We start from the raw sequence: 104,170 nt of genomic DNA, 5'->3' as shown, positions 1-104,170 counted from the left end.
CCATTTTTGCGAATGTTTGCATTATTTCCAAATCTTTTATCAGTTTGTGCGCATGCTTTCATGAAAACTGGTTACGTTATCTACATTATGTAATTTGACTAGATTACCATTGCAAAAAATCGTGTAAAATATAATATCTTTTAAACTTCTCAACATTTAGTTAATTTTACCTCTTCTATTGCAAGACATGATGCATGTATTACCAATTAGGTACTGAAGAGTGCTAATAAATCTTCTAAATAATATTATCTCTAACATATGAAATGATAACAAAATGCACGGAGGGCATTTAAAACATAGGAATATTCGTGCAAATATAATTTAAAGTAAACCTGAATGACCCTGAGGCAATTCCTTGGAACGGTACATGTTTGTGTAATGTTTTCGCGACCTTATTATTGTTTTATCATTAATTTCTATAACACTTAGTTTGCTCAGTATATTCATTTAGATATATTTTCATGTAATAACAACTTGGAACGTATAAACACACCATGATTTTATTTTGAATACCACTTAAACGTTGCACAACATAGGAAGCTGAGTTATAGTATAACAGATTGTTTTATTCCCTTATTAACTAAAATGATTTAGGCTTGGAAGATTTTATTTTTTCAGAAATAACAATGGTTTAAGTTAAGTTATATGAAATGCAAGTTTTGTAAAGAAACAACTCGCTAGAATAAAAATATATTTCTCATTGTATAAAACTATGAGGAATTAAATTTTTTTTATGTTTTAAACAAGAAGTGGTAATATGAAATAAGGCACTGCCTAAATCGAGAATCGTTAACGTCCATCAGCTTACCCAGTATGTGGTTGTATCATTTAAAAGGTAGTTGTTTTTTTTTTAAATAGAAACAAACAATACTGCCCATATTTGTACTGATGTGTAAGACGGTGCGGTTCGGACAAGTTATGTGGATGCTTATTTGCACACAAGGAAAAAGCGTATTCTTCCAAAAAAGTCGAAGTTAGACGCTCTGTGCACGTGCTGGAAGGACAATTTTTTTAATTCGACAGTATATTTCATTCGGTATATATTGCATGTTACCATAGAGGGATCGATCTGCGGTAGGATCTATTCTCTTTAAAATCATCTTCTTTACAAAAGAGTTACCAGAGCATATTATTACAGTTCATAGTCTATGTAAAATAGTCGCACTTTTAACAAGATGTTAAGGTTCATTCTATCGGAAAAAGAGTGGGTCTAAATAATTTTATATTAATTAGATTTGCGGGTTTGTTACTGAACAAAAGTTATAAAAAGTATATACCAATGGATTCGTCTTGGAACGAAGTATACGATGGGTGGTCAAACTACGATTACCACTCTTTAATAAGTCGTACGATAACGAATTTGATAACAAAATTGGTCATGTTTTTTTTTTTAAAATCAAGAGCTGCTTCAAAATACGTGCAGAGTCCGTTTCAAATGTATTTACAGACAGACAAGACATGTATCTAGTTCCTGCCACCCTTTAAATTACCCTAATTGTTTTCAAAAGCCTGATGATTTACGTTTAAAAATACACTTTAGAATGCTTCAAACGATTGTTTTCATCGTCCTTTGTTGACATGACGGACTACTTTTTAGTTGCTGTAAATATGAAAATTGCAAGAAGAAATCGTGTTCGATTCTCGCCAAATATAATAAAGGATATTTCTTCACGACATTTACCTTAAGGGAGAGTTCTTTATCCCGATAATCATTCTCGACAGGTGTGAAAGATCCAATAACACTATTCAAATAGTACATTAAAAAATATTTCAAGAATAATTAACAGGTTATTTTTTTTTTTTTTTTTTTTTTTTTTTTTGGTCAAAATATTCTTCAGCCTCAAATGAAATCTAAATCACAGAAATACATATCGCAGCCATTTAAACTATTTAAACCTGGTGGAGCTCTATTATATCAAATAAATGTAATTATGTCAATAAAGGTCTTCATTTAGGGTTTTAGCACGCCTGAATCTTAAGCCTGAAAACAGATTGACTTTATGATCTCCGCTGACTTCGTTGATAAGCTAAAATGTTGTAAAACTTTGCTAGATCCCTCGTCCCACTTATAGGAAGGAGTACCTATCTGAACATTTTGTGTACAGTTTAGTGCACCTTACGATTTCCACGAGTCTGTTGGATAGCTTCTTCACAGGAAATATATTCTAAATTGCTAATAGCGTTTCCGACACTTGAGGTTAGCAGAAGCAATTCGGACACTAGACAGCGACCTAAAAGGCCTTAGTCATGCCTAAGGGCAGGTCCGGATCCAGAAATGTCTTTATTTGGTGGGGTTAGGCTCTAGTTTAGAATGTATGTGCCACCAACGAGACGCATAGCTCCGACCGGGAGTAGGTTTTAGGGTGTTCTCCCCTTGCAAAAGTTTTAAATATAGATATGTAATGGTAGCCTCTGGTCTAAATTTTGAGAAAATATTATAATTGCCAAAATAGCTGGGTGCAACTTTGATGAATATAGGACACCCCGCTGTTAAAACATATGCATTACTTTGGACGGTTTTTCAAGGCCTTCGGGTTTATCTCAGAATTAAAAAAAAAACATACCACTGACAGAATATGTTTGGGAAACCAATATCATTAATTGATTAGCTGTTCCTCTACATAAAAAGTACTGTAGAGAAGTCACGAAATCGCAACATTTATAAACTACCGACAACTGAAACTGAAAGTACTTTTTGCCTGACTGCCTAGCTGTGTTCCTCTTTGTGAACTTGTAATACTTTGCATTTCTGTTTGTTTGTTTCGAGTTTAATGACGTTTTTTCAACAGTATTTCAGTCATGTTACGGCGAGCAGTTAAGCTAACCAGTGTTATTGGATTCTGTACCAGTACAAACCTATTCTCCGCACGTGACTGTCAACCTCCGCACATGTATTATCAGAGGTGGGTGACGAATGATTTCAGACACAATGTCTTTAATCAAACCGTCACAAAGAACATATGCCTCGCGATCCGTAGATCAAAGCTCTCCCTACTGAGCTAAGCGGACGGCCTTGCATTTCTGTACAAGACTGATGATAGACACACGGATGTAGGATTTCTTTTTACACAAGGTCTTGGATACAAGATTACCATTTTTATAACCAGGTAGAACATATTCACAAACAAAAAGTGTTAGTATATAGCATCTTCTGTTAATGCCTGTGCTATTAATGATAAAAAGAATGAAAGGAACAACAAGTTAAGTAATTTATGACAACAGTTTTATTTTGCAGCATAACAAATTCATGCACGTCCACACATATGAAAGTATATATTATCAATACACAATTATGCATAAAAAGTTGTGCTACAAAAGGAACCGAACTCCAAAACAGTGTTACTTCCCATTATCTGTACAGTTTGACAATATTCCTTCATGGAGGTTGCAAAAGGAACTAGAATGGTGTTGACATAAAAATGTTTCATTTAACCCTTAGCCTGCTGGCGGCAAGTGATTCTGCCTTTGCGACCAGTGCAGACCAAGATCTGCCTGCACATACGTGCAGTCTGATCATGGTCTGCACTGTTCGCCATTCAGTCAGTATGTTTTCAGTAAGCATCCCTTTTAAACAGTTAATGGTACTGTCCAAACTGAAAGATGGACACATTCATTATAGAAATTTAGCAGGGTAAGGGTTAATCATGTAGTATACCGACGGCTCAATAATGTTATTAAGTAAAACTGACATAACTAAAATAACTGAATACAAAACAAATGCACATGTCTACATAAGGTCCATGATGCTTAACAAGTTTTAATTGAAATTAACAGAAATGCAGGAAACTACAATGTAGTTGTCATTAGTCGTCAAAGAAGGGCCACAAGTCCAGACAAAATAATCGATCATAAAAGTCAGGACAACATGTACATATCCACTTCATGCCGTTGATGTATACCAAGTTTCAATTCAGTTGGATGAGAACTGTAGGACTTAAGTTTACAATGTGACTGAATTATTTCGAGGTCCAAAAAGGCAACAACTCCAGAAAAAAAATTAGGCATAGAAGTCCCGATGCATTCATGTTAATGATGATGTAAACAGAGTTTTATATGAATTTAATGGCAACTGTATGGGTTAAGTTCTTTGATACCGTAGACATAAAAGGAGTTTATTATATATCTTGGAATAAGTATGCTTTAAAAGTTTTCATAACTTAGTGAGCTGGTTTCATTTTAACCTAGTTTAAAAGTAGCTTCTTTATATATCACTAACCTAGAGCTAGAAGTCCGAGTCATGAATTTTACATACATGTCATCTTGTTATGTTGAATATTTGCACCAAGTTATGTGAGCTGCAACACATTGATAACAAGAGGGCCCTGAAGGCCCTGTATCACTAACCTGAAGAAAGTAGGACAGTATGTCACATTCATGGTCAGTGAAGTCAGTTTTAAGATCGGTGTGCAAAACTAAACATGTCATCCAAATTTCAAGGCTGTATAGTAAAAAAAAAAAAATAAAGTAGGTCAGTAGGTCACATTCCACATGACCCAGATTCAAACTTGACCTAAAGTTCACCAAGATTAACATTCTGATCACGTTTCATGAAGATGCAGTGGTCTATAGGGTGTTAACAAGCTTTTCCTTTGATATGAACTAGTGAACTAGTGAACTAGTTTTTGACCCACCTGACCCAGATTTGACTTTGACCTAAAGATAATCAAGATTATCATTCTGACCAAGTTTCATTATAGTATGATCATAAATGTGGCCTCTAGAGTGTTAACTAGCTTTTCCTTTTATTTGACATGGTAACTTGTTTTTGACCCCCTGACCCAGATTTGACCTTGACCTAATGATCGTCACGGTTAACATTCTGAATAATAATTTCATTAAGGTATAATCCCATCTGACCCAGATTTGCCCTTGGCTTACAGATCGCCAAGGTAAACATTCCGACCATTAAGGTATAGTCATAACTGTGACCTCTAAGAGTGTAACAAGCTTACCATTGATTTGACCTGGTGACCTAGTTTCTGACTCCACTTGACCTAAATTTAAACTTTACTGAAACATTATCAAGGTTAACATTCTAACCAAGTTTCATGAAGATAAGTCATAAATGTAGCCTTTAGAGCGTTAGCAAGCTTTTCCTTTGACTTGACCCGGTGACCTAGTTTTTGACCTCGTCTAACCCAGATTCATAATTAACATTCTGACAAAGTTACATGAATATATAGTAATAAATATGGCCTCTAGATTGTTAACAATCTTTTCCTTTGATTTGACCGGGTGACCTTGTTTTCTACCCCCAGATGACCCAATATCAAACTCGTCCAAAATTGAATTGAGAGTAATATTCTGACCAAGTTTCATTAAGATTGGGCCAAAATTGTGACATCTAGTGTGTTAACAGTCAAATTGTTGACGACAGACGGACGACGGACACAGGGGGATCACAAAAGCTCACCTTTAAGCACTTCGTGATCAGGTGTGCTAAAAAGTTAAAGACAGTTTAGTTTTTGACTACTTAATTGTGACCTTGACTATCATTTGAATCTAGCATGTGCCACATCGAAATATAACAATATAACATTTAATAACCCTGCCAAGTAGTTTGAAAATCCTCCCAATCATGGAAAAATACTGACAATGAGAAAAACTTTATTTGAATCTTACTTTCCACACCGAAGAAAAAAAGCAATAGCACATTTACATTGAAACATCATGAAACGTTGTCTATAAAACAAGTACGAAAGACTTATACTTTTCCAAAGACTAGATTATTAAGTTAATACATTGTTTATGTAGAACTATGCTCAGTGAATTGAAAAAAAAAATATTGTGCCAGTAGATGATTTATCAAAATGCGCGTTTCTAATCTTCCATATATATAATGTCATATCAGTTTTGAGGCTTCAAAGTATTTTGCAAATTTATATAAAGCAGGTTCCTCATGCATAACAGATATTTCTTTTTCCCTAATTCTTGATATTTCTTCTCTGATTCTCCCAATTTGTGTCTGGAAATATGAGTACACGTTTTGTATTATTCATGTAACCATGTTACAACTTTATGTTTAATTATTATGTAGAATTATGCTCAGAAAATTGAAAAAAAAAGAAACAATGTTGTTGCAGTATTGTCTGGACACATATATTTCCAGAAGAGTACACCATTCTTAACTTCCATTAGCAATTGTGAGATTTTAATGCATTTTGCAAATTAATCTAAGGCAGGTTCTTCATGCATGATGCATATTTTCCTATCTCCCTAACATTTGATACTTCTAATTCTCTGATTCTGGAAATCTGATTGTACATTCTGTATGGTCCATCAAATAGTTCAGTTTTTTTTTTTCTGTTGACCAATGCTTCGAACACTTGCGGCCCATTAGATGAGCATCTGAAATGAGAAAAATTAGTGATTTTTACACTTAGTATAAATCCTACATGTTTCATTTGTTCATAACAACTACAAATTTTAGAATACAAAATCTAAAATGTTCTATCTTAGAATTATAACAATATCAGTCTGACAGATATTATTAAGAAAATGTCATGACTTTATTAAGAAATGGTAAAACAGTACCCTATACAAGTAATGAAGATAAAACCTATGAATTTTAACAGATGATATATTTTGTCTATAATTATGTCTTCATACACCTTCATTTTCAACTAACACTATGCACATGATCACTGCATGCTGATAATATAACTATTTCTTTTGAAGTGTTTGAAACTGTGAGTAGGCATACACATGTACAAGTGTATTTGTGATATTTTGGAAGATAAAGGACATAACTCAAGAAAAAGTAATCTGAAATTATTGAAGTCTGGCAATATGTGCATGCCTACTTCATATTGATAATTTCATTTCAACTTACATTTCCATTGTGACACAGTATGAAAACTGTAGGAGTAGAGGAGTACATTGAATAAAAATATAACTGTTATATTTTAAAAGGGGGGCATAACATCCCTGAAATAGATAAGGGCCCTGACATCGATGGTAAATATGTATAACAAGTTACAAGGGTATTGGATAGAAAGTGGGGGAGGAGCTGAGTACATATTGTAGAATGTATTTCATTCAAAGTCCAAAAAGGCCCATAAGTTTAGAAATGGGTCACCAGATGTAAAATTCACTATAGTATGTGTATGTCTGCTGCCTGGCCATGAAATATACCATGATCCATTTTTCTGATTGAATTTGCAGAAGGAGTTTTAATACACAAGGTATCAAAGCAGCTGTGATATAATAATTTAAAAATAAACAAATGGCATATTAATTGAAGGAACAAATAATCAAATTTGATAGCCCTGTCCACTTAATGCTAATGCTGTGTACCAAGTTTCATATGAACTGATAACTAGTATATACATGAAAGAATTAAATAAAAGCAGCAACTTATAAAAGTGTACCTTTTTGATATCTACTGTTCATGGTGTAGCCAAAGCTCCATAAGGCTACATTGAGGGTATTTATTCACAATATCATACTTCAACTGCAATAAAAGACCAACATGCACATATACATAAATTTTACTTTCACAATTAAATGTGCTTTCTCTTTAAAATTCAATTGCTGACACTTTATATTAAAACAATTTTGAGAAATATATAAATCTAAAATCAATTATTATAGTTAGTTTAATGAATGCTTTAGTAAATGTCACATCTATTTTCAAAACACTGACACCTACCTGTATAAAAGTGAAGTTTTCTTCTTGGTAATTACAACATTCATTGTCCCATTGTTTATTTGGATCAATTTACTTCTTCATCTGAAATAAGTACAGTATAACAAAACTATGAGTATAATGAAATTAACATTATATGGAATATTGACAAGTGTGAATTTATGTATTTTGAAACTACTCATGTAGCTTCACTTCTTTAATTAGGAGGCTACAGCAGAGTTGCATGAGGTACAAACTTCAATGTAGTTGTACAAATTCATGCATGCATGCGTAAAAAGATGTTATTAGAAATTAACATTATATGGAATCTAGACAAGTGTGAATTCATGTATTTTGAAACTACTCATGTAGATCTAGCTTCACTTCTTTAATTAGGCCTACAGCACAGTTGATGTAGTTGAAAAATTCACGCATGCCATGAAAAATAATTATCCTGGCATCATATGTTCTCGACAGTCTAATATTATTCTACTAGATATCTAAATCTACTTATTAATCTGGTGTAATCTATGTTATTGTCAGTCAACATGTATCAATTTGTTAATATCTAAACCTTGCTTCATTCAGACCCTTGACCTTTTCAGCTATGCAGCGGTATCCTTTGGTTTGCTTGCTTACAGACATCGTTTCTTTTTCATACAAGAATATTGTAGACTATGAATATTGACATTTACCTTTCTGTACTGTTGGTCTCCATCATGCATTCCTGTTGAATAGGAAATGTGCGAGCCGAACACAGGTTCCACGACAGTTTACAAATTAGATCTACAATATTTCCATGGTGCAGGTATTCATCTGAAACAAACACAAGACGTCATAGCTAACCCTATGATTCAGGCTCCCGTCCAAGGTCGTCGCTTCCAATCATACATGTATTAATTTATGCAAAGGGTTTCTGACCGTCTTCTTTCTAAGTTTCAAATTATGTCAATTTGAATGCAACAAGTGCATAAACGTTTTATTTGCTATGACAATGACCCATTCTGATCGATTTACTATCTAGGAGTATAAAAAATGGGTCAATGCGTTAATTCTGCATCTAATGATTTATCTTTAGAAACTCTGGTGACAGTAGGCTGCATGCATATATATACCGGTATGCTATGTTCTCCACCCATTTAAATGACTGGGCAAATCGTTTCCAGGTCTTAAAATACAGACGACTGATTATCAACCTTGTTTTGTACTCGTTGCAAAATAATTAATTTATAAATTTACCTTATCGTCGTTCCTGCAAGAGCAACTCGACCTGTCAAAATATGTAAACACATGGGAGGCCTTTTGACAGCACAGTCATGTAAACATCCGAAGGAAATAGTCCAAATTTATTCCAGTTACTTCCATATGCGATACTACCGTGAACTATATTCATATGCATAATGTATCGCATGTACATTTAAGCATAAATTGAATATTTGTAAATCCTGTCCTTAAACTGTTTTTACGCTAAGCGCCAAAAATTATGTAATCCATAAGGCCATGTGCTCAGCCTGATCACATTTCTACGCACAAATACATATTTGTGTGAAAAATATGCTGAAATTTACATTTAATTCTGTCAAGGACTGTGGACACTATCATATGCTTCTAGCCTACATTATGAAGGCACAATTCTCATTAAGAATTTAAACAGTACCCAAATTGTTTCGAATCAATGATAAACTAATGTGTTACATAACTTATTACATCAGAAACTGGTTTGTATCTGTTCCTATCAAGATGTTTTTCTTATTTTATCTAGGCCAGTGTATATTTTCTTGAAAAAACTGAAATGTTTAATTTCCGTAAAAATATAATGTCATCACTTTACGGAAGTTTTAAATATATGAATTCCAGTCGAATAAAGTGACAATTTTTTTTTTATTTAAGAAAAAAAAAACATTTTAAGATTAAAATCCTATAAATAAATAAAATATAGAACGATATTTTTGCAAACAACCTGTACTTGATTTATCTATACACTGTTCTAGTAGTTATTGATGCATTACATGTGTGAATAGGTATACATGTATAAGTGAGCGGTCAGTAGCTTAAGTACATGTACATGTCTGCATAGTTCTGTTATAAGTGAGGGCAGATTATTTGTGTGCTGTATAGCATTAATACTAAGAAAAAGGCAGTCATCTTATCAAGGCCGTAGGGTTGGTTCTTGCTTGGGATAAGTACCAGTGGCACAGATAACATTTGAGCTGCGCCATGAGAAAACCAACATAGTGCAACTGTGACCAGCATGGATCCAGACCAGACTGCGCATCTGCGCAGACTAGTCAGGATCCATGTTGTTCGCTAAACATGTAATAAAAATATATCCGAAATGACAGTTCTTTGTGGGGCTTGTCTAAGGAAGCGGTATCGGAAAAAGTTAACTCGTGATAAGCCTGACAACAACGAATCTAAAGATAATGTTGTCTAATCAGGGCTGAAGTTCTTAGCAAAACACATTCAAAATTTGTCATTTGTAGGGCTAAAGTAGAAGCAGGTCGCTGCATAAAAAATCCACCTGAAACTCGGCTGGACCTTTTAGTTCGTTTTCGCGTCTAGCCGTATTTATATATGCCATATGCATTGAAAGAGACTTAACACATCACTTTTGTGGCATCACACTGAATGTGAAACCGTCACTGATATGACCTCCCATGAAGCTACTGTTCTTGACCTATGTATCACAGGCATATCAATGTCAAGCGTTATTTCTGTTGGATAGACTATAGTCAGAATCGGATTAACTGCTGTGCACAGTGCAAATATGGTTTTGAGGCACGGTGGGAACAATGTTGTATAAAGCAAAACACTTTTTATATCTATATAACAGGGTACGTAATTCTATTTAGAACAAAAATCACCGTTTTATGAAACAAATATTGAAAATTTGACTTTAAGAAATAATGTCAAATATGTATTTTGATGGCATATATAATTAAATACTTATTTCTTAGTGGTTTATTTTTACTCTTGGAGTAGGCAAATTCATATAGAAAGTGTCCGAAGTCCTTACTTTGTGACCGCAACCTTTTCTAAAAATAAAATTGACACATCTGACTTTTATGTGTATTCGCCTTGTCATGATTTTTATCATAAATACACGTTTATTTCAAATCAATAGCTAAATGATGATGTCTGCATGAAAAAAAGAGAAAATAAAAATTATCTGAAATGATCGACTGTAACAGGCCTTTTCATCATATTTATTTAAAAAATGATTGCTCGCAGGAAGGAGATCTTTCAACTAGGTAGGTTTTAGTCACAATTTTAAACAGAATACTGCTTGCGTGTAGTAGCTGTCGATTTTGAAAAAACATGACCTCCTAAAAATATTTTTTTCTGTCTTCTGCCCGGATTTTCAGGTAAAAGTTGGCATTTATTTCTCAAGATATATACTTTAAAAGAGAGCTTAATCAATTTCAATAGGCGTTTCATTCATCAAATTGTGAAATTCTTTAGTAAAAACTCGCAAAATGGTTGTAAAGAACAGCACTAAAATGTTGATATTTTGGCTATAGAATGTACCTTGAAGGCCTCTAAAGCGGATAGGGGAGCGTTGGTCCAGTGGATAAGGTGTTGGCCGCACAATTCAGGGGTCGTGGGTTTGAACCCCATTGGGGTCACGACCATGACTTCTCATATGACACCTTACTGGTTTTTCTAGGAAGCGGACTCGAGAGCGGTTATAATAAGTTTAAATATTTCATCACAATCGAGCTAAAACAAATTAGTATAAACTAAACCGGATACACCTCTAAACCGCTAAAATGTTGGTCCAAATCCATCAGGTGTCGTTGGGCTTTACTCTACATGTTTTATAGATTTTCCAGTGGGTATTATTTTCAAGTTTAGATTTAAATATATATTTCTACAATATTTTGTAACTTTTAACTTCGTATCTCCGTGCGTTACGTCTGTTAAAGTCACGTCTAGTTTAATTGAAATTGTTAATTTCTTTTATTTACAATTTGTTATTTAATTTAAAAAGATATTTTATTATTTTATAGATTATAGTCTGTTAATCAATAATTACTTGTTGAACATCAACAACAAATAACAGCGGGTACGTTTATCTGGGTCGAATGTTTTTGAGTTTTAAAAATGTAATTACATTTACTAAAAAAGTTTTCGTCTAGTTTAGTTTGTGGCTCTTTTAAAATGTTGTTTAATTTAACTTGAACGAGCTCAACATTAAACTCCCGATTTTTTTAATTTGTTACTTTAAGGCGTGTATTGTTTCCTTTGTACCAATGTATATCAAGCCCTATACATTACTTTCAAATTGTTTCAGATCATGTGTCGTTAAACTAACCTCCTGTTACTCCTTCACTTATATCAGTCTTTTCAAGTTACATTTGTAATTAATAAACCAAAAGTTGATCATCTGCCCATAATGATTTTGCAAATCACTGGTTAACATGAAACTATGACTATTTTTCCATCCCATTAATAAATGAGCTCTTCTGTCACTTCAATATCTAGTTATTCATTGTTGCTATTGCTTAATTCTTTTTCAGAATTTCTTATTGTTGTACTTCCACAGAGTGGTTTATTCTCTGGTTGAATTTGCCTGCTTTCTAAAACCTGTTTTTTTTTTCGAAATTCTTTTCTGAAGACAAAATAATCGTATTTTTCTAAATAATATATGTTTCACTTGGAACCTCTCTGCTCAGACTGAGGCCGCCTGACAAAATAATTATGTAACATGGATCGATTTGATTTCTAGTCAAACAAAGAAGAACATGAAGCCCTCTATATTCTACGAAAAACAACGGTTGACGCGCAGGGCACTAAGACGTCAATTTTGACATCAAATTGTCACATGACGTCCAATATATTACTCCTCGGGTAAACGAAGTCCAGTATAATATTTATCAAAGTATGTCGATGAGCGTGTCAGAATTAATATAATCAAGGGCTTCTTGTGATTTATCGTCTAATTTACCACGGTTCATCGTTCAGATGCTTCAGTGTTTAATTACTTGGGCTAACGCCCTCGTGGTTCAATTCCTACGCATCTGAACTCTGAACCGTGGTACAATAGACGATAAACCCACTCGAAGGCCTCGATTATTTGTTAACTCACTCGCTGAGAGAATCTGTATCTGACTCATCCGGTTGCTTCTGTTCAATGCTTTGACCACAGATTGTTATTCTTGAATATCTTGAATAAAAAGGAGCTTTCCTACTTGGGGTGCATGTATTACGCACCTCATTATACCTTTTAAAAACAAACCCTCTTACTGCTTTGAGGATTCACTTATCAAGTTGAACATTTACCTTTTAATCCGCCTCTGACTGATAGTGTTTTATTATATTTAGCATAAAGTTTAATCTGTCTACAGTTTGACATTGTACATATTATTAATCAATTTTCAGATATAGTAAAATAGACAATATAATATTGATATATCACCATGTCAGATTGAAAATTGATATTATTCTTCATGCATGATGCAAAAATAAGTTAATACACATACAATAGTGGATGATTAAGATCAGTCGAGATTTACAATCAAGTGATATGATAATATTATGATCATTGTATGTTCAAACTATGTCCGACGTAATGCTGTTAATAAAGCTAACAGGTTTTAGATAGCCAGGGAGCAAATACAATAGCAAACATTTCTTTTAAACACATGATCATATGGTATTTGAAACAAATCACCTAATCAATTACTTTATTTTTAATCATTCTCCATATTAGTTATACAGACAAACATCTCTTTATGTCTTAATGCAAAAAGATCAAATGTTAGATATGCTATGTGATTTCTCATATACGAGATCAGTCTATAATTTAGCTTAGATCTACCCTATAAAAATACGCTCAACAAAACTTGACCGATGTTTGTGTTGGAAAAAAAATCGTTATATTCCGCGAAAATGTTTATATCAACTACAGTAATTGATAAGTCGATTATCTTTATTGAATAGTCGGCAATAGAGAACACAAGGATTTACTATATAACTGAAGGTTATTCTTCAAACAAAAATGCCACAGTGGAACAGATATGTTATTTTTTCAATATATACTTGCACCATAATTTTTTGGTATAATTACAAGATTAGGTTTTAACAAGTAACTGTTAGGAAGCCAGCACTTATGTATGCTTTCGACTTTGACTGTTCTTGCAAAAGGGAATAATTGGACTTTGCTGCAAGTAATTGCTATTGTTATTGCTCAACAATTGGTCTTACATAAACTTTTGGACATAGCAAAAAAGGCTAGCCGCAATATATCATGTGGATGATTTTGATGAGCAGCACGTTTTTCACTCGGAAAATATTGTGAAATATATACATTGTATTGGTCATATTTATTGGTACATTTACATTTTATGTAATCTCTAAAACTAGATTTCCAAAATATGCAGCATCTCAGCCTTGAGTCTAGACTCGAACAAACTTTTAACTGATATTGATATCGTCACAAAGACAACTTTTAACAGGTTGGTTAATAACACGGTACAAGGTTCAATTAATGTATGCTTAATAATCATTCTTAATTTGAAATGGAATGATATTGACATAAAATATGTTCAGATAAAGCCTAGCATTTGCTTTCGTGTCAGATATAAATTTGCTAAGTGAAAAAAAACAACGAAAATGCGTCAATATTTCATATATAATAAGAAATAATTCATGAAATATGTTTCAGTCAAGTCCCTATACAACAACTCCACCTGTGCCTTTAACACACTAACGTGTTGATGAAGATGACAACTGCGTCGATTATAATCAAGATATATGCACGATTTATCGTCCTTGGGCAAAGGTCCATTGTAAGAGATACTGATGATTTTGTCAAGGTAAAATCTAATAGTTTGTATTTGATAAGTCAAATCAATCAGCTATTGCAATTTAATGATCAAATACAGATTAATTGTGTAACCTCAATCTGTGTTATGTATATATTTCTTTTAATGACATTTTACACAACATTTGAATATGACGTACAGGTTGGTTTGCGACAAGTGCAGACCAAGATCATGGTCTGCAGTGCTCGCTTTGTAGTCAGTAAATTTTCAGTGAATACCAACTGAATAAATGGTATTGCTCAAATTGAATGATGAACAAGTCCATTACAAAAATTTAGCAGGCTAAAGGTTAAGCTTGGAAAACCAAGCATGCATAAATATAATTTAAATCAAAATACTTGTGCCCGTTACCGTTGTAGGCATTTATTCGATATAAGTTAGAGTAAGATTGCTTCTAATTACTTAAATTTTCTTTGGACAGGAAGCATCCGGAGTGTTTATTGATAAATGAAAACAACTAGGGCATACTTTCTTTCCTCTATAAAATGTGCGCGTTTATTATCTGTTGTGTGACAAACGCAATTCAAAAATACCAAAAACATTTTTAAAGGAATAAATCTAACTAAAGGCAAACTTATTTCAAAATGCAGTCACTGCAGTGGGTTCGAAGCCTCGCGTAAGGTGTAGAATTCGTTCAAGTGGGAACGTTGTACCTGCCACAATGACCCGATGGACACCTTTGATCATTCGCCGCCATGAAAAGCTGGAAAATCGCCATATGACTGGTGATTGTCTCCCAAAGGGTCTTCTTACAAATGTTTTACTGCCGCAACACCTAGGTTTCGTATGGTGGTAGTAAGATGTCACCTGGTATTTGGACCGTGTTGTTATATTTTTCTGGTTGTCTTGGGTTCTTGAATCTAGTTAATGCATTATGTATAATAGAATTTCACTTTGCCAGTTCCAGGGGACGTTAACCTTTCATAACCTCTTATAAACAAACTCATTCAAACTACGATATTTACTACTTTTATTGGTCGGGTACGGTGTTTCAAATTAATCTTCATATAGATTTAGTTTGGACATTAAAAACTGGCACATTAATGCTGTTCAGTAAGTGAAATAACCTGATCTTAAATCATTTTTGTCAAATACAATTATAGTTGGAATCAAGTACAACTGCACTTGGAATGGCAAACATAAAGGTTATACAAGACGTGCAATACACATTGTATATGAAGTTTCACTTCATCCTAAAATTTAAGTGATAAATTGTGCATCGCACTCCAAGATGTTGTAATAAAAACTTGATTTTTAGATAATCGGGACATAGATAATGACAATGCAGATACGACAGGAAAGTTGTCAATACATTTTGACATCTACGGTGTACATCATTTAATGTAAACAAAAGTTAGTTTGTCATTTTATTGACTGCCACTTAAGTCTTTCAAAATTTCACCTCGTACTTGCAGGTACTGAGACGATGAATGTCACATCAATACACTCTACCCTTCTCCAGAATTACAACGGTATATATCTTTACATTGTGCTGGACATTATTCAAATTAATAAACTAAAACTGTTTTCATTAATTTATTTTATTTTGTTGAGTTTAACGCCTCATCGTCAAAATAATAAGTCATATGGCAACTTTCCAGTTTGACGTTGGAGGAGACCCCAGGTGCCATTCCGTGCATTCCGTTTTTTCATGAGCGGGCACCTGGGTAGAACCACCGACCTTCTGTAAGCCAACTGAATGGCTTCCACACATGAAGAATTCAACGCCCTGAGTGAGGTTCGAACCCACATCGTTGAGGGGCATTTGATGATTTGAAGTCAGCGACCTTAATCACTTGGCCAAGGAGGCTCAGTTTTCATTAATGGAATGCCTTTTGATCGAATGTCATTGGCTAACCGGAAGCTAGGGCGAAGCAGATATTAAACCAGATGTATAAAATATCTTTGTACCTGTAGAAGATATTTCAATTATGAAAGAAATATTAAAAACAGAAAATGAATATACTATGTATGTATTAACATAAAATAAAAAACCCTCACAGCTCTTTTTGTAAAGTTTAAGGTGAGAAGTCTTTAGATTTACAGGTCAAACTTGATCATAGATCAATTTCTCAAAATCATGCAGGTTTGTCTTTGCTGTTCTATTTCTAAAAGATGAGAAGGAACTTTGCGCTTCACAAAGCTTTCATCAAACACCTGATTATAAACCGTACTTTGCAAAAGAAAAAAAAACAACAATATTACAGCAAAATTCAAAACAGTTTACTGGAAATAGATAGTTTCTCGGTTTTGACTTCTTTCTCCGAATGTTCGAATATCATTTCGTATTCATAAAATTTTCAAACGACAGTTGGAGTATGGGCGGACACGAAAGACACAATATAACTAATCCTAACGATTTAACAACTCGGTACAATAATTACAAATTTATTTATAACCTAAAGAAAGGACGATACAGATCCGAATATGCAAATGAATAGAAGAAAATGCAAAAATGAAAAGAAACTCGTAAACACAAGCTCAGACTTAAGGTGCATTGTCAATATTTTTGAAATCACTAGCAGCATATTTTCGGAGCCCATTACATTTTTAGAGCGGAATATAAATAGCAACATAATTATCAAAACTAAATGAAAACATATCACATTCGTTCATTTTAGGATCTCGTCCTTTTCTTAAGTGGGAAAACACAAATACAATGTAGATTATAATGTTTGTACGACACGATTGAATATCGTTTCCGCGGACACACCCATTTGAAGCTTGCAAAACTATGGTTAAATATCACAATAACGAAATGTTCTTTAAGTATAACTTATATATAAAGTCTATGCAAAGACGTTATTGTTTAACAATGTTATATATAGTAAAAGCATCTACCCTTTGCAATTTCAATTTATTTTTAGCTAAGCAAGTTATGTTAAAATGCGTGAAACAAAATATCAAAAGTTTCATGTCATTTCAAAGAGACAGTCCATACAGAGCACATGAGAATTCATTCAACGTTATTACTTAATTCAATGAATATGCAAAATTTCTAAAAAAAAAAAAAAAAAAAAAAAAGTTATATTCCCCAAAATGTTAGTTTTCTGGTCATGCATACAAAACATTTACCATATAAATCAAATATTTAGAAAGAAACATGTGTTGTTAATTGTCAGCTTCTAGGGTACGCATTATGATTTTAAGTATAATATATTTTAGTAGATATTGTTGAATACGGTCAATGCGATAATATTGCTAACTTTTTGGAGAAGTAGCACTGGCAGCCTAAATGGAAAACATTTGCAACGAGCATGACATTAATCAGTACCAAAGTAATGACATTATTACAACTCAAGAGTTGACAATACATGCCTTCTCAGATACCCTGACAATAATGCTATTTATATAAGTATGTCCAACATGATTCATTATAACTTTCCGAAACATTGTTAGTTTCAATACGTAATTTTACACATCATTCGAATCAAATGATTCTACTAAAATAGTTAAAAAAGAAACACTAAGTAACAGAAACCTAGCCATGCTTTTTACAAAACAGTTAGTTTTTCTTTCATTGTTTTACCCTATTGTTGTAAATTACTACTTTAAACCTATAACATAGACCGTTTGTCTACTTTCTGTAGTAATAGTAGTCGTCAGTGGGTGCTGCCACAAATATCTCATCTAGTGAATTCCTTATCTCTTTGAAGCTAGGTCTATTCTTTGGATCTTCCGACCAAGTTTGCTTCATAACACCATACCATCTGAAATATAAAAACGTATTATTATATAGTACACATACTTTCAATATTCATGTACTTACAATAGTACTTGATTACGTGCAAATTAAATAGGATGTGTGCTTTTATTGTAACGCCACTTTAATACGTGTAGAAGCGTGTTGTAGCGTTACATCAATTTCTATTCACGGCAGTATTTTAAATCTAAATCAGGCTAAAGTAATTATCTCAATTTTATCAGTTTTGTAAGTGTAAATGCACATGTCATAGAAATATTATTAGTTCCGCATCGAGATAAATATGCACTTGTTCTTTCCAGGAATCGGACCCTTACTGTCGCACATTATCTCCTCTGTAGAACTGGCGCATATAAATGACACTGTCGAAATGAAAACCAGCAACCATTAATTATTACATTAATCAGAAAAAAAATCATAAAGCAGTTATGGTTAGTGTCTGACAGTAAAATTATTTTTAGATTGTTTATAAGAAAACATTTTACAGATAGCAGAGATTATTCTACTAAAACCTCTGTATGGTACTAGAAATGAAAAACAAATCAGCGATGAGAGATCTGTTACATACGTATCCCCATACATGCCTTAGTATGCAAACGCTATTTCCATGTCAAATTAGTTTATATTCATTCCTCATCGGCACAGGCGGTACCGCAGGCACTGTTTAGTACACGTGTTACAGTAAAATTATAAAATGAAAAATTAATTTACATCATGGGACATTGTTTTGTTTTTCGGGTAACTGGCTTGTGAATGGCAAAGCTTAGATGAATAAAAACAAGTTATGTTATCATTTCTGAAGACGGTCTTGTTGATACATGTTGAAAACTGTCAAACATGTTTTGTTTTATTTTAGGTACACTTACTTGTCATCACATTGTTCTGGCTTTGGTAGTCTATAGCCACCTTTCAGCTTTGCTGGGAGTTCCCGACCTCTTATACTGCCATACGGACTTTCACCTGAATAACATTGTGTATGTTTCGTTAAATTGTTTTTGCAAACCAAGTAGAATATGGCCGTTTGAAAAGTTCACCTTGTGTTTAACCCTTAGACTGCTGGCGGCAACTGATTCTGCCTTTGCGGCCACATCCATGATGTCAGATTATGGTCTGCACTGTTCGCCATTCAGTAACTATCATTTTTGGTAAGCACCCCTTTAACAGTTAATGGTACTATCCAAATTGAAAAATGGACAAGTCCATTATATTTAGCAGGGTAAGGTTTAACGAAAACATATTTAGGGCTTTATTCGTTATTGTATTATATTTCAGTTATCTTTTACTGTTTAATTATCACAAAAATCATTTGTTTTTATTCAGTAATGTTATACTTTAATTGGATACCATGTTATCAAGTATATGGAACACCAGTATCAATAAGTAATCAAGCAAATTTTATCTAATGTATACCGAAAGAGAATATTTCCCATAGCACAACACCAAATGACCATACGTCACTTTTTTCTGTGGCACCTGTTGTAGACTTCAGACACTCAGGTGCCATCCACTTCAAAGGAATCCTCTCCTGTAAAGAAGTAAAATTCTATATAAGTAAACAACGCCGAAATATAATAAATATAATTCTGCATATATGAATATATACGCAATGACAATAAGAGCAAACAACGTTTTAAAAGAAATGTTGACTGGTAAGCTCGTTTTTCCGTTGACAGTAATTCTAAGATTATTGACCCTTAAACTTTATTTATGTCAGTAAGTTTACAGTTGAGTGAAGAGTTACAGAAAACAAAATACTGTTGACCACATCGTTAAACAACTAATTTACCCGTTTCTTTGCGTTTCCATCGTCACCCTTCTCGTCCGGTTGGGGACCGAATCCAGTGATCTTCGGTGTAAGATCAGAATCAAGCAGAACATTGCGGGCAGCTAGACGGCGGTGAACAATCTGCAGCAATGAAGTTAGTTCAAGAACAAATGTCAACAGTGCTATATCATAAGTGGGTATTCTACGTATACCAATGTCAAAATTGTAACTAAAATGCTATTGTGTGAAAGCACACGTAGCTATTTGAAAATATTTTTTTATAAAAAAAGTAAATGAATACTACATGCAGGCTTGGGTCGAAAAAGCCTAAAATAGACGATTACTGTACATACTTCGAAAACAATAAACAAATAAATAACACAGATCAAATTTTGTTTGTATCAAGGAATATAGTATATAGCTCATACTAGTGCTGAAGTCCGCCTGCGTAGCTGAATAGGAAAAGCGAATATCTACGGATCGCTGATCGTGAGTTCGATCCCCGGATTGCACGTATGTTCTCAGTGAGGATTTGATAAAAGACCTTGCCTCTGAATCATTCGTCCTCCACCTCAGATTCATGTAGGGACGTTGGCAATTACTTGCGGAGAACAGGTTTTTAGTGGCACACTTGTTAGGTTAACTACCCGTCGTTACATAATTGAAATACTGTTGAGAAACGTTTTAAAACCCAACACAAACAAACAAAAAAAAAAACATATTGATGTTAGATGGACATGAACTAAACAAGAAATATTAAAATTAATAAAACCTGATTTTATTATACCTTCCTTTGTGCAAGATAATCCATCCCACGTGCCACACCAAGTCCGAATCTCAGTTGCTGCTCTAGTGTCTCAACAGTAAGACTATTCTTCATAGTCTCCAGGTAGTCACGCATTTGTCCATTCGCACAATATTCGTAGATTATAAATGGTCCAACTTGAGAAGAAAATGATTTTGTTATCCACATTGCTCCATTAATATTTACGCGAATTCTATGATGGAAATGGTGAAAAGTTGTAAGTTTATATTAGAGGAGAGACCTACATGAGCAATGCATTTGATTAAAAAATAAAAGGTTTAGTAAAACATATCATAGAAAATTCATTTCAATTTATTTTCTACGAATGACATGTCGTCAACATATGACGTCAGAATATCTAAATTCGAGTCCGATTCAAGATATTTTCTATGTACACAATACAGATATATTTTCTGTTATTTCATTTCTGTTCAAAACCAGTAAATCACAAGACATTAAGTTATGTCGAAGCTTGATGCGAAGCGAAGGTGTTTCTTCTTTTTAATCAGAAATTTAGATTGAATTACTAGTACCATGGGGAAATTCTTCAGTTTCCCCCTTCAGGTAGACACAAATTAAACTGATGAAATATAAACTACCGAAACTTAAGTCTTCACGGGTAAATTGAATGTAAGTATTTTCAAAAGAAGTTAAATTATGTACAATTTTGTCATTTACTCTGTACCGCAAGTCCAATTCTTTGAAATCTTATTACAAGTCGACACTCAACGAGACATTTACTTAGACTCATCTCTTCTTTTTGCCAGAAATTATTGGCACATTAATGCAATGAAGTTGATTTGTACTTCTCTGTCTTAAAATCGAGTTAAGTATTGCCCTGACTCATTCAAACTCTAATCGCCGTCAGCGATTACCTGCAAATTACCCTCAAACCTTTGACGATTTTATCTACTGTCTAGTACGTACCCAATTCTGGAACTTTTAATAGAACATGTCCCGTTTCTAGTTATATCTATAACTGCGCCACTGGAAAAACGATGGATAAAGATGCGCAGAAACATGAAATATATGTAGAGATGAGTAAAATATTACTATTAGGTGAAATACAGTAGTGTTCTTGTTTTAACAGCATATAGCCTCTTTATTTAAAAACACTTATAATACAGTCTACTTCAGCAGAGTTCTGTTGTATTACGAATGTGTATCCTTGGGACAGTAATAGTTACATTAATGAGAACTTACTGTCGGTTTCAGAGACGACTGCACCAATGAAGCGAAGCACATTTTCATTCTGTCCAGCTTCAATGGAATTAAAGTTGATCTTCGCCTTCATCAGAAACTTATCTTGTTCAGCATGATCCTCTTAAAAAATATATATAAATGTAGATAAATGATTAAGTGCTCACAATACTGAATTTTATTTGATTTATTCGCATGATGTATGTCATATAAAATGGTAACAACAAAATACACTTTATCGAAACATAGTTGCCATCACAGCTCATTACATTTTCAGACTTTAAGCATCAGACCATGCCAATGACATCAAAATGCTACTTTAGACATTATAAAGTGATTTCTACAGTTTTTCTGACATATTTTCCCAAAATTATCCATGGAAGTTTTACACCCTTTTTCAAGGGAATCGTTTCATCTAAAGGACAAGGGTTCCATTCAAAGCATGGAAAATGAAAATAAGTCCATGCATTTTACTCAATTAATGTTATGCAAGTTTATTGCATGTTTTATTTTGCTTTAGAAGAAACATGAATCCTATGTTTATAAGGCAACAATGAAATATAAATAAATTTTGAACAGTCATAACATTGGATTGTATGTTTACCCGCTGTTTGCACAATGTAGTTCAAAACTCTAACACAGTGGGCTTTTTCCATTTTTTTCGTCAGATGCAAAACATATTCGAGCGCATTATTTGAACGACTTGTTGTTATAATCAATATAAAATAATAATACAAATGCTAAATGACTTTACTCACGTTTCAGAGTTTTTGCGACTACTGTCGTGTTTGTTGATCTTAATTTGGCATTATAGATATCGGCAAAATTGCCAGATTTCAGTAAACTCTCAAAAATGACGTCATCTCGTCCCATTTGCCAGTTTTGAATGTCTTTGAAATCCATCTCCCCATACATATACAATGACTCGGCATTACTCTGAAATCAGATAGTTTCAAGACTTAATTGTCCTTTGGAAGCATAACAAACAACCAACTGAATAACCGCAGACTCGATTAAAATAGTCTGTTCATAGGAGCGCCAATTCTAGCATCTTAAGCAGAATATCTAGTATATCTAGTATAAATTTATACAAGAAAACAGCCTATTTGTACCAACACCCGTGGCCGTTTCACTGATCTACTGGTGGCAAAAAGGTATTATAAAGTTTCAGATTTATAGCTTTTTAAATGATCAAGAAAAAATGGCCTAACCAAAGATACAACTAAAAATACAGTTTCCCAGTTTAAAAACAAAATGAAATCTGGTTCTTTCTCTAAACACGTGACTGTACACAATTTAAAGTTATAGCACCACTTGTAAAATTGCAAGAACAATGGACCTTTAAACGAACGCACACACACACACCAAAAAATAAAACAACAAAAAACAACATCATCATAGTTTTATATAATTCTTTAGTAAAAAAAACTCATAAAGAAAAAGGTGCAATAGTTCTGGATCTACAAACATTACTAGAGGTAATATCCAAATGCACGAAGTACTGAATCTTTACAGTTCTCGAGAAAAAAAGAACATAATTATAGTTCTGTGTCTACTTGCTTATGTAATGATAATAAATAAGTTTATCATATGTTTTTTTTGTATAATTATTATCGAAATATTAGAGCGAAATATATCTGGTATTTTCACAGTTAAAATATCAAATATATGTTTCACTGGTAAGAAACTATAAAACGGATATTTTTTGTTAAAACATGAAATAAAAAGAAAATTTGTTTGTTTCACATTTAAGATCAAAGAATCTTTCACTCATGAAACTACATTTCATATGTTCAATCGTGGCTATGCCACTGGTGAAAATATTGCATCTAGTATTCACTTTGGAAAGATATTTCAATCTAACACTGAAGCAAACAAATATCCTCTATGTCATAAGTTGAAAATCTGTATTCAAGTACAAGGTGGGCCTTAACGAAATGCTACAAACACCAGCAATGAAGATAAAATAACCACAACACCCGGATTTTTTAAAACACCGAAGAGCTGTAAAAGAATATATAATGGACTTTTTGACTTTTGACTAGACACGATAATAGCATTGATTTCAAAAATAACAATTACAATGGAATAAAGATAGTCTTAAAGCCGACTTTATAAATAATAGAATTTCGGTAGTTTTAGATGAATACAGAGTAAAAAGTAAGATCTCTAGGTTCAATCTCAGAACCAAAAGCTAATGACTTCACCATGTAATGAGATAAACATAGTAGTAATGATTCTTACATTCCCTGTTGCATAGTCATTATTTCTTGCCCTTGACCTTACTCCAGCCACAGATTTGCGATATTTTACGGACACCGCTCTCAACCCTCTTTGAACAGGCTTCATATGACCTCTCCTTAATAGTACTACAAATATTGCGATGAGTAAACCGATTATCACCAACACACCTGCGGTAGAATATATCGATTGAAATACGTTATAGAATAAACAGTTATTGCAGACAATCTATTAACATATGAAAGAAGGGCCAAAACTTATATACTTCTAAAATGTTTACTTATATAAACTAATAAACGTTAAGTATTTTCTAGACTTATATCTTGTGAATATTCAACCTATGTTGTGTGTAATAAAATGTATCTGAAAATATTATAAAATAAGAAAGGCGCGATGCGATGCAATATACGCCCAAGAATATGACCTTTGACCTCTAAGTGTGACCTTGACATTGTAGCGAGCCATCCAAAACATGCGCGCTGTCTTGATGTGGTGAACATTTGTGCCAAGTTTTTTTTTTAATCCTTCAAGCAGTTCAAGAGTTACAGAGCGGACACGAAACAAGTCATGTGATCTTTGACCCCTCATTGTAGCAGTGAGCACAATGCCCAACTTTATAGTGCTCACTGAAATATCACGCCGTAGACACGTAACATGATACCCCACCCAGTCACATTATACTGACACCGGGCTGACCAGTCCTAGCACTACCCTCTTAATGCTGAGCGCCAAGCGAGGAAGCTGCTAGTACCATTTTTTTACGTATTTGGTATGACGCGGCCGGGGATCGAACCCACGACCTCCCGCACTTGAAGCGGAAGCTCTACCACTAGGTTACCGAGGCAGTTAGAACGACCTTGACCTTGAAGGGAACTATCCACAACATACGCTCTGCAGGTCGTCTTAATGTGGTAAAAATTTGTGTCAAATTTCTTTGAAGTCCTTCAAGGGGTTCAAGAGTTACAGATCGGACACGAAATTGCTAACGGACACATTGACAGATGGACACGGGCGTCATAATATAATACGTCCCTTCACATGTTTTCGTAACAGTTTTTGGAGAACTCACTGGCAATAATTCCTGCTATTACACCGCCTGAGAGATAGTTTTCCTTTGGAGCTGCAATTACAAAATACACTTTAAAGTAATCAGAAATCTAACTATTATAAAAATAAATCATGATTTTACTACACATCTAATCATTGCAATGCATCAAACAAGAAAAACAACCATGCAATAATTACTACAGTAGCCTATCCCACATAACATTATAATCATCTCTGAAATGCTAACGACTCAAACATTTATATCATAATCTAAACTCTTCATCATTAATACATTGAAAATACGCAAAATACAACCTGCATGCTAGGTGTTTGGTAGTCTTTAAAAGTATTCTTTTCGGATGAAAAACAAAGTTCAACTTTCTTTACAAAAATACCGTTGACAAAAATCTTTGTATTCTATGTGCATTACAGGCACAACTTCATACCATTCTTGCGAATCAATCCATTTTATTACGAAGCTCTTTTCAAACATGTGTATTCTTTTGTTAATGATATTGTAAAAATGCTGCTGTCAAAATTCTATTTGGTTTAAATTATTCAATAGAATTAAGCGAAAACTACATTTGTCATTAACGATAATTAATGTGTGTTTTTCTTATGCTGGACTTAAATTTATATTGATTCTTAAAATCTTACGTTACGGTTTCACCGTAGTAGCCCTTTCTCACAATACAGAGACTATATATTCCATGTAAAGCGCATTTGAACGTGTATGTCACGGAAAGGGACCTTTCTAAATCTGATATGATGATAATAAAAGAAAAGATTGTAATAATAATTATGTTGATAATAATAATAACTGTAATATTCGGCTAAGTACAAATATTACACATTTACCGGTTTTAAATGTATAAGGTAGTGCAGCTAATTCTGTGCCCTTATATCCGAGTTTCAATGAAATACTGTACTCTTTATCCGGTTCAAGTCCAACCAGATCAATTGAGGTTCCTTCGTTATAAACCTTTACAACTCTAACGCTTCCATCCGAATTCATCAAGATGACATCAATATCAGCTCGTCCGTAGCAGGATGCAGTTTTAGGCAAATCCCAAACAAGCCGTACGCCTGAAGCAAGATTCTTTTCCACTCGAATATTTGTCGGACCAGAATCTAGAAACGAAATCGTATCAAGCACCATTATTTCGACAAATACAGCGTATTATTACGTTTGGAAATAAAATGAAAGTTGAATTAGAGAACGCATGAAAGAATCAAAATACTTAGCAAAATAATATGTACCGATAAGTTTTAGCGAAACAAAAATTGCGGTGATGTGCATTTGTGGGTTTTATGATTAATTTTACATCAGGTATGACACCTCAAGCCGTATAAAACATGTTATAGCGTCTCATTCTGCACTAATAGAATGAGTGAGATGAGAAAAACATCTCTGAACTTACATCCCTCCAGACCATTTAAATCTGTTAATCGGTTTATCTGGAATAAAGAGAATGGACCTTTATGATGCATCATAAATCTTTTAATGAGTGTGTATACTTAGTTGAAACTATAAAACAAACATCCATTGATACAGATCTAAGAAGAGAGAAACAAAACCAATACTTTACCAGTGACTATACACATTGAAAAAAGTAAAATACTAACAATTTGATTAAGTATGCATGGAACAAAGTGTATCACGTGTTATGGATTTGTAGCACGATTAAAGGTAAAACCTTGAAATCCCACCACCTTAATGCAGAAACAGGGTCTGACATGCATGGTCATATGAAAACGAGCATAAACAGTGTTAATATAAGACCTTACATTTACTGAGAATTCCTGATAAAGAAGGGCCTGGTTATAGACTATGACGCCGATTCTTGCAGATTTATTCAAATCTTCCTTTGGCACGAGAAACCAGCAATTATCAATATCCAGCGCCTGAGGTACCAGAAAACAGGTTTCCATTACACAGTGACAAGAGGGTTCAGTGTTGCAAGCTACAGATGCCTGTAATAAAAATAAGATATTTGGTTACTAAGTAAATAAATATATCAATATCATGTTAACTGGCATTAGGCATAGATAGTATTATGCACATTTTATATACATACTGTAAAACATTTATGCGAATGTTCATAAAAAGTTAGTACTATGAAAGTGACTAGTGGTACAAACTTACTGACATAAGATTTTTGCAAATTTTCTTATAAATAACCAACAATATTGTGCAGAGGGGAGTAAACCGTTGAACAGCTTTTGAAATAATGCAGAAAATTTACATTATTCTTGCATTTCTACCAATATCTAGCTTATATCGTTTTTTCAGCGCCATATATACATTAATGCCAAACTTTGTAAAAATAAACATTTTGAAAAGGTTCACCTGATGTGTGGGCGATTAGGTTTAAATGTGATGAAAACCTTTTTGCAAAGAGACAATAAACCATCAGCGAAATATTACTATAAGCACTGTGATAGCTTATAAAAATGTTTTCATTAAATTGAGATAAGATAAGTAAGATACTTTTGGTTTGTTTTTGACTCAAGTTTTGAGCCGTTTCAATGGTATCCTATCAGTGATTCAAGATATAAAACGTTTAATCACGTTGTCATAAGAAACTTTTCCTTTGCTATATGATCGACTTCTCGACCTTTTCAAATAGTCTTGTTACCTCCGAGAGATGGTTTCCGCCCATCTACTTTATTTCTAATATGGCAAGTGCAATGACATATTTTTCTTTGCCGAACAGTTTGACATGCCAAGTCATATTCCTGGTTGTTTAAATACAATACAAAACAAGTCTGCATAATTTTAAATTGCGATATAAAACGGATCTCTTTATTGTAAAGGCCCTTTAGTTCCTGATGCAGGACTTACATTGCTTCTGAAAATCTCCCATAGTAGCCTTTACGTACGAAATGTAGAATTTGTACTGACGAAATTTAAATGCTGTAAAATCTGGTAAATAAGCGTATACGCTTACAATAATTTTAGTGACACATTTATGCGCCTATTTTGGGTATGCGCTTATACTTAAGCCAAAACTATGCGCTTATATTTGATATGCGCTTATAGGCAAGCCATGTGCGCCTAATTTTGATATATTAGGAATATTGACAGTGCTTACCTTGGTTGAGAAAACGAAAGTAAAACGTGGCAATGGACGTGCGCAGTGAACTACTTCCTTTTATTGCATAGGCCTACAGTATTTATATATAATGAAAGCATAATTTGCAAATAATGTTCAATCTCTCGGACCATTCAATAATTGTTCAACATTAAGATTGTAGCATTTTATCCATATTCTTTTCACAGATTTACGAAAGAATGACAAACTGTTATGACAACGTAAACAACTTTTCTGATATTCAAACTTTTACCTTCATTTACTGAAAACATTTTCTATTAAAATAAGCATGATTATTGTAAACAATTATCGTTTTATCAGACAATAGAAGTTAAAATCTTTTAACACCCATCGGATACTTAACAGGTAAGAACACTTGTCACCTGTTTCTATGATAAACAATTATCACGGTATAATACCGTTAATTACGTCTTTTTGCTGCATCTGTTGTTTGTTTATCAGTAATCGGATATGCGCCTACTTTCGAGTCAAAATTATGGTAAGGGTATGACATGCGCTTATTATCTCATACGGAATATCGGTAAGGCCGTATGCGCTTACTTTTGATATGCGCTTATATTCGAATATGCGCTTATTTACCAGATTCTACAGTATATTAAATATTTAAAATCAAACAGAATTGTGACTTCAGCACTTGCTCAGTGTCAATATTTAAAGAACGATTTTAACTTATTATAGTAAAGGGTATGCTTCAGCATAGGCAAATGAAACAGCTATATTAACTTAAACAGTTTCTCCTACATTTTTTCTATAATTTGCTGGAATTTTTCCGCTTCCTTGTTCATCTGTACGGTTTTCGACAAATAACGTGTAATCTATGCGATGTACACCGCTATCGCCATCTGACGCCTCAAAAGTTATCCTGTAAAATACAAGTAAAAGATTACTACCGAAATATGACACTTATTGGTATTTCCACAAGGAAATACCTACCCACAGATGAAATAACTTTCAAGATGCATTAAATCGATAAACTCAGCGCGTTTTAAAAGTTTTGATATTAATATTATTTGTATATGGTGTTAAGGATTTGATTATATTTGTTCGGTCATACAAAAAAAGTAATGCACTTTAACCGTTATTGAAATCTGAAAGGTAAGAAATAGGTTCGTTGTTTGGTCTACCTTGATGTGTGCGTGTATGTTCCATTTACAATATTTTCTTCTAAGTTTTCTTTAGCTACCCTGGGTGGTGTGTTGTCAATGTGCACTTCCGTGTAATCTGCTAAAGTATGATTCATTATGTCAGTAGCTCGTACCCAAAATCGTATATAACTTCCATCGTCTAGTGTTTCTGTCAATTCATACTTTTCCGTCAAGTCATGAGGTATCCATCCTTTCTTTGGGACCTTTTAAAAAGACGAGTATCTTATAAAAAAAAATATGTTAATATAATTAATAATATTAGGCGTACACTCAGACTCATGAAAATCAAGGATTCTTCATGTTTATTTGCTAAATAGCCCTTATTGAGAAATTTAAAGCCTACTGAAATTCAATTTACTTTAAATTATTTTTTTAAAGATGATATTTCAAAAACTTATAAATGCATATAGATGCAATTTTATGGAAGAAATTCAAAACTGTTTCGGCGAGAAACTGAACATAACATAAATTAAAATATCCAAAAGGAATAGCTAAGTGTTAAGAACATGCATTTATACATTTAACTCAACAATCTTACTTTATACAGAAAATTGGTCGAGTCCAAAAATTTTAGTGTGGTATGCAATGAAGAAGCCGGTGCCTAGCTACCATTTTGAAATCTTTATCTAACAAATATTATACCATACCTCCCTATCGTCTCCGATGACTCGATTAATTTCAAATTTGACAATACCGTGTTTGTTTGGAATAGCACTGCGAGTTCTTGCTCCTTCATTATCTGTCAGGTTAACATACCTGTTTATAAAATTCAAACTAGCATTTAGGCATGATAAGCAGTATCTTCTATCCGTCAAGATAAAACTTACAGTATTAAACTTTTTACTGATATTATTCAGTAGGAAGCTCTTAATTCCATTTGTAAACATACAACATGTAATTATTCAAAAGTCTGACAGAAATCTAACAATATTTTTAAGACTATAAGAAGGTCACTATGCAAGAATTCAACTGATACAAATCTTAAAAATGTTCCTACTTCAAAGTCTATTTAGAAATCAAAGAATGTAATTTAATTGATCAATGCGCCATTAAACACCTGAGCAGTACTTACTTTTTACTTCTAAGAATACCATCATCTTGCAGATCTGCAAATTGCGTAGGGTATTTCAGAACCTTATTTAACAACTTTTCATCCTCATATATCTTGTTCACGAAGTGATTTTCCCAGTTCAATACGATGCGGGTTTTTGTTCCATTTTTAGAGGTCTGCCACATGTAACCAGTTTCCGGTATTGCACTTGTAATGTGCATACCACCATCACCTAATGACATTTCTGACACTTTCATAGGCTTATCCGAAATAAAGCCGGGTTTTGTTAGTGTTATCATTGAATCATTGTCATATAGAACCAGTCGCCGAGCAATTTTTGAATTGTTCGCCTTGTCGGACGCTTGCAGGAGAATTGAATACATCCCAGTTTGTGGAGGGTAATATGTTGGAAAATTTATAGATGATGTTTTATTCGTCTTAAATGAATATATAGGTTTTAATGGCTCAAGTTCTGTAAGGTAGCCATTAATATTTGGTTCCAGCTTAAAGATCTCAAGGTAGTAGTAAGCAATTCCGGACAACTTGTCCGACCAGCCATCCCAACGAAGTTGAATCGGATTCTAAAAGCAAGTACATGACTTCTTGTCGTAAGATGAAATGTTTTACAGTGATGCATTCATGACATTTAAAGCGATTTGTGTACATATTATTCACAAATTATCAGCCGTGCTTATGTGCCCGGAGGAATATGGAGATTTTAAAAATGTGTTTAAATCATTATCTACCTATAAATACATTAAAAAGCCTTGAAAGATTAGAATAAATAACAAACAAGATTCAAATCAGAGTGTTCTCTGTAGGTATGGAAATCTTGCATTACACCCACGCTCTCTTTCATCGGCTGTAGTATGAAAGGATAGTCAAAGAATATCGGATAGACCTATTATTTGAAAGAAAAGTACAGTTTATTCAAAATTATACGTACCTTTGTTATGTCCTCTCCAACATCGATCGGTTTTTCTCCGTTATTACATTTAGTTTGGGAATAAGGCTCAGAACAATGAATCGGTGCTATGAAATCAAACTTGAACTGAATAGTTTTGCTGGTGGTTTGTCCGTTGTATATCTGCCTTGAGTAATCCCTACCTGTATCCCTGTCATATAACTGCCGGTATCCCCCGCTCTTAGTAGAATATGTCACGGTAAAGCTTTACATAATGAAAACGTTAGTTGTTCAATTAAAGCAGTGATCGTAAAGATATAAGATTTATAAATATACTATAATAATTCATTCAATTTGTTTAGCTTTGAAAGATTACAGTATTATAATTATTTCTTTTTTTGTCACCTCCCTAGATCTTGAAAGGTTTCTTTCTCAATAACAGACTTTTCTAGTTGATAAAGTTTATTAGAGTACCAATCCTTTTACAACAAATGTACTGTACATATTCTTAAACATATTCGTTATTCATCAAATGTGGCATGTTAGGTTTTATTGAAAACTGTTAAAAAAACATCATATGCACCTTGACAAAATGTCAGTGGGCTACTACGCAAAAACTATCTGTTGAAATAATATCATTCAATTTGAAAGTTGTAAAGTAGGTAGCGATATAATGTTGAAAGTTAAAGTTAAATACTAATTTGAAGCCAATATGCATGTATAAATGTATTACCAAACAAGACAGAATTATAGCATAGTTATATTTATGTATGTATAGTTGTGATAAGAACCAACAACATTGAATTGCCCTCGTGAAAAACTTACAAGTCGTCATGTTCAATATTAATCTTGTAATTTTCTTCAGTTTTGTTACATGGGACAGTACTTATCGCTGGAGATCTGTCGGATATTTCTTTGCAAGTGTAGGTCATATTGAAAGCAACATGCCGTCGGTTGTTATCGTCTGAAATATTCAGAAAAATCATTTTCTTCTAGTCCTTCATATCTCAAGTGTTATAATAGTCCCTATAGTCAGAGTTGCAGTGCTTACTTTCTTTTCACATACTGACCAATTTCTAGCAGTTATAACGTATAAATAAATGAACAGATTTGACATGAAAACGAAATGTATTAAGTTTTTGCGTTAAAAGGAACTGATAATTCATGTACTATTTCTTAACAACACAACCTATTAGCATGATTAGGAAGTAGTACTGTTTTGTTAAGGCATCGCCAAAGTCACAACTCAGTTCATATTTTCAGGCCGAGTATTTTTCTCTTGAAAATTATACTAAAGCCTTAACAGTTGGTCAAATAATCATCAACATAGAAGCATATGATGATTAATTTTATAGTACATACGCCGCTTGAAAAATGTTTGAGTCGCGTTTAGACCGAATACTGAAATCTTACGCGCAGTCAAACTCCATTTATAACACATATTACAAAGACAATTTTTTAAGTACAATATGTATACTACAAACTCTTATGGAGTTTTCGCCGAAATTGTTCCTGATTAGTGCATTAGACACAAAAAAGACAACCCCGTGTAAATTTAATGTAAAATGTTGTTTGTACATGCATTGATGACCACAGCTAGTAAACCAGTACATCAATGGTTCAACTCGGCACTATGCTAACTATATTGATTTATATAGGGAGATAACATAGATTTCACTAAACAGTCGACCTATATTATTACCTGTTTATATATACGTGTACATGTGTGGACAGATAAATCTAATTGGATTAATGGATGCTGTTTGAATTTTTGCGTATAATTGAAAAACAAATTAAAAATGATTACATAAGACTGTGTTCTTCACGGTCTGTTTTACAATTGGCTGTAATTATTTTTTGATGTATTGAATATATAGTGACTTTCACTGCGGTAAAATTGTAACATTTTGTCGTTTTGGCTAGAGACAAATATCGAATAAAGGCATGATACAGGAAGTTAACTGCACATCCGTTTACTTGCATATGTTCTCATAGATATTTAGAACATAATTATGAAAATATTAAGGACTTTATTGTTACCACTTAGTCATCTTTTATTTTTATGAAATTTTGCATGTAAAAGTTTGAGTAAAATGGCCGCCACTTAATATTAAGAAAACTCTAAACTTTTGTCAAACGTTTATCTTTGACTTGTGTTAAATCGCTCGTTATTTAACTGACGCAAAAACCCTTGATCCTACTGATATAAGAAAACTTGTAGCTATTACAGTCAAGTTGTTTGTCTTACTTTTGTTTTATGTAAGAAACAGTCTCGGTTACAATGTTGCGGTATTATCTTACGAAAAGTCCATAGTGATATATTTCTTGTCACAGACAGCACGTTTTTAGTTGAAACAAATATATGTGCATAGATCTAATTATAATATTTTGTACTGTCTTGCTCATCACAGTGTTATATTTTGTTTATGTGGTTCAATTATATTGAAGTATGTAAAAAGCCCTTACATTTAATATATAAGAACTGATTCAGATCTACCTACCAGGCCTGGGAAATTTTGTGTGCTTTACATGTATTCCACTGTAAACTATCCCAAAGGCGTGTCGAGAAACATAAGACGGTGCTGGTGGCAAGTTAGGTATTGGTGGGTATTTAGATTTCATAGAAAAATGTGCATAGTTAAATAATTGCTGATTACACCAAACTGTATCGGTTCCATTACTATCTGAACATGGCATGCTGAAAAGAAAATAGTATACTATTATGTTTATGATATGATCTTGGTTCCAGTCCTTTGAGAAAAGTGTCAGTTTAGAACATGATCGTGAAATAAATGAAACGAAACATGAACTATGCGCTAAAAAATTGGCTGTTATAAAAGACAAAATAAAAATTTTCAACTAGAAGGCGTTTCATGCTTAATGCTTAATTTAGTGTATCTTGGAACATAATAGCGTTATGCTGTGCATTTATAATGCGTCATAAAAGAGTTTTCAGTTTCTTCAAATGAACACGAGTTATATAACAGCGTTCAACCCTAACAAATCAACAGTACTACACTTTCTAATTATACTAGAAGCCACCATAACCAGATCTACGACGGTAATGATATGATGCTTTTATTTTCTTCCAAGAATGCTATTGCACCAAAACGTGCCGAAAGTAACTTCACAAGATATAAAAGAAAATATGCTTGAGACCCTCTGCACACCTTTTTCATTTTACATTTGACACTAACACCGTGACAAAATTTATATCAAAAGTCTTAAATTGTATTAGTTTTGAGAGAAAACTAGAAATCAAATGTCAGTAAAACCAAGATAACAAAAACGTACTATTGCATAAAAGTTGCTGTTCAATTACGTCATGGTTGCTTTGCATTGTATATATGATATGCTAAGTTATCCTTTAATTTAATATATGTATTATGTGTTTTACGATGTCTTGATTTTTCGTCACCAGTACGTGTAACTTAAAGATTTTCCTGGCAGGAGTTTCTTTATCTTATGCTGTTGTGTAACACTGGAACACTGTGGGAATGAAGAGTACTTTTTGGTGCAACATTAACCTGTTTATTTCTATTTATTTTTTTTCATTTTGTTCACGTGGTTTTTGTTGTCTGTGTATTTCACGTTGTCTATAATTTGTGTGTATACATTTTAATGTACGTACCCGTAAGTACACTGCTAAATGGTCTCGCACTAAGCGGTTTTTTTTTTCAATGAACGCGGCTTTTCCTACGGGATTGTCCTGGTTCGTAGTGAAGAAAATGTGAACCAAGATTCGATAGCGGCATAAATCGTAATATGAAGTATTTAAGTTACACTGACTAAAGACTTGGGTCATATCGACATTTACTAGGTTTATACACACAGCATATATCTATTTGTGGACTTTTGATACTATTTTGCAGACAGTTAGCCCTTTGGTGTAAACATTCTTCATCCCATAAACACATCGGCAGACGGACACATCCGAAAATAAACAGTTACCATGAAATATCTTCCGTATGTGAATATAACGTTTAAGATGTAAAACATGGAAGGAAATTTAATAATTGCAATATCTTAACGAAACTGATAAACATTTACATAACCGATGCACACTTTAAAATCATCAATCTTATCTGTATAAACAAGGCGCTTTCAGATCCCATACGTGAAATATCATTTAATATCTAATATATTTGTGCAAAACAAGGAAACAGTACTTAGCGATTAAAGTCATTAAACATCCGGCTCCAAATATTTCCACTATTGGACTTCATTTCATCTTTTCTAAATGCCGTACAGGACATTTAAGTTACATCCTTTAAGGTGTTTTGTACGTTTAAATTTAATTTCCATTAGACCCTGATTTTTCAACAACTTCACAATATAGTAAAAAACTTCGGCTAATGAAAAACATAAGATCGTTTGCCTGTTTTTCTTTCTTTTTTTTTTTTTGCTAGACTCATAAAGACTATGTGGAAATTATAGTTTTGAAAACATTTTGCAAACAGAATTTTTTATGTGATTTTCGTGAATTTTCTCACAGTTGAAATAAACATAAATTTGGTGAACTAAAATGTATGTATCCGTCTGCTTATTGTTGAAATATTTTCCCATGATTAAAGAGATCCGCAAATTTTGGCTTTTATTTAACGTGTCATATATCTTGATAACATTTTTTTCTTAAACAAGATAGTAACTTGCCGGTTTCATAAATTTACTCATGGGTTACCGTGAACACATAAAATGATTTTCCGAATGCCGAGTCTGGACTACATTACATTATCTGATAAATGATGTTATTACATTACTTCAAGTTTAGCGAAAGTTTATTCTAAAATGAGCATCAAAGTGCACACTTAATTAGATACAGCACCAAATAAAAACAGTTTCATTTTATGCTAACTAATGAAAAACTGTATTCTATCAGTTAAATATTTTCATATCTATCACTCACTACTGTGAAAATATGAAACTATATTTTCACGCTGTGAGAGATATAGCTTCGGGCCCTCTCATTATATTGTATACGAATTTTAAATTATTTTCTTAAAACGGGATGCAAATTGTAGTCGCACTTTGTTCTTTATACTATATTTCTCGATTCAAATTATTTTACTTAAACAGAATTTCATACCGTTATGCAGCAAAAAAGTAAAACAAAATGGAACTTTATGTTGCATGCGTCTTTATAACGTCACAGCACGTCTGACGTCATGTCTGTTTACGCGCGTCTGTTTCCCGCGCTGAGATTAAAATAGTTGCAAAATGCACATCTCAACGTAATTGAGCATAAGATAAAAAGAAAATTTGTTTGTTTTTCGTGAATATGGAATATATCTCACCTCGAAGTGAGAAAATTTTCACAAAATATTTGAAATTTTCTCACTTCTCAGTGAGCTATATTCCGTATTCACTCAAGACAAACAAATATCCTCTATATATTTTGTTAAAACGTAAATTACGAAGTGGTTAAGAGACAGTACGATTACCTGTAATAGAATTGTTGTTTCTGATCGATTCTTCGTATTTTTGCTAATGTTATTTCACATTCGGTTATGACGGGAGGGTTGTTTGCACTTGAAACTGAAAACATGAAATCACAATTAAGTTACTTTCGTATAAGATATTATCTGAGGAGCGCAAATACAGCAAGAAAATACTGCTTCCATACAATTCTATTATCATATAAAATACGAGGACCGGTCGGACAATTGTTCCTGCCTTTACATATGCTGCTACTTACGCGTATTATACATGAGCGAAAACTACATTTTATCGCATGTATCTATATAGGTACCTTAATTTTCAGTGAGATCAGACGTGTGTATACATGAAGTTTTGAGTATTTAAACAAGGTAGGTCTTAGGGCTACCATGGATTCTAAAATGGAAGAACAAAGATCTGCTAAAACAACCCTGCTTTTAGAGGGTTAAAAACCTTGCCACATTTTCTAAAGGTTGCAGAAAAGGTTTTCTTAAAGACGGATTACAGTTTATGGAGGGCCAGACCTAGGCAGGATGGGCCGTTGAGGCATTGACTCCTACATTGATGGCTAATGTTAAGGCTTTTGTCAAAAGAGATCGCAGAGTGACATTCATTTTGCAGGATCGGTAATGTGTTGGCCATCAGATTTTACACGCAAAATTAGGATTGAGCAAGATAAGTGTTAGGTGGATGCCGAAACAGCTGACAGGAGACCACAAGGCACCCAGGGTGACCATAGCAAAATAATATTTGTGGCGTTTTAAGCGTGATTAAAATATGTTTTTGAACTGCTATGTCAAAGAAAAGGAATCCCGAGTTAATTATGTTGAAAATGAAACAAAACTTCAATAACTGTAGTGGAAATGAGCTGGTTCCCAACTTACCAAGAATGTTAAGCTGTTAAACTGTCTCCCTCTGCTGGCAATGTTATGCTTTCCCACTCATTGCTGATCTATTCTTATACTGCTATGAACGAATTTCATGCTAAGTTTATAAACTGACACAATTTGAAATTATAGAAGCTTTTAATGGAACCTCAAGGTATCTTTATGATACTTTAAATATGGACAACCTATACTTTTCAGAAATGGTGAAACACATTTACCCAAAAGAGTTACAACTTAACAAGGCTATTACTTCAGATTTAGAAGCATCATTTTGAATTTAAGTTTAAGAATTGTGAATATTAGGTTTAAAACGAAAACATATCATAAAAGGAAAGATTTTAATTTTGCAATTGTCAACATCCCCGACCTTGATGGAGATATCCCCCGCGCAGCATCATACGGCGTCTATATTTCACAACTTATATGCGTTTCGCAAGAGCTTTATCAAAGATAGAGGATTTTGATGATAGAAATCTTCATATCACCAAGAAAATATTACAACAGGGTTACCGTTATCATAAGCTACGGAAAGTTTTCAGCAAATTTTACTACAGATCGTCCGAACTGTTTGAAAAATACAATACTAACCCAAAACACTTTTAAAAATTGGACTTACACACCAGGAATACTATGGAGATGTAGTTTATAAAATTGAAAAATTAAACATAGTCCTTATTTTAATCAGATATTTGTAAAACGTGTTAAAAAGTTTATCAAAAGAGGATACGATGCGAAAATCTCGAAGCACAGTGCATGTGTAGTGATTGACCGCTCTACAGTTAATCGCTACGCTTTCCTTTTTGAAGATGCGATGACTAGTGAAGTGTAAGACTTCATGATGCTTTTCTTCTAAATCCTGTATACAACGGACGGAGGGAGTTGAATTTTGTCTTGCATTTTTTTAGTCGTGCCCTTAAAAGTTAGGCTCTTGTTGCTTTGACTTCAGACAAGATGTTGAGAACATTGGTGTAATTATACCTTAGATTTACATTGTACCTTAATTTTATGTTTTACTTAATAAATGTGGTATTCTATCGCTAATGTTATAGCCTTTCTCAGCGGGTATTTTATTTGCATAATGTTGTCTAACTTGTAGAAAATAGGGTAAGTGTGAGGTTGGCATGCCCTAAACGCGTTTAAACCCCCAGTTTCCTTTATATATGTTACTGACCGTTCCAAGGCGGTGCCCTTTATTTCAACTGGTTTTCTTCCTGTCTTGTATTTTCTGTTGCGTATGTTGTCTTGTTTCTTGTGAAAGTTTTTTTCCCTCCTTCTCCTCACTCTCCCTATCCCCGCTTTCCCTTGCATTTAGCTCCCCCATTGTTTAGCATCCCCTCCCCCTTTTACTATGAGTTAGTTTTCGTGCCCCCCACACTTTATTTTGGCTGCCGGAATCCTAAGGCGGTACAAGATTGTTTTTCTGCTTAAAGGTTTGTGTGCTTGTGTGTCTAAAGCGGTGCCCTAAAGTGTTCTTGTATCTTACTTGTCTGTTTTTCTATGTTAGTTTGTTGGGTGTGGTTGTGTGTTTATCTTTGGTACATGAATGTCTGCGATATTTTGGTTTAAGTTGTAGTTTAACTGAGATTTAGGAACGTAGCATTCCCTTTGTTTATCATCCTTGTTCTACTTTCCCCTTCAACGTTCTGCCCCACCTCCCCACCTACCCTTACCCCACCCCCTCCCCCCCCCCCCCCCCAACCTCCTCCCCTCTATCTATATTTGGCATAAATTTATGTGTACTTGTTGGATTTTTGAAGCAACCCGTCTGTAATATTTTCCGTTACAGCTTTCTTTTTGTTTTGGGTCTACTTTGCGAATGCGTGGAGCTAAGGCTGTGTTTTAGTGCTCTGTGCTTCCGGGAACTCTACCCTTACCTATTATGTTTTGTTTCTTCTTAGGAATTCATTGGAATAAAACTGTCTAATATCATGCCAAAATGAATAATTATGACTGGTGGATACTATTTAGATAATTCTGAAAACAAAAACAAACTCAAAGAAAAATAAATTGCGTCTCAGGCTAGCCAAGAAAAAATATCCTTTTGCATGACAATGTCCCCTCTCATACTGCTTTATTTACTCTTTTACTAACCCGACTTCGTCTCAGTGTTGTTATAGTTTCTGGTCTTTTGAGATATTTGATTTTAACTCATTTAGTTTTGAAAATTTAATACTGCTTAAGCCGGGGCAAGGGGTCGTCGTGGGCAGTGTTGCATTTTCATTTACTGCTCATGAACAGACTCAATCAAACAGAGTCTGCAGTTTTCACTGTTTGCCTTGTTCTCTGTGCTTCCAGGGGATCTACTCTTAAGATTTCATTTCCATTTCAGCTGTAAATAGTAGCAGTAGGTCTTATGTGGCTTGCAGAGGGAAAAGTGTACAGACGTAGATTGGGAATACTTTGACATTGCGTTAATCAAACAATGTTAATAGACATTGAATTAGGAAATTCCATTCGTCACTATTCTTTTAATAATATGGAAAAAGAAGCAAACACAATTCAAGCCATCTATCTGATACTTACATGAAAGGCAACCCCTGCCTGAATCCCTAAAACCATTAAAACAGTTGCATTGATGTGGGTAGCTACATGTTCCAGGGTAACATGGGGCAACGTGTGAACATAACTCTGAAAGTACAATACACCAGGATGCAACTACTCAGATTAGTATTGTCTAAATGTTTTGAAATAATCATGAAAAGAAAACTTTTTTAAGTTAGTGAATATTGGTCACTGACAAAAGTCATTACTGCATAAGAATTTACATTTAGTTTTTAAATCTTTATTGTACCCAGCAGAACAAAACATCGCACAATCATCTACTTTATTACGTATTTGAGTAACGGCTTCTGTAAAAGCGTTGCCACAAACTTTTAGGTTGAAGTATTTTCATTCGAAGCTTAACTTACTTGTGGTACATTGTTCTCCTGAAAATGCGGACGGACATTTGCAATTGTCAGGACCAATGCAAGTTCCACCATTCGCGCATGGATTGTTGCATATGGCTGAATAAAAGAATATCGTTTGTTCATATTCCTACACAAAGAATGAGCTGAACAATAGTCAATCTTAATATGTCTTATTTAATCAAAGAGATCAGGGCTAGACTTACTTGTTATATAATGACTCAGTCAAAATGGGACAAAAGCACTTCAATAGCAGGACAGGGTAATAATCTTGGAACTGAAACACTTTTCGGTACGTTTGCCTATAATTCAAGTCAAGTAATTTGAAATTTAAATTTCCAGGAACTGATTTTTACTTTAAAATAAGTGTTCTTATGTGACAGAAAACCAAATTTCCAAGACCTCATAATAATTGACGCTCATTGAACTTCACAAATTTAAAATAGTTCTTTCTCATATGCAGTTAAGTTATATAAGTGATTTTTGTAGATATTGTCGCTCGCTACATTATAAAACTCGTCAAAATGTATCACATAACATGTAAACATCTGAAAACATACTGAATTTCAATCGAATGGTTAACAAGAACCCATTTTGACTGAAGTCACAAAGATATATATTTTGCTAGTACATATATTCTCAATTATGAACTTATTAGAATAACAATCTTATGAAAGCAGAACACAACTTGATGTTGTCGAACATTTTGTTACCATTGGTTACTGTATGTCAAAACTGAAATAGAAATTGTGTATTTAACGATAATATGGTATATTATTATCATTTATTCTGCCAAAACATATTTCAACTTACGTGTCGAACACTGGTTACCCGTCCAGCCGCTACAACAATCCTGGTAATAATGTTGATAGGGTCTGTATGTGGTACATCTACCCCAGCCCCTTAAATTATATAAGTTTTCATCAATATTTTCAATATATCATCTAACAAGTTTTCTTGATTCATTCAGGTTTATCACCGTCTTGCAGAAGTTTACTTGCATTAACAAAAAATTGATACTTCGTCTTTTGCACATCTTTTACATATGAGCCGTGCCATGAGAAAATCAACATAGTGGGTTTGCGACCAGCATGGATCCAGACCAGCCTGCGCATCCGCGCAGTCTGGTCAGGATCCATGCTGTTCGCTAACAGTTTCTCCAATTCCAATAGGCTTTAAAAGCGAACAGCATGGAGCCTGACCAGACTGCGCGGATGCGCAGGCTGGTCTGGATCCATGCTGGTCGCACACCAACTATGTTGGTTTTCTCATGGCGCGGCTCATATATTAATATTCGATAAACACGTTAAACCAATTTTACAGAAATTGAGGTTTTTATTAGAATTACAAGACAACTAAGACTGTTTACAGAATCGAGTTGTATAAGTGTCTAAATAACTTTATCTAATATTGATTTCGGAGACTATGAGGCAAACAGCAATATAATTTCTTACCATAATCCACAATGCTTGTATGTCCGCACATATCGCGTCTGAGAATAAGTGCAGTAATCTCTGGAAATAAACATTTTGCACATTGTATTGCCTGTATGAAATGACAGCGATGATGTTGTCATAACGAAACTATAAATGGTTTCTATTGTATCTGAAGCTTTATAAATGTGGATAAAATAGATATCTACAAAAAAGACCATATCCATGCATATGACTCAATATAATGCACAAAACGAAAACGTTATTTGTGATTATATACTAGTTTAAGCTGTACTACATGAATAAATGCGACTTCTTGATTTTCTCTCACTACAAAAACTCAGCTTCTTTATTAATGCCAGTACATATACGCTCACCTTTGCAAAAATATGTATTGGATTATATACAGTATTAAAGGCGTATCTGTTGGTTTTTATATAGGCAAAGAAGGAAATTTTTAACTAGCGGAGAACATTTTTTAAAACTCTGCATGATTACAAAAATCATATCACAAACAAATTTATGCAAAAAATTGGGGGTTCCCGGTGCTATGTTTTGAGTTATCTGCTCCTGAATGCGAGTTTATTGCTCTTTTAAGTCATTTTCAAGGGCAGATATCTCAAGGCCATGGTTAGTTACACTATTTAATTTCCAATCAGTGTTTGTTACTTTATTTCCAGCAACTGTACGAATTTTGCAGAAATTCTATGAGACGGATTTTATTTTATAGTCGCTTATGCAAACAAATAGAAAAGTTATGCCCCTTTTTCAAGAAAAATGCCGTATGTTAACTCATTGAAACACAGCAAAAGTTCTGTTTGATAGAATAGTTAAAAACTTTGCATAATGACTTGAAATGTAATAACAAAATAAAATATAATGTGAAATAAAATAAGGTATCCGTATGCTAGACGTTGAGTTATCTGCCCTTGAAAATGACCTAAAAGAGCAAATATCTCGCATTCAGGTGCAGATAACTCAAAACGTAGCATAGGGACCCCCATTGTTTGCATAAATTTGTTTCTAATATGATGCACTATGATCATGCAAAGTTTAAGAAAATTCTCCGCTAGATAAGATTTTCCTTCTTTGTCTATATAAAACCCACAGATACGTCTTTAAAGCTATGTAACAAATGGCTCTAATTTCTTTTCTTCAATTTAATGACCGAAAGGTTAATTGAGATAATTGCATTACCAGATTTTAGCAGACAGACTGTATATAATAATATTCATTTTCTTATCTTCAGCAATACAAAAATTGTCATGCTGAAACACTAATAGCATTTTTATATCTTTAACTCGAAGTGAGAGATAATCTTTTGTTTTGTTATAAATAATTGCCATGTTAAGTGAAAAACAATACTCAATATCACTGCTATTTCAGTAAGTATGACAAATGTCATTGTAAATGAATGAGAAGATTCGTGAATCACACTGATGTGAGATAAATATGATTCAACAATGAGCTCAAAATAAGAATAGGAATTGAAGCCATTTGTTACATAGTTTAAAAAGAGTATTTTACATGAGTGTCTTTTCATATTGAATTTATTAAACAAGTTGAATACAATAACATACTGATAGGCTCTGTCGAACATTTTCATCAATTCTATTCAGTGAGTTTAATAAATTCAATAAAGTCACAAATGTAATATCGTTTTTTCACGTGTTAGATTTTCCTGTTGAAAGATCAAAACTTCTACTTTAACTATTATAAACAAGTCAATTTGACGAAAGTCTCCTATACTTTAAACGACGTTGACTTCAAAGTTTTACTACACTAGCGTATTGTCATTTTTATGTAATGGATTTATTACTTTCCTGCGACGTCAAACATGTGATAGCTATATGTAATAGAAGGTGTATGTTTTCAAAGAACTTGCAAATATAAAAACCATGCTTTACGAGGTAAATGATTGCCCTCATATCTATATTTTTCATTATTTTTGTTTTAGTTCTGAATGAATAATTTGGAACATATTTGCATTAAAGATAAGACGTACACTTAATAGGTTCAACCTGACAAAATTCTCAAAACTCATGGAATCTAAGCTAACTATCACTTCAAGTGGTATTGCAACAAAGAGCTTACTGTTCTTCTTATTGCTCAGTTCTATTGACTGAACAATAAAGATAGAACCTGACCTATAATTACAAAGTTCATATTACGTTTAGTGTATCATATGAATAGGAAGATGGCTTATAACACTCCTACTAGAACAGCCATACTACAGGATGAGAATGTATAAACATGCCTTTTTATGATCCTATATAGACATGATCACGTAAGATCGCAAGACTTAAAATGAATTGTTCTTTATCTTCCACAATGTGGTTAGACACATTAATGGTGAAACTAAGGGATTTAGGCTTAGAGTAATGAGAATCTTTCGTTGGTTCCACGAATACGTTTCTTCGTAGTCGAGGAAGGTATTCCTGTGTAAATAAATACAAACGTAAATACGTCTTATTTTAGTTGCATAGTGTTACGTGCATTTCAAACCCCTAGCAATGATAAACCCTGATAAGCAATACAACATACACTGTAATATACACAGTTAACCACATTATCTTTCAGGAAGTTTTAAAAGTCATTTATCTTTGAGGGCTTAGCTTTCGATATAAACTGATACTGAAACCGTAATTAGCAAGATAAATATTTAAAAGTTACGTTATCACTTCGTTTTGGGTTCTGTAGGTTTCACAACCAGTGATAAAAGAAATCTATATGAAGGTGAGTAAGGAAGCAAATATCATAAAATACCAACATGACAGCAGACATAGATTGATTGATTCTTATCGAAAAATAACATATTACTGAAATCATAAATTAATGAGGAAGTTTTGAAAGTTCAAATAAAAGTTTACTTCCCTGACTTATTGTGTTTCAGATTGCATGTTAAACGAAACCGCCATATCTTTATCATATAAATTAATGTCTGATGATAAAACTGTTTTGTGAAAAATTTAAAATTCCACAAAGTCAGACGTAGGTGCTGCATATTTTATTGATAAATTTCTATATTCATTGACAAAGAGCGCAAAAGTCGCCCTCTTCTTTATTGCATGTCTAGGAGTAAACGGCTTATCAAACCTCATTTATTACACAATTTGTTTGAGGATGCAATATTTGATGACAGCAGATATTATACTTAGTTTTAGAAAAATGCATGATTTTGCAGTCAAGAAAGGCAGCCCAGACTTAATGTTTTATTTCATTATATAATCGGCACACATTGCATATATTTGCCCATATTTTAGATTGTAGCAGCGATTACACGGATAGACGTACATTTTACTCATTCATGATAACATTACATAATTATATTTGTCCATATTTTAGATTGTAGCAGCGCTTATACGGATAGACGTACATTTTACTTATTCATGATAATATATGTATATTTATTATAATACAAAGGATGACACAAAAAAGATATATAGATATTATCACTTATTCCCATTGTGTTCCTTATCCAAGATAGGTCAATATTGCTATTTATTTTATGTTTTTCGGTGGTTTATCGAAATATAACGGTGAATTATATCCTGATAAACTCACTGGCCACTCAGTGAAAATTATCAAATCTGATACCCGATTAACGTCAAAAAGTTTACCGAGCGTACTGAAAGCCGGAAACAATATGATGATGACGTCGTTAAAATGACGTCATCTTTGCGATGCTTCCTGATAAAATTTCCCGCAAATTTCGACATTTTATTGAAATAAACACAACAAAAGTAGAGTTTTAGACATAAAATAAACAGAAAAATTGTTGGTATCGATATAATATCACGGTAATTTAACTCGTGAACACCAAAAGTTGTTATTTTCACTCGTGGCTGCGCCACTCGTGAAAATATCACTTTTGGTGCCCACTCGATGAAATTATAACGTGATATTACACCGAAACCAACAATTATCCTCTATATAAAAAATACTATGATATATGCAGATTATACTTACACCAATAAGGAAATTTTGTTACATCAATAAGGAAGTTTTGTAACTTAAATAAGAAAGTTTTGAGATCACAAATGATACTGTTCACAATATCTCAATCAGAAGAGATATATTCTTATATCGGCCTGTTTGCTCTATTTCCCTTAACTTTGATACCTTCGCAGCAAGTATGCTGATATCCAAAACAGAAAGAAAGAAAAAACTAACGAACAAACAAAGTTATTTGTTTTTATTCCTTTTCAAATTCTTCTGCTGTACACAACTCAATATAACTAAAATTCGACAATGGCGGCCTACGAATGATTTGGAGAAATAAAACGATATTATTTTAACACTCCGTCTTTGGCTGACACACTATGTGTACAAACTAAAAGTATGTACCATTTGTCAATTTAGTACGAAGAAACCAATTAAATTCAAATGTGGCTACATAACTGATATGTCATAATAATTAACAAAGAGTGCTTAGTCCACAGCAGAATTTTTCATTAAACTGATAGATTTAAACCACAGAATCATGCATTGATTGCAATAATTGCATTATTTGACAACTGTTTTGACTGATTAATAATTATTAATGTTTTTATAAATAAATTTACTGAATTCAAAATCTCTTCGAAATCATACAACATATGCATATTATATTGACTTTAACCCCTTACTGGACTTGATCACATTCTTGCATAAACAAAATTTTGAAATTTAAAGTTGGAGTTTAGCAAATATTTTATTCAAAGTTTGGTAGAAATTTACCACATTCTTGTTTTATATTTTACCCGCCACATTTTGATAGGCCCCTCACCAACACGTAATGTATAACGATGTTTTTTTTTGCGATTTCTTACATAATTATCTGTGAGGCACTTACCCCTTCCATTCGAACATGTTTTGCAAAATCAAAGGCATGTAGCTCCTGAGTAGTCTACCCTTATTACCCAAAATTTGCAAACCGGCAAATTGCAAAACAAAATTCTTTCAGATAAGATTATTATCATTTAAAAAAGGAGAAAAGAGCTTAAATGTTGACATATTGAAATATACCATTTTCTGATAATTCATGGACACAAAGACAACTTTGACTATCTAAAAACAAGGTTCCTACCAATCAAATTCCTCCATTTGCAACTTTTACTTTTAAAACAATATTTTGACAGATTTGTGGCACAAATGTATTAAAATCGCTATATGTCAATTAGTGTCTAGGGTTGAAAAATCTGGTATTTGTTTACTTAAAATCAGAAGGGGCCTCCGTAGCAGACTGATAAAAGTTGCTGACTTCCTCACCGACGAGGGTTTGAGCCTCATTCGAGGCATTGAATTCCTCATGTGAGGAGGTCATCCAGCTGATTTATGGAAGGTCGGTGAATCTACCCAGGTGCTTGCTCGTGCTGAAATAATGCACGGAGGGGTACCTGAGATCTTCCTTAACAATCAAAGCTGGAAATTTCCCATATAATCTATATTTGTGTCGGTGCGACGTTAAACCCAACAAAATAGAGAGTTTGAGATTTCAACCTTCGCCTTCCCCTTCAACGTCTGTCATATATTTTGAGCAAAACGTCACCGATATGCGTGTATTCTATTTGTATCCGACGTTGCTACTGAAGTTTACCATGTAATATCAAGTAAGCCTAAGACTTCTCTTTATTACTCTGTGAAATAAAAAACTTTGTTTCAGGATTTCTGCTTATTAAGTTATTCGATCATCCATATGTATAATTAGACTAAATTTGATGAGAAACACAATCAATAAGTATAAGAATAATGAAGTTTTGTATGGCAAATGATTTTAACTAAATACATTGAACTGAACCTGGAAGTATGAAGTTATCAACTGATTTTGATAAGCATTGAGATTTTGTTCAAACTTTAACTTCTACGGCATATTTGTGTCCTCAGGCGGTATCGATTATACAAGATGGGCCTTTTTGTCGTATGAAGTGAAGTTTTGAACGTCCGAAGATTAATATCACGAAAGCCAGAACTTCAGTATTTTTTTAACTACTCTGTCCACTCGGCATCAAAGACTGAAATCTGGATGGAAGCATTTGGCATGGCAGTCATTTTACTTGAAAAATAAATAATTTCGCGCGATTATCATTTGGTGGAACATTTATTTTCACTTCCAGATAAAAACAATCCGTTTCTGTCTGACACTTTATACGACAGTTTCGTTTTAATCATAAAATGGTACTAGTAAGATGGAAAATTTTTTTGAAGTATCAGACAATTTCAAATCAAAATATCATGATGCGAGATGTTTCCTGTTAGCCGTATGGGATAACTCCATTCTTTACATGCACGGACCCAGAGTCTGGCAGAGGAACATTGTGGGTTAATCCCCCTTTAATTCTCACATTTAAGAAAGAAAATCGGTCTTGAACCTCCGTGTGACCCCCACCCCCACCCGCCCTGAAATGGGTGACCCACCACCCAATTTAAAGTTGGTTAAACAAATATATGTATATGTCCAGATATATTTTATTTTGTGCGACAATTTCCGAATCCATCTAACATTTCTTGACTGTTTCGCTAGACATATGATCACTTTGCTCGATCATATTGTGCTGTCTGAGAGTTTGGCACTATTCAGAGTCATGAAGAGTGTCATGATGCCAAAACTCATGATATCACGAGAGTATCTTACATATGTTTCAGTTTGCTTGTTAAATGTATTCATAACTTGTGTATATTGGCTCATGTTATCAACATAGGTTAGATTTTCATCAGGTACATTGTTTATGAGTTTTTTACAAGTAAAATGCGTCTTTTAAGGAATTCGATGTACCAAGTACCAATTCAAAGTGGAAAAAAAACTATGAAATACTAGTCAACAGCATGACGGAGGAATCTGTCCTTTATATTTTATGGTCATGCCTTTTGTGTTTGCTTTATCGCATATATTTAACTTAATTTCAAAGTATTTGAACAAATGCATTTGTAATAGTTGGTGTTGCATGTTTTTGTTTGAAAAATATTAATTGCATCATCTTTCAAGAACACCGTCAACAATAAAATACGTTGAAATGATTATCATTTTCTTTTATTTCCTCTCATGTATGATTTACAATCGTACATTGTATACTGACATCATTTTATATAAAATCTAAATGTTTGGAGCAACACCAACGAGTTTTCACATTGTTCACATTGTTTCGCTTTTTTATCATAATCGAACTAATATCCATGCAATAAATATATTAATTGAAATGTTTTTATTTAATTTTCATTTTTAAAACCTCTTGTAATAGCCCCGCCCTTTTGAACAATTAATATTAAATGCACGAAAAAAAAAAAAACAAAAAAAAAAAAAAAACGATCATAATTATGGATAAATTGAATGGGCGGATTAAATAAAATAAGGTTCATTCTAAGGTTTGAAATCTCAAGGAATTTTAATCGAACTTCAACTTTATACGTTAACTTCGCAAGAGACGTTGAAGGAGAAGGCGAAGGTTGAAATCTCAAACCCTCTATAAATGAATAAATACTTGAAATCAGATACTTTAATCTCACATACGATGAACCTTTGATTGTTTTATTGAATTTGTTGCGTATAGCCTTAACATGTTTTACGTGATTTTATTAGGAGCTTTCAAACTTTTTTGATGTGAAAGTGTATTTGTACAAATTATGTTAATTTCATTTCGAAGATACGTTTCAGTTTGTACATAAATAGTAGCAATCCGCCTCTACGTTTCATTATCTAAAGAAAGAGCAATTTGATTGTTTTCATCAGCGGTATGATTCTTTAACCATTGTGTCTGGAAGATGGATAGAGCCTGTTAGGATCTTGATTCGGTGAAAATTACTTATATTTGGACATTATTGCATACTCGTTTCTATTCCCCGTTAACTTAATGTCAATATTTTTCATGCACTAATGATACGCGCGCGTGACGTATCAAAATGTGTCGTTGCACAAATTATTTAATTTAGCTCAGTATTGTCTATCTTATTCAGGCTATTAGACAAATTCATAACACTTTATACGTGCAGATACGCATGTAATAAAATGTTTATTATCTTTGTATCGGACAAAATGCACTTTTTCGTTAGCGGAAGAATATTGCGCTCTTAAAGTCGCGAATTATAACCGCTACAGAACTTGTGCATCTTTCCCAACACGAAAGTAAAAACCTAAAAATATTTGTGTATAAATTCATTTATTCAAAGCACATTAAGTTTACAAGGATTTTTCGCTTCTGATTATTATGAATACCTTAAGTAGTATAAGAGTTGGTGAAGACATGTATGTGATGCAGTGTAAACGTATTGTGGAAAGAGTTCACTGTAAATTGAATAATAGTTGTAACTGAACAGTAAATTAAATGTACCTTATACCTAATTTTAATTAGTATTTATTTTAATTGTTAAACAATGAAGGTGTAGGTTAAATATGATAGTTTAGATCTACCAAGGATATCATTTTAACTTCCGCTTCAATTTTATTCATGATTAAAAATGATGGAGGTCATTTGATAAAAATCACTCTTTATTAAATTTTGGAATATGTTTATGATGGCTTATGAAATAAAGACGATAGATCAAAGGTCATCAATTCAAGTCCTTATATTTAGATAAAAAGGTCGATAACTTCAGATTGTACATTGTATTTACGTATCTTTATAATTTTTCTACATCTATTGCTAGTGAAAGTTCAATCAAGCATTAACGAACAATGAAATGAAAATAGTCGTAGTGAAATGCCAGTCCATGTTGGTCTGCTACCATTAAAATTGCAAACATTTGCTTTATACGCAATAAACCCCTTATAATATATAACTGAATGTAAAAAGAAATACTAAAACTCTCCAGATATACAATGTTTGGTCATATCTTGAATCTACTTTCAACTGTTTTCAACCTATACATGCTACCTGTCATCCGAATAAAATGATGCCCTATCTACCATTTTCAACATTGTGAAAAGAAAATGATATTAAAGTTGAGTATGCGCTTATTTTCCCTCAAACAATGAAAAACAAGTCCTTTTCATCTTATAATTATAAAGGCAAAACTGTACATTTGTATTCTCATTATGTGGTTTTGGTGCATTTCACGATTAAGCTCAATAGAAAATGGATCACTTCTAAACAATGACATAATTTGTTCGCCTATATAACCGGAAAAAGACAAGATGATCCGGGTAGGAAATCACCTTATCTTTTCATCAGCGCCCATACTTTCCTTACATGAAAAATAAGCTACACGTGCGAATATTATGACGTCATTTGAATATATTGCAATAGTATCAATCATGGCGGCCATTGACTTGTCGGTTTCCTACACACAGGGAAAATAACCCGATTGATTAAAAATAATAATAAACAGGAGACCGCATAGTGTTTTGTTCGGCACAATGTCTCAAATATTTCTTCAAACACACCACCAAATCCTAGTATGCACGTTATCTACACGTTGGTATGTGCAAAGAAAATGGGCGACGGGTTAACGAAAAGTATCAAGAATATCAGGAGGATATTTTTTACCACGAAAAACACATTTTTTTCCTGACTTCGACGGCTTAACATTATCGAAATTAGTCAGGTAATAAGGAAATTATAAGTAAGATTCTTACCTGAATCTAGCAATTTCCCCGTATGTACGAGACCAAAATCAAAATTAAAATGCACTTGCTTTTAATTTTGTAAATATTTATACTACAAGTGAAAAATATACAGAGAAGAACGTTTTCATTTGATGTAATACTCCAAGAAGACAAAATGTAGTTTAGTTTAAAAATAATGTTAAATTCTTTCAAAATGAAATTTTTCATAACCGTTAAATATGTATATATTAGGGCCATGTTCAAGGCGGTTGTTTAATTGTATAGTCCCTTTCAATTTTGTCCGTTTCACATTTTGTACAAATCCACTACACTTACTAGTCACAATGGTTCCGTTTTTCACGTGCAATCACAGCGATTTAAACACTGTTTGAAAAGCAATATTATTATTATTTTTGATAATTTAGAAATGAATTTCATCTTAATTAAAACAGAAATGATGTAAGTGTTTAACATAATTTGTTAGCTGAATGTTTCCGTTTGATAATATTAATATATGATACAAATATTTCTTTTAATGCAACCATGTAAGGTATGTTTTATTGAATCATAAAAATATTTAAAATGTTGCATATTTTTTCTTATATGATTTATATCTAAAATATAACAAAGAAGGAAAAAGAAAACAATTAAAAACAATTCCTAACATTTCCACAAAATCATAAATCATAATTAGTTAAAGGCTTAAATAAAAAATGCAAATGCATACCCTAAAGTTTTGTCTATCCTTACTACCGTAAAGAAAAGTATAATGTGAAAAAGAACCATCATCTTTCTAAACTATGAATGTCCAATTCACCTTTTACTGTTTAGTCAGAATGTATCTTCTTAAATACAGGTTTTCATAAAATGGACTATCCCAAAGTTAGATCCTTACAGGTAATGTAATGTTTATTTTTTTAGTTGCTGTTAAGGTAGCTCACATATCCGGATAAGTAGAATAAGTCATGCGCACGGCTGATGGGTGCAGGTAAATATCAAATATCGATTAAATAATATTTTTATCCTGCTTTGGATTAAGTATCACTGCAAAAATATGTTTACACATGCGGTAACTGACAATCATGCCTTTATTATCTACTTATCTTCAGTAGATATGTCAAAATTGAGCAGTCAGGCATATTAGTATACATCTCATGTGACCAAATGACGTAAACAGGTAAATTAATGAGAAGTGATATTAATAATCTAAAGATGTTTTCTTTAATTCTTGTGTACAAATACCTTCTACCATGTCCTCCCCTGAAAAAAAACAAGGCAATTAACACAGGGCCGAATATTTATCAATGTGTTGCCGTTTACACTTTTGCAAAATGGGAGTTAAGAAAAAAATCTTGGATAACCGTAATGTTATTGAATCGCATGTGACTTATGCTTGTTCGTTTCAGGAATAGTATCAACGATTGTAGGAGGTATCAATCGGTTTTTGTTTTCATTATGTAGTATCTCATAGAATTCATGTAAATTTTGGAAGCACGCTGAAAACGGTTCGGACTCAAAAGAACTCGAATGTAAAATCATCATTCTAGAAATTGTGTTCCTCTTTACCAAATTTTTGAATTGTATGCAAGGAAAAACAGAATGGTAATTAAAATTGTACAAGGCACCACATATGAAAACAATACATTTAGTGTTCTTGTCGTATTTTTATTCATGAATAGCGACAGTTTTATTTTGTATATTCATGTTTGCAGAAGCCAATGGAATATGTTCATATAGTGAAGCTGTCAACAAAATTGTGATTTTTTTTTTCAAAAGAAACCCGTTGTGAAAACTTCGACGAACTCCACCATTTCAGCAAACGCCATGCACATGTTCATATCCTTGTCACTTTCTGACTTTAATGCACACTGATGCTTGAAATAGAGTTAAATCAAATTCTACATCGTAGAAAAAGGGTTAAATTCGAACGCGCAGAACTACCTTAAGTATTGTTTCGTTATTTTCAATTATATTTATCTTATCTCTGTATGTTCATACTTTGATAAAGTGACAGTAGTTTGATAGTAATATAGATTATGGCTATCTATTATTGCACTTGACCTGTATGTGTTTTTATATGCTGGATGATGCACGAGTAACACATAAAGGTCTTCTTATTTTTCTTTTCGTCGATTATGCTTTAAGCTACAGCACCCTGCTCAGATAGCGCTGAATCAGCACAGGTGGATGATGAATTTCTTGCCTTGCGGTGTATCAATGCAAAGCACATTTGAACGTGTTTATCATGAAAAGTTGCTATCTGTCGTCAATTCAGTGCCAAAGTGACTCATCAGAGTTCTTTATCCATATGCCGAATCATTCTGGCTTAAATAATAATAATGACAATAATAATAATGATAACAACATCCGCATTCTTTTTATTTATTTATCTTTTTTTGAATTTTACTGTAATGTATACGTGCAGTAGTCTTCGTACTTAGTCTAACAAATTGTTATGATAATTTTTATTTTGCTGTTATTTATTTTCTTTTAAATATAGATAACAAAACTATGCTCACTTTGTATATTTCTGGAAGGTGCAGGTTAGATTGTAAAAGGTTAGGCTAATAGCTTACCAGATTAATTTACACAAGTGTCATCAATATGATGTAATATGTTCGAAAAATGCCGAAAGCTTACCCTAGTTCAAGAGCTATCGAAAAGACTGACTACAATACTATTTAGCCACGCCGATTTTGCATCTCGCTTAAGCTGCTGGGAACAGAGCAACCCGCACTCGTATTATCTGTCATTATCTCTGCCATTGCCATTGAGATATGGCCTCACTCGAATTAAAAACTGAACACTGAAAAACTGTGAAACTTTTTCAACGTTTGTAGCTCTTCCGTTTCCAACTAAAACACGGACTGACAAAAATTGGACATTGAACTACTGTAACATTGGGACCACTTCGGACAGTACTAACCTTTATCGCAGTGAAAACATCAAATTGTCTGACAAAATACTAGACATGGTTATGCCCAGAACATTCAAACTTTTAGAGATGTTCGTCAAAATCATATGATGTACATGATTGGTATAAGATTAATATAGTCAAATACTGGTGGCATTCAATGTGCGACAAAATTTGTAACGTTAGCTTAGAGTCATTAAACTTCGTGGATAAGCTCCTCATGAGTTCATTACAAGCTAACCCCTAAATATTTCTCGGTTGAAAGGTCATGGGTCAACGTCAATTTGAACTTGAACAACAAAACCTGATTCCAGCTAGAACTTTTAATCTCACAGTCTTCAGATGTTTGAAGTGATTCTCCATTACCATAAGATGATCCTTATTAATTTTAGGGAGAATGCTCAGTTCAGAATAAAATTAAAATTAAAATAAGACGATTTGATCTATTTCCAGTTGACCTGATATCACCGAAAAGACATACGTGTTTAAATAACGCTATTAACTTTGCATATTTCTTGTATATGTATATGCAGAAACATAACATCGTAAAATTTGTATTTTCCAAACATTCTCGCTCACAATATTTTTGGTATTTTTCCAAATTTTCTATCCCCGCATCATAAAACAAAACAAAATTAAGTCTATCAGATAACACACTATATTAATATTGGCTATATTATGTAATTTCATATATCATACAAATACTATTTATTGTTTGATTTTGTGTAACTTTAGGCGCGTGAAAAGCATACGAATGGTAACAAAATCTAACTTTAGCTACTAAATATTTAATTTTCGGCGAATGATAACAAAACTAACTGTCTAGATTATCAATTGGGCAAGTTATAGATTATTACAAATCAAACATACAGATCTTATTCGTAGACTGTCATTGATATTTCATATTATTTATTTTAATGTTTTAGAAGTATGAGGCATTTGGAATGTTAGCAAAATCGTTGAAAGTGTCTGCAAATTTGTTGTGGTATGGTGTAAACGTCTTTGCAAATTTTAACACCTTGCAAATTGGCCTTGATTCCGTTTATCACCAGTGACTAATTGTTCTGCGACATAGGCGTTTCTGTTTAAAGTACAAGTTTCTATATATTTCTATGGTCGGACTTTGTGTGAGTTCTAGTGAAAATCAATGCGGTAAAGTTCTGATTGAATCATATCTGTTACACAAAACCGCATACATTTCACATGGAGCGGATTTAATATATCAAGTTTTCCTCGAGCACAAAAAGCCTTCATTGCGTTCATCAACCAACTCATTCCATTGCGTCCAGTCCAGTATCCCCACCAACATTATATCCGCTGGTTTTATGGTACCTTTTCCATGCCATGCACAAAACTCCTCAACCCAACCATGATTATGCCTGAAAAAATGTTGTAGAATGTATGTGTTTACATCTTCTCTTTCGCAGTCTGTGCGCCATACTCGGGTGACAAACCTGTTACTTGAAACCCCGTCAAGGTAATACTTGCTGTTGTCTTCGGATTATTTTAGTAGACCCAACAACATTATAATAAGATGATAAGAAAATGCATTTTCTTCTCGTAAGCTTATACGCTTTTCTTAATTGGATACTTTCTGGGTCAAGCTTTTTCAGCAACTTCACGCCACCTTTCTATTCACTTTAAAATAACAATAATGTGATAGACGCTGCCACATGCTTCGGTTTCCTAAGTCGTCTATGATTAACCGGTATTCATTCCGCATGATCCAATGTAGTATATGTGACTTAGCTTTGACTGAAGTTGTTATCTCTCGGTATATGCTTAACTAACGAAACTCCTAACGGATGTTATGCCGGCAAAGTAGAAGTTAAACTCTTTCTGTATACTTCAAGCTTTCATGAAAATAACCTATGATAAGTTCCAGTCTTGTGTTTCCGTTCTCTTGCTGAACTGGCGATAGCACAACTCGTAACTAGAGAGTCACTTTTATTGGATGGTCGATGGTAGTCAACTTCTAAATAAACTAGTTCGTTAATATCCCTTACAGCTGCCCCTAAAACGCCATTTCATGCAACTGCATTTTGGAAACCGTCACCGAATGCATGTGTCGTGCTCTCTCTCTACTAAATATGCAATATTTAGATATTAAGTTGTAATCAATTAATATTAAAAATTAACTTTTAAGTTTTGAATTTTAAGTATGAATTTTAAATGGTCCTCCAGGGCTTCCATACTTTCGAATTCTTTAGTTTTTAATTAATTTAACTTTCTTAGTCGAAATTTCGAGTAACTTCACTGGACTACATCTTTGATGTTTTAGTGGGTCTATAAGTTTAAACATATGCAACATTGGCCCCATTAAAACATTATGAAATAAGGAGAAAGCTAACCATAAATTGAGGAAGCAATTGCGGTTTAGTATTGAATTGTTAATATTCACGTTAGGAAATGCATGTTTGTGTCCATGTGAAGGTCTTCGGCCATTAGGACTTTTAAACCAGCACATATGTTTCAGTACTGAAGACGAACTACCAAGTAACATCGATTAACTTTTTAAGGCAATATATTATATCCCTAATCTTTCAATATGACTGAATTTATAAATGACATTTTACAAACATGGATGCCAATCACTCGTCATGTGAAAGTAAAGTGTATCTTTGCTGTCTGTTATCAGGTACTAATGCTATATATATATTACTTGTGTAATCGTTGGAGATGAGTGATGTAAATTGAATTTACACGAATACAGGGCCACTTCAGAAGTTGGTGAAAGACGAAAATTAATGCGTTTCCTGACTGCATATGTTTTAAGACCCTCTATCAATACAGCTAAGATAATGTTCAGCTTACTTAATATGATTTCTAAGTGTGACATTTCAATATATATCGCCTGTCGCTGTACTCTAATGATATAATGAACAAAAAAAAAATGAACAGTTATGTCAGCTGTATCAGTATTATTTGTGTTTTTTATATTTTATGTATACTTTATCATTTCTCTATATCAAAAACCCTCCTAAATTGTAATAATTTGTTTCCGAAATTTGATAAGATCACTATATAGTTTGCAAACAATAAAATATATCTACTGCGTACATGTAAAATAGAAATTGGTAAAATAGAAATTGTATTATATAAGTAATAATTGCTATATTAGTTATATATATCACTAAAATACATGCGTAAAACACATATGAGCATGTATCCAAAACATAAAAATGTAAGCGTCTTTGATATGATTAAAACAACTACATTTTAAATAAACCGGTTTGATTTTCTTATACTAAATATAGTTCTCCAAAATACGCCAGTCTCGACCTCATCACAATAAATCAAGATAAGCCATGGATTCTCGCGATTTTACGGTTTTGAATGGACTCTTTAAGAAACAGAAAAAGTATCAACACTGGGTGAGGCAAAATACTGGGAGACTTTACAGCGAGTTAAAACTGCTGATGTGATATCTGCTAAAATCATTAATAAGATCTATTGGACGTAAAGAAACCCAATTAACAACAGCGCACTTTGATTGATCCAGTCTGCTCGTAAGATGTAATGCAATGCTTAAACTGCCTACCAATGACTGAAGTCTGTCATACTGATACATAACCCATAACACCGACGTAAATGAAATTTTATATTATACAGATATATTGAATTGATTCCACAATACCATAAGAGCAGGAATGAAACAATCATGAGTCCAAGTAAGGAGCTACTTAAATGACCTCTCAAATAACTTAACTGTAGTTGTGTTTAGTGAATAAAACCTATGAGAAGATCCTTTGGAAATAAAAAAGCAACCAAGCAAACCACAACAGACTGAAGAAATGAAATGTGCAACTTACACACCTTAGAACCAGTGTAAGCAGAACTCTATTGATATACATATATTATGCTTTGTTAAAGACAACCTATAAACTCTTCTGTGTCATAGGTACCGTAACGGTAAACTAATGGCCTTGTAGAATTTTACTTTTTCTTAAGGCTGTAGCACATTTTCACATGGCTACTTTAATTAAGACATATTAAGTAAAAGACAGAAATGAAAATAACAAAAATTCAAGATGAATACTGAATTCTCTTTAAAAATAGAGGGAAATAATTTTGGGATAGTCTGTCCTAGACAAGCAGTATATAAAAAGAAACTTAGCGACTGCGCAGTCCAACGTTTGTTGGATGTCGGAACTTAATGAATGAAAATGGTTCTTTTCTATATTATAGTTTTCTTGATGGTTGTAAAGATAGACACAACCCTAGGGTATGTATTTGTCATTCTGTCGTATTTTGTGACTTATTTTGATTAATAATATATTGGATTGTTATATGGATTGTTTAATTGTTTTCTTCTCTGTCTTTTTGTGAAAACATAAAAGTAGTTTTGGATTTAAAATACAAAACTGTCAGTCAGTAACATTTAAATCAGGTACATAGGTATTTTTCAAATATAATATTAAATTAATAGAAGCTGATCTTGTTGCATCATATATATACCTCGTTATTTTAGCCTAATAACATAATTCATTTTACACTCATAATCTATTAAAAAGGATTTAGTTTTATTTGAACTATGACAAAATTTATTTCTTAATAAATTCGTGACAAGTTTCAAATAATTGCATGAATATAAACAGTTAATAGATAAATTATGATCATTGAAATTTATGTTAAATTACCGTTACAGAAAATGTAGATTCCATTAAAACCCACATTTGTACCAAAAATAAGAAATAAAAGCTTTTCAGTTCAAATTTAAATGTGTGTAACGTATGTAGGATGCAAGTTTCTCCGTTTCATGTTTTAATGGTTAACATAATCGAAAAATTTTGTCTGATGCTACAATACCCTTTAATGTATGTATGTATGTTTAATGTATGATGCTTGCTGCTTTACCCAAACATGCAAAAAATCAAAATGATTTGTAGATCTCATAATTAAAAGGCTAAACTCTACACATAAGGGCAAAGCAACTTGCATGAACATATTACCTACAGTATGGTTTCTTTTCTCCCTAAATTCATATATTCATTTCTGAATTATTCAAACTGATGTATACAATTTTTCGTACTTTTAATCAGATTTTATAACAGATGAGATAATAGAAAAGAAAATTGTTCTCTATTAAATGTTACAATGTTAATATCAGTTTAAAGGTGGCTAACCAGAGTTTGGTAAAGGAACGGATTTGTTAGAGGCCAGTACATCATTTACACATATCTGTGTTCACATAGTGCTTAGTACAAGTTCAATTTTCACATGTAGTATTTCCAAACTTTGATTTTCCTACACTGCTTGCCAAACCAGTGTTAGTTGAGCATCAGTATCAGTTTGATAAACATGATACTTTGCATTAGAAATGATAAAGATGTATCATATTTGTTAAAAAAATCAATTACCAGTTATATATTTATTTGAAATTCATTAGAAATTTAAGTTTGACTCATTATTATTACATTCTGCTGTGTATCTACGCAACAACGAAAGACATCAATGAATTTAGAAGTTAGATACAACCTTGAAATTTGCCTTTGATCCAGATTGTTAAAACAAATCGATATCAATAAATAATTCAGATGTAAAGGTTGAAATTATATTGAAATAATGAATAATCAAACTTTGAAATAATTTCATTTGTAAAGAGGTGGTAATTAAAAAATTCTATTCAAATCAATAAAGCTCATTTGTAATAGGGGTAAACCAGGATGTAGTAAGTATTTATTTCCTGAAATAAATTTCTAACAAAATATGCGATCATATCATGAAATCTTGTTTAAATGTAACGGCCCCATTTAAAGATATCCGAACAGTCCTGTGAAATCACCTGTTGAAATTTTAGAAAGATTTTTTTTCTAGTTTTGACAACCAATTATGACTCAACTGAAGTCCATTATTCATTTTGTATGCAGCTATTATTTCTTTATTATACACTCAAACAATTCCTATCTCGACTATCTACATATTGTAAAGTTTAATCAGGACCTAATTCATTCAAATATAACTGAAATCTGCCTTTCTTCCAAGGCAGAAACTTGATGAATGATTTCCGAGGACATGACAATTAGTTTAATATATGTAGGACGTATTGATGTCTTTTGTTAATCCGTTATAGGAATTTAATTTATACTGTCTTTTATAGTTGCAAAAGGCATATATCTTTAAGACATTTTATTTGGTAAAGTCTTCAGAGGTTTTTCTTATTTTGTATTGTTTTGTTACAAAAACTCTTTTGTAAGGGACATGTCTTCTAATTGAAAAATATATCTCTGAACAGATAACACGAAACTGACAAAATTCGTTATGTGACTGTACGAATTTAAGAGAATGATCATTATCAATTTTAACCCTAGATCTATCTCTTAAAGTTTTATTGACTGTATTTTATAAACATTTCCCTGCTCAAACCGTGTCAAAGAAATTTCATATCTAATTTCGAAATGGAAAATGTCTCATGTGCTGTGAAAGCCGAATATACCCGAATATACCCCAAACCTTACAAACAAGGTAAAAAAATGAAACAAATCATTCTTCAAATACCTGTGGCGCTGTTTAAACAAGGAATAGTATGATATATAGATGCAGTAACGCTTTGATATTATTTGTTTGACAATTTAAATGTGTTTATGTACTTAAAATTTCCAAATACGATAAGAAGATATATATCTTTGATCTTTTAGCCAATACGAACATAAATCTTTACACATCTATCTGTTATTATATATTCATTCCCTCTTATCCGAGTTATAATTTGTAACGCATTACCAAGTTAGTTTTACAACGCATGAAAGGGTGCTACATTAAGCCCTCTGGAGGCTAATACATTAAAAATGGCTGATTCTATTAATCATTGTCAAATGCGAAGGAAACGTTCAGAAGAGTAATTTCGGTTTCATCTGATCACGAACCCGTCACATATCTGTCGCATAGAAACAAACATAACTTTGAACTTTTAAAACTCACTTAGTGGTAATTTTGTCTGCATTATCGATACACGTTTTTTATATCTGGGTAAGGTTAACATTACGAGATTTCTACTCAGAAATTAATCAATGTATTTGACCGAAATTTCTACTGCTTGACAGTTGAATCACAGGTTAAGTGTTTAAAAGGCCAGGAGGATTTTTTTTCTTTTTGTAATTAATGTCTTTATATATAAATTTATATTTATTCTCCATTTGAATCCAAGAAGATCGGCACAAATTCTCAAGATATTAAGAAGACACATTCTTATTTTTTTAACCACACACGTTCCCATGTTACAGAAAAATGTTTTGTTAAGGGATAAATCTCAATGCAAATAATGTATAAATATTATGTTTTTTTCAGAATCCATATTTCGCTCTTCAACTGTTTTAATTCATGTATTCAGAATGTCAACAATTTTGGAATTATTGCAATGAAGCTAAACAAATTAGTATTAATAACGCGATCGTTTTTATAACTGAGCCGCACCATTAGAAATTATCTCATCCGCACAGTCTTGTCAGGATCCATGCTGTTCGCTAACGGTTTCTCTAATTGCAATAGGCTTTGATAGCGAACAGTCTGGATTCTGACCACACTGCGCGGATGTGTCATGCAGTTCGCAAATGCATTATTTTGTATTTCTCATAGTGCATCCAATACTGTTTTTTTTTGCCAATTCGCCATTAGAACACGGCAAACTTTAGAGCGTCAGTACCTCAGCTGTACTAACATAATATAAATTCATTTCGCTTCCAACTATACAGTCACAGAGCAGAAGAAAATACTGTGATTCAGTCTCTCTGAAATTGTTCAAAGAAAGAAGAGTTAATATACAATATCTAACGAATGTGATATTGTCCATTGCACTATACCGCCTTTTTGTTTATTATTTTTATATATATATATATATATCTTTTTTTTAACGTCGCACCGACACATGATTGGTCATATGGCGACTTTCCAGCTTTAATGGTGGAGAAAGACCCCAGGTGCCCCTCCGTGCATTATTTCATCACGAGCGAGCACCTGTGCTTTTTTGTTTAAGATAACTTTCTTTGGCCACTGTCTTGAAGGCGTACTCAAAAACATCTGACGCGACAAACCTTTGTGTAATATTAACAACAATTTGCTTATGTATTTTAGTGTGTCTATATTAACATGGCAAAGTATGAGTTTATGTCGATTGTGAATATTACGGCATCCAGGTCCATCAGTGCCGTGTGTTAAATGCACTTTAAATTCAAGCTTGTTCTGAATTTGAATACAAAATTTAAATGACTTCGATGTCATATCCACCAACGCGTACAATACCTAACATGGGATAAACACATAAATATTTTTAACGAGTACCACCTGCTTGACGATGTATAATAGATAACATTTCCGAAAATTCAAAGTCAGTTTAATCATGTTAATAGCAACGCGTATGAAGAACATCTTAAAATCAATATAAAAGGGCAAACTTTATGAAACTGCCTGAAGTGTAAGTTCCAGAAAAAGTAAAAACAACTACATGCACATGTTGGTAAGTAAGGTATGGGACTTTTATCAAGTGACTTTCCGTTCTGTCATACCATGCTTTAAAATTTCCAAAGTATCAAAGTCCTGTTAGGAATGGCCGCTATCAATTTAAGTAAATCTTTTGCTAGTATCCTATGTATTGGGATTTGATGTACTATTGAAAAGTGGCATCACAATTCTAGATGATATGAGTGCCCTATAGATAATATTTGCCCAATGAGCATTGGGTACCACAAACTAAACGATTTCCTTTTGAAGGTTCATTTTTCTCTGAAAAAAAGAACGGTACATTTAAACATTTTCTTTCAGTTTAGTGTGGCCTAACAATTGCTATCAGGAAGCCTTTCTGCGTTATTTCTTATTGATTTCGTCATCTTATCTTACTACGTATTATTATAATCGATTAAATTACTGAATTTGTCCCCGGTGACATACTTTACAAAAACAAATATTTACTGTTTTAGATAATAGAATAAGGAAGATAAGATCTTTGAATTTAGAATTTATAACGGACATAGTTTTTTTCCTCAAAAACGGCAACTTCCTTTATTTTGTAGTATCAAAGATAAAAAGTCGACCAAAAAAGAAATCACTAATTAAAACGCAAATTATTATTGCCCAATGTAGTCTGTAAAGTATATGTACTTAAGACACCTGGCACATTTTCATACAATCTCGCAAGCCATACATACGTAAATGAAAAATGACATCAGACGAACTTTAGCTTTTCCAAGAAGCAAAGACAAAAGAAGTATTTAGGCTAAAAATGAAAACGAAAGTCGCATGATAATTGAATAATAAATGTTGATTCTACGGATGCATGAAAAGGTCATCAGACGCATATGCGTTTTACAACGTTACGGTTATCGGTGCGGAAACGATAAAGACCATTTATCTACTGTAAGATTCACGCACTAAAATAGCAAAACAGAAGGGGTTTAGCACCAGCTTATGTCTGATAAAAATCATCTTAGATGTATATTTCTTGTTTTTGACATTGTATCGATGAAATCAGTAATGTTTAAATTTTTGACATTGTGCCATTCTCCTATACGATTTGATATACACGTACTCATTATAAGTACCATTTTGTAAACTATAATTATAATGGCAAAAATACAGGAATAAACTGAAATTATAGCTACTCCAACCCTTTATAAAAATGAAAAGGTTTTCAAACAGACAATAAGAAAATATGTCTTTTATCGTTCGTGTGGCAATATGAACATCTGAAGGCCTGTTTTTACATGTATGTTATCTGAACCTATTTTTGTTTTGTAAATGTTATATAAATAATACTTTATAAAGTTGCAAAAGGAATTCAGTTTGTAATACGATACAACTATTGAATTCTTTCGTGTCTGCAATTAAAATGCTATTAGTGTTAAGATCTTGACTTTAATTGCATTAATTTTGCATATTAAGAACCATGTGAAACTAAATTGAACATCTCTTTAAAGCATATTAGTTTAAATAATATTTATTTTTGAAACAACATACACATAACATGTACAACAAATGGATTGGAAAACAAGCTGATAGCTTATATAAATTTCTTTCCAAAGCATATCATCCTTGTTCATCATAAATAACAAAATAAAATTGATAAATTGATTCTTGATAAAACATAAAATGAAGTCACTCACTGAATGGTTTCATGAGACCTGTACAAGTGTATATTATAACAATAATAATGTTTTCTGAGAACAAAATGCCAAAACGTCAGCTTGCCCCCCCCCCCCCCCCCCCCCCCCCCCCACCCCCCTTTATTTTGTAAAAGCATATTTCCTTATCAATGTTTGGCATAAGTGTATAATTTTTCAGAAAGCTCAGTTACAAACCGTTTACGCACCGCCCAACAAGCGAGCACCGGCGTACAAAGCGGTAGTTTTCTCTCTGTCGGTAAAAATCTCGAACATGTTTGGCATCACAGTCTTCTCCTTTTAACACCCTTTCACTTAGACATTTCTAGTGCCTGGACCGTTATTTGAACCCCGGATCACTGGACAGACAGTCAAGTGTTTTACCAGTTGACTACAGGGCCACCATTGATAAATACATTTAGACGTTGAGCATTATCAATCAGTGAGCGCGTAAAATGTTTTTTTATGGAAAGCAATTACATGTTTATAGTGTTAAACACCATTCTTACGGTCAATACTAGATCTATATCAAAATATCTCTAATTTGTCTAATGCTAACAAACTGTTGCCTGACAAAAACAAACTTGTTTCAAGAGAGGGAAATGCAATATTGCCTGAAAAAGCACTATTATAATTGAACTGTTGCCCAAATTACACTATCGCCAAATACAGCTAAACACTCGTCTGTGTATCTTTGATCTTATATATTCAAAAACGTAAATATGAATTAATCCCATCAAAAGCTGTATCATATATCAACAAACAACGCAAATAAATAAAAAGTATCACATCATTAACATTTGTTCATCAATAGTCCATCAACCATATATTTGACTCTCTCTTAAGACACATGAACGAACGTTGTCTAGTACTAGTTATTGTAAGGTTGTTTTCCTGCATGGATATAAGTCATTTGAAAATAAGTCATCACTACTTTATTTTTCCAGAGAATACATGTAAGTTGAAAAAAGTTCTAGTCATTACTACCTTTTTAACTGTCGTTTGTTGCAGGCAGTGTAAAATGAATATTTTTATTCTAGAAACTACTGCACTTATTATGATACACGATCTGTGCGGACATACTGGCATTGCGGAACATGGTAGGTAATTTTGCTGCTGCTTGTCTCTGCAAACATGTCTTCCGATTAACATACCTCCGTAAGACTGACCTTTGTGTATTCTTTTTAACTATGGCATATCTTTCCCGAAGATCGATATTAACTGTTTCAAATGTTTTGTAACTTCTGTTTTCTGTCCCCTTTTACACTGAGATATTTCCAAACTTCATGATATGGTCTGTAAATATATTTGATAATTAAACTACCTTTGTACATAACAAGCCAATCTACTTGTTAGTATAAGCAAGCTAAAACAAAGGTTATAAAAGAAAAGAACGTGTTCCTTTACATTTACGTACTAAGACATCTTTATTTTCAGGGGTTGGAGTAGGTGTTCAGGACTAAGATACTATAGACATTCCTATCGGGCATGTTGCCGTGGCTGGACAGGATCCCGATGCTCGACACGTGAGTTTAAATCTAAATATATGGCAACTAATATAGTCGACTAATACCAAAATACCAAGTGTGCAATTGTGTTTCAATATATATCTTATAATGCCCAGTTAAATATGGTGATGGGGTGAAAGCTAACAAAATAACAAAGTGATATTATTAACAACATTATGTACAATATACATCCCAGCAAACAAAAGACGTCTTGAAGACGTCTTTATTTGGTTGTTTTATGGTCGCGAAGTCTGTGACCAGAAAATGACGCGTTTTAAATCGTTTAATCTACCAATTAAAGACGTATTTTTAAAAATGTTTTAAAGCTGTCACAATGACATCTTTTTCTATGAGAAAATCCAAGTTTCGTTCTTCTGAGCTGCAATAACTTTTACCGTAAAAAAAAACTTTTACCTTTAGAAAAAGTAATGTTAGATTATGTTGGATCGAAAGATTGATAATTTCATTACTTCATGTAGAACTGGCGGGTATAGCACTTTATTGTATTTTCAATTTAAAGTGTATTTGCTAGTCTAAGAGTTCTAAAAGTTATGAAGATGAATTACAACTTTAGAAAATGTTAGTAATTGTTATAAAATTGGGCTATGGTCTGTATATTTTCAAGAATAGTGTAATTACTCTTTAATCACCGCCACTCTTTGCGGGGTGGTATAGAAATGGTCTCCGTCCGTCCATCTGTCTCTATACACATGTTAACTATTAGTCACGCCTGTATCATGGTGTTGGTTTACGCAATATTCAGGTAATCTGATAGAGGTTAAGCTGTAAGAAGGTTCATTTAAACGAAGAGAGTGCAATACTTTAAACATTATAATTATAACATAATAAAATTATATTTGTAAGATCGATGTATTTTTAAGATATCTAATTTACCAACATTCAATTTTCTTTTCTTGCACACGGGACTGGCGTTTCCGGTGATTTTACCCATGCCGGCAAAACCTATCTGGCAACCCCATGCCCGATGAATCTCGTGATGTCAATGACAACTAGTGGTTCATGCACTGATAATATACTGTTTATGCAAAAATACGAAAAAAGCAGATACCTTGATAGTTTTTCTCCGTTCCATATAGTATATTTCTCGATTCAAAATACGTTACTTTACCGTAAGAACATAACGTTACGCTACAAACGATGAAACTAAAGTGGAACTTTGTTATGATGAGTAACGCAAAACATCATGACGTCACTTCTGCTTACGGACGTTAATTTCCCGCGCTCTACCATAAGAAAGAGTGCTATAAAGAAAGTATTTCTACCTGTTATTTGTAAAATACGACATACAAGAAAAATAACCTGCCAGAATAAAATGCTAACATGTATACGATATGCAAGAACAAATATCAGTCATATGTTTACGAATCGGATGGAAATATCCGTCCCTCGGCCACTTGCGCATGGGCGGTAATTCGGCAAGCCTCATCACCGCCCAATGTGCAGGTGCCCTCGGGATGGATATTTCTATCCGATTCGTAAACACATGACAGATATAATTATTAATCTGGATTTTTCTTAGAGATATTTCATATTTACAAAATCGGGGATGATGTTTTAATAAGAAAATGTTTATAATGAATTATATGCCTCCATTAACTATTTTATCAGTTATGTATCAAAAGTGAGTATGTATTTGTATTTAATTTACGGAATAATGATATTAAAATAGTTATGAAACTCTCGAATTATATATACAAATATATTTCAGGTGCTACTAGGACCAATTGTTTAGTCGTGTTAAAGATTTGAGAATAAAGCTATTAAAAATTTTAATTTAAACTTATTGATTGGATTACCTGTTCCTATAGGACTTACTGTCTTATATTTACTGATACAAAATACAGATCTATAAAATATTGATCAGAAAAGATATGCTGATTACAAGTGATAAATAAGAAGGAAATCAATGCATATGAACTAGTTTTTGTCGGCTGGATTATGATTGGAATACGCATTTCAAAAAGATTATGTTTATTTTTTCTTCGCATAAAAGCATCATTATATTAATAAAAGAAAAAGATGTTAGTCTGGCTACCGACTAGATAATCGTTTTAAAAAACTTAAATCGTTTCTCTTATATTTTCAGACCAATCATTCTTGTCTCTGATTATCTTATGTTTTAAGAAGAAAAGGGACATAATCATATAAAATTTGAATAGCCTATGGAGTTATGTCCTGTGAACAAAGCACGGGGTCTGTTCACAGACTAAAAAGACACGAACGCACCTTTCAAAAACATCAAAAAAGACGTCATAAAGACGTAACAGAAAGACATCATAACAGCAAAAAAAGATGTCTTTTGTTTGCTGGGAAGGGACTTTCATTAAATAACACTGTTAGGATGTTAATAAAATAAAGTAATAATAATCTAAAAATAATAAAAAACGAACATCATAATTCAAAATTTCATCATTTAGGTAATTGGTATGTGCCTTGCACGTGGTTTTCATCAGCTATAACAATGTTATTTCACTATATTCATTTATTTCTGACCACCCCTTTTAGGTTTAACAGAAACGAATGTTAAAGTGTCTAATTTTACATTTTATTTAAATACTTGTAACGTTTAGTAAGTCGGAAAATTGAAAGCACATTTTTAAGATATAAAAATAATTATGTCTTGTTTCAATTTTTATTTAGCCATATGCAACAACCCTTGTGTAAATGGTGGAACTTGCATAGGTCCTGACAATTGCAAGTGTCCATCTTCCTTCACAGGACAACAATGTACAACAAGTAAGTATACGAATCTATACCTGAGCTTCATGGTTCTTTAATTATACTGCATTTAGTCTGATACAGATTTATCATTTTTATCAATTATTAATATCCGCTTATTTAAAACCATCGATCATTTCAGAAGTTTGATAAATAGTTTTTTCAAGTAACTGCTTTCTGTGGTATTTTACTTTCAGAGTTATGTTCCCATCTTGCCCCATGTTATCCGGGAACATGTAGCTACCCACATCAATGCAGCTGTTTTCATGGTTTTAGTAATTCAGATAGATGTCTTTCATGTAAGTTTTAAATGCAATGAATTATAATTGTCTCTATTATTAACACAAGTTAAGAATAGTATATTGATGACTGGAAGTCCTTAACAAAACTGTTAAATTCTTTGAATACTTCAACACAATGACGTAAAGAATAATCAACTTTAACTTAAAGATTCTTTCCGTTTCCTGCCAAGATATTAACCATATTACGGTGTTTCAATTATTACCGCTAGACAAACTTCAGAATTTCAGAATTTTGTTTAATTGGTTTATACATGTACGTACATCCCTCGGCGAGGGTATCTCAAACATTTACATTAATACAAATGTCTAACCTCTTTGGTCTTGACTTCGAATTCAAAATTCTTTTGATAATGGAATGAGATTGCAAACAAAAGTCTAATTGTCGACAAAAGTCGACATGTGTGAAGATTTTTCTTGAAAATATGCCCCTAAATTATATATTAATTAACGCAAGACTTTTACAACACACATTTAATATCTTTTAACAATTACGGTATATATATATGTAGCAAAATTATAACTTCTCAAAACCTATAATTAAGATGTAACATTTCAAGCGGCTGTAGCTACAGATCTGAGAATCGTTTATGTACATGTTCTGACGTTATTCAAACAAATAATTTGTCTTTTATCCTTAAGTTTCGAATGCAAACAACCTTCCTGTCATTACGGAATGTGAGATAACACTGGCTAAAATACGAAGGATAGACCAAAAACAACAATTTTATATCAGGTATGCACATTAACGCTCCTATCAACAATTACCTATTGTAGCGCTACATTAATTACTGAGGTTATAAATGCCACGTGACCATAAACATCACATGACAGCTGAAAAGGAAACTCAAATATTATTCTCATAATTTCGTTTTATTGTTTTCATTTTTCACCCACATTAGCCTAAAATTGTTGATGTATACTCAAAATAATTTTAAAAAGTAAAATATCATATCAAGCGGGTGAAAAATAATCAAAACATTGATATGAATTTTATGATAGCAACTATTAGTTTACTGTAAGCGGAAACCACTGCGTAAGATACTGACTGTGTTGAATCAACTGGTATAGTCTGGTCCTTTGCTATTTACTGTGACCGTATAATTCCCATGACTGGATAGCAATGTCATCTCGAGATAGGGATAAATAAAGATTAACCATATGTAAATGCATTGCATTCGAGGTTGACTGTGGGTTTGCAATGTCTGAAGAAAGTAGATCTACAATTTTTGTAAGGAATAAATAAAGCTGATAAAACTGCTGGAGAAAATTGTTAAAGTGTCTCGACTCAATGTGAAGGTATGAAGGTATAATCACGTTTATTGATATTTTTTTTGTCTTAAAGGGTGAGACTGATTTTCTATTTTATTTTCGATGCACCTCTGATTGATTATTATGTATACATAATCCATTCCAATGATGTCCAACGAATTCATAAACAGCTCACTCGTGAAACAACTGTCAAAACATTAGTGTATATTTTCCTTTATAAGCTTGTGTTAAAACCTTTGACATTTTTGTTGCTCAGACGCATGAATGAAAAGTGATATCGAAGAAAAAGGAAGTAGATGAATACTGATGTATACTTAAATGATTATAGGAGTTATATTCATTGAGCAAACTACACGTATTTGGTTGATTATAGGATAATCGTTCCAGAGATCTAGACTTCGAATTTGGAAGCATGTTTGTTTCAGTTTTTCCTGTACCTGATGCAACTTTTTTGGGGTTTATTAAAATTCCTTTGAAATCCCTGAAAGGCGCTTTAAATACCTATAAATTGAAAACATTCAAATAATTGCATAAAAAGCTATAAGTTATGAACCACATTACATGTTTTATTATGTATTGACTTTGTCCTATATTTGACGTATTTTGTAGATCATGTTTAAATGATGCAGTAATTGAATGGATATGCATGCACTTAATTACTATCTGTTTAAATGTGAAGTTTGTCAGGATATATGGTGTAAAGTGCAAATTAAGGTATCAGATCATTAATAGTAATGTTTACAAATGGCCTTTGCTTAGTATATTCTTAAAGGTAACCGTGTTTTTCACTATTTTGCAATTTTTAAACAACTTTTACAGTGCCGTATTTTTATAGAATTTGTACAACTTATGGTATCTCCTCAAGCTCAAGTAGAAACACATTTCAAAGTGATGGCCAATATTGGCCACTATCCAAAACGTTTGCAGATAACTCATTTTACCATTAATTTTAATAAAAGAAACATCCAACTATTGGAAAACAATTACAAAACACAAAATAAAAATGTCTATATCATTTTTCTATGGTGCCTCAAGTAAACGGATTTAATGAGACAAAATTCATACTTCAACATTGAAAAAGTAAGGTCGAATGCTGTGTTTCTGGTTTGAATTTTGCTTTCTCCACTTGAAAATAACCTTAGGGCAGACGCAAAACCTACCTAAATTTCTTCCACAATATATAATCTAAGAGAGAAAGCAAAATAGTGAACTTTCACCGCGTGTAACTCAATATTTTAAATATGGGTAACTCCACCCCTTCTGTTTAAGTAGTAAATTCACGTTGAACACCAAGAAATCGCATAAAAGATTCATCTTTTTCCATTTTTGTGCAAGAAATCATCAATAAATCTTGAAAGAAGTAAAAACTTACTAGAAAAAAAGGAAAATAAGGGGAAAAAATTTGTCCCAGTAGGGCTTGAACCTACGCCCCCTAAGAATTGCAGTAAAGATAGGTTTATAGTAAGAATTGAATACTCTTCAAAAGTAGGTTCTCTATTAGTGATCTAATACCTTAAAGTAATTGCATTTTAGAAGAAAACATTTGTAAACAACAGATTATACAGAGACCAGTCCCCTTGTACTGTTCATTCTATATTAGATTTAAGTGGCATCGACATCTTTGGCCATATAGCCACTTCCAACTTTTCCTGGTTGGCGAATGCAGAAAGACTTTGTTGAACCATCAATGTCCCGCAAGCCAGCTGAATAGCTTTATCATGTGAATGCCATCGACCTAGCAGGCCAGTTACTCATAATGATGGAGGGCATATGATCATTAGGCATTTGCCTAGACCACACAACCAAACTTGAGTAACAAACTTATTCAGATGAGATTACATAGAAGACAATGTCATTATATAGTTGAATGTTTTTATATATAGATTAACTTTCACAGTTATCAGGATATCTTTTTTTCGGGAAGAAAGTGGCAATAACAATTATTTTATGAATATATAAGTCAGGGGAATTAGGCTAGGAAATATAAAAAAGTCGGAGTGTGAAAAAATGACTTCAAAGTATACGTATTCGCCGCGATATTCACTTAATGTATAATACTACTTTTTGTTACAGTATGCCATGTTCAGAAAGTAAAAAAACGGATACGGTATGGTGTAACCAGGAATTATTCAATTATGCAAAGTTTTCTATGAGGTCCCACTACCCAAAAATTCCAAACTTGCCACCACCACCCTCTTACATTTCTTCTCATGCCTTTGGTATAGTTTACAGTGGTATTCATGTCAGACATACGAAGTTTCCAAGACCAGGTAATTTTATATAAATATTTCAGGACAATTGATATAGGTCTGTAGATATCTTTTTAAGTTACGGTACTAATGAGTTAAGCTTGCATCTCGTACTTTGTAGAAAACTTGATAGGAGAGCAATTCATTTTTATAATGATTCAGTTTCGTTCTTTATCCTGAAATGCAATAATTTCCATGAGACATATTTCCTACTGCCAGTGAATGATAACTGTTCTAGGACTACTTTGATGTGTTTCCTAAATAATATAGTCTACTTTATGGCCTTTTAGTTATACTAAATATTTAGACACCGTCTCTTACATTCGAAGAGATTATTACAAACAGAGAAACAGCAGTTGTTCCTAATGTTGATGTATGGTATAATGTTTATCAAGACTGTACGAATTTTATGCCATGCAGTCCCTCGTCAAATCAAAAACACAGGAACAAGTTATTTCACAATTAACGCTTAGTGTTTACAATATCGAGCGATGTTTTCTAAATTTCAGTTACCTTGCAAAACAGCAGCTATGTTAATTTCTGTTTATGTTAATGCATTGCAAACATTTTCCTGTATAAACAAAAAATGAGCCAGTCTAAAAGAAATGCCATTGTCTTTCTTTAATCGATCCGCCAAAAACAACGTAGCTGGTGTCACCTGTCAAACTATTCAGCAACGATGATATGTTTTAATCTTGCTATCGTGATATTAGCGATATACACTTCAATTTGCATGTGATGTGTTGTTGATTTTCGGATTTTTTAGATGATTACAATCGAAGACACGTTGCTTTTGATAAGAACTACAGGTGCAGTGGATTATCGGACACGTCACCAAAGACAAGTGCAGCCCCGTGTGAAATAATTGAAGAAAATTACAAGATTAATATTGAACACGACGATTTGTAAGTAGGGTTAAATCCTTACAACAATGTATTATTTCGGCTTGCTTACGTTTAACTATATATTACTACCGTTACCATTTTATGATTTATTTTAAAAATCGTGACAACACCTTTGTCCTTTGTTTAAATATTTGGTCAGAATGTGCATTAAAGGGGGTGTGGGCGGACTTCGAGTTTAACTGAATTCAGGCAAGATGTTCATTAAAGACGTAAACACCAAACAAAAAGCAAACAAGGTATACAAACTAGTAGACCTCAGAGCCGTCCATAAATGAGACAATTTATACATGTAAAGTTTTTAAAAGGCCTCGAAAAGAATAGACAAAGTTAAGTACACATATATCGAGAGTGGGACCCGCTTTGGAACAGTAGCAAAGTCAACACGTACCCTCAAAGGATCAATTAAACCTTTTATCAATTATATCTATAAGTAGCAACCAAGCTACATAAATGCAGACTTATTTTATTGAGTCCGTTCACGGAACTTACAAAAAGCTTAATGCTTCTCACGCCCCAAGCACTGACTTAATCCAAACTAAAAATAGCTAATATGATTAGGTGAACTCCATAACCCGAAACGACTTGCAAATATAGCAACACAGAGTCCCAAATACGGGAATACATTTTACGGTAGCCATATCGCATTTTAAAGACTGTGGTTATGATAGTATTAAGTAATTAAATCTCATTTGGAAATAAGTAAGCAGAATATCAGCAGACTCAGTTTGATTATGTTCATAAAAAATAAGTCAAGAATACGCTAGAAAAGGTCGAGTCCCCAGAAAAATTCTTCATAAAACATAACCCCACAATAGCGTATAAAGATCCGTTTCAAAATTTATCAATATTGCGATTTGTCTCATATTTTATTTCCGCTAACATTTATGATTGAAGAAGGCACTAGAGGTACTTTTCAGATAAAATATAATTTTAAATACATTTGTATGTGTAATCCTTACAATGTTTGTACAGTGAGCAGCTTCTACAACATTCATTTTTATTATTGTTAAAAAAGGCGTGTACTTAGTTGTCAGTTTGGCCAAAAATACATTCAGATAGAGAGACAGTTATTCTAAAATATTTTCCTTGGATAGATAGACTTTATTTTAATCAGAAAGATTAATTTAAAGCAAGACAGTTACTTAGGTAAATTCAGAATATATATATATATATATATATATATATATATATATATATATATCAAATAAATAAAATGACTTCACATGCCTTTTCAACTGTATTTAATTATAAAAATACAAACTAGTTTCGCCTATCGGCTCATCAGTGTACATACAATGTAACGTGACGTTACTATTGTGATGACGCGACGTCAATATAAAGGGACGTAATTCTGACGTTATTTTCTCAAAGGGGCGTAATAAACGTTGTTATTTAATTATTCAGAATATAACTGTTACTGTAGGCTGTTAAGTTTTGGTTTAAAGCATTTTATAAAATAATTTTCTTTCGCTAACCTAGCTGAAGTACTACCTACTTTCATTTTAAAAAAGCGGAACATTTGAAACTTTGGATCTTTATTACTGCAAATATCTATATGATTACTTAGTGGAATTTGTCTAGTTGAAGGGTCTCGTATTTGTTGTGCGTGGATAGTTCTTCTTGTTCTTTAATTTTAATTTATCGCCAGTTTGGCCAATATAATATTCTTCGCATCCGTTGCAGGTGATTACATACAGTACATTTTTTACATCACATGACATATTTTCATTTACGTAAAATCTTTTGCCGTTAAAGTTGTAGTAATTGCTTTCGTTTATATTTGTGCATAAACTACAGTTGGGTCTCTTGCATTTTGTTACGGTGAAATTTCCGTTTTTATCAGACTTTATTGTGAATCTAGCTTTTGTCAATAATTTTTTAAGGTTTTTGCCGTTTGCTTTTGATAAATTTTGAGTTTGTGAGTACCTCTTTCATTTTAGTGTCTGACATTATTATAGGTAAATTATTTGTGATAATTGTATATAGTTCAGGGTTTTTAGGGTTGAATGTAGATACGTAAGGAATTGCGTCTTTATGTGGTTTGATTTGTGTTTTAAGTAGTGTCTCTCTTGGAATTTTTAGTGCTTTGCTGATTCCATTTTGGATGATAGTTTTAGGATAATTTCTGTTAAGAAGTGATGACATATACATACTGATTTGCATTGCTATAATTGATCAAATGGCATTTTCATTCTACATAGCTTTACTGTGACATATTCTACTAAGAGCGGTGGATATCGGCAGTTATATAACACAGATAACCACAGGTATTACTCAAAACAAATATACAACGGACAAACCACCAGCAAAACTGTGGAGTTCAAGTTTGATTTCATAGCACCCACGCACTGTTCTGAGCCTTATGCACGGGGCAAATGCAATCATGAAGAAAAACCGATCGATGTTGGAGAGGACATAACAAAGGTAAATTCATTTTTGAGCCAATTGTCCGATGTAAATGCGTTTAAAATTTCTGAGTCTCGATAATCCTTTTAGCACTAAGGCACATATGATTTTGAAATACGAATGGACAGGTATAGTTTTTGTTTAGGTGTGGAAAATAATTTATACTCAATGACCGCAGTGTAATATGTAATTTAGTAGCATGTTAAGACTTTGCAATACATTTTGGATGCATGTACATTGTATAAATGTATATATCTCTGTTTAAGGCCCTTATGATTTATAACTGTCTTAAATTATTACATGCTCATTTTACTCCAACAAAACTTTGTTAGAACCCGATTCGAGTTCGTTGGGATGGCTGGTCTGACGCTTTGTCAGGAATTGGATACTACTACCTTGAGATCTTCAGGTTGGAACCTAACATACATGGCGATCTTATCGAACTTGAACCACTTAAACCAATATATACATTTAAGACGAACAGAACATCTTCTTTAAATTTTCCAACATATTACCCTCCTCAAACTGGAATGTATTCAATTCTTCTGCAAGCATCAGACAAGGCGAACAATTCGAAGATTGCTCGAAGATTGGTTCTGTATGACAACGATTCTACTATAATTCTTACAAAACCCGGTTTTCTGTCTGATAAACCGATGAATGTGTCAGAAATATCAATAGGCGACGGTGGTATGCACGTAATCAGTGCAATACCGGAAACGGGCTACATGTGGCAGACCACTAAAAATGGGACAAAGACACGTATAGTTTTAAACTGGGAGAATCACTTCGTCAACAAGATTTACGACACTGATAAGTTACTGAACAGAGTGCTAGGATATCCTACACAGTTTGCAAATTTGCAAGATGATGGTGTTCTTAGAAGCAAAAAGTAAGTACTATTTGTAAGTATAGCAGTGCTCCATGCTTCCATTCAGCATTTGTCTCAATAAATACAATGTTACTTGAACTATCGGCTGTTTCATAGGAATTCTGAAATGTTATTGCCAGTATTGTATATAAAGCAACAATATAAGGTTAAACAGGCGTATTTCAAATAATGATTATCAATTCTACCCACCAGTTATTAGTCTTAAACGTGGTATTGAAATGTGTTCATATAATACATAAATGGGCAGTTACACGACAAAGCCTGTAGACGTGACACAAACTGATAATTGAAATACAACATTTTCATGAAGAAAGTTTTACCTTTCAACTCTGAAAATTGGAAGGAATTTTCTTTATTATTTCAGTTTAATTTAAAGAAGTCACTTAACAAAATTACATGACGTTAATAACCTCCTGAAAGCAGTATGATGTTATCATGTATATTTCATTCGACAACATATGTATATCACTTACTTGACATTATGCATTTCAATACTTTGAGACAGTTCATAAAAAATTGTGTTATGAAAATTTAACCGTGTATTATTGTTGCCATTAAAAAACAAATGAAACTTACTTTCATATATGGAGGAATTTGATTTGTCGTAGATAACTGAATGCACTGGTTTCTTGTGACAGCATGAATACAAGGTTGATAATTTTCCGGTATTTTAAACAATTTATTATGCAATAGTTATACCGTGTCTCTAATACTGTTATTTAAAGAATGGCCAACATTTATATTTTTGCTGATAAAACTTCTTCTTCTTTTTGTTTTGTGTAAACAGGTATGTTAACCTGACAGATAATGAGGGTGCAAGAACTCGCAGCGCTATTTCAAACAAACATGGCATTGTCAGATTCGAAATAAATCGAGTTTTCACAGATGATAGACAGGTATGGCTTCATTTTTATCAGATATGACAGATATATGCAGTTAGGTAAACAGCTGGTTAAGAGATCGTCTATGGGAGATAATTGTAGTATGTACGTGTTAATGTGTTGATGCTGTCTGTTAAAGATGATTAATTTCATAAGAGTATAAGTGCACAAATGTACATGTAGCAGTCATATTTTCTCGGTTAAAATAAATGTTTTAATACGCCCAAACCAATTGATCGTTTTGAAGTTTACATACCACCATTAAACAGCTTTAATAAGTTTGTATCCTTTCTAATTTCAATATATCATTTATCTTCATGAACATCATAGTTTATCACAATGCGCTATTTAACATTTTAACACTTATAAATTCTGAAATAGACAACTTTCTATCACAAATATGAGTGCATTTTACCTATTAAGTCATTTTAAATCATTATCAATTCATAAATGATTCAACCTGAATGTTTATCAAAAAGAAAGATATAGGTATATGCCTACCGATTGTTACATACTTTGAAATAGAATACAAATATATGTGCCAAAACAGGTGCCAATGACAGGATGGGTATCTCATGATTTAAGAGAGGAATATGAAATGAGAGAACAACTAGACGATGGAAGTCATGTACGACTATGGGTACGAGCTACTGACATTATGAATCATACTTTAGCAGATTATACAGAAGTGCACATTGATAACACACCACCTAGGGTAGCAAATGTAAAAGTAGAAGAAAATATTGTTAACGGGACATATAAGCACACATCAAGGTACAATAACAACAGTTATCGTATATTTATAATTACGTTAAAATTAAACAACTTAATGTTTAATATTAAAAGTCGACATTGTTATCTCATTTACGTCTAAACAAGATGTACAATTTAAGAGCATTTATAATTTCAATGTTTCGTGCGTATTTTGATATATAAAATAATATAACTAAATAAATGGACCGTTGCTTTGCGCCACTGTATTCCGTCATTTGTTTTTGTTGTCTGTTTATTTTACTTTGTCTTTGTGTTTCTAAACACATTTTTTACAGAATCACGCTTAAGGCTTCAGATGACGATAGTGGTGTTCATCGGATAGAATACACGTTATTTGTTGGAAACAGAACGGACGAACATGGGAAAGGATCCGTCCCAGCTAATAGAAATAATGCAAGTAGACATTCTATTTATGTCTCGGGAATATCATATTTTGTCGCATTATTTACACATTTTCCATGCCTAATTGTATTCACAAAAGCAATTCCAACAGTGTTCTTAAGGTAGTTCTGCACAATTGATAAACCGGAAGTGATGGCGTAACGTCGTTTATCTGGAAAACGAAGAGTAAAGCCTGGATACGGCGTACGGAAAAGAAAATCATTTTATGAATTAATGACAACTTGTACGTAAATTTATTAAAATTGCACTGTTATTATATTTCTAAAGGCAAAATATGATATTAAAACATATGACACGTTACATAATTAACAAATATTCAATGCCTTCGATGTGTTTATCGTCTGATTTACCACGGTTCAGTGTTCAGATGCGTAGGAATTGAACCACGAGGGCGTTATCCCGAGTGGTTAAATACTGAAGCATCTGAACGATGAACCGTGGTAAACTAGACGATAAATAACAAGAAGGCCTTGATTGTTTTTTATTCTGACATGCTCATTGATATATTTTAATAGATATTATACTGGACTTCGTTTACCTGAGGAGTAATGTATCGAACGTCATGCGGCAATAATTGACGTCATAATGCTCTCTTACCGGTTCGCGCGTCAACCGTTGTTTATCGCAGAATATATAGAGCTTGATTTTCTTCTTTGTTTAACTGGAAAACAAATCGAACCATGTAAGAATTCAAAATAATGTCTTAAAATAAGCGTGAAATTTTCGGTTCACTTTAATCATGGTCAAATATCGCAAAAATAAACGCACGGACCTATACATTTTATTTCACCACATTATAGGCCATATGTTTATTTACAACTGTGAGAAGTTTTATCAAAATCTACATTGTAGAACGAATTCTATACGTGAAAATGTTTTGTAAGTTATGATTTTCCCATAGACTCCCATTATGAAAAAATGCATGAGGTCCAAATTTTTCAAATCAGTCTAGCAAAAAATCAAGCACACGACCCTATCTTTTTTATTTGCTGAAATTTCTAGGTATATTCTGAAGTTTTGAAAAATCAGAGTTTAATCAAATTCTACATTGTAGAAAAAAATTCGATTCAGACGTGCAGAACTACCTTAAAGACGGTTAAGCATATTTAAGAATAAGTTGAGGATCTTTCATTATTGCAGTAATACATCTCTTTTCTTAGTTTAACGCCTATCGCTGGGACATGAAATTGCTGCGTTTTGATCAATAATAAGCATCCTGGAGAAACCATACAATAGTGTTTGGCAATTTCAACAAGACATTTCTTATAGTATTTGCTTTTTATTGTGTTTGTACATCATCGTGATCATAAAGAATCTTTTAAACAAATTAACATTGCTGCTAGAAATTCATAAGCATTACAGCGCAAGTTCGCACAATTACGTACAAGTTAATTAATAAATGAAAATTACAATCATGAAAAACAAAACATGCCGCTAAGAAATTAAGTAGTTTTCTTTATTTTGATTTAATACAAAAACATAAAATTTCTTACATACATGTAAAGGTCATACTACGTTTTTCAAGTAATTATTTGCAATGAGAGAACAAATTATGTGCTGAAGGTGTGATACAAAGAGGGAATGTATACATAAATCAATGCTGGGTTGATTACCCCATAAAATATTATTTCCATGAAATCAAAAATGAATATGTCCCTCCAAAATGCTTGATAAAAATACATATTTTTAATGGACATTGCATAATTTCCGTAACTCTGTTGTGCCCGCAGTAAGCAATAAATATAGAATAAAAAATCAATACGAAGTGTCTTAACAATGAGCTGCCAAACCAATTTTTATTGCAGGCATCTGGAGCTTGTGGAACGGATCCCGTCTGTAACTGTGTTTTGAACACGTGTTTTCTGGTACCACAGACGCTTGATATTGATAACTGCTGGTTTCTCGTGCCGAAAGAAGACTTGAATAGATCTGCGAGAATCGACGTCAAAGTCTATAACCAGGCTCTTCTTTATAAGACATTTTCAACAAATGTAATGCCACTTACGATTTATAATTGAAATATAATCATCATCAGTTCGAAAGTTTTAGTCTTAGCACACCTGGGTACAAGTGAGCTTTAAATTACTTCTGTCATTTCGCGTATTAAACCCTTCATCTCTAACGTTAACTTAAGGAAACTGTATTTTTGTTTGATCACCTGTACTTCTGTAATTTTCTGGCTAATATTTGAAATATAACTATCTATGGCATTTGCAAAGATTTTTACCTAGTTTCGAATTATTTTGTCTAACTACATTTTATGCTCAAGTTACATGTATCTTTTATCCACAATCATCATTTTCTTGTACCTGACAGAATTGTTGCGTTGTTATTACTTTTTGTCACTCGGGACATCGTGTCCATTCAATATTACAGTGTCCACAATAGAGTTCTGCTTACGATATTGCTTAAGTATAAAGTCTGTTTTGAATTTGATTACCTCCCAAAAACAGAGAAATGGTGGATCGGACCAATTCCGTTTTATGTTTCCAAATGATATCCTCAAAGATTTGTATTCCTTTGTGTGTGTGTTTTTTCCAGATAACGCGTTTAACGGATCTAAATGGTCTAGAAGAATGTGAGTATGTTCTCCCTTTAAACTATAAGAACAAACTTCTTTTAACGAATTTCACAAAGGTCTGTCTTTAAACGTCGATACTTCAAACGTAATACAAGTAAACATTTAGACACTTTAGAAAAAAGCAACGGTTGGTCTCAATACTGCAACACGTGTTGTTTATGGTTTAAATCATGTATTTAGATGAAATAAGTCACATACAAGGCTCATGTGGCTTGCATCTTGACATTTTTATCATTATATTTTTAATGTTTTATCCTGCTGTTTTGAACAATCGAAGATCGTGTAGTGATGTCATACCTCGTTTAAGTCTTCATAAACGCAAGAACCAGAATAGGTAAGTGTGGATAAAGAAACTACTAAACATATTTTACAGTATTTCTTCTCTTCTATTATAATCGTTAACAGTTAATTGCTGCCAGAACATTGTTTGTTTTCAAACATTATACGTTTAGTTGAATTTTTGTTTAGATTCTGGACCTACAAACATTCGAGTGGAAAAGAATATTGCCGGAGGAGTTCGACTTGTATGGGACTTGCCTAAAACAGCGTCTTGCTATGGACGAGCTGATATCGATATCATCTTAGTTAATTCGGACGGAAGCATAAGACATGTGAAAGTATACAATGAAGGGACATCTATTGATATAGTCGGACTTGAACCGGATAAAGAGTACAGTATTTCGTTAAAACTTGGATACAGGGGCACAGAACTTGCTGCACTGCCTTATAAATTTAAAACCGGTATGGTCTTGCCATCAGCATTATACATATATACCCATCTAATGGTGCATGTTTGTGTTCTTCTGCACAAAGGTCTTACGAATTGGACGTGTACGTTCAATTAATGACATGCAGGGATTTTCCTATTTACTTTGCAAGTAAACGATCAACTCATTAAGTATGTTCTACTACGCTCTTAGCTGAATTAGATAATATATTACTTTACTCCGTTCTAATTTTTCATATTGTAATAATAAATATGAGTACCACTAAGAAGTGTCACTTAAAATGCTACATAAATATATTACAAGTGTAAGCGTAACACACACATTCACTATTCTTTTTTTAGGGAGCTGCGTTCTTATTTGTTTTGTTTTGTTTGTTTTGGGTTTAACGCCGTTTTTCAACAGTATTTCAGTCATTTAACGGCGGGCAGTTAACCTAACCAGTATTCCTGGATTCTGTACCAGTACAAACCTGTTCTCCGCAAGTAACTGCCAACTTCCCCACATGAATCAGAGATGGAGGACTGATGATTTCAGACACAATGCCGTTTATCAAATAGTCACGGAGAACATACGCCTCGCCCGAGGATCGAACTCGCGACCCCGAGAACCGTAGACCAACGCTCTTACTGCGTTCTTATATTAACATACTTATTCTGTTTAGATATTTATAATCTCCTGTCACGCACTCATTTAAATCAGTTGCATAAACTTTAAGGGAAACCATGGAAACTGGTTGGCCGACTAGGTAGTTTAAGTTACTAGTTTACAATGTAATATACGTTTCCGAACTTTGATGTTGACATTTAAGAACTTATTTTTGGTCTTCTGTCAGCGAATGGATTGTATCCTGTGTCGTTAGATTTCGATTCATAGCTTAACGTTCTTTAATTCCAGCATCAAGAGAAAATTACTTAGCTGGTGGAGTTATTGCAGGAATTGTTGTCAGTATGTATTGTATTACTATTAAAGCTTATTGTGTTTATATCCACGATTTAATGAAATTAATATTGATTTTTCGCTAAAAGTAAACTGGCAGAGCATTTAGAATTATGTACAGCGAATGGAATGCTTAATTATATATACGCCTTGGTTTTGCCTACAGATTGAGTTCCCATTGTCAGGAAGCATCTTTAGCCTTTTGCAAATATTTGCTAATTGTATGAATATACAACTAAATTAAACTTTACTGTGATGGTTTCCAATAAATACATTTTTATTTTTTTCGGCAGATGTTTTGGTGATATTCGGTATACTCATTGTGGTATTTGTGGTCCTTCTAAGGAGAGGTCATATGAAGCCTGTACGAAGAGGTTTGACAGCTATGTCAGTAAAGTATCACAAATCAGTGGCAGGAGTTAGGGCGAGGGCAAGAAATAACGACTATTTAACTGGGAATGTAAGTCTCAAATATATCGCAACATATTCTCCAGCTGCTTTTGTATTTAATACAAATTTTGTTGACAAATAGTCTTCAAAGAACAAAAATATGCAATGAAGGAACTAATATTATAATATTCTTTCACTAGTTGTAGGTGCAGATGGGAATATCGGGGTCGAGGGTAACTGTTTAAGCGGTAACGAGGCTCCTGTCGAGTTATCGCATTAAGAGTTACTCGAGAGCCAGATATTCCCATCTGCACCTACAGCCAGTGATTGAATCTTTTTCTTTCATGCCATATTAAACAATTAATAGTAAAAATAAATTCAAACAAGTGATTTTCTTGTAGCACTTTTTTTCTTATAGTAGCGTACTAACAAAGCGCGGGAACTTTACGTCCGTAAACAGGAAGTACGTTATGACGTTACAAAGTCGAAAACAACGTAATAGTTCCGGTTCTGTTTTATCATCTGCATTAAAACGTTATGTTGTTTCCGTAAAATTACGTTTTTTTTAATCGAGAAATATGTTATAAGGAACAAAGAGAAACTATCAAGGTATATGATTTTTATCCCGTTTTACGTAAAACACTATTAATACTACAAAAATCTTCTGTACATATGTAGTTCGTTATACGTCATTTACAGCACGTGAGTCATCTTACACCCCGGGATGTAAGATGGAGTTTTCCAGCACCGACGAAATCACCAGAAATCCCAATCTGGTATGCAAGAATTAGTTTAGAGTTAGGTCCATGTTTCGGAGAAAAAAGTTTGAATATATTGTTCTAAAAAAACATTGTCAATGTTCAATGCCTTTCTTCGTATTGATGCTTTTGCAACAATGTACCAGTGTTTAAACTTAACAAAACTAGGTAAAACATCGTTTTGACAATTGTTTACTTTTATTTCTTTACAAATGGCATTCTTTTTTAAGGGGGACAACTCCTTTAGAATATTTTAAGTATCCACTACTATGGGACGGAGCAGTAAACATGTATTGGACAGATAAATTGTTTGTGAAGATGTTGTTTGTTCACTAATAATTTCTGTTATGTTGTGTTATACTGCAAAACCTTAAGCCAAAAATTTTAACAATTTAAAGCATAATATGTAAAAGCATAAGTAAACATGCATATAACTTGTGTTTTATTCAGTTATTTTATGACTATTGCAGATCAATACTGAGTCTTTATATATGTACGGAGAAATGGATTTTAAGGACATTCAAAATTGGCATTTGGAACGAGATGATGTCATATTTGAGTCGTTGCTGAAATCTGGCAACTTTGCTGATATCTATCTTGCCAAATTAAGATCATCAAACACTACAGCGGTAGCAGAAACGTGAGTAAACTTGAATATTTAGTCCTACTATTAAACTTTCAAATTGATTGTATAGAAGAATGTTTGTTTAAAAAATGTTAAGGTAAGCTTGATTTCGATAACTAGAGTCTTTTATGAATTAGTGTAGAGCATGACACAACTCCAACGTGATCGGGACTTTAACGGCGATCTTCGGGTTAACATAAAATTTAATTGTCCGACTGTCTATCGTATGTTATTTTATACAAATCCATATTATTTTTTACAGAGTAAACGAAGCATTTTATAACAATTTAGTGACAAAAATGCAAATTAATTACAGGTTTATCATATTGTTCCGATATTTAAGGTTACCAAAGTCATTTGTAAATTATTTATCTTAGAACTTTGCTTTTAAGAGAACTATACCAAGCAAGACGAACTACTGATGAAGGCAAAGATAAACTTTAACTCTATCGAGGTAGGACAGAATGAAAATGTGCTTCGCTTTATCGGTGCTGTAGTCACTGAAACCGATAGTAAGTTTTTTTATAACCGAGACAAATATCTATTCTACATGCCTGGCAATTCAGATACACATTGCATAAAAAATCTGTTATAACCCTCGATTGCCCTAAAGTACAGTGGAAGTTTGAAGTTAACGTTACATACAGTAACTGTAGTCGATTGACCGTTTTTAAATACAGATTCTGTGACGCCATAACCACAGGCACACATAAACAATAGACCACAGTTTGACCTTGCGTAGATGTAATTTCTGCTCATATGTGTAGTTTAGAGAAAATATATACCTCACTGTTTAAGTAAAGTTGGGCATTGTGCTCACTGCTACAAGTAGACACCGTCGTTTAAAATTGTTGAAAATAGCGTTTAACCCGAACACACACACTGTTTAAGTACTGACTGTCAGTAATTTGTTTTGTGCGCCTGATTTGACACAGATCTCTCCCCTAACTGAGGGGAAAACCAAAAATATACGGGTAGTAAATCAATTTATCTTTCGCCCTACCCCCACCCAAAACAAAAATTGAAACGCATGGGCGCATAATGGGAAAACTATTTCCATTCATCAAACTTTTAGATCTTTTAATGGAGGGATTCAGTACCTTTGTACAGTAAATGATATAACATACTTTGTTTAAATAGAAAACATGAACAAAACAAAAACGGACTTAAAACTTTACATTGAAATGTCATACTCATCGAGATCATTGGTAGGGAGCAAGAGTAATTAATCAAAAGACATCTTTGAAAATGTTACATAGAACTATTCCTGAAAAAAAGATCTTTCAGATTTATCTGTGTAAGAGAGATATGTGTTCTCCCATCGCACTTATTTTCGGGTTCCCATTCTCATTATTTCGCTCGGTTGTAATAGAGATCGGGTTGTATATGGGCTTGAGAGGTGTTTTACATTTCATAACCTCTCGTGGACAGACTCACTCAATCAGTAATCAATTTGATTGATGACGTGTATGGACGGCTTCGTTCTTTCAATTTGGCCTTTACTGTTAGAATTTTGTCATTTTAAAGGCTTGTTAAAATTTATTTGAGAATAACAAGTCTTGCACAGGCATACATTTTTCCTTATTGTCTTTGCTCAACAATGATCCTCCAAATTCTTTAAACCAAAATTGAAATAAATGTGCTTAAAAATCATAAATACCACTCGATTAGCTTATGCATTTATATTTCAATCAAACAGTACAGTCATGTAACAAAATTACTTTCTGTTTAAGTTGGACCATTTATAATCTACGAGTATTGTGCAAATGGACAAATGCGAGACTACCTGGAAACTATGAAAAATAATTTGACTTTAGAGACAGTAGAGCTGCAGCTGCGATTCGGACTTGGCGTGGCGCGTGGAATGGATTATCTTGCACAGAGAAAGGCATGTTAAGATTAATTTTGATATTTCTTTTTAGGCGTAAAAGAAGTGTTTGTTTCTGGTATCCCGGTATCCCGACCTACCCTAAATGTTTGACCCAACCCTAAATGTTCCTATGGCCTTGGAGATTTTTTTTCAACTTTTTATCAAAAAGGTGCAAAAATGTACTTTTTATGCTTTAAACATGGTCAGTGATGTTAGTAATGAACTTACTGATGCTCTAAAGGAACAACACCCTTATCTGTATTAATTTTTTGACACAAAAATAATTTCCGAAAATTTCCGACGTACCTACCCTAACTATTTTTAGCATGTTACCGGAAACAAAGAATATTTTTAGGCCTTATCAGTATGATGCTTACTTTCAATGATAATGTTAGTCCAGTACAAATGTTACCTTCGTCTTTTAAGAATTACAATTTGTTTAATTCACAAGAGTCATTTCCTTCTTGTTTTAGAACAACGTGTAGATGCAGTTATAATTTTTATCACACATTTTCGACAGATGTCTGCATGTAGAGAATTCCTATATATTTTCCTTTTTAAAAGGAAATGTTGAAGAATCTTTGCTGTGTGTTTTATCACAACATCTTAATAAAAATGTTAGTAGATTACTTATTGATTCGTAGTTATATGATAGAATTGTACATGTACTCACTTAATTGATGCAGATTGTACATCGCCGCCTGGCTGCCCGTAACATTCTTCTTGATTCTGATCTTGCCCCGAAGATCACTGGATTTGGTCCACAGCCTAATGAAAATGACAATGACGATGGAAACGCAAAGAAAAGGGTAAATTATTTTTTTCTTGTGTCGCGGTCAACATTGTTTCAGTTAAGTGACACCGTTGAGAAATTCAGCCATTGCACCAATGGCTGCCTTACTGCCAAGTTAATGGAGCATATCTAAGTTGATGTCGTACGACGTCAGAATAATTGGTATTTGCCATAAATAAAATGGAGAATGAAGTGACTTGTAAACTGCGTTGTTCTTTTATTTAATATGCAGTATAAGCCTGTTCTATTTTTGTGTATTCTCTGATGTGATATTTGATCGACTCTCCCCCTGATCTATTATCTTACATTTCCAGGAGAGAATTCCTTTGAAGTGGATGGCACCTGAGTGTCTTAAGTCCACAGCTGGTGCCACAGAAAAAAGTGACGTATGGTCATTTGGAATTGTGCTTTGGGAAATATTCTCTTTCGGTATATGTTAATATCATGGTCTTTTTCACGTTTAAATGGACAGTGAATCATACTGAAAAATTAAGTTTGCCAAATTATTTGCGATATTGAGAAGCATAACTTTTTACTGATGATCAGAAAACAATGCAATAAACGGTAATTTATTATATCCAGCACATTTACAAAACATTAAGCTCTAAATATGTTGCTATGGGAGAGAATGGTAAAGCCATTTGTGATGCATTTCCTTAACAAAAACTCTACGTTTGTTCAGATAATTTAACAAAACTTGCACGATATAATTCAGGTGAGAGCCCATATGGTAATATAAGAGGGCGAGAACTCCCGGCAAAGCTGAAAGGTGGATATAGACTACCAAAACCTGAGCAATGTGATGACAAGTGAGTGTAACATGTACCGTTTCAAAAAGCTATTTATTTTTCGCAAAATTAATAACTTTCAAGTTCCATCGAAAAGGTAGTGCATTGCTATCTTCTTTACAAAAAAGTGGAAGATGTACTTCATCCCCATCATTGCTTTACCATTTACAAAGCAGGTAATACAATATATCAAATGTGTAACAGTACCCGTATATATTACATGTTTAACGTTAAGATTCACTCTAGGTAAATCTTAATATGTCTGCTTATCATATTTGTAATCCATTTTGTAACTGTTTTATCAGTGTTAACCATATCTACCTCACAAATGCTGGAGACAATAAGTATTAAATGAATCATAATCTAATACTTTGAATTATCCAGATGGTACAGTGTTATGAAGCAGGCTTGGTCGGAAAATCCGAAGAAAAGACCTAGCTTCAAAGAAATAAGGAACACACTGGATGAGATATTCGTGGCTGCGCCAACAGATGACTACTACTACTACAGAAAGTAGAAATGAACTCAAGAAACAGTTTTATGTAGTTTCAAACGGACCTGAAATAAACGTCTGTGTAATATACTAAAGTAATGATTTAACGACGAATCTACTCGCTGTAGAGTAATACAGTACCAACTTCTTTCTGAAATGTGACATGATTCTGCAATTTCTTTTAATATGATTTTACTGTCTTTGTTTCTCCTATATGTGTTTATTTTGTATTGAATTATATAATGATAAAGTTTTAATTTGAATAAGTCTTAAAATTATAGTTTACGGCTTTTTCATGCCAAGCATATTTTAAAATATTTAGTATATTAGGATATCTGGAATTCCTATTATCAGAGGCATCTTATTCTACAAAACATTAACAGTATGTACGAGTATACCATGTTAAGGAATGTACAGCGGGTCCTAGGATATGTCCTATCAGTCAGCAAATGGGAAATTTTACTTACCAAATCCGCAAAAGTGTTAACTGTAAATTGCGGTTGTTGGTGTTGTTCTGCTTTACTATCTTGGGTGAGAATATAATGCCTTATCACTGTCATCCTCTGTACTGATCTTGTGTGCTTAAACTCCCGTGCTTACATATTACTTATTCTGACTCTGTGTTAAGGCGAGCAGAATTTTGCATATAACGTGGAATGTTTCTTTCATTTTTTCTAAGCATGAACTGTGTTTGCCAGTTGTCCTACAATGTACTGTGGCCATGGATATGTTTATGAATTTTATTTTTTTGTATATTATAACTCTATGTCTCTTTCTAGTGTATCGTTCTGTTTTGCAAATCTGGCACAGTGAAATGTATACTATTGTACAGTTTCTTTAACCTTTCGCAAACAACAAAATATAAACTATCTTTTGAGGTCCTGGAAGGAAAGGTTGCATTAAACATTTTTTTAAATGATTCCAGTTCTGTCTACTACATTTTGCATTCGAGGTTAACCTACTTTAAAATATATGGCGCTATTTGTGTTTGCTTCCTGGGAATATGTTTTTATGTTGTTCAAAGCAAATATATTTCAGTTAGTAAGTATAAATTTATGAAACGTTTGGGTCTTACAGTAGTTAAAATTTGAATGATAAAAATGCAATAAAATCCTCTGATAACACGGAAATTGTTTTCGCCTCCAAAATGAAACAAAAGATAAATTAAACACTATTAATTTTATACGTGTAAAAATATAGAATATAATTTATAGGAATATGAAAGTTGACATATGACATTATCGATAAACTGTTCAAACGCTAAACAAACGTAAACTAAACCAGTTACAAAACTACCATCACTTACTAGAAAATGTAAATACATTTTGTGACCTTTTGTTTTGTGATTTTGATTAAACAGTTTCAAAACTTTGAAGTTGTTGCTTTTTAATCTATCAAAGCTAGCAAAGTATGACGGTTATATACTCTTCTTGATAATGTATAGATAACGGTATTATGGATTGTTTATTAATAAACGAAAAATGTTAATGATTCCGGTGCCTCGTGGTGTATTGGGGGAAAATAGTCATCAACTGTTGGAAGGTCATTTTTAAACTAGAACGAAACTAAGAAAAAGTTATAGTCCAGATGAAGCTGAGTCGCTTCAAAGGCAGTAATGCAAGGTATTGAAATGTGGTATGGCTGACACGGAACTTTAATCATTTAAAAGTGAAATTCTATACTACTATAACATTAAATGAACTCGAAAACCACTACTGGGGTCATTTTAAGCTGAAGATAATTGTATCGTTTGTAGCTGTAACGCTGAAAAATTTATAAAATTGAATTCAAAGATATATCATTCCGTTTACATTTTCCATTAGTGTTTGGGTCACTGACCATTTAAGGGGTTTTCCCATTTTAGTTCTGTTTTGAGTCCAGCGAAATTTTCTATATTTTAATAATGGAATGGTCAACTGGCTCCAGACGAGTAAAAAACAACACTGAACAAGGTATGTGCAACTTAAATGTGTTAGAACATTTTCCCGTTCATGACAATGGCTCTTATACGTGTATATCTAGGGGTAGGGTATAATATGTGCTGTTGCATTTTGTCTGGTCTGGTGCCAATGGAAAGGTCAGTTTTTTGGGTAATGTTCACAAATCTGATACATGTGATATTATATTTTTAGTTTTAGAAACACAAAAGTGTATCGCCTTAATAGCCATGATAGTACAGGTAAGTATAAGCATTGCAGTATTTGTATTTCGTTGTAATAGCGGCCCAATGTTCTTAGCGTAACCCCGGACAAACGGACAGCAAGTGATCACAATTCTTGACGTAAGACGGACGGATAACCACAAACACTCTTATATTACTTAGTGGGACTAAATGTTGGACAATGTTACTAAACAACTAAGAAATTTATTGTGACTAAATATTTTATTTTGTAAATATTCAATTATTCTAATATACTGGATATAAATAAAGGAATTATATAAATATTGTAGAGATTTTTAAAGAATTTATTTATTTCATATTAATGTAATTGAAGATATATGTGTGGCCGTATTAAGATCAACAATTATCGTTGATTGCATTGGACTATGTCCAGATTTATTTGTAAAGGCTATGCCTTTAATATACTGACCTTAGAGGTGCAGAATCTAACCGATCGATACACTATTGTGTCTCGGTATATATGCAGTCAGAGGTAAACATATTACAATTGATTGGCTAATTAACACATAAACAAGTTCTCAGACGAATAAAATCCACTAACCAATAAAAATAGTAAAATTCTAACCAATGACAAAAGGCATATTATCTTAACATTAGGTAGAGTTTCCAAAATTGCGACGCACATACTGAAATTGACATTAAATTAATTACAAATGAAAGTGGTAAGAATTCTGTCCTATTACATGGTTATCAATCAGAGTGGCAATTAAGTTAGAATTTTATTCTTTAACATAGCGCTATTTGAATCAATATCTTATCATGTGATCAAGATAAAATGAAACAATTTAGAAGTTTGTTGCGTATTGTATTTTACACAATCAATATACTGTATACATAATTTACAAAAATGAAATATGTAGTATACAAAAATAAGAATAAAAAGTTATAATTGTGTCTCATCCTTGGCTAGAAAAAATGTACTATGAACTCCAACTGCAGATACTTCTGACACAGCTGGTGATAATGAAGACGAGCCATCACACTACCACTACACTATTCTTAGTAGTCATAACTAGCACTTAGTGTTTCAAATCTAATTAAGGCAAAGCAAATCATGCTGATTCCCCTAATTGGCGGACTAGTCTATAAATCAAACACACAAACGTTACAATCGAACTTTATATTCCTTTATATGTACATTTGGTCGTTGCGTAAAGAATGCATCTTGTGTTTATTACTTTTATTAACACTGTCTTGTAATGTTGATTATGAGTGACTGAATGGGACTCATTGATAGATGCATGTCAGAGGGATACAAGTATTATAGCAAAGCCGATAGCATTTGGAAGGCAATATTCTGTTGACCACTCGGATCAGTGGTGTTTTCTCTCTCTCTCTCTCTCTCTCTCTCTCTCTCTCTCTCTCTCTCTCTCTTTTATTTTGGGGTTATGTTCCGAACTGTTGTCAAAGAATTAAATAGAACATCCTAAGAGATAAACACTGGTAGCCACATTGATATTATTATACATTGGTTTATTTTTAAAACATAATGTATACTATCTCCTGTGTCAACATTTCTCGAATAAACGATATATCGTATATGCCTTTTTAGGTATGTTATTTGCAAGTGACTTATACATTCCAAAAAAGCAGTCGTGAAATCTTGAATAGCTAACCAAAATAACAATAAAGTTATGTATATTAAGTAAAGAAAAAAAACGTACTGTTACTTTCAATCGATGAAAAGAAGTCACGTGTGTATAAACATTGTCCGTAAGAAATTAATCTGACTGTAAAGAATATTCAGTTTGTATCTGTAAATTAATTTTCGGAGCCGAACCTAAATAAAGATTTAACTATTAAAAACCCAATAATATACAGTTCTTGAGGTATGACCCACCTAATGGTGAATATTTCAAATGTTCAAAACAATGTTACAGCAATATACTTTATCCAGTGACAGACTTGTTTGCAAAATTAAACAACTTTTATCGTACCGTCTTTTTTATATAAATTTTGTATACTTCATGATATTTCCTCAAGCTCAAGTAAAGACAAATTTCACAGTGATGGCCACTCTCCAAAAGCTTTGCAGGGAATTCATTTTAACATCAATTACAACAAAAGAAACTTCAAACTATTGGTAAACAATTATAAAACACAAAATAAAACTATGAATATCATTTTTACCTAGAGTAAAAGGATTTAATGAGACAGAATTTTAACCCCAACATTGAGAAATTAAGGTCGAGTCATGCGGAACTGTTTTAAATTTTGCTCATTTCATTCAAAAATAACCTTGGGGCAGAAGTAAAACTTACCTATATTTTTTCCACAATATGTAATCTAAATAGTAAAGGCAAAATAGAGAACTTTTACCGCGTGTAACTCAGTATTTCTAAAGATATCTAACTCTGCCCCCATCTGTTTCAGAAGTAAATTTGAACAGCAAGAAATCACTCATCATAAATCAGTAATAAGTCTTGAAAAAAGTAAAAACTTTCTAGAAAAAAAGCAAAGAAAAGGGAAAAAATTTGGTCCCAGTGGGGCTTGAACCTATGCCCCCTGAAAAGTTTAAGTCAAAGTAGGTTTATTGTAAGAATTGAATATTATTCATAAAGGAGGTACACTGTTACACTGGTCATACCTTAACTTCATCGTATAGCACGTGAAGGTATAGCTGTGTGGACAAAATGTTCAGCTACCAATCTAAGGGTTTATTCACCACTGGCGTCAGTACAAAAGGAAAATGATATGTATCATTAAATATAGTAAGAATAAAAGTAATATCAACACAAATACGTTGCAATGAATTTAAAATATGATCGGAACTAAATTCGAATCTATTGTAACGAACGTATAAGTAGAACTTTTTAAAGTCGGTGAAGGCGGTAGGCTTTAATGTGTACTTTAAATAGCCCTATGTATATGATATACATATTGTAACTACCTTACAATATGTTTTTTATTCTATCTGCAATTATTATATTCTTTCACTGCTGCATGTTTTAAAAGTAATAGATCTCTGTAACGATAAAATCTTAAACTGACAAACAAACGATGTAATGTCGCATCACATCGCACACTTTCAATGTGCAGCTTCCCGTCATATGCCCATTTGTCATATAACGACGTGACATATATAAACAATCGAAGCTAACAGAGCGCTGTGATCTTAGGAATGTTCCGCCGAAGGGACCATCAAATTTCATGTTAATTGGTACGCATCAGCTGTATTTAGTTTCATCTAGGGAAACGCACGTGGACTATCACTATTTGTATTTATTAGCTGCGCCTGCTTAGAGAATAGTTAGTACTATATAATTTGCTAACATTTGTGAGTGAATATGCATTTGTGTCTCAATTAATATATGTGTGATTTGCTCAAAACCTTATCCAGCGGATAAAGTGTCTAGTGAATAGCTTTGTTCTTCCTCTGTGATAATTTACAGTTTATTACGAGTGAGTATAAAATAAACTCTCTAGTACCTTACAACACTTTTCCTCATACTCAACATCAGACTTCTAAACATGGACTCTATTTGTTTACTTGTGGATGAGATATTCGAGGCAGCACCCACTGACGATTACTACTTTCAGAAAGTAGATTCAAACTGACCTATAAAGTGCCTCTTAAATAAACGTCTATGTTGTGTGCTAATAGTAGTGCTTTTACAACAATAACTACAACAATAGAGTGAAACAGTAAAAACAAACTTATTTTCTTCGGCTATTCCTTTAATAAACTTTTACTGTATTATAAAAAAAGCATGACTATGTTTATCTTAGTTCGTGTTTCTTTTATAAATTAACTTTGATATTTTCAAATATAATTCTTTGACAATCTAGACGGTGAATATTCTATTGTTTACTAAAATTGGTTGTAAATAGCCTATAGAGATGTTTTCTAATATCACTGTAGGGAATCACATGATCAAAATAATCTCTAAACCAAAATCGATTTATGAATAATATGGGATAATATTGAAGCATCGTTTGCTGTAAATCTAAAATATAGCCTATCATATGGCAACATAGATGTATCCTGAAACTATACAGATTTCAATCACAGTCACGGTCTGATTATCTGGAACACTTCAAGAAACTTAGACCTTTTATTTTCCTTAATGTTTGTTATTACTGGATATCTATCATTGTTGTCAACTACATAATAATTTATCAATTTTCATTATCCATATTGTAGGCAATGTTTAAATTACATATCTTATCATGGTAGGAAATTTATTCATGTTCTTCAAAATATAACCTTGGTTTAGAGATTATTTTGATCATGTGATTCCCCACAGGGAATATAATTATTTGTCAGAGATCATAAAATAGTGTTTTGCTGGTATTCATGTTACAAGATTTTTTTTCATTTCTTTAACGAACGTGTTCGGTTAACAACATGCCTAACACAAACAATAAATCGTTTGCGTGTTTTTATCATATCAAAAATGAACAATTCTGATTTATTTTGAAATTATTAGATCACTTTAAAAGGTTTGTATTGCTTTGGTGTCGCTTACGCATAGCTTGTACGTCTAATTCCAATCTCTGACATCTGCGTCAGGGTGTCGACTATTTGGTTTAGTGGTTAGAGCATTGGACTAGCACCCGAACGACCCGGGTTCGAATTCCTCAACAGGAAATTAGGATTTTTTTTGTAATAAAATTCTTTGCTCTTTGATTGGTAACAGCTAAAACTCGTAAGGTATAAACATTTATTTATGTGTAGTTGATAAATATTAAAAAGGAAACAATCATTAAGTATGTGTTGCGTATTGTCTCGGGTTGCTGATATGGGCTATATCAGATTTGAAAAAGTAACAGTTACTTTTGGTAGTTCGTATTGTATTTTATGCCCTCTAAACTTATAGTGATTTAGCATTCTAAATATTGCCAGAAATGGATCTATAACATATTTATGTAGCCTAATATTAACAACTGAATTTCATTAGTTCATTAGACCTGCAACGAAACAAAGGGGCTTCCGGGAATAGTAAATGAGAGGTTAAGTTCGCTAACTCAGAACCATTGACCCCTTACTGTTGTAGGTTGGAGCTTCACATGGTTCGTCATGTCAGGAGGCATGACTTACGGAAGATCATTGATTCTACTCAAATTACGCCCGAACTTGGGATAATACCCGAAGGGGCGCCTGCAGTGTGGTCTTTCCCTACCATTAAAATCATTAAAGTTGCCATATGACATCAACTGTGCACCTGTGACATTAAACCCAACATACGTCAAAAGAATGCATGGCCGCATTTTAAATATGAAACAAAGAATGCTGTATAAAACTATTATCTATACTGCATTGATAAAGTCACTAATTAAACAATATAACAGAAATAAAAACCAAATAATTTCAAATACTTAGTACACATAACTTCCCTATACGATAGTTAAGAGAGAGCGAGAGAGAGAGAGTTATCTATTGAATGCAGTCATCCACTGGCCTGATCACGACTATTTAGTTAATGAATAAACACTGTTCACAGAACGCAGATTTTTATAAGATTTCAGCCATTTTATATACTCTGAAAAATCAATTTCTTTAAGATATAAAGTATATCTGTATACAAGTACATGTACATGTATGGAAGTATATCCACAGAAGCAAAATAAATAATTACTGAAGGGCAATAGCTTCAAATTCCTTCAGTAAGAAGACATGCATGACATTATAATTATTTTATAGTCAGGAGTTTTGGTCAAATTCCGAGAAAAATGTAGAAGTATTTGATAATATAAGGTTGGGGATCATACAGCTAGTTCTTTATACCACACAAAAGATAAATTATATTAATTTTCGTTCTTCAGGTATTATCAAAAATCAACAAATCGGGTAGTAATTCAAGACTGAAGACAATATGTATGCACTGTAGCTAAGAATACACAATTCAAATAGGCACTATTTATATTAGCTATCAAAGTACACAATCTAAGCAAATAATTATTTTATGAAAAAACGTAATTTGAGCCGAAAAATATATCCTGGGTAAAATATTTGGGAAAAATGGAGAAATCTCCGCTAAAACCTTTATTGTAGACTTATATCCTGCTAACTATGCACATTTTACCTCTGGGCATGGAAACAGCATGAATAATTAATACAGATGGATTTGAACAGAGATATATTGGTCAGTAGTCTGTGATTTGAAACGAAAAATATGTAAATACCAACTTAAGAAATGCGCTGGAGAAATCGTGACGATTTATAAAAAAGAAAAGAAATTAAAGCCCGCAGAATTCCATAAGGTGAAACATGTTGATAAAGCTACTTGTACATGTTATAGGAAGATAAAAGTTTCTGCTTTTTTTCAATTATTTTAATTCTTCACTGCAAGAGCTTTCAATTGTACACATATCTTCAGGCAGTTTACATTTTGAAATAATACAATGACGTCACGTCATAACAAAAATTACGGTAAACGTCGTAAACAGACGTTGCGGCAAACTTCAAGTAAAACGTATAATACACTTAGGAATACCCTGTGTACATGCACACAAAACTTGGCAGAAACAGATATTGTACCATTAAAAAAGGGGAGTTAATAACTGTTGTTAAAACATATTTATGCTTGATATATAAGTTAAGAAATAATATCAAGATGATTACTTAAAAAGTAATAATAGCTTAAAAATCAATTATGTATATTGTAAAAAGATAGAATTACTCAATTTATCTACTTGTTCTTTATGACAAAAGTGGTATATAGCCAACTATAGAAATATAGCATCAAAAATTAAAGGGAGGTAATAAAACTTAAAGACAAAACTGTATTACAGGAAGAAAAAGAGATAAAAATTTAAAGAACAAAGCAATGATAGTATGTTAAGTGTACACAGTTGATAATATAAATTTTTAAACAATAATGACCAGTATTATTTTACGTGTAAAGATAAATAGTATCTCCTATTTATATATGCTTGCTCATTTATTTTTACATGTAAAATTATATTGGCCATTATTGTTTAAAAATTTATATTACTTTTCCATTGCATTAAAATAGCATGTATCGGATTAACATTGGCACATGGTGTTCACATTATTTCTATAAACAGCTTGTTTCCCTTGAGTAAAGAACACATCTGTCTTATGATTGGTAAGGAGGTCAGTCATCTGACTCACAGAACTATGTTTTTGGCCGTTTACTGGCCGCGTAGCCACAAACACTCCTAATTTTACAAGAAGACTTTCGTTAATGAATACACATCACTTACGCACGGAGACACTAGCCAGTATGACGAAAGTAGTATTATCAGATTGCAGCATGTCAAAACTTAAACTAATATATATGACTGGAATACTAAACATTGGCATGAACATGTAAGACTGCAAAACACATATCATTAAGTCAAATATTTAAATGACGCCATAACATTTAGAATCTGAATTAAGAATCAGAAAATTTAATAAATACTATAGTAACTGTAAATCAATCAAAACTTGGTACTTGGTAGATACCGGACATACATTCGATGTGTAACTGTATTCTCAATCATGCGAGCGAATCGTAGAGTTATTTGACTCCGTATAAAGTACGTGCTGTCGGTTCAAAGACGTCTGCACTGATAAAGCAAAGAACACTTTCATTACGTTCAACCCTGATGGAATTAAAGTTGATCTTTGGCTTCATTGGGAATTCAACAATATAACTTTTAAAAGCTCAAGTAATGTTATATAATGCATGTTTTGTATAAAATACACAATAAATTGTGGATATTACAAGTAAATTAATACTCTAACAGGTATGTCACCGAATAATACTTGTATTGTGTCTTATCCCTTAAATCAACTGTGGATAAGGAATTATTTTTTCATAACTGAACAAACATTCTCTAGGCCTTTTAAATATATTGATCGATTCATCTGGGATTGACTAAATTGATTATAGAGTACACTCGTGTACACTTTGTAAATTATTGTGTATTATCAATTATATTTACAAAACACCCATCAAATGACACAAGTCTATAAAACAACAAAGAAAACGAATATTAACTATGCAAGAAGTAAAAGAGCATTGAAGTATTATATATCACTAGCGGAATTGCGTAAAAAATTAGAACAAAACCTTCGAAAACACGACTGGCTATCCCAACGCCTGATAGACAATTAACCCCGCTTGACAGTATTTATAAGGAATGGCCATGGCACACATTTATAAGTTTTGGTCTGAAAACGATCGTTATGTTTCAAGTAATATCTATATAGTAACTTCTCTTTAGTCTAACAAAATCGAACAAAATCTTAAGTTTTACGCAGACGTCTTTTCAACAATCTGTGAAAACTTCAGCCATTTGGTTTAAAAGATGTATCTTTTCGGAGCATATGTGTGACTTTTATAAGTTCTTAAGTTTCTAAAAACTATTTGTGTAAACATTTGTATACAGTTATTTGAAATATCTTACTGTGTAACAAAGTTATGCTCTGGACACTAAGTATTGCTATATAACCTTTCATAAGAGGGTTAAACCCAAGGCAAAGAACGACATTGACGTTCAAGCAAGGGGGCAGACTTCAATGGCTGCTTATTACAAATACAATGTACTACCTGCCGTTTTCGATAGTCAATTTTTTCACCCATTCCTGTTTTCCCGGAACATATAAGATACAAACTATACACGCTACAAAAACGTGGCATAAAATTCGTTCAAATTAGAACTAAGTTACATACGCCGCGTCGTTATAAGACATGTGTGTATTTTACTGAACGTTACCTATAAAAAACGCGTTTTGTAACGCGACATAAAACATATGCTATTCAAACTACGTCGTTAGTTGACGATTTCTGTGTTTAACGTGGCTCGCTACTTTACTCACGAATTTCGGCACCATCTAAGATTGTGATGGTTTTCAGTATATTAAATGAACGGAAATGCATCCACTTTAAAATGGTACATTTTTTAAATAAATATATGATATAGTTTTGACGTCGAAGCGCCCACTAGCGACAACAGTAAATTTGCACCTTTTTAGCGTTAAACGCCCATAATTTTGACAATTGTTATCCGATTTTGCCGGTAAAACGTTTATTTTATTCCACAGACATTCGACTTTATCACTGTTTCTATTTCTGAATGAACTTTAATAAATTGAAACGATTATTTGGTGCAACCGGTCGCAAAACCTATTCTGACATCGGAAAATTGTGCCTCGTTCGTCAGATAGAATAGCAAAAAAACGCAAGTTTTTAAGGATGACTACCCGTAATAGGCCTCAATTTCACCAAAAGCGTACATACAACTTGATAATGTAAGCTTTGAAAAAATTAAACGATAGAAATAAGGTCCATATTGACAAGTTATGTAATGACAGAAGTTCTCAAAAATGTCCTTTAGATTACCTCCCCCGATAATTTTAGTTTTTCATGAGTTATCTCCCCTGAAAACTAGAAAAAAAAATATCCTTTTCCCATTGGGAAATTTTAGATATCTTTTTGATATTTGTATCAGAATCATATAATGCAGCTTTCTACCGCAAAATTTTCTCGAAACTCAAGTTCAGATTCTTATAATCAAAGAAATTATATATTTCCCATAGGCATCAATGTTAACTTCAGTACCGATTATCTCCCCAAAAAATGATAAAATTTGAAAAATCTCTTGGTGAAACGTTTTTAATTTTGAATATCTTTAATGTAACCAAATTTCATTTAAATATTACCATCCAGTTATAAAATATGAAATATGGCTATTACACTATGTTATCCTTAAGCGGTGAATTATTTTCATTTTTCCTCATTTTGTGCAACATTCATAAGCACAATGATAAACGAAAAAAAAAACTGGGGGCCAGTGCATACGATTTTTCGTTATTACATTTCCCAACAAAACTTACCGTCATAAGTTTACTACAATTTAACGTCAAAACTGAGGCAGGCAGATGAGTCTAATTCACGTTCTTTATGTTTAATCATTGACAGTCAACAAATGCTGTTGAACTGTTGAAACAATAAGCCAAATAATAGCAAGAATAGCTCCAAACTCAATGCATTTCACAGGTTCTGAATGTTTCTGCACCAACCTTCCTACACAATGAATGAAATATGTATATATGCAAGGTACGTTATATCACCTCAGAATCGCATATGATAAGTCTGTTGAGATGAGCCTAGAGAAAAAGGGTTTTCTTAGAAATTATCAGTGTCATTATGAAGACGGAAACAAACTTTATTACAGATTACTTGATCTCAACAGACTTTGTAGGTCTAGGTACGTATATGTATGTTCATAATAATCGAGATATTATGATTACTCAAGTTTTCCCATATCCTTACTCCATATATATATGTAGTCTTCTTTCATTCCTTTTCGTTTTTTTTTTGTTTTTTTCTCGTTTTGCAAATTCAGTAAAATCTGTAAACAAAGACCACTATCCGGAAAAAGCTAAAGGGGCCTTTGTTGACATGTGGTCTTTATTCATAGGTACTTCTACTTTAAATGAATAGTACACTGTTTTATCCCAGATGGGTTTTATTCATAGAGTGGTCTTTGTTCGGAGGTGGTCTTTAAACAGAAGTTTGTATGTAGGCAAAATGCGATAAAAATCGCACACATAATTATGTAATGTTTTCAAATGTATTTGTTTTGAAATTAATCACAATCAACCTACATAAAACGAAAACAACGAAAAACGTGACTGTCTGACATTTAATTCTAGCGACTCTGTTTTGTATAATGATCATTGGCAAAAACAGTTTGCGCTGATTGTCTTCATATGTCATTCATATTAAGAAAGGTCGTCATCTATGGAGAATCGATACAAAACTCTGTGTGTGTGTGCGTGTGTGTGCGTGTGTGTGTGTGTGCGCGCGCGCGCGCGTGTGTGTGTGTGTGTGTGTGTGTGTATGTCATAATTAATTCAATCAATTTATTTGGTCATTTAGTCGGTCTATATGATTTCACATCGGTTATTCGGCAACTCAGTCATTTTTCCATGTAGACAGACAATTATTTCTGCATTTGTGTTATGTTTCCTCACAATATAGGTGACAGAAGAACACAAATTAACGTAAGGAAAAGTAACCGATTACAGACTCGGTTATCTTGATAAAAAAATCGAGCGGCTAAGGCTTAAAATTCTCGCCAGGCATCTCGTGATTTCAAACTGGGAGAAACAATACAACAGGTGCTCCATGAAAACTTAGAAGGCATTTCCTACAAAACCGGAAATGAGACAGAAACAATCCGGTAACTGTTGTTTAAGAGCCCAGAAAAAAATGTCAGCTTCTTAGAAATCCAACAATCCTTTCAACATAGTGACGACTGAATTCGGTATCAACTGATAATGTAAATTCAAAAACCAACACAGTCTTGTCAAAAGGTAACATTATTGTCGCGTTAATAAGCTTCTCCAGATACGGATTGCCTCTCAAATATTTATACTGCATATTTCATACAGATACATGGGACTTTTGTATAGTCTTCTTCCATTGTAATGTCTCATATTTATATATTTCATAATTTATCGTAAAAAGTATTTTTATAGCTACAGAATACAAATAATATAAAATTATATTTTATTATTACCTCCCTTTATTCAATTCAAATCTGATAAATTCGGGCGTATATCATCTTTATCATGGGATTATGATCCTTTATTTATTTATTTATTTATTTATTTATTTTTAAGAAGAATCTGTGATATTTTTAAAGCGTTTATATTTAAATTATCAACAAATACAGATTTTATGATTTATACGCATTTAAAATGTTATAATATACCGATAAAATGTAGGAATTTATACTTTTATATTTTCCTACTTTTAAAGCTGATGTATTCATTAAAAGTGAACAAAAAATAATGTTTTGATTGCTTGAGCAGTCAAGACGTAAGGATGTTCCCGGTTCCTTCTTTTTTATTTAAAATGACGACTCATAAGTTCTTCGGTTTTAGAAAGTGAACATAGGATATTATATTTTCTCCTAAAATTAATTCGCAGTCAAGAACCAAATAACTATTTTCTTCATGTGTGAACAATTATGAAAAATTAGACGAAATTTTAATTCATCATATTGTTTTCAGAAGTCGATGCAAATATCATTCACATAGCTGCTATGGATACCAGATCTGGGAAGACTTTTGATACTTACATCTATCCGCCAAATTGTGTGATTCTACAAGCAATAACAAAAAAAAAATTCCTTATGAATTCTTGTAAAAACTTCTAACTGTCGAAGGATTTTGGGACAAACTTACTTTATTTCAACAAGAACATCTCGACAGAAAAAAGTAAGGCCGGATACAAACGGGTGAATCTTGTAAAAGATATCTTAGGACCTGTGTACAATGCGCACAGCGCACACAGCGCTTTTGAAAACGGTTGAAAATTTTGAAGAAAAATAACGAAAACATGTTCAATTAAAGAAATCAAAACAAGATTGTAAATGAGAAGAAGTATGCGAAATCTTGCGAACAATTTATTGCTAATAAAATCTGTAAAAAAAGATCATTTTGAAGCATAGAATGCATATCGGGATGTGAAGGCCTACATGTTTTATTTTGGAAGTTATTGTTTGCACGAAGAAACAGCAAAAGAGGATGATAAGTATTTTGAAGAGGTTCAGGACAGTCACTAGGATACAATATTACAGGAAAATCAATCTATGTGAAAATAAATCTTAAAAAATTCATTTAGTTAGTTAGTATTATTTTCGTTTTACTAAAGCCACTTGTTTACATTAATATTAAAATGATATTTATAAATGATCAAACATAAGAACGTAAATTAGGCTCATCTGCCTCAGTTTTGACGTTAAATTGTAGTAAAATTACGACGTCACGGTAAGTTTTGTTGGGAAATGTAATAGCGAAAAATCTTACGCACTGACCCCCATGTTTTTATTTTTTCGTTTATCATTTTGTTTATGAATGTTGCACAAAATGAGGAAATATGAAATATGAATAAAATGAACGTTTAAATCGGATAAAAATTTTCAAAATTATGAGCGTTTAACGCTAAAAAAGCGCAATGCTATTGTTACCGCTAGGGGGCGCTTCGACGTCAAAAAACTATATCATAAAGTTATATAAAAAAATGCACCATTTGAAAGGGGATGCATTTCCGTTCATTTATACCGAAAATCATCACAATCTGAGATGGTGTCGAAATTCGTGAGGAAAGTAGCGAGC

The 104,170-nt window shown here is 32.9% G+C and overlaps 2 protein-coding genes and 1 long non-coding RNA gene across 3 annotated transcripts; 1 reads left to right on the top strand and 2 right to left on the bottom strand.

Moving 5' to 3' along the window:
- Positions 1-7,405: 7,405 nt before the first annotated feature.
- On the bottom strand, positions 7,406-10,208 carry LOC123532853 (uncharacterized). The gene is made up of 4 exons (XR_006682758.2): positions 8,867-10,208; positions 8,323-8,443; positions 7,652-7,732; positions 7,406-7,453 (listed from the first exon to the last, which is right to left on the bottom strand). It is a non-coding gene; the product is annotated as an uncharacterized LOC123532853 (long non-coding RNA).
- Positions 10,209-16,411: 6,203 nt separating this feature from the next.
- On the bottom strand, positions 16,412-52,593 carry LOC123532025 (uncharacterized). The gene is made up of 25 exons (XM_053517194.1): positions 52,338-52,593; positions 42,115-42,174; positions 41,474-41,562; positions 40,664-40,759; positions 40,278-40,382; positions 36,873-36,966; positions 33,933-34,129; positions 32,257-32,395; positions 31,474-31,696; positions 30,549-31,108; positions 30,124-30,232; positions 29,456-29,679; positions 29,073-29,193; positions 27,004-27,189; positions 26,637-26,673; positions 26,074-26,346; positions 25,238-25,288; positions 24,172-24,338; positions 22,686-22,863; positions 21,931-22,050; positions 20,710-20,864; positions 19,944-20,063; positions 19,568-19,682; positions 19,024-19,117; positions 16,412-18,164 (listed from the first exon to the last, which is right to left on the bottom strand). The coding sequence occupies exons 1-25, from the start codon at positions 52,397-52,399 to the stop codon at positions 18,032-18,034; spliced, it is 3,708 nt and encodes a 1,235-aa protein (XP_053373169.1). The 5' UTR covers positions 52,400-52,593; the 3' UTR covers positions 16,412-18,031.
- Positions 52,594-58,663: 6,070 nt separating this feature from the next.
- Positions 58,664-90,218, top strand: LOC123530915 (uncharacterized). The gene is made up of 26 exons (XM_053518042.1): positions 58,664-58,749; positions 65,656-65,715; positions 66,053-66,141; positions 68,785-68,880; positions 69,060-69,161; positions 69,804-69,897; positions 72,507-72,703; positions 73,449-73,587; positions 75,789-76,011; positions 76,326-76,885; positions 77,673-77,781; positions 78,317-78,540; positions 78,816-78,933; positions 80,748-80,933; positions 81,484-81,520; positions 81,992-82,264; positions 83,146-83,196; positions 83,481-83,647; positions 84,806-84,975; positions 85,304-85,319; positions 85,355-85,472; positions 86,694-86,848; positions 87,517-87,639; positions 87,938-88,052; positions 88,339-88,432; positions 88,796-90,218. Exons 1-26 carry the CDS (start codon positions 58,685-58,687, stop codon positions 88,926-88,928), a joined length of 3,714 nt encoding a protein of 1,237 aa, XP_053374017.1. The 5' UTR covers positions 58,664-58,684; the 3' UTR covers positions 88,929-90,218.
- Positions 90,219-104,170: the final 13,952 nt, after the last annotated feature.

Source organism: Mercenaria mercenaria, chromosome 11 (genome assembly GCF_021730395.1).
Source record: "Mercenaria mercenaria strain notata chromosome 11, MADL_Memer_1, whole genome shotgun sequence".
Taxonomy (NCBI): domain Eukaryota; kingdom Metazoa; phylum Mollusca; class Bivalvia; order Venerida; family Veneridae; genus Mercenaria; species Mercenaria mercenaria.
This window is presented reverse-complemented; position numbering and strand designations above follow the sequence as displayed.

Coding starts and splice junctions, on each gene's coding strand:
- LOC123532025 (XM_053517194.1), bottom strand. CDS start 52,399: ATGATGGTTCTTTTTCACATTATACTTTTCTTTACGGTAGTAAGGATA. Junction 31,697..32,256: donor AATATTGAACATGACGACTT/GTAAGTTTTTCA, acceptor CATTATGTAAAG/CTTTACCGTGACATATTCTA. Junction 29,194..29,455: donor ACATACACGCACACATCAAG/GTAGACCAAACA, acceptor TGTATTTTACAG/GATAACTTTTGAGGCGTCAG.
- LOC123530915 (XM_053518042.1), top strand. CDS start 58,685: ATGAAAATGGTTCTTTTCTATATTATAGTTTTCTTGATGGTTGTAAAG. Junction 69,162..69,803: donor TTCAGATAGATGTCTTTCAT/GTAAGTTTTAAA, acceptor TTTATCCTTAAG/TTTCGAATGCAAACAACCTT. Junction 73,588..75,788: donor AATATTGAACACGACGATTT/GTAAGTAGGGTT, acceptor CATTCTACATAG/CTTTACTGTGACATATTCTA.